This window comes from Phyllobates terribilis, unplaced genomic scaffold, assembly GCF_046119375.1.
Source record: "Phyllobates terribilis strain yellow unplaced genomic scaffold, ASM4611937v1 Scaffold_5__5_contigs__length_657084704, whole genome shotgun sequence".
NCBI lineage: Eukaryota > Metazoa > Chordata > Amphibia > Anura > Dendrobatidae > Phyllobates > Phyllobates terribilis.
The window spans coordinates 612,510,492-612,654,670 of NW_027362765.1; the positions used below are offsets into that span (position 1 = coordinate 612,510,492).

General features: G+C 43.4%; 1 protein-coding gene across 6 annotated transcripts; it reads left to right on the forward strand.

The window, feature by feature from the left end:
- Positions 1–21,643: 21,643 nt before the first annotated feature.
- On the forward strand, positions 21,644–107,946 carry ERLIN1 (ER lipid raft associated 1). 6 transcript variants are annotated; one of them, XM_073686088.1, is made up of 12 exons: positions 21,644–21,798; positions 58,816–58,929; positions 59,097–59,178; positions 65,272–65,318; positions 69,306–69,367; positions 91,951–92,076; positions 92,317–92,394; positions 92,482–92,536; positions 95,234–95,325; positions 96,597–96,686; positions 100,041–100,120; positions 107,108–107,946. In XM_073686088.1, exons 2-12 carry the CDS (start codon positions 58,817–58,819, stop codon positions 107,300–107,302), a joined length of 1,020 nt encoding a protein of 339 aa, XP_073542189.1. In that variant the 5' UTR covers positions 21,644–21,798; position 58,816; the 3' UTR covers positions 107,303–107,946. The 6 variants fall into 6 exon arrangements, with proteins under 6 accessions (XP_073542189.1, XP_073542188.1, XP_073542191.1 ...); XM_073686087.1 differs by having other exon boundaries at positions 21,778–21,912; XM_073686090.1 differs by lacking the exon at positions 21,644–21,798 and adding an exon at positions 44,659–44,798.
- Positions 107,947–144,179: the final 36,233 nt, after the last annotated feature.

Genomic DNA, 144,179 nt, shown 5'->3' on the forward strand with positions numbered 1-144,179 from the left:
TGTAAGGGAGCGGGTGGCGACCAGGCAGGTAGTCACAGGAGGTGACCAGGACAGTCTCTGGGTGTACGGGCAGGAGGACACGGCAAGTGATCGGGGCAGTCTCTGGATAAAGGGTAGGTACGACCTGTGATGGCTGAACCTCCAGGTAGGCTAGCAAGGCAGATGGAGAATGTGTGCTCCCAGGTGAGCAAGCGAGAGTCTCTGGAATAGCAGGTGGTCACAGCACGTGACGGCGGAGCCTCCAGGTAGGCAAGCAGGCAGGTAACGGAGAAGCGCTCCCAGGTGAGCGGGCAAGAGTCTCAGGAATAGCTGGTGGTCACAGCACGTGACAGCGGAGCCTCTGGGCAGGCAAGCAGGCAGGTAGCGGAGAAGCGCTCCCAGGTGAGCGGGCAAGAGTCTGGAGTAGCTGGTGGTCACAGCACGTGACAGCGGAGCCTCCGGGCAGGCAAGCAAGCAGGTAGCGGAGAAGCACTCCCAGGTGAGCGGGCAAGAGTCTGGAGTAGCTGGTGGTCACAGCACGTGACAGCGGAGCCTCCGGGCTGGCAAGCAGGCAGGTAACGGAGAAGCGCTCCCAGGTGAGCGGGCAAGCTGGTCCATAGACAGACTGACCGGAGTTGTAAGGCAGACCGTCGGACCTCTGGCAAGCAGGCAGGTAGCTGAGGTGCGCTCCCAGGTGAGCGGGCAGGCTGGTCCTTAGACAGACTGACAGGAGTAGTAAGGCAGACCGTCGGACCTCAGACTAGCAGGCAGGTAGCAGATAATCAGGCAGGAATCTGGCAGGTAACTGGCAGGTAACTGGCAACGGGACCTGAGGGCTGAAGCACAGGTGAGACACAGGTGCAAACAACATTGCTCGGGCACCTCCATTTTGGAGGAGGTGCCTTATATATGATGAAGTCCTCCGGCCATTGGCCGGGGACTCCTTAGGACGGCGCGCGCGGCCCCTTTAAGAGGAGGGGAGCGCGCGCGCGCCCTAAGCACAGGGGCCGGGAAGGAGCGCGCGCTGAGAGCAGAGCGGGAGGAGGACGCCGGGAAGGAGCGCGCGCTGACAGCAGAGCGGGAGAGGGACGCCGGGCACGGGGCAGAGCGGTGAGGGGAGCAGCGTCCCTGCCTAGCAGAGGGCAGGGACGCCGGCACTACACAGGTCGACCAGACCAAGATGGTCAAGACCCGTCAGGACTTACGCCGTGCCGAGGGGACCTGCTTCTACTGTGGCAGTAAGGAGCACCGGATCCGTGCCTGCCCGGAGAGGTCGCGAAACGCCTGTGTCTAGGTTCGCTCAGAGAGGTCCACCTAGACAAGAATAAATCCTCTCCATCCCTGCTGTTGTCAGTTTCAATCGTCTACGGGGAGAACCGTTATTTCGAACTAGCCCAACTGGACTCTGGAGCAGCCGGGAATCTTATTTCACAGTCCCTGGTAGAGAAATACCGCATCCCCACCAAACCTCTGGCTGTACCCTTGTCTGTTGCTGCCGTGGATGGGGGGCTCTTACCACGCCCCATCCAACTCATCACCGAATCCATTACTCTGCAGGTGGGAATGCTGCATTCTGAAAGTATCTCCTTCCATGTTCTGCCTGGACTCTCTCACGCCCTCTTGCTAGGCCTACCTTGGCTCCAGAAACATGCACCCGTTCTTGACTGGCAGACCGGAGAAGTCCTTCGCTGGGGACAGGGCTGCCATAAGACCTGTCTGGTTCCCGTTCATCCCGTCCGTCCTTCTCCTACCCCAGCTAATCTACCTGGACTTCCGATTCCTTATTGGTCTTATGCTGATGTCTTTAATAAAAAGGAGGCAGAGACACTACCCCCTCATAGACCATACGACTGCCCTATCGACCTGTTACCTGGTACTTCTCCTCCCCGTGGGCGTATTTATCCATTATCCGCTGCTGAGACCCGGTCGATGTCCGAATATATTGAGGAGAATCTGGCCAGGGGATTCATCCGGAAATCTACCTCCCCGGCGGGAGCAGGCTTCTTTTTCGTCAAAAAGAAGGACAGCTCTCTCCGTCCCTGTATAGACTATAGAGGCCTTAACCAGATCACGGTGAAGAATAAGTACCCCCTTCCGCTCATTCCGGAGTTATTTGATCGTCTGAGGGGGGCTAGAATCTTCACCAAACTGGACCTCCGTGGGGCGTACAACCTGGTTCGTATCCGTCAGGGGGATGAATGGAAGACGGCATTCAACACCCGGGACGGCCACTATGAATATCTGGTAATGCCCTTTGGCCTCTGTAACGCTCCTGCCGTCTTTCAAGAGTTGGTCAATGACATCTTCCGGGACCTTCTCTACTCCTGCGTAGTGGTATACCTGGACGACATCTTGGTCTTCTCTCCGGATCTCCAGACTCACCGGAGGGATGTTCGTCAGGTCCTGCTCAGGCTCAGGCAGAACCATCTCTACGCTAAATATGAGAAGTGCCTCTTTGAGCAGACCTCGCTTCCGTTTCTGGGCTACATTATCTCTCAGACTGGCCTACAAATGGATCCTGAGAAACTGTCTGCCATCGAGAAATGGCCCCGACCAGAGGGGTTGAAGGCTATTCAACGGTTCCTGGGCTTCGCCAACTATTACCGCCTCTTCATCCCGCACTTCTCTTCCCGGACTGCCCCAATTTCCGCGCTCACCCGTAAGGGTACTAATCCCAAAGAGTGGCCGCCCGAAGCAGAGGAGGCCTTTCTTTCCCTAAAACAGGCCTTCTCTTCCGCCCCGGTGCTGCATCGCCCGTACGGCAACAAGCAGTTCTTCCTGGAAGTTGACGCCTCCTCCTCTGGAGCCGGAGCGGTACTTACTCAAAAATCATCTTCCGGGAGAATGGTAACTTGTGGCTTCTTCTCCAAACTCTTCTCCTCTTCTGAGCGCAACTATTCCATAGGAGACCGAGAGTTATTGGCCATCAAGCTGGCGTTGGAGGAGTGGCGTTACCTACTCGAGGGGGCTCTTCATCCGGTAATAATTTACACTGACCACAAGAACTTGGCTTACCTCCAGCATGCCCAGAGACTTAACCCGCGCCAAGCCCGGTGGTCCTTGTTTTTTGCTCGCTTTGATTTTGTTCTTCATTTTCGCCCGGCTGACAAAAATGTCAAAGCAGACGCCTTGTCCCGATCCTTTCTGGTGTCCGATCTCGAGGAAGAACCTAAACATATCATCGATCCCGCCAGAGTAATGCAGGTGGCTCCCGTGAGTCTAAATCGTCTCCCTCCCGGTAAGACGTTTGTTTCAGTACCTGATCGGGAGAAGATCCTACACTGGGGCCATTCGTCTAAACTAGCTGGCCACGCCGGTCAGAAAAAGACCCTCCAGCTTATTGCCCGGCACTATTGGTGGCCTACCCTGCACAAGGACATAATAGACTTTGTTTCTGCCTGTGTGTCCTGCGCCCGCAACAAAGTCCCGAGACATCTGCCAGCCGGACGCCTCCTTCCGCTTCCTGTACCTGCTGCCCCCTGGCAGCATATAGCAATGGACTTTATAACTGATCTCCCCGTCTCTGCCGGTTGTACGGTCATTTGGGTGGTCGCTGACCGCTTTTCCAAGATGGCTCACTTTATTCCCCTGCCAGGCCTTCCGTCTGCACCCGAGCTGGCTAAAGACTTTATCCGCCACATCTTCCGTCTTCATGGCCTGCCCCTCCACATCGTGTCGGATCGTGGGGTACAGTTCACCTCACGTTTCTGGAGAGCCACTTGTAAACTACTAGACGTCACCCTGGACTTCTCTTCCGCTTACCACCCACAGTCCAATGGTCAAGTGGAGCGGATCAATCAGAACCTGACCAGTTACCTCCGGCACTTCGTTAATGCCCACCATTCTGACTGGGTGGATCTCCTACCATGGGCCGAGTTCTCTTATAATAATCACGAGAGCGAATCCTCCTCCAAATCCCCGTTTTTTGTAGTCTTTGGTCAGCATCCTCGGATTCCTTTTCCTGTCTCCACCTCTGTGGACAACCCGGCTGCGGAATCTCTCGTTAGCAAATTTTCCTCCATATGGGAGAGTACCCGGTCCGCACTCCTTCTGTTATCCGAGCGTATGAAAAGACACGCTGACAAAAAACGCCTGGATCCTCCACAATTTCGTCCAGGAGATAAAGTCTGGCTCTCATCTAAATATGTTCGACTCAAGATACCTTCTTACAAGTTAGGGCCTCGGTTCATCGGTCCTCTGGAGGTCATCAGTCAGATCAACCCGGTGGCCTATAAATTGAAACTCCCGGCCAACTTACGGATCCCTAACTCCTTCCATGTATCTCTCCTCAAACCCGTGGTGCTTAACTCTTTTTCCAAGTCTACAGGTACGTCTCCTGCTCCGGTTTCTGCTGAGGACGAGTTTGAGGTAGAGAACATTCTTGCCACCAAAAGGGTAAGAGGAAAGACCTTTTTTCTGGTAGATTGGAAGGGGTTTGGTCCTGAGGAGAGAACGTGGGAGCCCCGGGAGAACATCCATGCCCCTCTCATCCTAGCTAAATTTCTATCTGGCCTAAAAAAGGGGGGGCCTAAAGGGGGGGATACTGTAGTGCCGGCGTCCCTGCCCTCTGCTAGGCAGGGACGCTGTTCCCCTCACCGCTCTGCTCCGTGCCCGGCGTCCCTCTCCCGCTCTGCTGGCAGCGCGCGCTCCTTCCCGGCCACTGTGCTTAGGGCGCGCGCGCGCGCCCTCCCTCCCTCTTAAAGGGGCCGCGCACGCCGTCCTAAGGAGTCCCCGGCCAATGGCCGGAGGACTTTACCATATATAAGGCACCTCCTCCAAAATGGAGGTGCCCGAGCAATGTTGTTGCACCGTTCTACTCTGCTTCAGCCCTCAGGTCCCGCTGCCAGTTACCTGCCAGATTCCTGCCAGCTTGCTGTCCTAATCCTGCCTGATTTCCTGTTACCTGCCTGCCTGCCTGAGGTCCGACGGTCTGCCTTACAACTCCGGTCAGTCTGTCTAAGGACCAACTTGCCCGCTCACCTGGGAGCGCTTCTCCGCTACCTGCCTGCTTGCCTGCCCGGAGGCTCCGCTGTCACGTGCTGTGACCACCAGCTATTCCAGACTCTTGCCCGCTCACCTGGGAGCGCTTCTCCGCTACCTGCCTGCTTGCCTGCCCGGGGGTTCCGCTGTCACGTGCTGGGACCACCAGCTATTCCAGAGACTCTTGCCCGCTCACCTGGGAGCGCTTCTCCGCTACCTGCCTGCTTGCCTACCTGGAGGCTCCGCCGTCACGTGCTGTGACCACCTGCTATTCCAGAGACTCTCGCTTGCTCACCTGGGAGCACACATCCTCCATCTGCCTTGCTAGCCTACCTGGAGGTTCAGCCATCACAGGTCGTACCTACCCTTTACCTAGAGACTGCCCCGGTCACTTGCCGTGACCTCCAGCCCGTTCTTCCAGAGACTGCCCCGGTCACTTGCCGTGACCTCCAGCCCGTTCTTCCAGAGACTGCCCTGATCACTTGCCGTGACCTCCTGCCCGTACACCCAGAGACTGTCCCGGTCACCTGCTGTGACTGCCTGCCTGGTCGCCACCCGCTCCCTTACAAGGACCGCTCCCTTGTATAGTAGCCCAGAGGTTCCGCCTCCCAGACCCGTTACAGGTTGGAGAACTAAAGTACTAAACAGCTATGGTTGGAGAATGAAACAAATACACACCAGAACATGGAGAACTAAACTAATAGATAACAGGGGTTGGAAAACTAAACTACTAAACAGCTAGAGTTGCAGAACCAAACTAGTACACATCAAGGGATGGAGAACTAAACCACTAGACACCAAGGTGTCACTAGACAGCAAGTGTTGGAATCCCCAAGGGTAGCGGGATAAACCTCTGTATTTAACACTTCCTCCAGTGCTTTTGCCTCCTCCACCTCCTCCGGGGCTTCCACCTGCGCCCTCAACCTCTGCCTTAATGAGACACACGTTCCAACAGTGCAGATAGAATCTCCCCACCTCCGTACTGCACAGCCAGGGCTCACTGCAATCCGGCAGTGTTTAAATAAATATGCCTTGGTTATCGCAGTCAAACTGATCAAGAGTTGTGGACAATGTAGTGGGGCGGTGTTCACACTGTGCGGTAATGAGGCAGTGACCCAAGGAAAGGTCAACTTAAATGTCTTTATTTGCAAAAACTCACAACTTAAATGAAAATGATGTCCTCCGGATGGCGGCTGGGTGGTCCAAACAGTCCTTGTAAACCGTTTTGCTCAGAGGTGCACCCATTACGTCGCCTTCACAGGCCTGTGTTATGCCTTCACACAGGCTTGTGGCGCACAGAACCTCCTGCTTTGCAGCTAGCAAACAGACCACTGACACACCCAAACCTTTGCTGAAGTTTAAATCTGAATCCTGGCCATGAGCCAGCTGTAAGACCCGGGCTGGAAGGAGTGACCCGCCCCACTACCATCCTGTAGATCAGGGTTCCTCAACTCCAGTCCTCAAGGCCCACCAACAGGTCATGTTTTCAGGATTTCCTTAGTATTGCACAGGTGATGGGATTGTTGCCTGTGCAGGTGATGGAATTATCACCTGTGTAATACTAAGGAAATCCTGAAAACATGACCTGTTGGTGGGCCTTGAGGACTGGAGTTGGGGAACCCTGCTGTAGATCACTCAAAAAATAAAAGCCCAGGTCAGGTTTTCTTAAATCTGACTTTGTCAAAAAGCTTGACCAAGTCCAAACTTTTACTTTTATTTTTCACTGCAAGCACAGCTGTTTCTGTGATTGCAATGCACTCCAGCAGGTTCAATATGCCTCTATGCGCATCCCCAGAGATATATACCGTCCCTCGCATAAGATCCCCCCACTGCTGCACAACAATTATCCATACCGAGTTTGAGCAATGGCTATCTCCACTGTACCTGGAGCAAGGGAAGACCATGTGCAATAACAGTGCAAACCTGGTAGCGACCCTACGCCAGGGTAACCTCACACACGTGCCTTGCATGACTTGCATCCTCAACCTGATGGTACAGCAATTTCTCTGCCACTATTCCAGCCTGGATGTGCTGCTGCAGAAACCACGGTCTCTGTGTGCTCACTTGAAACTATAAAAATGAGCAGGATCTTTAGTATAAGAAACAGACTACTAGACAACGAGCTAACTCCTTCATGGTAATAGAGGCCACCAATCTCCATAGCTTGCTGGTTGTCACAAATAATTTGGAGGTTCATGGCAGCTCTGGTTATGCTGTAATTTAAATGTAATTTTTTCCTTTTGGTCCAGCAAGGGTTAATGTTTGTCTCTTGCTGGCAGCCTTTTGTTAGAGGTCAGCTGATGTTGGTTGGTGCCACTCCCTCCTCCCTTTAAATAGCCACTTGATCCACCAGCTGACCGCCGGTTATAGTTCATTCTATGCTGAGCTCTTTGAAGGAGCCAGTCTCTGGAGAAGCTGTGGTGTTCGTTGCTATTGCAGCGGTGAAGTTTTCTGTTGGAGAGATGTGTATTTTATGTTGTTATCTTCCCATGGTTTTGTCTTCCCTTCCTTGTGTATTGTAGATGTGAGACTAATGTCTCGCTGGCCTGCGCACTAGCCAGGTTAAGTTCAGGGCCAGCGAGAGCTTAGTCATGTGATCGCACACGGGGAGAAGGACCCGTCCAGAGGCGATAGGGGAGCTTAGGGACAGACACAGGTTGGTGTCAGGAGGTGTCCCTTCCCTTGTTCCCTACCGCTAGGGCCCTCCTTCCTCCTTTATCTCCCATTGCATCCGTGTGTTGACACTGGTACTTTTCAGTGGGAATGAGCTTGTCTCCAGCCTGGAATATTTCCAGTGAATTATGGCATGCCATGGTTTGGTATTAGCACTCAGTACCAGAAGTGAAGCCATCCACACTTTGCTTCTCAGGAATTTTATTTGGTAGACTGAGTGGCTGCCCAAACATTAGTTTCTCACAAAGGAGCTGAAGACACTGAATGGCAGTAGGTGCAAGTTTCTCCAGCATGACCTGTTTGTTATTGTTTGATGTCAGAGGGAGAACAGAATTGGGCTTTGCCATGGTGCCAGATTGCTCTTAAGTCTTATAGATTGCTGGAGCCAGTCCACAGTAAAAAAAGCAGCCATACAGTGTCTGGGAACCTTCACACAGACTTTTCCTAGCCAGGGCTGCTTCTCGGCAGGGTTGGACGGGTCCACCAGAGAACCGGACAATCCTCCGGTGGGTCCTGGCTTCTCCTTCAGGAGAGTTCATAATGCAAACCTTGCAGGTCATGTTTATAGAGGCCACCATCTCCTTAGCTTGCTGGTACTTTTCTGTGGGAATGAGCTTGTCTCCAACCAGCCAGGAATATTTCCAGTGAATTATGGCACGCCATGGTTTGGTATTAGCATCCAGTACCAGAAGAGAAGCCATCCACAATTTCTTTCTCAGGAATTTTATTTGCTAGACTGAGTGGCTGCCCAAACATTAGTTTCTCACAAAGGACCTGAAGACACTGAGTGGCAGTAGGTACAAATTTCTCCATCATGACCTGTTTGTTAGATATCTGAGGGAGAAAAGAGAGGGCAGCATGGTGGCTCAGTGGTTAGCACTGCAGACTTTCAGCGCTGGGGTACTGGGTTCAAATCCGACCAAGGACAACATCTGCAAGAAGTTTGTATGTTCTCCCTGAGTTTGCGTGGGTTTCCCACAGGTTCTTTGGTTTCCCCCCACACTCCAAAGACATACTGATAGGAAATGTAGATTGTGTGCCCCATTGGGGACAGTGCCGATAATGTCTGTAAATTGTCTGAATTGTAAAGCGCTTCAGAAAATGTTATAATTTGTCAGGAAAATATTAATGTCAGGGACATATTAACAGAATATTAGCCCCTTCTCCCATGCCCTCTGCTGTAGTGTTTGACCAGAGATGACAATTATACAGTGTCTACAGTGCACTGAGCTGTCCCATTTTCCTCAGCACAAAAGCCCGAATTAGCACACGCCTGGGAAATAGCTTATGCAAACGATGCCAGGCAAGGAGTGTTATAACTTTGTTAGGAAGCAAGCATCTTGTCTCTGAAAGACGAAGGAGGTAATTAAAACGCAGGCTTGCACTAATTTGCATGTACCCATGAGGCTGCTTCTCGAGCCTCAAAGGGGAATTTGCAGACAAACTGACTCCAATATGAATTATGAAATATTATGAGTTTCATACGTCCGACAGTAACGGGACCCATATGTTTAGTGACCAAATCAGCCCAGGAATGTATAGGTAGTTTGCCAGGGCTGTAACAAAAATCAGGGAGCTGTAGCGCAAAAACACCAGAATAGCAGACTGCAGCTATGAGATATGTGGTCTCTAAATAAAGATAAAATCATAAGGGAAAAAATGGCGCTGTTTGCAAGATTCTGCGATCAACGAGCGGTGAGTTATCGCAGAAGGTAGCATTTTTAATAAAAATGTACAGGCTGGAGACTGGCCCACATGATGTCACCACAAGGGGCGTGTGGCCAGATCTCCCCTTAGGTATAAGAGAATCCATGGAGAAGACAGGAGCACTCATTGCCAGTGGGGGAATAAGAATTATAAGCAATGGGTCCTGTTCAATAACAGCATAATCTAACTGGGGAGCCCCTCCTCCACCTATATTGAATCGTCTCAGCGATCGTATAGTGTAAGTAAAGTTGTCTTCTTTCCTCCTGTTTATTTTATGTAACTGCGTATGTATTTTAATGTCTCCTTAGTAACATCCTTATGTACAGTACAGACCAAAAGTTTGGACACACCTTCTCATTTAAAGATTTTTCTGTGTTTTCTTGGCTATGAAAATTGTACATTCACACTGAAGGCATCAAAACTATGAATTAACACATGTGGAATTATATACTTAACAAAAAAGTGTGAAACAACTGAAAATATGTCTTATATTCTAGCTTCTTCAAAGTAGCCACCTTTTACTTTGATAACTGCTTTGCACACTCTTGGCATTCTCTTGATGAGCTTCAAGAGGTAGTCATCGAAAATGGTCTTCCAACAATCTTGAAGGAGTTCCCAGAGATGCTTAGCACTTGTTGGCCCTTTTGCCCTCACTCTGCGGTCCAGCTCACCCCAAACCATCTCGATTGGGTTCAGGTCTGGTGACTGTGGAGGCCAGGTCATCTGGCGTAGCACCCCATCGCTCTCCTTCTTCGTCAAATAGCCCTTACACAGCCTGGAGGTGTGTTTGGGGTCATTGTCCTGTTGAAAAATAAATGATGGTCCAACTAAACGCAAACCGGATGGAATAGCATGCCGCTGCAAGATGCTGTGGTCGCCATGCTGGTTCAGTATGCCTTCAATTTTGAATAAATCCCCAACAGTGTCACCAGCAAAGCACCCCCACACCATCACACCTCCTCCTCCATGCTTCACGGTGGCAACCAGGCATGTAGAGTCCATCCATTCACCTTTTCTGCGTCGCACAAAGACATGGTGGTTGGAACCAAAGATCTCAAATTTGGACTTATCAGAACAAAGCACAGATTTCCACTGGTCTAATGTCCATTCCTTGTGTTCCTTAGCCCAAACAAGTCTCTTCTGCTTGTTGCCTGTCCTTAGCAGTGGTTTCCTAGCAGCTATTTTACCATGAAGGCCTGCTGCACAAAGTCTCCTCTTAACAGTTGTTGAAGAGATGTGTCTGCTGCTAGAACTCTGTGTGGTATTGACCTAGTCTCTAATCTGAGCTGCTGTTAACCTGCGATTTCTGAGGCTGGTGACTCGGATAAACTTATCCTCAGAAGCAGAGGTGACTCTTGGTCTTCCTTTCCTGGGGCGGTCCTCATGTGAGCAAGTTTCTTTGTAGCGCTTGATGGTTTTTGCAACTGCACTTGAGGACACTTTCAAAGTTTTCCCAATTTTTCGGACTGACTGACCTTCATTTCTTAAAGTAATGATGGCCACTCGTTTTTCTTTACTTAGCTGCTTTTTTCTTGCCATAATGCAAATTCTAACAGTCTATTCAGTAGGACTATCAGCTGTGTATGCACCAGACTTATGCACAACACAACTGATTGTCCCAACCCCATTTATAATGCAAGAAATCCCACTTATTAAACCTGATAGGGCACACCTGTGAAGTGAAAACCATTTCCGGTGACTACCTCTTGAAGCTCATCAAGAGAATGCCAAGAGTGTGAAACGCAGTCATCAAAGCAAAAGGTGGCTACTTTGAAGAACCTAGAATATAAGACATATTTTCAGTTGTTTCACACTTTTTTTGTATATAATTCCACATGTGTTAATTCGTAGTTTTGATGACTTCAGTGTGAATGTACAATTTTCATAGTCTTGAAAATACAGAAAAATCTTTAAATGAGGTGTGTCCAAACTTTTGGTCTGTACTGTATATATTTTTCCTAAACACTGCCTCCCTTTTGGATTAAACATAAAATGTAATAGTTCTGTTTCTTTTGTTCTGTAATCGTTCCCTTCCTCGAAGCTATATATGCTACCAAAACGCAGGCATCCAGCCAGGCCTGTATTATATTTCAAACTCGGGCGGTGGTGGCAGAGAGTATTAATAATTGGGCTATCGTGAAGCTGACAGTGACCGTAAGGAGGGCGTTAAACATGGATTCCAGGCTGTGGAACCCAGGGTGTTGCGCCATACGCTCACTGCTCGCTTACCGATACCTACGTAGAGAGTAGTCTGGATCGCGTGCTCGCGACTCCGGACAAAATATGGACTGCGTGATGGCACGGTGAGATATTGCGTGATCTCCCCGGTGTCTTCCCTCTGTGTGTGTTAGAATTCCTGACATAATTGGTCTTTGACAAGGTGCCAGATTGCAGATCTTAACTGTTATAGATGTTATAGAGCCAGTCCGCAGTAAAAATCAGCCATACCGTGTCCAGGAACCTTCACACAGACTTTTATTAGCTAGGGCTGCTTCTCTTTTCTTAGCCAGAGAACCAGAGAATCCTCCAGTGGGCCCTGGCTTCTCCTTCAGGAGAGTTCAGAATGCAAACCTTGCAAGTGCTATGGGGCTCTTGAGTGGGGGAGAAAGGTGGGCCCTCAGAATCAAATCCTCTGGTGGGCCCAATGTTCTTCAATCTGACACAGCTTCTTGGTGAGAGTCGTATTTTACCACAGCCATATTCTTTAGCTTGGTGAATGGACTGGCAAAGAGGGAAACTGTATCTAATCTGGCTGTCATTTCTCCCAGGAAGTCCTCTAATGCAGCTTGTTCCATAAGCAATGGCAGCCCGTCCACCATCAGCTCACACTTCTCGGTGCTGCTTTGACACACAAAGATCTTTCTTTACGCCTTAAATTTCATGACTAGAGTTGGGCAATGGCCTGATCTGCAATGCGTTTTGAGAAATAACGTGCATAAGCAAAGCCATGGTTTAGGCCACTGAAGGTCATCATTAAGCAAAACTCATACAGCTTTCCCACAGACAGAAAGAGGGGTATCAAGACTTCCATGTTCTCCTCCTCCTCATCATCACCCAATCTGCGTTGAGATGAAACTGGGCTGTATAGTTCCTTACTCCGCCTGCAATACCTCCTCTTTATTAATTGTGAGCAGCGAGCATTTCAGAAGACAGAGAAGTGGGATGGTGACGCTAATTATGGCATCATCGCCGCTCACCATCTTGATGGAGTCCTCAAAGTTTTAGAGGACGGCACATATGTCAGACATCCATGCCAACTCATCAGCTCTTATGTGCAAAGGCTGACCTGAATTCCAAAGGCATGTTGAAGCTGGTACTCAACAACTACCCTCTGCTGCTCACAAATTTTTACAAACATCTGCAACGTTGATTTCCAACATGTGATGACAACGCACACCAGTCGGTGAGCTGGAAGCTGCAAACGCTGCTAAAGCACTGCCAGGGTGGTGGAAGCTGATGCTAACTTTCTGAAATAGGCACACACGCGGCGTACTTTCACAAGCAGTTCTGGGTATGTTTTGAGAAACCGCTGAACCACTAATTTGAGCACATTTAGTGCTCTCTCATCACTAATGTGTACCCCTGTATGGAGAACAATATCAACACCAAAGAATTAAAAGATGAAATGTAGCCTGCTTTATATACTATGGTACTAAGAAAACCAATTTCTATTTTATCATGTGCACCCCTGTGTGGAGAACAATAGCTGCAGCAAACAATTAAAAGATGAAATAAAGCCTGCTTTACATACCACGGTAGTAAGAAAACCAATTTCTATTTTATCGTGTGTACCCCTGTGTGGAGAACAAGATCTGTACTAAAGAATTAACAGATGAGATGTAGTCTGCTTTATATTCGACAGTAGAAAGAAAATCAATTTCGATTTAATCATGTACCCCTGTGTGGAGAAAAATATCAGCACCCAAAAATTTTAAACTGACATCTGGACTGCTGTATGACCTTAGTAACAGAAGAATTTTTTTTTAGCGTGGATGAGGCCTGTATAACATATGAGATATGCTCCAAACAATTTCAAACTGAGATGTCCCCTACTGTATGACGTTAGTAACAGAAGTATTTTTTTCCCCTGTATGAAGAACAATATTTGCACCAAAGAATTAAAAGATGAAATATAGCCTACTTTATATACCACGGTAGAAATAAAACCAATTTCTATTTTATCATGTGTACCCCTATGAGAACAATATCTGCACCAAAGAATTAAAAGACGAAATATAGCCTGCTTTATACACCACGGTAGTAGGAAAACCAATTTCTATTTTATCATGTGTACCCCTGTGTGGAAAACAATATCTGTACCAAAGAATTAAAAGATGACATGTAGCCTGTTTATATACCACGGTACTAAGAAAACCAATTTCTATTTTATCATATGTACCCATGTATGGATAACAATATCTGCAGCAAAGAATTAAAAGATGAAATATAGCCTGATTTATATACCACGGTAGAAAGAAAACCAATTTCTATTTTATCATGTGTACCCCTGCGAGAACAATATTTGCACCAAAGAATTAAAAGATGAGATGTAGCCTGCTTTATATACCATGGTAGTACGAAAACCAATTTTGATTTTATCATGTCTGTGGGTTTCGATACTTCAGCATTCGCGGGTCCCTTTCCAGGGCGGGAAGCATCTCACAAAATTTACTCTTATAACGTGGATCTAAGAGAGTGGCAACCCAGTAGTCAGCTTTATTTCAAATCATAACTTTTTCAGGATCATGTTGCAAATAGTGCAGCAAGAAGGCACTCATATGTCAGGCTGTTCCATGAGGTCCAAGCCCAAGCTATGAAGGTGGCTGGGTAACTCTGTTGCTTGTTTCCTCCATCACCTCCCACCAACCACAAACAAAAAAGAGATGATTATCCTCTTCATCTCCTGACTGTTCACACCCATCACCTTTTCCTCCTCCATTTGTTCCTCGGCTCTTGCACCTTCATTAACAGTTTGTCTGGTATCACCAGCCCCCCCCTCGGTTGCACTAATCCACCCTCCCTTGGCACCCTGAGATGTTCCCTACTGTATCACATTAGTGACAGAAGAAAACATTTTTTTTGTGTGGATAAGGCCTGTATAACATACAAGATATGCGCCAAACAATTTCAAACTGAGATCTCCCTTACTGTATCACATTAGTAACAGAAGAAATTTATTTTTTAGTGTGGATGAGGCCTGTATAACAGAGAAGATATGCTCCAAACTATTTCAAACTTAGATCTAACCTGCAGAATCACGTTTGTCACAGAAAAAAAATATTTTTTTACTCTGCATACAGCTTAATTTCACCGCCACAAAATGACAAGGTGGCCTATGGCGTGCTGCGTCACGTTACTCACAGAAAAAGGTCATTTTTTTTACTCTGTATACACCTGAATTTCAACGCCACAAAATGACAAGGTTGCTTATGGCGCCCTGCGTCATGTTACTCACAGAAAAAAATTGTTTTTTTTTACTCTGCATACAGCTGAATTTCACTGACACAAAATGACACGGTGGGCTACTATGGCTTTCTGTATCATATTAGCAAGTAAAAAAATTGATTTTTAAAGTTGTACTCGTTCATTGAGCACAATAGAAGCAGTGCACAACAGACTTCTATGACATGCGCCCTGTTTTGTGTGGATCTCAATAATGGCACAAAAAAAAATCTGCTGGAAGGTCGATTTCACAGCTACACACACAGGACACTAGCAACCGCCTATCTAACTACCTAAAATCTCTCAGTATGCAGGAGCAGCATCAGCATGCAGCCTCAGTGACCTTATAATCACAAAAATGGTGATAACACATGTCTGCTCTTTAAATAGAGAGGGCGTGTGATTTCAGCAGCCAATGGCACAAGCCCTTGTATCTGGACAGTGTGGATGCTTCCTATGCCCTGATTGGCTAGCCGAAATTTGTACACATAAAGTTAAGGAAAAAAAAGATTACAAGCACGGCGCTGCTCTGAGCTAGTGTGAGCTCTCCCCATCTCCTCCCCTCAAACATGTACCCCCGCTCATCATACATCACCACTATGTTAGCCAAAGTGTTAAAAAAAAAATACTTTTGTTGCAACGTAATAATTTCCTGCACTTTACTGATTTTATGAAAAAATGCTCGTTTTTCTGATCATGAATCTGAATGTGCCATATTTGTGCCGAATTTGAAACTTGCGATTGTTTTTCAAACATACTCACTTATCACTAGTCACCCGTACACAAATCTCAGATAAGAGAGGTAATATAGTACAAAAAACAATAGAATTTAACCGGCTCCAAAGAGGTTTTTTTGGTATGTTGCACCACCAAACTTTGAAAGAGCGCAAACAACCCTGTCTGCTTTCATCAATTTCTACTTACAGATCACCGTTAAAAATTATGAATCGGTAAACGAGTGCATGGAAAAAAATCAATCAAGTTATGCACTGTGGAAAATATAAATAAAGGAAGGAGAAAATGTGAGTATTGCGGCAGTAAAAACATAATTTTATTAAATACAAATTACATGATAAGACATATCACAAAACTTCATATAAATCGGATGGGAGGTATAAGGTGCAGGGTGCCTCACAGACCAGGGGCACAGCATAAACTATGGTTACAGAGATGTGTGGCAGTGTTTATAAGTTAGTGAGGGTGTTGATAGTACAGTTTCATTAACAGGAAAATTCCCTGTGGCTGGGAAGGCCCAAATGGACTAGGGTATGTGGAAGATTCCCTTCTCTGTTCTACCACTCCCAGCGCTGCCACTCACCAAAATAAATCAAGATGTAGAGCCCTCTGATCCAAGGGGGATCCCTGGTGTGCAAGTGGTGGTAAAACAGACGCGCCTCGACGCACGTTTCGTCTGCCTTCTTCAAGAGACGCGTGACTGTTGAAAATATGTATGTGACCACAATATGAACACTCATTTCCAGCTGATGATACTTAGCACCTGGCCCTATTCTAATAGCAGTTAACAATTCCCTATCAATAGGGAATAGATTTTTTTGCTTGTTTGCTTGCAGCAGGTAGAGTATGAGGTAATAATCCCTTGTCTGGATACGTGTAATAAGCTATCCATAGTGCGATAGCTCACCCGTACACAAATTTCAGGTAAGAGTAAATATTGTAGAATATATAATCGATTTGAATTGGCCTTCCCATTATGAAGGAATGGGTCTCCTATGCTGTTATTGTGTATGCAGCAAGTTCAAGGGCTGCAAAAAATTAGGACGCACTCCAATACCAATTTTAAGAGATGTAGTGGAGGGCCTCAAGTCAAAATTTTTTTTCCCATTATTAAGGAGTGGGTCTCCTATACTGTTATTGCGTATGTAGTATGCAAATTGCCTCTTCAGAGAAAAAGAGGACTTGAACTCTATAGCACCACCTATTGGAAGCAGAAATCCTACAAGTGACAATCAACCCTTTAACGAGTCGTGCAATATGACTTAGGATAATAGCCAAGTCAGAATCTCAATTTGCAAACAAGGTGTTTTGTGCTGTTGGCCCTCATCAGTGCAAAGTATGAGAACTGATTTGGCTAGGTGAGAGGCTCTGGACTGAGGTCTAAGGGGTAACGTTTCTCCTTGTGGATAGTGACACACTGGCTCTGGCATGCCAAAGTAAGGAGGCTTATTAGCCGTGCAATGCTCTTCTAGGAAATTTAATATGCAAATTGCCTCTTCAGAGAAGAAGAGGACTTGAACTCTATAGCGCCACCTATCGGAAGCAGCAATCCTACACTGACAAGGGCCAACAGCCCGAAAAACACAGTGTCTGCAAATTGAGATTCTGATTTAGCCATTATCCTAAGTCATAAAGTACGACTCGTTAAAGGGTTGATTGTGACTTATAGGGTTGCTGCTTCCAATAGGTGGCACTATAGAGTTCAAGTCTTCTTTTTCTCTGAAGAGGGAATTTGCGTATGCAGTAAATTTTTGGCAGCCCTTGAACTAAGACGCACTACAATCCTCCTTTGAAAAGATGTAGTGGAGGGCCTCAGTCTAAATTTTTTTTTCCCATAATTAAAGAGTGGGTCTCCTAGACTAGATAGTTCCCACGAGCATCATAAACAAACACCCTTAAAAAAATTATGTGGGTGTTGCATGATGGTCACCCTGGTGATGGAGAATGAGAAGGATGAGGAGGACGACATGAAATAGGCGAAATCCTGAAGCATATACCCATGTCTGGGTGTGAATGGGTGCATGGGAATAGACCTCCAAAAAAAAACAAACACTGGATTTGAGTTTATGTTCCGCTGCTATCATCCGGTGGTGTCAAGAAGTCTGTCCCAATCCAGCCCTTGTTCATTTTGAAAAGAGTCAGCATTTTCAGTTGACAGGCGGATGCGCCTATCAGTTATAATACCCCCAGCGACACTAAAAACCCGCTCTGACAAAACGCTAGCGGCAGGGCAGGCCAGGACCTCCAAGGCATAGAGACAGTTCTTGCCACGTGACCAGCTTGGATTCCCAAAAATTGTAAGGCACAGAAGAATCACAGAGGACGCTGGTACGGTCGGCAAGGTACTCCTTCAGCATCTTCCAAAACTTTTCCCTCTTTGTAAGAGGACCCCGCACATCAGGGCCTGGGCACTGGGAGGGTCTGATAAAACTGTCCCAGACCTTTGACAGTGTTTCCCTGCCTCAGGTCTATGTCTTCCTCGCCTGTACTCCTTGGTTGTCCAAGAAACTGTGACCTCTGCCGCCAGCGTTGTCAGCTGGGATTCTTTTTTAATAATTCTTCAACAAGGCCTTCTGGTACTGCAACATTTTATTAGACCTGTCAGCCATGGGAAGGAAAGATAGAAAGTTCTCCTTGTAGCGCGGGTTTAGAAGTGTGATCAACCAGTAATTACTGTTGCCCAAAATGCATACAACGCGAGGGTCACGGGAAAGGCAGCGGAACATAAACTCAGCCATGTGTGTCAGAGTGCCAACAGCCAAGACTTCCCTGTCCCCATCAAGAGGACAACTGTCCATGTTCTCCTCCTCGTCCTCCCAGTCTTCAGGCCATCCACGTTAAACAGATGGTATGAATGTGGTGTGGGTAGTAGCGGGTAGCGCAGTAAACCAGCTCCTGTTCCATCTCATTATCACCAAATCTGCATTGAGATGAGGCTAGGCTGTGTAGCATCACCCTGTATATTTCCTTGCTCCATATCATCATGCTCCGCCTGCAATACCTCCTCTTTAATTGTGAGCATCGAGTGTTTCAGTAGGTAAGCAGGATGGTAATTATGGCGTCATTGCCGGTCACCATCTTGGTGGAGTCCTCAAAGTCAGACATCCATGCCCACTCACCAGCTCTTATGTGCGGAGGCTGACCTGAATACCGATGGGCGTGTTGAAGCTGGCACTCAAAAACTGCTCTCTGCTGCTCACAAATCCTTCCCAACATATGCAGCGTTGAGTTTGAATGCATGGTGACATCGCACACCAGTCGGTGAGCAGGAAGCACGGCGAGGGTGGCGGAAGATGTAGCTGACTTTCTGAAATGGGTACACACACGGCATACTTTCACAAGCAGCTCAGGCAGATCTGGGTAGGTTTTGAGAAACTGCTGAACCACTAGTTTGAGCACATGGGCCAGGTATAGTACGTGTGCAAGGTCACCAAGCTTAAGAGTCGCCACCAGGTTCCGGCCATTGTCACACACGACCATGCCTTGTTTGACGCCTAAGCAGATAAGCTTCAGCAGTGCCTGTTGCCGCTTGGCCAAGGCAGTGCTTCCAGCTTGCGACTGATGTGGTCATTTCAGAGATGGAGGCTGAAGAGAAGGACAAGGTGCAGAAGCTGTAGGATCCTTGATTGACGCAGGGTCCGCAATCCTCGGCGTTGGGAGGACGTGTTCCGTCTCACACAATATTAACCCAGTGTGCAGTCAGTGAAATGTATCTGCCGTCTTTAAAAAAGATCCGGACTCGGGAATACCTAGCAGTTGGACTGGCAACTTCCCTTGTATTGGTGTTTTGGGGAACAGTTGCCCGCCTTGTGTCTGTGGCCACCCCACTGCTTGTTCCTGCCTGTTATGGCGCTACGTCTCCCTCTCATTTTGTGCTGCTATCCTCACTATGCATGTCACCTTGGCAGGTTGGGTCAGTGACTTCATCGTCCACCGCCTTGTCTTCCACTTATGCATCCTGGGCCTTCTCCTGACTTCAAGCAATTGTGACTCTTAAAAAAAAATAACTATCATTATAATTGTCCTGTATAAAATTATCTGTTCTACATTTTGCCCCGAATAATTGCCCCTCACTCTGTTCCCTGGCACCAAATATGTCCCCCAACAGTCCCTGTCCCTCTTATGGTACATGACCTGCACACTGTCCTCTCCTTTCCATACTGGGCCCCCTCTTCACACTGTGACCACCCTCTTCAACCCAGCCTCTATACTGTGCGACATGCAACCCCTCTCCATACTGTCTCCTCACATATTCCCCCACATTATCATACTGTCTCTTCATAGAGCTTTTTAAAAAATTTAAAAATTGTGTGAAAATTGGTGTTTTTAGAAAATTTTTGGAAAACTGTAGCAAAAAAGCTGCACAAGCACAAATATTAGCTTTTTAATAAATGAACTGGTATCCAAGAGCAGCTCCTCTTAATGGGCAGTCTAGCGTCCCTGCACCGAGCTGGCCGATTACTGGCCCCCGGGGGATCTCCTTCTCCTAATGGGCAGTCTGGTCTCCCTGCACCGAGCCGGCCGATTACCTGCCCCCGGGGGATCTCCTCCTCCTAATGGGCAGTCTGGTCTCCCTGCACCGAGCCGGCCGATTACCGCCCCCCAGGGGATCTCCTCCTCCTAATGGGCAGTCTGGCCTCCCTGCACCGAGCTGGCCGATTACTGGCCCCCGGGGGATCTCCTTCTCCTAATGGGCAGTCTGGCCTCCCTGCACCGAGCTGGCCGATTACTGGCCCCCGGGGGATCTCCTCCTCCTAATGGGCAGTCTGGCCTCCCTGCACCGAGCTGGCCGATTACTGGCCCCCGGGGGATCTCCTCCTCCTAATGGGCAGTCTGGCCTCCCTGCACCAAGCCGGCCGATTACTGGCCCCCGGGGGATCTCCTCCTCCTAATGGGCAGTCTGGCCTCCCTGCACCAAGCCGGCCGATTACCGGCCCCCGGGGGATCTCCTCCTCCTAATGGGCAGTCTGGCCTTCCTGCACGGAGCCGGCCGATTACCGGCCCCGGGGGATCTCCTCCTCCTAATGGGCAGTCTGGCTTCCCTGCACCGAGCCGGCCGATTACCGGCCCCGGGGGATCTCCTCCTCCTAATGGGCAGTCTGGCTTCCCTGCACCGAGCCGGCCGATTACCGGCCCCGGGGGATCTCCTCCTCCTAATGGGCAGTCTGGCCTCCCTGCACCAAGCCGGCCGATTACCGGCCCCGGGGGATCTCCTCCTCCTAATGGGCAGTCTGGCCTCCCTGCACCAAGCCGGCCGATTACCGGCCCCCGGGGGATCTCCTCCTCCTAATGGGCAGTCTGGCCTCCCTGCACCAAGCCGGCCGATTACCGGCCCCCGGGGGATCTCCTCCTCCTAATGGGCAGTCTGGCCTTCCTGCACGGAGCCGGCCGATTACCGGCCCCGGGGGATCTCCTCCTCCTAATGGGCAGTCTGGCTTCCCTGCACCGAGCCGGCCGATTACCGGCCCCGGGGGATCTCCTCCTCCTAATGGGCAGTCTGGCTTCCCTGCACCGAGCCGGCCGATTACCGGCCCCGGGGGATCTCCTCCTCCTAATGGGCAGTCTGGCCTCCCTGCACCAAGCCGGCCGATTACCGGCCCCGGGGGATCTCCTCCTCCTAATGGGCAGTCTGGCCTCCCTGCACCAAGCCGGCCGATTACTGGCCCCCGGGGGATCTCCTCCTCCTAATGGGCAGTCTGGCCTCCCTGCACCAAGCCGGCCGATTACCGGCCCCCGGGGGATCTCCTCCTCCTAATGGGCAGTCTGGCCTTCCTGCACGGAGCCGGCCGATTACCGGCCCCGGGGGATCTCCTCCTCCTAATGGGCAGTCTGGCCTCCCTGCACCAAGCCGGCCGATTACCGGCCCCGGGGGATCTCCTCCTCCTAATGGGCAGTCTGGCTTCCCTGCACCGAGCCGGCCGATTACCGGCCCCGGGGGATCTCCTCCTCCTAATGGGCAGTCTGGCTTCCCTGCACCGAGCCGGCCGATTACCGGCCCCGGGGGATCTCCTCCTCCTAATGGGCAGTCTGGCCTCCCTGCACCAAGCCGGCCGATTACCGGCCCCGGGGGATCTCCTCCTCCTAATGGGCAGTCTAGCGGGCTCATCCCGGACAGTCCGGCTGCCAGCCGCTGCGCGCTTTATTCGGCGAAGCTCACACTACACTCCTGGAAATGACGTGTAGACCGCGGCCGGAACTCGTTTCTATGGTTACAGACGGTCCCTCCAGAGCTTCCGTAGCTGGAGGTGCGCCGGGACGCTTAGTATGAGAGCGTGAGCCCCGGTGAGTTTGTGTGGAAGTGACCTGGGTACTCCCCTGAGTTCTATGTGTCGCCGCCTTTCTGCTGACGCCACTTCTAGGCGTTGTGTGACTATTAGTAGTGCCGAAGCGGGCGAGGTGAGAGCAGCGTCTGTGTGAAGCTGTGGTTGGGTCCGGGATCGGGCATAGACCTGTGTAGGCGGCGTGTGTGACTGGACCAATCCCTCGGAGCTTACACGGGGGCAGGCTGCTGTTGTGTCCGGGGCGGCTCTCGCTGTACAATCCCTTATATAGCGGACGAGCCTCTGTCTCCGAGACGTGAGCTGGGGCAGGGACACAACTCTGCTTTATCTGACTGCGATGTGGGTAATGCTCCAGCAGTGGCAGAGCGGCCAAAGAGACCCTAGATCTAGTGATGGTAGTGCTAGTTCTAAGTGTAGTGTCAATGGGTCCCCACCACTAGACCCCCGGCGTGTTAGTAGTGTCAGTGGGTCCCCACCAGTAGACCCCCGGCGTGTTAGTAGTGTCAGTGGGTCCCCACCAGTAGACCCCTGGCGTGTTAGTAGTGTCAGTGGGTCCCCACCACTAGACCCCCGGCGTGTTAGTAGTGTCAGTGGGTCCCCACCAGTAGACCCCCGGCGTGTTAGTAGTGTCAGTGGGTCCCCACCAGTAGACCCCTGGCGTGTTAGTAGTGTCAGTGGGTCCCCACCAGTAGACCCCCGGCGTGTTAGTAGTGTCAGTGGGTCCCCACCAGTAGACCCCCGGCGTGTTAGTAGTGTCAGTGGGTCCCCACCAGTAGACCCCCGGCGTGTTAGTAGTGTCAGTGGGTCCCCACCAGTAGACCCCCGGCGTGTTAGTAGTGTCAGTGGGTCCCCACCAGTAGACCCCCGGCGTGTTAGTAGTGTCAGTGGGTCCCCACCAGTAGACCCCCGGCGTGTTAGTAGTGTCAGTGGGTCCCCACCAGTAGACCCCCGGCGTGTTAGTAGTGTCAGTGGGTCCCCACCAGTAGACCCCCGGCGTGTTAGTAGTGTCAGTGGGTCCCCACCAGTAGACCCCCGGCGTGTTAGTAGTGTCAGTGGGTCCCCACCAGTAGACCCCTGGCGTGTTAGTAGTGTCAGTGGGTTCCCACCACTAGACCTCTGGCGTGTCAGTAGGTCCCCAGCAGTAGACCCCTGGTGTGTATGTAGTGTCAGTGGGTCCCCACCAGTAGACCCCCGGCGTGTCAGTGGGTCCCCACCAGTAGACCCCTGGCGTGTTAGTAGTGTCAGTGGGTCCCCACCACTAGACCCCCGGAGTGTTAGTAGTGTCAGTGGGTCCCCACCAGTAGACCCCTGGCGTGTTAGTGGGTCCCCACCACTAGACCCCTGGCATGTATGTAGTGTCAGTGGGTCCCCACCACTAGACCCCTGGCGTGTATGTAGTGTCAGTGGGTCCCCACCACTAGACCCCTGGCGTGTTAGTGTCAGTGAGTCCCCATCACTAGACCCCTGGCGTGTTAGCAGTGTCAGTGGGTCCCCACCACTAGACCCCTGGCGTGTTAGCAGTGTCAGTGGGTCCCCACCACTAGACCCCTGGCGTGTTAGCAGTGTCAGTGGGTCCCCACCACTAGACCCCTGGCGTGTTAGCAGTGTCAGTGGGTCCCCACCACTAGACCCCTGGCGTGTTAGTAGTGTCAGTGGGTCCCTACCACTAGACCCCTGGCGTGTATGTAGTGTCAGTGGGTCCCCACCACTAGACCCCTGGCGTGTTAGTAGTGTCAGTGGGTCCCCACCACTAGACCCCTGGCGTGTTAGTAGTGTCAGTGGGTCCCCACCACTAGACCCCTGGCGTGTTAGTAGTGTCAGTGGGTCCCCACCACTAGACCCCTGGCGTGTTAGTAGTGTCAGTGGGTCCCCACCACTAGACCCCTGGCGTGTTAGTAGTGTCAGTGGGTCCCCACCACTAGACCCCTGGCGTGTTAGTAGTGCCAGTGGGTCCCCACCACTAGACCCCTGGCGTGTTAGTAGTGCCAGTGGGTCCCCACCACTAGACCCCTGGCGTGTTAGTAGTGCCAGTGGGTCCCCACCACTAGACCCCTGGCGTGTTTTGTAGTGCCAGTGGGTCCCCACCACTAGACCCCTGGCGTGTATGTAGTGTCAGCGGGTCCCAACCAGTTACCAATTACTGAGATTCTGACAGAAAGAGCAGGGTCTATGGCATAGAACAATGTTGTGCATCGGTTGTACTGTCTGTGCTCCATACAGGGGTATACCTTCAATCTATTTTTGCACTTGCTAATGTGATAAAGCAAGCAAGCCCTTGTAGGCCACTTTTTGATTTTGTGGGATTGAAATTCAGCTGTCTGCAGAGCTTGTCAGTGCAGAGCTCAAAACCCCTTTTTTTTTCAATTGCTTATGTGATAGTGCAAGGTGTGTTAGCCCAGTTTGTCTTTTTTTGGTGGGTGAACTTCAGCTGTATGCACAGTAAAACAAATATATTTTTTCTGTTGGCTGGCAGAGTCCACACAAGATTTTTTTGTGTCGCAAACGTGATACACTGCTAAAAGCCACCTACTATTTTAGTGGCGGTGAAATTCAGCAGTATGCAGAGCTTATGCAGGGTAAATAAATCCTATTTTTTACTGTGGCTAACATGATACATCAGACTAGATCTGAGTTTGAAATATCTTGGAGCATATAGTCTGTTATACAGGCCTCATCCACAGTCAAAAAATACTTCCTTAGATTCCTAACGTTATACAGCAGGGGATATCTCAGTTTGAATTAGTTAGAATATCTCGTATGTTATACAGGCCTCATTCACAATAAAAAAATACTTTCTTCTGTTACGTTATACACTAGGGGACATCTCAGGGTGCCAAGGGAGGGTGGTTCACTGCGATCGAGGGGGGGTTGGCGACAGGGCTGTGGAGTCGGAGCCCATTTTGGTGTAGTCGGAGACGGTATAAAATGGACCGACTCCAACTCCTAAAATATATAATAAATTGGGTACAGTAGTTCAATGCAGTTTGTGGGGAATATTTTTTCATAAGAATTTGGGAAAGTTATGAAATGTCCTATTCCTGATCTAAGGGTCTAGACTTTTAGCTGAGATGAATCTGTGCTGCATCCTATGTTTAGCTATCGCCCCATCTCCCTTCTTCCCTATGCCTCCAAACTACTGGATCAACACGTCTATTTTGAACTGTCCTCCCACCTCTGCTCCTTCCTCATTGACAGCTTACAAACTGGCTTCTGATTTCACCATTCCACTGAAACTGCTCTGACTAAAGTCACCAACGACCTACTAACTGCCAAATCCGAGCAAGACTACTCTGTCTCCCTCCTCTTAAACCTGTCATCTGCCTTCGACACAATAGACCATACCCTATTAAAACAGACTCTCATCTCTCGGCATCACAGACTTGGCCCTGTCTTGGATCTTTTCATACCTAACCAACAGAACGTTGTCTTCCACTCACACACCACCTCCTCATCTGACCCCCTATGTGTCGGTGTCCCTCAAGGTTCAGTTCTAGGACCCAGGCTCTCCTTCATGTACACCTTCAGCCTGGAACAGCTCATAGTCTCACGGCTTTCAGTATCACCTCTGCGCTGATGACACCCAGATCTACCTCTCTGAACCTGATATCACCTCTTTAACCAGAATCCCACAAATTTGCTAGATTTGTAAAAATTAACATTGAGAAAACAGAATGCATCATCTTTCCACAATCTCATTCATCCCCCCCAACTGACCTATCCATCAAAGTGAATGGCTGCCCACTCTCCCCAGTCCTGCAAGCTTGACTCTGATCTGTCCTTCAAATGTCAGATCCAAGCCCTTTCCACTTGCTGCTGACTCCAACTCCAAAGTATCTCGGGGATCCGCGCATTCCTCAACCATGAATCTAGTTAAACACTAGTGCATGCCCTCATCATCTCCCGCCTCTACTACTACAAGCTCCTGCTCTGTGGCCTCCCTTCTACCACTCTCGCACCCCTCCAATCAATCCTAAACTGTGCTGGCTGATTAATCCACCTGTCACCCTGCTATTCCCAGGCCTCTCCCCTCTGTCAATCTCTGCACTGGCTCCCTGTTTCCCAGAGACTCCAGTTGAAAAGCCTGACTTTGGCATACCAAGCCATCGAAAACCTGTCTCCTCCATACATGTTTGACCTATTCTCCCTGTACTAGTTACCTGCACGCAACCTCCCATCCTTCCAAGATCTCCTTCTCTACTTCCCTCTTATCTCTTCTTGTCACAATCACATGTAAGATTTGTCCCATGCATCTCACCTACTGTGTAACGCTGTATTCCCAACACATCAGACTGTGTTGCCTACCGTGGAAACCTTGAAAAGGAAGCTGAAGACCCACTTCTTGTGACAAGCGTATAATCTGCGGTAAGCCTCGCTCCAGCATACCGCTGCACGACTAGCTGTACCCTCACCTACTGTACCCTCACCCATTCCTTGTACATTGTGTGCCATCGCGGGCAGGGTCCTCTCTCCTCTTGTACTAGTCGGTGAGCCCTTTTGACATGTAAAGTGCCACGGAATAAATGTCGCTGTAATAATAATTATATTACTTGTACTCTGGGTCAATTGATGACACTTTCCGGGTGTCTACTCCTAATTGAATGTGTTTTGGCAGCTTTTGGGTCCGTTTGAAGGTGTTGTATATGTTTTTTTTTTTTTTTTTGTCCCCCTATTGAATCCTATGGCGTTCGGCAATGTTCGATGAACATTCGACAAATAAAATCGGCGAATGTCTAAATATTCGGCGAACATTTCCGAACCCAACATTGAAATGTTCACTCATCTCTAGTCCCCACCAGTAAACCTCTGGCGGGTTTGTAGTGTCAGTGGGTCCCTACTAGTAAACCTCTGGCGGGTTTGTAGTGTCAGTGGGTCCCTACTAGTAAACCTCTGGCCTGTTTGTAGTGTCAGTGGGCTCCCACCAGTAAACCTCTGGCCTGTTTGTAGTGTCAGTGGGTTCCCACCAGTAGACCTCTGGCCTGTTGGTTGGGCCCTCCGTAGTGAATTATCCTCAAAGTCCACTGTTGTCGCACGTTCCTAGATAGTACATAGACTCTGTGCTGGAAATTTAATTGGGTTTTCAGGGGCAAAGATGATGTAAACTATCCGTACTAGCTCCTATTAAATTTGTGCCTGCAATGTGGATTTTAGCTCTTTAGTTGAACTGAAAAACGTTAATTTTTATGAGGCATCCATAGTGTGGCCAAGGGCTCCGTGCACCATTTTGCTCACTCAAGCGACACGCCGCACATTTCCCCTTAGGCTTCATTCGCACCTCCGTGTCTAAACACGTACATAAAAAATTGGTACCAGTGTCATCAGATTTTGGCATCAGTGTGTGGCTCATGTGTCCATTTTTACCGTCAGTGTCATCAGTGTTTTTCATGGACGGATAAAGAAATAAATGACAAAGCTCCTCCTATACATTACAATGTTAAATAGATACAGCACGCTGATTGTACATTGGTGCCATCTGTGTGCTGTATGTGTTTTTCTCTGACTCAGACTTTAGCCCTTGTAATCTGTTCTGCTGGAGAAAAACAGACATGTCTCTGTGTTTTTTATGGGCACATGGTTGTGAAAAACATGGAATTGTGAACAGCAGCATAGATTTTAATGAAAAAAAAAAAAAACTACAGATAAATGAAGTACTAAGCCCAACGGATAAAATTCATTGATTTTTATTTGGAATGAATAGTAAAAAAAGGAAACCATATTAAAACTGGATACAGGATAACTGCTATGTAGAGGTGACTCAAATAAATAATTACAACAAGTGTGGCACACCACCCAAAAACTCCCAACAAGGAATTAAGATAAAGTGCTACTGCAGATGGTAAAAAGATATACAGTGAGGAAAATAAGTACCGTATTTGATACACTGCTGATTTTACAAGTTTTCCCACCTACAAAGAATGGAGAGGTCTTTAATTTTTATCGTAGGTACACTTCACCTGTGAGAGACAGAATCTAAAAAATAAAAAAAAAATCCTAAAAAATCACATTGTATGATTTTTTACATAATTAATTTGCATTGTAGGTGGGAAAACTTGCAAAATCGGCAGTGTATCAAATACTTATTTTCCCCACTGTATGTTTGTAACAATAATTCCTTTGAACAAATACATACAAGTGCTTCTCGCTAAATTAGAATATCATCAAAAAGTTAATTTCTTTCAGTTCTTCAATACAAAAAGTGAAACTCATATATTATATAGAGTCATTACACACAGTGATCTATTTCAAGTGTTTATTTCTGTTAATGTTGATGATTATGGCTTACAGCCAATGAAAACACAAGTTATCTCAGTAAATTAGAATACTTTATAACAACAGCTTGTAAAATGTTTTTAAAATCAGAAATGTTTCCCTACTGAAATGTATGTTCAGTAAATGCCCTCAATACTTGGTCGGGTCTCCTATTGCATCAGTTACTGCATCAATGCGGTGTGGCATGGAGGCAAATAAATACAAATAATTGCAATGCCGAGCAGACTCAAAATCTCTGATAAGGTGCATACAACTAGTTTCCTATGTGCGGGTTCTCTGTGTAATGAATACAAAGCAGATCAAGGTAAATAAAGCATCAAAAAGGAAAGGCAGTGCTGGGAGTATAACCTCACTGTATCAGATAACACCCCTGACGCGCGTTTCGCATAAGCTTCTTCCAGGGGGGGGGGGGATTGTATAGTGGCATATTGTCACATGACCACTTTGTCTTTTTTGCAGAATGCACTTTATTAGCAACTGTAAAATAATTTTCCTAACTGATGCTAAATGATACATATATAAGTAAAAGAAGGTTTCCTTTTGGGAAATTTGTATTTGTTTAAAGGAATTATTGTTACAAGCATATATCTTTTTACCATCTGCAGTAGCACTTTACCTTAATTCCTTGTTGGGAGTTTTTGGGTGGTGTGCCACACTTGTTGTAATTATTTATTTGAGTCACCTCTAGATAGCAGTTTCTCTATCGGTTTCCACTTTTAATATGTTGACTTTTTTCATATTTATTAATAAAAATCATTCAGATTTATCTGTTGGGCTTAGTACTTCATTTATCTGTAGATTTTTTTGTATTTTTTTAAGTGCCTTTTACTTCTGGTCTTTTGGAATGTGTTATAGATTTAAATGGGTACATGTTGTATCTGTATAAAGAAAACTGATACAACACAGGCTCTTGAATGAGGCCTTAGGACTCAGACATCCATTTTTGTTCACGTATGCAGGAAAAAAAAATTTCCTCAGTGTTTGCTCTGCTTGTCAGTTTTTACCGGCAGTGATAAATAAAAGATGATAAAACTTCTCCTATACATTACAATGTTATCACGGACAGCAAACTTATAGTACACTGATATCTGTAATTTTCTGACACTGTTTTTTTTTTTTTTTTTTGTGAGCAGTCTGCAAAAAAAAAAAAAACAGAGACGTGTGAAGTATAGACTATAATGACACTGTGCGCCCACTCTTTCAGTATCAGTGTGGTATGCAAGGCCAAGGAAATCAAGCTAGAAGAAAATACATGCCAACATTTAGGGAGTGAAACCGTAAACTAAGCCTCTTACAACACTAAGGCTGTGTGCCCACAATGCGTTTTTTAAGCGTTTCCGCAACGGCAAAAACGCTGCAGAAACGCTTAAAAAACGCTTGGTAGAAGGCCTGCCATGTTCCCCAATGATAATCCGCATGTGCTGTGCACATGCTGCGTAAATTTCCGCTGCAGATTATCATTGCGGAAAAAAACGCAGCACTACCAATTATTTTGCGGAAGCGCTGCGTTTTTGCCGCCATTGACTTGCATTGGACCGCATGGATTACGCATCACTGTATATGTAGATGCGTAATCCAAGCGTTCTAATGTGCGGATGGTACCCAGGTCTAGCGGACAGGAGACTCTCCTCCGTACTCGGGTACCATAGAAACTGTGAAAAAAAAGAATAAAATAAAAAATAAATGTTATACTTACCTTCTGACGGCCCGCGCTGCGCTCGTCCTCCCTTGCCGGCAGCTTGCGATGGACTGGAGGACCTGCGCTGACGTCATAGTCATGTGACGGGTCACGCGACGCTGACGTCGGCAGGTCCTTCAGTGTACCGCGATCTGCCGGCAAGGGAGAACGGAGGGAAGCAAGACACCGGGGGCCATCGGAAGGTAAGTAAAGATTTATTTTTTTATTTTTAAACATTCTTTACGGTCACACTATATAAATCCATGCTGTTTGCATGGATTTATATAGTGTGACCAAGTTGACAAGCACTTTCCAAGTGATGCTAAAATCGCTTGGAAAGCGCTTGTCAACCTGCATGCGGAAATGCATGTGAAGAACGCTTCACATCCGCTTGTCCCTGGCTGGAAAAACGCATGTACAATCCGCATGCGTTTTTTCTGCCAGGGGAGATGCAGAAACGCTCAGGAAAAATCCGGAGCATTTCTGCATGGTGGGCACATAGCCTTAGGGTGCACAGATGAATTATCATTTACATATGTGCATATGTGTAAAAAAAAGCTATTTTTTTTTTCATACAAATAAATTAATCTGTACTACAAGTATGAGTTTTATAAGGGTAACTGAGTAGTTTAAATTGCACTTTGGGAGTGACAAAGACTTTTAATACTATGGCATATATCTACTTTGTGACAGTTATGACCTGATGTGTCGCTATTAGTGATGAGCGAGCACTAAAATGCTCTGGTTGAGCAAACCGTAATGCTCGGGTGCTCGACTCGAGCAACGAGCCCAATGTAAGTCAATGGGAAACCAGAGCATTTTTCCGGCGCACAACCCCCCCCACCGCAGATCTGGAGAGGGCCTAAAAATTGGTCAAATTGATGGAAACAGGCAAATGGCATGGGGAAGACCCCTGGAAGCATCTCTGACTCCCAGGTCACTGCTGTCAACACTGTTGTCAGAGTATTACGCCACTTTTACGGACTCACAATAAAACATACAAAAACAAAGCCAAAATGGATTTTCCTTGAAAAAATGTTAAGGAACATTCTTTCCAGGGTAATGACTTGCATATAAGGCAAAATAAATACCCAAAACCAAAAATGCTCCTCTACACCTTGGCCTATGTTCATACGTAGCGTTTTTGATGCGTTTTTGCACTTTTGCATTGCTTTCAACGGTGAAAAATACATTCACCAGTAAAAGTAATTTTAACATTTTACTACCTTTATATGGCCATGTGGTGTGTGAGACATGATCATACACATCCTGTTTCATTTATAAAGGCGGGACTGTGGAAGTCACAAAGCCTACTTTTACAAGGCCAGCAGTCGTCCCTCACTATTGTCAGCCGGTTATGCTTTGTTCCCATTAAGGAGTGGGGTCTCCTATACTGTTATTGCATATGCAGTGACTGCAAGGGCTGCCAAAAATTTGGACGCACTCCAATACCCCTTTGAAGAGGCGTAGAGAAGGTCCACATTAAAAAAAATTGTTACTATTGTTAAGGAGTGGGTCTCCTGTACTGGTAATGCCCATGCTAAGTGCATGGGCTGAAAAACATTTACCCCTGGGGGGTATACATGAACATACTGTATAACATACAGAATTTTAGAGGTAGGCCTCTAAAAAAGTTTCCTATGGGCATCATAAAGACCCTTTAAAAAAAATTGCGGGCGTTGTATTACGGTCACCCATATCTGAGTGTGAAGAGGTGCATGGGAATAGACCCCCTCCCCCCAAAAAACAAAACAAAAAAAACACTAGATTTGAGTTTGTTCCGCCGCTATCATTCGGTGGAGTTGAGAAGTCTGGCCCAATCCGACCCGTGTTCATTTTGATAAGTCAGCCTGTCAGCATTTTCAGTTGACAGACGGATGCGCCTATCAGTTATAATACCGCGGCGGCACTAAAAACCCACTCTGACAAAACGCTAGCGGCAGGGCAGGCTGGGACCTCCAAGGCGTTGAATCAGTTCATGCCACGTGTCCAGCTTGGATACCCAATAGTTAGAAGACACAGAGGAACCACGGAGGATGTTGGTACGGTTGGCAAGGTACTCCTTCAGCATTTTCCAAAACTTTTCCCTCCTTGTCAGTGCACCCTGCGCATCATGGCCTGGGCGCTGGGAAGGTCTGAGAAAACTGTCCCATACCTTTGACAGTGTTCCCCTACCTCTGCTGCATCATATTTGTTTCTCCGTTGCCTGTACTCCTTGGTTGTCCAACGAACTGTGACCTATGCCCCAGCGTAATCAGATGGGAATTTTTTAAATAATTCCTCAACAAGGGCCTTCTAGTACTGCAACATTTTATTAGACCTCTCCATCACGAGAAGAAGAGATAAAAAGTTCTCCTCGTAGCTTGGATCTAGAAGTGTGACCAACCAGTAATTACTGTTGCCCAAAATGTGTACAGCGCGAGGGTCACGGGAAAGGCAACGGAACATAAACTCAGCTATGTGTGCCAGACTGCCAACAGCCAAGACTTCCCTGTCCTGACCAAGAGGACGACTGTCCATGCTCTCCTCCTGCTATTCCTCCTCCTCATTATCACCCAATCCGCGATGAGATGAGGCTGGGCTGTGTGGCGTCACCCTGTATGGTTCCTTGCTCCATCTCATCGTGCTCAGTCTGCAATGCTTCCTCTTTTATTGTGAGCAGCGAGCGTTTCAGTAGACAGAGAAGCGGGATGGTGATGCTAATTTTGGCATCATTGCTGCTCACCATCTTGGAGTCCTCAAAGTTCTGGAGGACAGCACAGATGTCAGACATCCATGCACACTCATCAGATCTTATGTGCAGAGGCTGACCTGAATACCGACTGGCGTTTTGAAGCTGGCACTCAACAACTGCCCTCTGCTTCTCACAAATCCTTCCCAACATATACAAGGTTAAGTTCCAAGGTGTGGTGATATCGCACACCAGTCGGTGAGCTGGAAGCTGCAAACGCTGCTGAAGCACGACGAAGGCGGTTGAAGCTGTAGGTGACTTTCAGAAATGGGCTCACACGTGGCATACTTTCATAAGCAGCTCAGGCAGATCTGGGTAGGTTTTGCGAAACCGCTGAACCACTAGGTTGAGCACATGGGCCTGGTATGGTACGTGTGCGAGCTTGCCTAGCTTCAGAGCCACCACCAGGTTCTGGCCATTGTCACACATGAAAGTGCCTGGCTGTAGGTTCAGCGGTGACACCCACAGATCTGTCTGCTCTGTTACAGCTGTCAACAACTGTAGCGATTTGCGGTTTGTCCCCTAAGCATATTAGCTTCAGCACAGCCTGTTGCCGCTTGGTCGAGGCAGTGCTTCTAGCTTCCGACTGATGTGGTTATTTCGGAGATGGAGGCTGAAGAAGAGGAGGTGGAGGAGCTGTAGAATGTGGGGTCAACCCTGATTGACCCAGGGCTCGCAATTTTCGGCGTCTGGAGGACGTGTTCACACTGGGTCCCGGCTACTACTATATTAACCCAGTGTGCCGTCAGTTAGATGCACCGTCCCTGGCCACAAGCACTTGTTTGCACAATAAATACAGGGAAAAGTAAATAAACATAACTTCAAATCACCCCCATTACAAATAAGATAAAAAAATACATGTGGTTTTGCCAAGTGCAGAAAAGTCCAATCTATCAAAATGTAAAAATCTTTAACCCTATCAGTAAACAAAACAAAAATTCAAACTCGTTTGTTTAGTCACTGCAATAAATGTTGTAAGGAGCGATCAAAATGTCATATCTATCCCAAAATGGTATCAGTAAAAGCACAGACCCCACAAAAGATGAGCAACACACGGCTCTATCGACCAAAAATTGTAAGTGTTACGAGTCTTGGGAAAAATGGTGACGTAACCAAAACTATTTTTTTTTCTTCAGATTTGTGAACAAATGGAAAAATTTGGTATCTACGTAATCGTACTTATGAGGAGAATCATATTGTCGGATCATTTTTATCACGCAATGTACGCCGTAAAAACAATTCCTAAAAATCAAAGCCAGAATTGTCCAGCAAAAAACAAGCCCTAATACGTCGATGTAGACAGAAAAATAAGTTATTTCTCTTGGAAGAAGGGAAGGAAAAAACGGAAGTTACTTACCGATTTCCATCTTCTCCAGTGCTCTATGCATGAGCTGGAAGTCATTTACAATGTAAGTCTATAGAGACTCATTCTGAGTCTTGTTTTGACGCTCCATAGACTTACATTGTAAAAGGGACTTCTGGGTCATGCAGAGCGCAGTGAAAGTGGTGAAATCACTCAGAAGAAGAGCAAAAGGGTGCTGGACACTGGAGAAGATGGTGATCGGTGAATAAATGAACACACTTACACTACACTGACAATTACACCGGTTTAGAGAAAAAAACAGTTAACAGGAGGGCTTCTTTAACTTAACAGTTTAAACAATCAGCTGTTGCAAGCTATTTATAACCCATTAAATGGAAAGCAATCACAGCGAACGCTCAACGACAAGTGCGTGCATTGTTGTTCATTGACTGATCACACCTTTTACTCCATACTTGGAGATGACCCGTAAGCGAATGCTCTGATTTCTAGACTTCTTTTATTTCATACAAATTTCCAATATTCACATTAAAGCTTAGTTGTCCCACCGCTTACTGCAAAGACTTAACCAGATGGGCTATGGAATCAATGGGTTCTTCTCTTTTGACTTGTGGAATATTCACCCACCTGTCTCGCAAACCATCTCAAAGCTCTCCACAAGAAGCAGGTTTTCATAAATGTTGTCTTCCCATATTTTTCGGTGGAATGCTGAACAAAACCTCCACTCTGTTGATTAAAAATAGTTTCAAGAATTCCTTGACACAATCCCAAAAAGACCGAAGATTGATTGACAGACAAAATGCCATTTGGAAGCTTCCATGAACCATTCAGCCACCTGACCTGAATCCCATAGAACATATCTGGGCTATGTTTGTGCTTTGAGATTGTGTGCTGCGTCGGCCAGCACTCCATAGGTCAAGATGGCAAAATTCATTGATTCCATGCCTTGGGTTAAGGTATTAAAGCAAGTCTTTAAATTATAATAGCTTGCAAAGGGAATAAAAAAAAAAAAAAAAAGTGCAAAGGCACTTTATGGTCTGCACAGAAAGTGGAGATTGTTGTCACAGTGTAACCTGCCACTTGCCACAGTGGTCTACGGTTGGCTACAGTGGTCAGATGACTTAATCAGCACATCCTTTAGATGTTTTTCTGATGATTCGTTACTGAAGTCTCGTGACCGCTGCAGTTGCCCTGTGGTTGTTTGAGCTTTATCGTCTCCACTTCTCGCCAGCCCACAGAGCGGCCTGCACTAGATCCTGGTTAGCTGAGTATTTACGAGTTTTCTAATTTTTCAACATCAAGTCACCTGGGAAAGAATTTATTTTGTCTCAACAGCTCTTTTTAACATGAATATTTGGCATTTATGTAAAGTGGATTCTGTGACATAAAATGCAATGGAGCTGATTAACTAAACCTGTCTAACTTTTAGACTCGAAAAATGCATCAATCTTATTAGTATCTGCTGATTGATTAAAGGGCTATTACCATTTCCAATATCCTATCCCAATATGTAGTAGGTGTAGTAATATTAGCAAGTACCTCCAATCCATGATTACGACCACTGATCTAGTGACAGTTAGTTACTAGTGGTCATAACCATGGATACCAAAGGTCCTGCAATTCCTGCACATGAGGAAAGATAGCATAATCATAGCAAATCAGAAAAACTATACTACATTTCTGATTGGAGGTATTTGCTAATATTATTATTATTATTATTGCACCTACTGCATATTGGGATAGGTTCTTGGAGATGGGAATACCCCTTTAAATCTGGTGTATCTTTAGTTAATCTATGTGTGCATTTTACACAGCACAATTATCAGACATTTGGTCCTATGAACCTTTGTCTCAATAATTGTGCCATGTGAAAACTGCCAATCAGTGACAAATGAGAAAAATCCTCGTTCATCAGATGACATGATCTTTTGGATTGCTTAAAAAAATTGTCATTTTCAGTAGCATAGTGTCCTGGGTACACAGGATATGTGCTGTGGAGATCAATAGTAGCGTATATGCACAGAACAGACTATTACTGATCATTCTGTGTGAATCATAAGCGGCCTATCTAAATAGGATATTAAACGACTGACAATTATCAAAAACCTTGGCAAAGTATGGCCCGCTGGCCACAACCGGCCCTGAGGGTGTTACGGTTTGTCTCGCTGATCGAAACAGCCAAAGGACCGAAAACACTGCCCTTGCCCGGATGGCGTAGTGAATACAAAGGTGGAGGAGGGGCCGCTGGCTCCTTATTCCACCATTCTGCTGTGCGGAGCGTCAGTGCATACGCCAAATACTGAAGCAGAGCATTGTGGAAACTGGGGCAAAGTGGGCATGGGTTGTTGTATTTGTGTGTGTGATATGTGTCTGTATTTAGAATGTAGGGGTTCATACTGTATATAGGGGGCTATGTGGGGGCTCATACTGTATGTAGGGGAGCTATGTGAGGACTCGTATATAGGGGAGCTATGTGGGGGCTTCTGCTTTGTATAGGGGGCTATGTGGGGCACATATTGTATATCGGGCTATGTAGGGGGGCATAGGGGCGGCCGCGTGGAGGGCTCCTATAGTGTATAAAAGGGAGTCAGCATAGTTAATCCTGCTCATTAAATGATAAAATTATTACCGTATATACTCGAGTATAAGCAGATTTTTTTCAGCACATTTTTTTTTATGCTGAAAAAGCCCCCCTTGGCTTATACTCGGGTATATACCGGTGTGGTGAAGAGGGGTTGCGGCGACAGAGGAGCTGTGCACAGGCAGTAGCCGCTGCTGCAGCTACCACATGTGCCCCCTGATAAAGAGAATGAATATTCACTCCTCCACGCCCATGGGAGTGGAGAAGAGCGAATATTTATTTTCTTTAATAGTGCAGTGTCAGCAGCTGCCGCAGCAGGCTCAACGATCCTCTGTGCCCGCTATTAGAGAGTATGAATATTCACTCTTCTCCACTCCCATGGGTGTGGAGAGGAGTGAATATTCATTCTCTTTAGTAGTGGCCACAGAGGACAGCACTGCTGACTGTGCACTATTAAAGAAAATGACTATTCACTGCTCTCCACACCCATGGGAGTGAAGAAGAGTGAATATTCATACGCTCTAATAGCGGGCACAGTCAGCAGTGGTGTCCTCTGTGCCTGCTACTAAAGAGAATGAATACTCACTCCTCTCCACACCCACCTTTCAGGTGCTTCACAGGAATTAAATCCATATGGAAGGAAAAAATTAAAATTGTAACTTTTTCCCACCCAAGATTTGTAGTTTCACAAGAGTAACAGAGGAAAATGGACTGTCCTGAATTTCTCCTGAGTACACGGATACTCCATATGTGCTGGAAAACTACTGTTTGGGGGCACAGGAGGGCTCAGAAGGGAAGGAGCACCATTTGACCTTTTGTAACGCAAAGTTGACTGGAATAGATGGCAAACGATATGTTGTGGTTGCTGAGCCCCTGATGTGCTCCCCACAAGTGACCTCATTTTGTAAACTACACTCCTCACGGAATTTATCAAGATGTGTGGTGAGCACCTTGAATCTGCAGGTGCTTCACAGAATTTTATAACCTTGAGCTGTGAAAATAAAATAAATCACATTTTTCCTACAAAGATGTTGCTTTAGCCCCAATTTTTTTATTTTCACAAGGGTAAAAGGAGAAAATGGATCAAAAAATTGGTTGTGCAATTTCTCATGAGTACACTGATAATCCATATCTGGTGGAAAACGCACGACACGATTCGGAATGGAATTCACGCTATTTTTTCTGGAATAGGTTGCAGACGCCATGTCACATTTGAAGAGCCCCTGACATGTCAAAACAGCAGAAACCCCCTCAATTGACCCCATTTTGGAAGTTTCACCTCTCGAGGAATTCATCTCAGTACTGAGCATTTTTAAGTCTCAGGTGATTTTCAGAATTGTATAACTTTGGGCTGAGAAAAAGAAAATTGATCTTTTTTTCACTAAAATGTTGCCTTAGGCTCAAGTTTGTAATTTTCGAAAGGGGTACTATTTATAAAGCAAATTTCTCTTGAGTACACCAATGCCCCACATGTGGTCGAAAACTACTTTTGAGGCACAGTACAAAGCCCAGAAAGGAAGGAGCGCCATATTAGAATGCAGATTTTGCTGTTATGGTGTACGATTCCGATATCACATTCGCAGATCCCCTGAGGTCTCAGCACAGCAGAACCCCCTATAAAGTGACCCCATTTTACAGACTACACCTCTTAATTAATTTATCTAGGGGTGCAGTGATCATATTGATGCCACAGAATTTTATACCATTGGGCGGTAAAGAAAGAATTATTACATTTTTACCTCTAAAATGTTGTTTTAGCCCCAAATGTTTAATTTTTATAAAGGCTAATAGGAAAAAATGGACCTCCACAGTTTGTTGTGCAATTTCTCCTGATTGAGCCAATACCCTACATGTAATCGGGAAATACGTTTCAAGCACAGTGCAAAGCTCAGAAGGGAAGGAGCAACATAATTTAATGCAGATTTTACTGTTCTGGTATTCTGGTTTGCAGGTGCCATGACCCCCTGGGAGAGCCTCTGAGGTGCCAGAGCAGCAGAGTCCCTCCATAAGTTACCCCATTTTACAAACTACACCTCTCAATGAATTCATCTAAGGGTGCTGTGATGATATTGACACCACAGGTGGTCACAGAATTTCATACCATTGGGCAACAAAGAAAAAATAATGACATTTTTAGCACAAAAATTTTGTTTTAGCCCCTTATTTTACATTTTCACATGGGAAAGTGGGTAAAAATGGCATCAAAATTTGTCCCAAAATTTCAGATGAACTTGGCAATACCCCATATGTGTCTGTAGAGTACTGTTTAGCCATACAGAGAGACTCAGGAGGCAAGGAGCGATATTTGACTCTTGGAGAAATTTTTTCATAAAATGGTCTGAGGCACCCTAAGTGCTAGTAGAGCAGAATCCACCCTCAAGTGACCTCATTTTGGAAAGTGCACCCTCTGGGAATTTATCTACAGGTGTAAGTGACGATTTTGACTCCATGGGTGTTTTCCAGAAACAATCAGCAGTGGATGTTGCTGAGTGAAAATTGTAAATCTGCCATTGTAGTGCCCGTATATTGTACCTAGCTCTTGCTGCTGGAGACACCCCGTAAATTAAGCGGGCTCCCTTCGTTACAGAAATGCCAAACATGTGGACACTAAATGTGGTTTAGGCACACTGTGGGGCTCAGAAGGTAGGGGAGCATTTAGATTTGGGAGTCCAGAATTAGCAAGATTTTTTTTTTTTTTGGGGGGGGGGGTAGGGGGGAGAGACATAGCGCTTTTTGAGAGCTTTTGTGCTACCTGTAAATGGAAGCCCCTATTTTTTTCATTGATAAATGACAGACCTGAATGGGGACTTGTTTTTTTCTGTGGATTGAGTTGAAGCTTTTAATTGGGAACATTTTACATAACGTTTTGGATCACATTTATTCTGAACTCTACGCTGACCCCATACAGTACAGACCAAAAGTTTAGACACACCTTCTCATTTAAAGATTTTTCTGTATTTTCATGACAATGAAAATTGTACATTCACACTGAAGGCATCAAAACTATGAATTAACACATGTGGAATTATATACTTAACAAAAAAGTGTGAAACAACTGAAAATATGTCTTATATTCTAGGTTCTTCAAAGTAGCCACCTTTTGCTTTGATGACTGCTTTGCACACTCTTGGTATTCTCTTGATGAGCTTCAAGAGGTAGTCGCCGGAAATGGTTTTCACTTCACAGGTGTGCCCTGTCAGGTTTAATAAGTGGGATTTCTTGCCTTATAAATGGGGTTGGGACCATCAGGTGTGTTGTGCAGAAGTCTGGTGGATACACAGCTGATAGTCCTACTGAATAGACTGTTAGAATTTGTATTATGGCAAGAAAAAAGCAGCTAAGTAAAGAAAAACGAGTGGCAATCATTACTTTAAGAAATGTAGGTCAGTCAGTCCGAAAAATTGGGCAAACTTTGAAAGTGTCCCCAAGTGCAGTTGCAAAAACCATCAAGCGCTACAAAGAAACTGGCTCACATGAGGACCGCCCCAGGAAAGGAAGACCAAGAGTCACCTCTGCTTCTGAGGATAAGTTTATCCGAGTCACCAGCCTCAGAAATCGCAGGTTAACAGCAGCTCAGATTAGAGACCAGGTCAATGCCACACAGAGTTCTAGCAGCAGACACATCTCTTCAACAACTGTTAAGAGGAGACTTTGTACAGCAGGCCTTCATGGTAAAATAGCTGCTAGGAAACCACTGCTAAGGACAGGCAACAAGCAGAAGAGACTTGTTTGGGCTAAAGAACACAAGGAATGGACATTAGACCAGTGGAAATCTGTGCTTTGGTCTGATGAGTCCAAATTTGAGATCTTTGGTTCCAACCACCGTGTCTTTGTGCGACGCAGAAAAGGTGAACGGATGGACTTTACATGCCTGGTTCCCACCGTGAAGCATGGAGGAGGAGGTGTGATGGTGTGGGGGTGCTTTGCTGGTGACACTGTTGGGGACTTATTCAAAATTGAAGGCATACTGAACCAGCATGGCTACCACAGCATCTTGCAGCGGCATGCTATTCCATCCGGTTTGCGTTTAGTTGGACCATCATTTATTTTTCAACAGGACAATGACCCCAAGCACACCTCCAGGTTGTGTAAGGGCTATTTGACCAAGAAGGAGAGTGATGGGGTGCTAAGCCAAATGAACCTGGCCTCCACAGTCACCAGACCTGAACCCAATCGAGATGGTCTGGGGTGAGCTGGACCGCAGAGTGAAGGCAAAAGGGCCAACAAGTGCTAAGCATCTCTGGGAACTCCTTCAAGATTGTTGGAAGACCATTTCCGGTGACTACCTCTTGAAGCTCAAGAGAATGCCAAGAATGTGCAAAGCAGTCATCAAAGCAAAAGGTGGCTACTTTGAAGAACCTAGAATATAAGACATATTTTCAGTTGTTTCACACTTTTTTGTTAAGTATATAATTCCACATGTGTTAATTCATAGTTTTGATGCCTTCAGTGTGAATGTACAATTTTCATAGTCATGAAAATACAGAAAAATCTTTAAATGAGAAGGTGTGTCCAAACTTTTGGTCTGTACTGTGCATCAGGGTTTCCATCTAAATCTCTGAATGACGTGATTCAGATGAAAACCCCAAGGGATCCATTCACTATAATGAGTTATTCTTGACTCTGTCTTGCCTCTGTTCAGTGGTGTCCTTTTTTTCAGATGTACATAAAACTTTGGCCGCTGGATCATAGGCCAGACGTCGTCCATAGTGTCTCCATCTGCCTCATTATAGGGAAAACGCAGGATATATAGTGAGGAAAATAAGTATTTGATACACTGCAGATTTTGCAAGTTTTCCCACATACAAAGAATACAAAGGTCTAATTTTTATCATAGGTACACTTCAACTGTGAGAGACAGAATCTGAAAATAAAATAAAAAACAGAAAATCACGTTGTATGATTTTTAAATTATTAAATTGAATTTTTTGCTTGAAATAAGTACGATATTTGATCATCTACCAACCAGCAAGAATTCTGGCTTTCACAGACCTGTTAGTTTTTCTTTAAGAAGCCTTCCTACTTTGCACTCTTTACCTGTATTAATTGGACCTGTTTGAACTCATTACCTGTATAAAAGACACCTGTCCACACACTCAATCACGCTCCAACCTCTCCACCATGGCCAAGACCAAAGCGCTGTTTAAGGACACCAGGGACAAATTTGTAGACCTGCTCAAGGCTGGGATGGGCTACAGGACAATAGGCAAGCAGCTTGGTGAGGAGGCTGCAACTGTTGGCACAATTATTAGAAAATGAAAGAAACACAAGATGAATGTCAATCTTCCTTGGTTTGGGGCTCCATGCAAAATCTCTCCTCATAGGGTAAGGATGATTCTGAGAAAGGTCAGGAATCAACGCTGAACTACATGGGAGGAGTTGGTCAATGACTTGAAGAGAGCTGGGACCACAGTCTCAAACATTACCATTAGTAACACACTACGCCTTCATGGATTAAAATCCTGAGAGGGCATGCAAGGTCCCAAGACCACATTCACAACCGTGAAGCATGGTGGGGGAAAACCTCATACTTTGGGAGTGCTTTTCTGCAAAGTGGACAGGGCGACTGCACCGTATTGAAGGGAGGATGGATGGGGTCATGTATCGCGAGATTTTGGCCAACAACCTCCATCCCTCAGTAAGAGCATTGAAGATGAGTCGTGGCTGGGACAATGACCCTAAACACACAGCCACGGCAAATAAGGAGAGGCTCCGTAAGAGCATTTCAAGGTCCTGGACTGGTCTCCAGACCTGAATCCAATAGAAAATCTTTGGAGCGAGCTGAAACTCTATGTTGCCCAGTGACAGCCCCGAAACCTGAAAGATCTAGAGTAGATCTGTATGAAGGAGTGGACCAAAATCCCTGCTGCAGTGTATGCAAACTTGGTCAAGAACTACAGGAAACTTCTGACCTCTGTAATTGCAAACAAAGGTTTCTGTACCAAATATTAAGTTCTGTTTTTTTATTGTATCAAATACTTATTTCATGCAATAAAATGCAAATTAATTATTTAAAAATTATACAATGTGATTTCTGGTTTTCATTTCTAGGTTCTGTCTCTCACATGTGAAGTGTACCTATGATAAGAATTACAGACCTCTCCATTCTTTATAGGTTGGAAAACTTGCAAAAATCGTCAGTGTATCAAATACTTATTTTCCCCACTGTATGTAAGACGAGCCTTGCTGCAATCTTTGTGAGGCAGAATGAACAAATCAACAGCAGGTCAATTGGTTTTATTTATTTTTTTTATTCCGTTCCTCGAGTGATATAAGTGACTAGATGGTGGCCCGATTATAACGCATCGGGTATTCTAGAATATGTATGCGGCCGAACGGGCGCGACTAATCAGCGAAGCAGTGTTTTAAGTGGGTTGTGCACTACTTTAAATTTGCCTGTGCGGGTACTTCCGCTGCGAGCAGCCGGGAGATGACCGGCTAGCGCCGCTGACCTCCATGCGGCTACCGTCGGGAGATCTCCCGATGGCAAGTGTGAAGGGAGGACCAGGGAGCGAGGCCGCCGGTCTTGGTACTTCTGCTGCGAGCAGCCGGGAGATGACCTGCGTTTTTCAAATCCGGCGCCATTTCGCGGCTGGGCTGCGCCAGTCGCTGATTGGTCGCGACCAATCAGAGAAGCGGTGTTTTACATTTGGCGCCAATATCGCTGATTGGTCGCGGCCGCGACCAATCAGCGAACCGTGTTAGTGAGGACCGGGGAGCGGCGCTGCCTGTGCGGGTCATCTCCCGGCTGCATCGCCGCTGACCTCCATGTGGCTACTGTCGGGAGATCAGCGGCTAGGGCCACTGATCTCCCGACGGCAAGTGTGAAGGGAGGACCGGGGAGCGGCGCCGCCTAGGCCGCCGGTTGGGGTACTTCTGCTGCGAGCTAGCGCCGGTCATCTCCCGGCTGCATCGCCGCTGGCCTCCGTGCAGCAGATGAGCCGCTAACGGCCGCCATCTTGTTCTGAAATCCCGCGTCACTGATTGGCCACGGCCGAACCAATCAGTGACGCGGGATTTCCTGGACGGACAGACAGACGGGTTAAGCCGATTATATAGTAGATTAGATGACCTTATTCTTCTTGTTGGTGCGATTACGGCGATGCCAGATTTATATCTGTTTTTTATTATTGGCTGCTATCGCACACTATAAAACACTTTTTATACAATGAAAAAGTATTTGCATCACCATACTTTAAGAGCTATAATTTTTCTATATTTCTGCTGACAGTCATGTGAGGGCTTTTTTTTGCGGGATGACTTGACATTCTTATTGGTACCATTTTCGGGCACATAATATTTTTTGATTGCTTTCCATTCAGATTTTTGATAGGCAGAATGAACAAAAATGATTTTATATAAAAAAAACTATTGTTTTTGCATTGCTACATTCTGAGAGGCATAAGCTTTTTATTTCTCTGCTGACAGAGCTGTATGGCGGCTTGTTTTTTTGCGGGACTAGATGACGTTTTCAGAGATACCATTTTTAGTTATATTACTCTTTTTGAACGCTTTTTATTCCACTTTTTGTTCAGCGGTATGATGAAAAAACACAGTTTTTTTTTACCATGGTTTTTATTTTTTTACGGTGTTCACTGAAGTGTGCCCAGCAAGCAACGTTTATTTACTATTTATATGTATGTGTAGCTCTTTCAAAGACAAATCAAGCAATGCCTTTACATGGCCAGTCCATTCTTCCAAGCAGTCGGCATTTAGATTCATTTGCATATCAGTTTAAAGAGCTGTGGTAGATCTGAAGCTTCTGTCGCTTCAGCTCCCTTGCCCAGCGCTGCCGCCTCCTGCTTGACTGATGGCTCCTTTGCCTGAGATCGCAGGGAATAGACCTGGAGAAACAGGCTACAAAACTATCATGGCTCTACAGCCTCATTTGCATATCAATTTAAACGCTGATTATTCAGTGACTGACAGGCTATGTAAAGGTATTGCTGAACTTTTCTGTGAGAGAGCTACATGCACATACAAATTGTTTTAGTGAATAATCTGACAGTAGAATTTCACTTTACAGCGTGTTGCAGTTGTATAGGCCTCAGGGTGGACATAGTGCGGCAGCTGAAAACAATACCCACGTGACCCTACACATTGTGCTTTTATTTTTTTGGGCTGTATGTAGCTGAAGCATCTGGGGACCTTATCCTTCGCTTTGTTGGGCCTGTACTACTATTCATGTATTCACATATCCCTTCTTGATTTTGTTTTATAGTTTTACTGCCAGTAGGTAATATACACTCGTCGTTCTGTTTGCTTTTAATAGATGTGGATTTTGGCAGGTTTTCAAGAGCAGTTTGTTAGGCAGAAACTTTGCATGCAAGAAGGTTGATTTCAACGGCAGCTGCTTGCTGAACAGCTGAAATACGCATCTTGCAGTATGTTCTCTTTACAAACCTCTCTGCTACAATGAACTGGTAAGATAAAGTAATGTATTCACATCACATAAGCTTTCTCTGTAACAGCGTATCTGCACAATAGTGTTGACTTTGAAGCCACATTTTAGGCTATGTCTGAATGGGTTGAATATGCTGTGGGGTTTTTGCAGTGGAATAACTAATAGTGTGTTTCACTGCAGAAATGCTGTTCACCTATGGAGTAGTCTTGTTGACTATTGTAGTATTGTTAGTATTGTCATGTTTGCAACTGCTCTGCTGGGCTTCAGTGTGAGACAAGTTAAAGCAGCAGCTTGATCTTTCATGTAGATCAGGTCACGCTGTCTGTGTGAGTTTATAGGCTTAGAGATCCTGTCAAAACTTATCAAGAACTCCGAGTATAGGGATAAAACTACATGATTTTTATTATATAGATAGTATGTAGAAATAACAACAATTCATTATACAGCCAGTATTATACATATATTAGCAAAGCGACAGAAAAAAAAAACACATATGGCACACACAACTCCTGGCCCCCGTAGGAAATATCATTGACCTTTGCACATACTTTTATCTGATACTATCACAAACAACAGCACAGTGGTGTACTCTAGGCACCAAATTCCCATATATCTCATATAGTCTAAGTCTTATCAAATCTATGGTCCAAGTAAAAAGTATATCACAATCCTATTAAAGGACTAAGTAGTGAAAGTGATATCATATAATCCGAGAGACTGATATACCGTACATCCTAAACCTGTACTCATCTTTGCAGGGCCAGCAGCTTGTGGTTCAGGGAGTATAAGGCCAAAAGAAAACTCCTCAACGCACGTTCCACCGCCTCGCACTGCGGCATCGTCAGGAGATCCTGTCAGCATGATCTTGTAATATAAGTAATGACATGGGTGTAATGGCGCCGTACCACCTAATGAATTGGTATGATTGCTGAAGAAATCCGCTTTGTGGTTATTTAATCACCATTTGAAGTTTTCTGCTATTACATTTTGATACACGGGTGGGACTGTACACTTGGTCTTCTGTCTGTGATTCGCCACCCCCCCCCCCCTGCGACTTTGAATGACAGATCATTCACAGACTAGAGGCAGAGGGGCCAGGGAATCAGACAGGGAGGTGACCCACTGCACAGTCCAGCCATTGTGCACCAACATCTAATTAGCAGAAAACTTCAAGTGTTGATGTTTAACCATAGGTATCGATTTAATTTTCCTTACAGCATTATTACAGCCATGTGTTTACATTACAAACATGTGCTGCCAGGTTCTCTTTAAGGGCAGGGTCAGACAGCTATCTTGTCTATCAGTGTTCTCAATAGACAGCACACTGATCCAATAATGACCAGTGTGCTTGTGCTGGCCAATGATTTTTCACACACACCAATAGTCCGTGTGCAAACTAAAATCACAGCATTCACTGTCTGGTCTATAATTTGCATGCTACGTGGACAGCGAACACCTGTCTGCACACAACTTTACTGGTAATATATGTGAAAGTTCATGCTGCTGCAATAACTCACATGGAGCCCCAACATAACTACCCTACAGAATACTGCACTGTATTGATCAGAAACCTGAACCCAGCTACATCACTTATTACATACAAGATAATGTGACTCATATACACTGCTCAAAAAAATAAAGGGAACACTGAAATAACACATCCTAGATCTGAATGAATGACATATTCTCATTGAATACTTTGTTCTATACAAAGTTGAATGTGCTGACAACAAAATCACACAAAAATCATCAATGGAAATCAAATTTATTAACCAATGGAGGCCTGGATTTGGAGTCACCCCCAAAATTAAAGTGGAAAAACACACTACAGGCTGATCCAACTTTGATATAATGTCCTTAAAACAAGTCAAAATGAGGCTCAGTATTGTGTGCAGCCTCCACGTGCCTGTATGACCTCCCTACAATGCCTGGGCATGCTCCTGATGAGGTTGCGGATGGTTTCCTGTGGGATCTCCTCCCAGACCTGGACTAAAGCATCCGCCAACTCCTGGACAGTCTCTGGTGCAACGTGACGTTGGTGGATGGAGCGAGACATGATGTCCCAGATGTGCTCAATCGGATTCAGGTCTGGGGAACGGGCGGCCAGTCCATAGCTTCAATGCCTTCATCTTGCAGGAACTGCTGACACACTCCAGCCACATGAGGTCTGGCATTGTCCTGCATTAGGAGGAACCCAGGGACAACCGCACCAGCATATGGTCTCACGAGGGGTCTGAGGATCTCATCTCGGTACCTAATGGCAGTCAGGCTACCTCTGGCGAGCACATGGAGGGCTGTGTGGCCCTCCAAAGAAATGCCACCCCACACCATTACTGACCCACTGCCAAACTGGTCATGCTGAAGGATGTTGCAGGCTGCAGATCGCTCTCCACGGCGTCTCCAGACTATGTCACGTCTGTCACATGTGCTCAGTGTGAATCTTCTTTCCATCTGTGAAGAGCACAGGGCGCCAGTGGCCAATTTGCCAATTGCCAATCCTGGTGTTCTGTGGCAAATGCCAAGCGTCCTGCACGGTGTTGGGCTGTGAGCACAACCCCCATCTGCGGACGTCGGGCCCTCATACCACCCTCATGAAGTCGGTTTCTAACCGTTTGTGCAGACACATGCACATTTGTGGCCTGCTGGAAGTCATTTTGCAGGGCTCTGGCAGTGCTCCTCCTGTTCCTCCTTGTACAAAGGCGGAGGTAGCGGTCCTGCTGCTGGGTTTTTGCCTTCCTACGGCCCCTCCACATCTCCTAGTGTACTGGCCTGTCTCCTGGTAGCGCCTCCAGCTTCTGGACACTATGCTGACAGACCCAGCAAACCTTCTTGCCACAGCTCACATTGATGTGCCATCCTGGATGAGCTGCACTACCTGATCAACTTCTGTGGGTTGTAGAGTCCGTCTCAAGCTATCACGAGTGTGAATGCACAACCGACATTCAAAAGAGACCAAAACATCAGCCAGAAAGCATTGGTACTGAGATGTGGTCTGCGGTCCCCACCTGCAGAACCACTCCTTTATTGAGGGTGTCTTGATAATTGCCAATAATTCCCATCTATTGTCTCTTCCATTTGCACAACAGCATGTGAAATTGATTGTCAATCAGTGTTGCTTCCTAAGTGGACGGTTTGATTTCACAGAAGTTTGATTTACTTGGAGTTATATTCTGTTAAGTCTTCCCTTTATTTTTTTGAGCAGTGTATTATACTATGAACATCTATCATTGTATCAGTCACACATTATCTTGTGTATAAAACATTTGATATCTTGTGTATAAAACATTTGATATCTTGTATTGATATACTATACACTATTGGCACAGACAATATGAGACTGCTCTAAATTATACTATGAATGCAGAATCTGAAATATTATTCTGTATGGCATCTGGTGTTCTGTACTCAGTGTATCTATTATTCATATATGATCCTGTACACTGTATGTAACATTTACAGGATAATATGCAATGTTATATGACTGGTGGCTCATACTATGACCTGTGCTCTTCGGAATAGTCACACTGGATGGCTCCGGCGCTTTCAGCCTATGTGTAGTGTACAGATGAAGCCTCTTTCCTCTTCATGTGCTGGCTAATGCTAAAGCTGCGTTGTTGTGATTTATTCTGGACACCTCATCTAGGGAACAATTCTGCGGTATTGTATCTACCCAAGCAATTTCCTTTAGTAAAAAAAAAAAAAATTGGTAGTTTTACCCCACCATAACATAACAATTCATTTTAAAATATTGCCCTAGCCTGGAAATCCCCTTTATTAAAGCATTTGTTTGATCACTTTGTGCATGCTTGACCGCTGCTTTATCTAGTCTTACACACGTGAACTCAGGTGTTTGTAGCGTTCCCAGTGATGGGGATAAATTAGTGTGACTCCTGGTAACTCATCTCCAATATGACTGATAGAAGCATATATAATACTGTGCTATTTAAATCGGTCACAATATTTCCTTTTTAGATACTCAATATATTATATAACATATAGGAAAAATGTATTTTAAAACAAAGTCCTGAAAGAAATGTAAAAATGTTAAGCTACATGGACCTTGGCTTAGAATACAGTGTCACATTTCTAGTAACTGAAATCAGTGAACAGTGCCAAAGTGCTTTATACAGAGGTCTTTTACTCAGCAAATCAGTAGACGACTTTGATCACTGCGTCCAGAACATATTGGAACATTAGCTGCTGTACTTTTTGTGTGTGTATGGAAAAGACAACTTTGCATGGTTATTAGAAGAAACTACTTTAAAAGTAAGTATCATCACATTTTTTGCAGATTTTACTTATTCTATCAATACTAATTTAGTTATGCACAATGCTTTACAGTGGAAGTCAGTGGGAAGACTCATGACGTTGAGTGTTTTGCTTGAAAAAGTACTAGCAGTTTCTTCATTGTTGAATGGAATTAAAAAAAACAACAAAAGTCTGCAAAATGCCAGTTGAAAAAACTGGCAGCCAAAAATGATGTTGAAAAAGCACATGGGAAATGGCTAGAAAAAAAAGCTTTTCACTTGAAAATGTTGTCTAGTTCGCCCGTCTGGCAAAGACGTCATGTGCAGATACCTTCATATTTCCTGTTCAGAAAGAGTTTTCAGTAAGGCTCCTTATCAGCAGAGGCAGTATTACACTGACAGGTAACAACTCTATACACTGCTGGTAACACTGGATCCACCAATCACAACAGGTAGTGATGAGCGAGCGTGCTCATTTAACCCTTTAAACGAGCACGCTCGGGTACTTATCATAGAATCATAGAATGGTAGAGTTGGAAGGGACCTCCTGGGTCATCTGGTCCAACCCCCTGCTCAAAGCAGGATTCACTAAATCATCTCAGACAGATATCTGTCCAGCCTCTGTTTGAAGACGTCCATTGATGGGGAACTCCCCACCTCTCGTGGCAGCCTGTTCCACTCATTAATCACCCTAACTGTCAAAAAGTTTTTTCTAATATCTAATCTGTGTCTCCTCCCATTTAGTTTCATCCCATTGCTTCTAGTCTTTCCTTGTGCAAATGAGAATAAAGATGATCCTTCTACAATGTGACAGCCCTTGACATATTTGTAGACAGCTATTAAGTCTCCTCTCAGTCTTCTTTTTTGCAAGCTAAACATTCCCAAATCCTGCAACCGTTCCTCATAGGACATGGTTTGCAGACCGGTCACCATTCTGGTCGCTCTTCTCTGAACTTGCTCCAGTTTGTCTATGTCTTTTTTAAAATGTGGTGCCCAAAACTGTACACAGTATTCCAGATGAGGTCTGACCAAAGAGGAGTAAAGTCCGATAATGACTTCACGTGATCTAGACTGTATGCTTCTGTTAATACATCCCAGAATTGTATTTGCCTTTTTTGCTGCTGCATCACACTGTTGACTCATGTTCAGTCTATGATCTATTAGTATACCTAAGTCTTTTTCACATGTACTTTTGCTTAGCTCTATTCCTCCCATTCTGTATATGCTTTTTTCATTTTTATTGCCCAGATGTAGTACTTTGCATTTTTCCCTGTTAAAAACCATTCTGTTGGTTGCTGCCCACTGCTCCAGTTTATTTAGGTCTTTTTGAATCCTCTCTCTCTCTTCTCTAGTATTAGCTATCCCTCCTAGCTTTGTGTCATCAGCAAATTTAATCAGTTTACCCTCAATTCCTTCATCTAAATCATTGATAAAGATGTTGAACAATACAGGTCCCAGGACGGAGCCCTGTGGTACCCCACTTGAGACATTCATCCAGCTGGATGTGAAGCCATTTACAACCACCCTTTGAGTCCGATCACTAAGCCAGTTATGAATCCACCTAACAGTTGCCTGGTCCATTGCATACTTGGTCATTTTTTCAATAAGGATGATGTGAGATACTTTGTCAAATGCTTTGCTGAAGTCAAGATATACTATATCTACAGCATTTCCCTGATCCACCCAGTCAGTGATTCTGTCATAGAAGGAAATTAAGTTAGTCTGACATGACTTGTTAGTTACAAACCCATGCTGACTCTGGTTAATCACTTCATTCTTATCCATGTACTTACATACATGTTGTTTAATAATTTACCGAGTAGTTTCAGCGTGCTCGGTATTTCAGTAACAGCCGCGGCGGCTGCATGTGTCACATCTGTTAGAAAGCTGTGATTCATGCAGGGATAGCCTCCCAAAGATCACAGTAAGGCTCGGCGCTCATTTATCCAGCACTTTGCGTTAAGTGCTTACACTGGGGGTTTCCGTGTAAATCTCTGAAATACGCGATTCAAATGGACCCCATGGTGGAAGAATCACTATAATGAGGCAGATGGAGGTACTGTGGATGTCGTCTGGCTTGTGATCCGGCTGTGTCCATCTTTTTATTAGGCGTTCATAAAAGTGCCGTCGGCCACAGTTTTGTGCACTTCTGAAAAAAAGGACACCACTGAACAGAGGCCAGACGGAGTCCAGAGTAACGCTGCTGCCTCCATTTTAGTGAATTAATCCCTCGGGATAGGGTTAGGGTTGTGTTGGGATTAGGATTTTGTTGAGGTTATGGTTGTTGATCCCTCGGGGGTTTCATCTGAATTACGTCACTCTGACATTTAAATGGAAACCCCGATATCAGTGCTCAGTGTAGAGCACCAGATAAATGTGATCCAAAATGTTATGTAAAATGTCCCCAACAACATCCGCTGCTGCTTTTTTCTGGAAAACACCTATAGAGTCAAAATCATCACTACACCTGTTAATTCCCAAAGGGCTATAATTTCTAAAATGCTCTTCTAGCACTTAGGGTCTCCGTATATGGAGTCTGCATACTATTCTAGGAAAATCTGCGCTCCGTCCCTTCCAAGTTTCGTCATGTGGCTAAGGCAGTACTGTACAGCCACATATGGGGTATTGCTACATTCAGCAGAAATTGTAGGACAAATTTTGGTGCCATTTTTACCCATTTCCCAGTGTGAAAATGTAAAATCTGTGGCTAAAACAAACTTTCATGGTAAAAATGTAATTATTCTTTCTTCGCCGCCCATTGGTGTAAAATTCTGTGAGGCACTTGTAGTGTCAACATGCTCCCTCTAGATTAATTCATTGAGAGGTGTAGTTTGTAAAATGGGGGTTCTGGCACCTCAGAGGCTCTACAAATGTGACATGGCACCGTCAAACCAGTCCAGCAAAATATGAACTCCAATATGGCGCTTCTTTCCTTCAGAGCTTTGCACTGTGCTTCAAAAGTCGTTTTTGACCACATTTGGGGTATCAGTGTACTCCTGCTATTCTTGTGAAAATGGAAAAAATTGGGAGCTAAAGCAACATTTTTGTGGGAGAAATTTTTTTTTTTTCATTTTCACAGATCAATGTTGTAAAATTCTGTGAAGCACCTGTGAGTTCAAGGTGCTCACCACACTTCTAGAGAAATTCCTTGAGGGGTCTCGTTTCCAAAATGGTTGCCACTGTTTAGGCACATCAGGGGCTCTCCAAACACAACATGGCATCAGCTAATTATTCCTGCAAATTTTACATTCATAAAGTCAAATGGTGCTAGTTCCCTTCCGAACCCTGCTGTGCACCCAAACAGTAGTTTTCCTCCACACATTGAGTATCAGCATACTCAGGAGAAATTTCACAACAAACTGTGCTGTGCAATTTTTCCTGTTACTTTTATGAAAATGCAAAATTTGGAGCTAAAAAACATTTTTATGTGAAATTTTTATTTTCACGGCTCAATGTTCTAAACTTCTGTGACGCACCTGGGGGTTCAAGGTGCTCACGACACATCTAGATAAGTTCCCTGAGGTCTAGTTTCCAAAATGATGTCACTTGTGGGGGGTCACTATTTAGGCACAGCAGGGGCTCTCCTGGCGCCCGCTAATTTTTCCAGAAAATTTTCCATTCAAAAAGTCAAATGGCGCTCTGTTACTTCCATGCCCAAACAGTGGTTTTCGCCCACATATGGGGTATCTGCATGCTCAGGAGAAATTTAGGAGTCCATTTTTTCCTGGTACGCTTGCAAAAATAAAAAAAAATTGTGCCTAAAGTAAAATTTTTGTGAAAAAAAGTTAAATGTTCATTTTTTTTCTCAGAATTAGAGGGAGCCTTTGAAGCGTTCCAGAGTTATTACCTTATGAAGTGACACTGGTCAGAGTTGTAAAAATTGGCCCGGTCATTAAGGTGCAAACAGCCTTCGGGGGTAAAGGGGTTAAATGCTTCAGTACAAAATGTAGGGTTAGTCTATTCATAGCGCCTAATGGACATGTATATTAAGTATTTGCTGCGTTTTTCCACTCCGTTTTGCCACAAAAACTAAAGTTGCTTATCTATTCATTGCAGTTTTAAGCAGTTTCAAATATGTAGAATGTCAATTCTTTCAGTGTTTTTGCAGTCTTTTTACTGATTCCAATGCAATGAGATAAAATGCAAGTAAAAAAGTGCCAAAACCTTATACATTTTACAGTGCGTTTTTCCTGCCAAGAGGCCTCTCATCTGAACTCCATCAGTGTCAATGTGCAAGATATTGGCGAGGGGCGGCAGATAGCAGAGGCTGGACTTGACCTGTTTATCAAATGCAGGAGCTGGGCAGGGAATAAGGAGTGAAGGCTAGAGAGCTGGAAGTGCTTTGAGGAACCGGAAAACCCTTGGAGCTAATTTCCATACAACTTTATTGGCGGATTTCTACAAAATATCAATTTACTCAGTGTAAGGGCTCGTTCAGACGTTCGTATTTTTGTTCTGAGTGTTTTTTTAATAAAAATGGACCCCATTCAGTGGGTCAGTGCAGTTGAGCATTTTTTATTTTACTCTCCGAATCCGTATGTGAAAAAAATGGCAGCATGCACGATCTTCTTCCATAAATCAGATGAGACTCACCCCTTCAAGTCTATGGATACTCAAAAAAAATTGGATGCCTTATGGAGCCACAGTACAGCATCCTATTTACGGATACATTGCAATTCCTTAAGATAGGAAACTGTAAATTGCCTTGTAAATGATTAATAGCTGCTACAGTAAAAACTGATTGTATACGGCAGGGGTCGACAAAGTTGTTCAGAATCTAGGAGCCAGCCAAACAATTTAGGAGCCAGAATTTTTTATAGTATATAGATATAGCGACTGGGGTATATACATATATACACAGGTGTATATACATATATACAATGATGTTTATATAGAGACAATGCTGTATATACAGCACGATATACATATATACTGGTGGATATACATATGTACACCAATGTACATACATATACAGCACAGACCAAAAGTTTGGACACACCTTCTCATTTAAAGATTTTTCTGTATTTTCATGACTATGAAAATTGTACATTCACACTGAAGGCATCAAAACTATGAATTAACACATGTGAAATTATATACTTAACAAAAAAGTGTGAAACAACTGAAAATATGTCTTATATTCGAGGTTCTTCAAAGTAGCCACCTTTTGCTTTGACTGCTTTGCACACTCTTGGCATTCTCTTGATGAGCTTCAAGAGGTAGTCACCGGAAATGGTCTTCCAACAATCTTGAAGGAGTTCCCAGAGATGCTTAGCACTTGTTGGCCCTTTTGCCTTCACTCTGCGGTCCTGCTCACCCCAAACCATCTCGATTGGGTACAGGTCTGGTGACTGTGGAGGCCAGGTCATCTGGCGTAGCACCCCATCTCTCTCCTTCTTGGTCAAATAGCCCTTACACAGCCTGGAGTTGTTGAAAAATAAATGATGGTCCAACTAAACACAAACTGGATGGAATAGCATGCTGCTGCAAGATGATGTGGTAGCCATGCTGGTTCAGTATGCCTTCAATTTTCAATAAATCCCCAACAGTGTCACCAGCAAAGCACCCCCACACCATCACACCTCCTCCTCCATGCTTCACGGTGGGAACCAGGCATGTAGAGTCCATCCATTCACCTTTTCTGCGTCGCACAAAGGCACGGTGGTTGGAACCAAAGATCTCAAATTTGGACTCATCAGACCAAAGCACAGATTTCCACTGGTCTAATGTCCATTCCTTGTGTTCTTTAGCACAAACAAGTCTCTTCTGCTTGTTGCCTGTCCTTAGCAGTGGTTTCCTAGCAGCTATTTTACCATGAAGGCCTGCTGCACAAAGTCTCCTCTTAACAGTTGTTGTAGAGATTTGTCTGCTGCTAGAACTCTGTGTGGCATTGACCTGGTCTCTAATCTGAGCTGCTGTTAACCTGCGATTTCTGAGGCTGGTGACTCGGATAAACTTATCCTCAGAAGCAGAGGTGACTCTTGGTCTTCCTTTCCAGGGGCGGTCCTCATGTGAGCCAGTTTCTTTGTAGCGCTTGATAGTTTTTGCAACTGCACTTGGGGACACTTTCAAAGTTTGCCCAATTTTTCAGACTGACTGACCTTCATTTCTTAAAGTAATGATGGCCACTCGTTTTTCTTTACTTAGCTGCTTTTTTCTTGCCATAATACAAATTCTAACAGTCTATTCAGTAGGACTATCAGCTGTGTATCCACATGACTTCTGCACAACACAACTGATGGTCCCAACCCCATTTATAAGGCAAGAAATCCCACTTATTAAACCTGACAGGGCACACCTGTGAAGTGAAGACCATTTCCGGTGACTACCTCTTGAAGCTCATCAAGAGAATGCCAAAAGTGTGCAAAGCAGTCATCAAAGCAAAAGGTGGCTACTTTGAAGAACCTCGAATATAAGACATATTTTCTGTTGTTTCACACTTTTTTGTTAACTATATAATTCCACATGTGTTAATTCATAGTTTTGATGCATTCAGTGTGAATGTACAATTTTCAAAGTCATGAAAATACAGAAAAATCTTTAAATGAGAAGGTGTGTCCAAACTTTTGGTCTGTACTGTATACTGCAGTATATACAGTGCTGTATATACACCAGTATATACTGCAGCTGATGATTGCAAGTAAAATGAAGACCTTTTAATAACACACACATTGGAGGGGGTTGCTGGGTAACGTATGTAGTGTGTGGCCATGTGATTTTGGGGACACTGCAGCATTACACACCGGGCAGTGCTTCAGCGGCCACAGAGGAGGGGTCAGCGGCGGGCGATCACCATGGACAGAGGCTGATGTTTGTCTTGCTGCCCCTCGCGCTGCTTTGTGCGCAGCACTCGGCGGAGCGCCACCTGGCGGCCGCAGGCGGTTGTGCAGCCGTGCAGCGCTACCCCCTCCCGGCCATCAGGTTCCAATCGCCGCACTCACAGCAGGCGAGAATTTCCTCACACAATACCACGGGCAGCGAATGTGCAGCGCGGCGGCTGCACGACTGCGGCCTCATTGTACGCGGCCGGGGAGGGAGGATGGTGGGGCACACACTGTATGTACATATAGACCCCCTCACACATGGCGTCTCCCCTAGGAGCACTGTCTTTGTATGTACTTACACAGGTAGCGGGAGATGAGAACGGGCCCCCGGCCACAGCGATCCTTCCCCCGTAACCCAACTCTCCCTGTCCAGTCCCGGAGCATAAGGGGGGCGGAGCAAAGTGGAGAAGGCGGCCTGAGCGATACTGTCCCTGCTTCCTCCGATTGGATGACTCCGTGCAGGAGGTGGGATTGGATTGAGAGTAATTTTTTTTTTTCTTCTCAACTCCTCAAGCACCAGGCAACATTTTCTAGGCGCCAGACAACATTTTCTAGGCGCCACTGGCGACCAGGCGCCTGGGTTTGTCGAGCCCTGGTATACGGATGACAAGTGAGAAAAAAATATAGTCTGAGTTTTCTCAATGAATTTTTTTTTTATATGCTCTTGTGAAGCTACCCTACCTATGCAGCCATACCTTTTAGGTTGAAATTCCTCCTGATGGGTTCCCTTTTATATGCAATCAGACTGGATTCTTATAGGGTTAAAGAGTTTGTTTGTGATGAGATGCTTTTACACATTTATTGAATATTTGCATTATTTTCATTAGTCTTTTACAGTGGGGGAAACAAGTATTTAGTGAACCACCAATTGTGCAAGTTCTCCCACTTAAAAAGATGAGAGAGGCCTGTAATTGACATCATAGGTAGACCTCAACTATGAGAGACAAAATGAGAAAACAAATCCTGAAAATCACATTGTCTGATTTGGAAAGAAATTTTTTTTCACATTTTGGTGGAAAATAAGTATTTGTCAATTACAAACCAGCAAGATTTCTGGCTCTCACAGACCTGTAACTTCTTCTTTAAGAGGCTCCTCTGTCCTCCACTCATTACCTGTAGTACTGGCTCCTGTTTGAACTTGTTATCATTATAAAAGACGCCTGTCCACAACCTCAAACAATCACACTCCAAACTCCACTATGGTGAAGACCAAAGAGCTGTCGAAGGACACCAGAAACAAAATTGTAGCCCCGCACCAGGCTGGGAAGACTGAATCTGCAATAGGCAAGCAACTTGGTGTGAAGAAATCAACTGTGGGAGCAATAATTAAAAAATGGAAGACATACAAAATCACTGATAGTCTCCCTCGATCTCACCCCGTGGGGCCAAAATGATCTCAAGAACGGTGAGAAAAAATCCCAGAACCACACGGGGGGGCCTAGTGAATGACCTGCAGAGAGCTGGGACCAACGTTACACAGGTTGCCATCAGTAACACACTACTCCCCCATGGACTCAGATCCTGCAGTGCCAGACGTGTCCCCCTGCTTAAGCCATTACATGTCCGGGCCCGTCTGAAGTTTGCTAGAGAGCATTTGGATGATCCAGAAGAGTATTGGGAGAATGTCATATAGTCAGATGAAACCAAAGTATAACTGTTTGGTAGAAACACAACTCGTGTTTGGAGGAGAAAGAATGCTGAGTTGCATCCAAAGAACACCATACCTACTGTGAAGCATGGGGGTGGCAACATCATGCTTTGGGGCTGTTTCTCTGCCAAGGGACCAGGACGACTGATCCGTGTACATGAAAGAATGAATGGGGCCATGTATCGTGAGATTTTGAGTGCAAACCTCCTTCCATCAGCAAGGTGGAGAAGATGAAACGTGGCTGGGTCTTTCAGCATGACAATGATCCCAAGCACACCACCAGGGCAATGAAGGAGTGGCTTCGTAAGAAGCATTTCAAGGTCCTGGAGTGGGCTAGCCAGTCTCCAGATCTAAACCCTATAGAAAATCTTTGGAGGGAGTTGAAAGTCCGTGTTGCCCAGCGACAGCCCCAAAACATCACTGCTTTAGAGGAGATCTGCATGGAGGAACGGGCCAACATACTAGCAACAGTGTGTGCCAACCTTGTGAAGACTTACAGAAAATGTTTGACATCTGTCATTGCCAACAAAGGATATATAACAAAGTATTGAGATGAACTTTTGTTATTGACCAAATATTTATTTTCCACCACAATTGGAAAAAAAATTCTTTCGAAACCAGACAATGTGATTTTCAGGATTTGTTTTCTCATTTTGTCTCTCATAGTTGAGGTCTACCTATGATGTCAATTACAGGCCTCTCTCATCTTTTTAAGTGGGAGAACTTGCACAATTGGTGGCTGACTAAATACTTTTTTTCCCCACTGTAAAGGGGTTGTTTAATGAAGGTATCCCCTGTCCTTATGAATTATTACAGCTTATGGACCTCAAACCAGCCTTCTCTATGAGCCACAGTGGAGAGCTTATTTTGAAGGGGTTGCTCTTGTTCTATTGGAAGTGAGATGCCTTTATATTGCATGTACATTCATCTGCGTAGCCATCATATACTGGTATATTCCTCCACCGGCAGCAGCTGCTGCCTGGCTGACTGCTTCATCTCATGGCAATTTAAGCTGCATGCCTGGGGAACAGGGAACAACACCCAGAGCAACTGGCGAATTGTTCCCGAATTTTCTCTGAAGCCAGCCCTCAGTGTAGGCTAGCCTGTGAATGCAGTGCAGTGACAGGAGTTTTGGCCACATGCAGCTGGCGGCACCATCTGGCCCTACCTTTAGACCAAGAGTGATCAGCTTTTTGTCCTGGCAGCTACATTTTGAAAGGAGTTTTCTGTGAAGCCCATTTCAAGTACAAAGTAATTTACTAGCTAGCATTATATCTTTATACACTATTTGTAATCTTCCCTCTCTTTCATATTCAGAATGGCCATGGCACAGCTGGGAGTGGTGGTTGGCGTGATGACTGCCTTAGTTGCTCTGATCTTACATTCATCTATACATAAAGTTGAAGAAGGTCACCTGGCTGTGTATTACAGGTAATTCATATGAATAACACACGTAACTGATTGGTTTGTTTCCTCTTTCCCAGTTTGGAGACCAGTCTTTTTCTTTCTGCTGTGCATATTTATATACTGTATAGATATTTCTTCTTTTTTTTTAATACAGCTTACATTGTTTCTAAATGACCTTTCTTCTTTTCTAGAGGAGGAGCACTACTAAGTAGCCCCAGTGGACCTGGGTATCACATCATGCTCCCATTTCTCACATCATTTCGATCTGTGCAGGTAAGGGATCTTATGCTTGTGTGGAATAAGCCGAGGGAATATATGACCAGTAAATAGTATATACTGAATTAAATTGGGTGTTTAATTGCTTTGCAGTGTACAGTGAGTCAGTGTGGTGGGGTTATCATGAGAGTTTTATATAAAGAATTATAAAAAAAAGTTGGGGGAGATTTATCAAGCCAAATTTGCACCCAAGAAGTCTTTCATGACTTGCAACAAATTTGTGTGTTAGATACGGTCTTTCCCAAAAGCGGTGTGGTGTCACAGACACGGTTTCTGTCTGCAATAAACCAATATCTAGACAACAATACATCCTACAGATGTGTCCACATACATCACTGTTCTGGCCTTATTCATCAAGAGTCTGCAATGTAGCACTCGTCTCTATCTATGAGGATAGCCATGCCTCATTTTAGCTAATTTTGTCTACCTTTAAACGCACCCTTACAAAATTCAGATGCTGTAGCACCTGACAGACAATGACCCAAACCAATGGGTTGAATTTGCAGAATAAGTGACACAGTATCTCCAAAAAAGCCCCTAATTTTTCCTATTGGGTGATGGCAAGAAGCGTGACAACTGCACTGCCGGTAATGGGAGACCTGTGTGGGTGCTGTTGGTTGAAATCCTCTGTGATTACCGATACGTTTCATTCACCTGAAATGAGCATGATCTCAACATGTTCTGCTTAGCATAATGCCATTCTCCACATCAGGTCAATCACTGTTTTAACATCACTTTATTCGGTCCCATGCTAACTTGAAGCACACCATTGTTCTTCTGGTGAAAATCCCTGAGAGATGTCACACACGTACCTCTTCATTTGAAAGACTGAATTAGAATTGTTGATGATATGGAGTCTTTGTCTATAATTGGATTACCGTCTGCCAGCCCATTTTCATTTTATATTGTTCGTTCCCTATATAACCATCTCACCTGATGATTATTCTATACATCTGGAGGTTCAGCTCTACTGGACAGACCTGGAGCTACTTTTGGGTGTCAGTGACTTCTCTGCTCCAGGTTCTTCCTGTAACTGCAGATAGCATCTGTCAACACTGCTTTTCCAGAAAATTAGAGGCTACATTTACTTCTTGCCTCCAGGCCAGCTCTTAGTATACTATTTGATGTCTATTTCTTGTGAGAGTTGGGCGTTTAATAGCATTGCATCACATATTTGCTGCCTCCAAACCGGTCTTCGCAATAATGAATAATCTGGTTACAGGAATAAACATATCCCTTAGTTTCGAAGGTTGGGGATGTATTACACAAGCAGATTAGTAGAACTTCTGATTGCAGTGTAATGGGAAGACTGCCAGTGAGAGTTCTAATACAAGCCTGGTTATCTGGATCATAGGTGAGGCCTTGGCTGCATTGGAGGAGGTGCACTTCAGTAGTTGATGATTGTTTAGTGTTAAGCTGAATTCACCTATTCACACTGAATAGGTAACCTTTGTGCCAATGGCTAACAGCAATTTAAAACTTTGCTAGCTTATCAGCGACTTTACTACAACATTCATTTTCTTATGATTGTTTTGATGAATAATGTCATGATATGGCTTCTTGATAAAGAAATGTTACCGTACAATAACTATTTTTTTGTATTAAAATAAAATACATACACTATATGCACAGTTAACTACATACCAACTAATATAATAATGTCTAGCCTAACCCTTTATTGTGGGTTTCCAACACTTATCAGCACCATATGTACAGTATCTTGCCTATAGTGCTCTCGGCATGAGTGAATTTTTTTTTTTTTTAAAAACTAATCAGAATTTCTCAAATACTTGCCTTTCACAGAGTTTCACAACAATGAAACAAGTGATAACTATACATTAATAGATACGAAGTCAGGACTACAGTGGGTACGGAAAGTATTCAGACCCTTTAAATTTTTCACTCTGTTTCATTGCAGCCATTTGGTTAATTCTAAAAAGTTCATTTTTTTTCTCATTAATGTACACTCTGCACCCCATCTTGACTGAAAAAAAACAAATGTTGAAATTTTTGCAAATTTATTAAAGAAAAACTGAAATATCACATGGTCATAAGTATTCAGACCCTCTGCTCAGACACTCACTTTACGTCACATGCTGTCCATTTCCTTGTGATCCTCCTTGAGATGGTTCTACTCCTTCATTGGAGTCCAGCTGTGTTTAATTAAAATGATAGGACTTGATTTGGAAACGCACACACCTGTCTATATAAGACTTCACAGCTCACAGTGCATGTCAGACCAAATGAGAATCATGAGCTCAAAGGAACTGCCCAAGGAGCTCGGAGACAGAATTGTGGCAAGGCACAGATCTAGCCAAGGTTACCAAATAATTTCTGCATTACTCAAGGTTCCTAAGAGCACAGTGGCCTCCATAATCCTTAAATGGAAGACGTTTGGGACCACCAGAAGTCTTCCTAGACCCGGCCATCCAGCCAAATTGAGCAATCGTGGGAGAAGAGCCTTGGTGAGAGAGATAGAGAAGAACCCCAAGATCACTGTGGCTGAGCTCCAGAGATGCAGTAGGGAGATGGGAGAAAGTACCACAAAGTCAACTATCACTGCAGCCCTCCACCAGTTGGGCCTTTATGGCAGAGTGGCCTGACGGAAGCCTCTCCTCAGTGCAAGACATAAGAAAGCCTGCATAGAGTTTGCTCAAAAACACATGAAGGACTCCTAGACTATGAGAAATAAGATTCTCTGGTCTGATGAGACGAAGATAGAACTTTTTGGTGATAATTCTAAGAGGTATGTGTGGAGAAAACCAGGCACTGCTCATCACCTGCCCAATACAATCCCAGCAGTGAAACATGTGGTGGCAGCATCATGCTTTGGGGGTGTTTTTCAGCTGCAGGGACAGCACGACTGGTTGCAATTGAAGGAAACATGAATGCAGCCAAGTGCAGAGATATCCTGGATGAAAACCTCTTCCAGAGTGCTCTGGACCTCAGACTTGGCCGAAGGTTCACCTTCCAACAAGACAATGACCCTAAGCACACAGCTAAAATAACAAAGGAGTGGCTTCAGAACAACTCTGTGACCATTCTTGACTGGCCCAGGTTGAGCCCTGACCTAAACCCAATTGAGCATCTCTGGAGAGACCTGAAAATGGCTGTCCACCAACGTTCACCATCCAACCTGACGGAACTGGAGAGGATCTGCAAGGAAAAATGGCAGAGGATCCCCAAATCCAGGTGTGAAAACCTTGTTGCATCATTCCCAAGACGACTCATGGCTGTACTAGCTCAAAAGGGTGCTTCTACTGAATACTGAGCAAAGGGTCTGAATACTTATGACTATGTGAAATTTCAGTTTTTCTTTTTTTAAAAATGTGCAAAAATTTCTACGTTTCTGTTTTTTTTTTCAGTCAAGATGGGGTGCAGAGTGTACATTAATGAGAAAAAAAATGAACTTTTTAGAATTTACCAAATGGCTGCAATGAAACAAAGAGTGAAACATTTAAAGGGGTCTGAATACTTTCCGTACCCACTGTATACACTGAACCTCCATACTGGGACCACTATACCCTTGGCAAATGCCTTGTGTCCATGGGTGCTCTGGGTCTAAAAAAAAGTCTTATCAATCAGCACATTTCCTTACTTATGAGTTAATGCTTAGAACCTAATACTGTCCTTCACTGTGCCAAACCATTCTGTTTCACAATTCTTTTCTTAATATATAATCATGCCCTCCTTAGTCAAAGTGCTGTCACTGATCCCAGTAATGATTATTTCCGTGTTAAAGCACCACTCCAGCGTTTTATTTTTATTAAGGCGCTGGAGTGGTACTATTAATCTAAGTTCCCTGACCCTAGGCTTATACCAGCTGCCGTCTTCAGCTCTTCCCGGTGCCTCTGCAGAGGTAGCTGTCACAAGCTCTCAATGTGAGTCTATGAGAGACACCTTCTCATAGACGTACATTGAGAAGTGACCTCCTTTTCACATAGCAAACAGTGTTCCGTCAGGTCGCAGCTTGCAGAAGAACAACCGGAGCGGCGGCAGCGAGAACAGCTGAAGGTAAAGGCTGGTAAGTATAAGATTAAGGGCAGGGAATTTATATTGGTTGTACCAATCCAGCGCTGAAATAATCAAAAATGCTGCAGTAGTGATTTAATTTTGTTCTGGATTTTGTCAATTTTTTTCCCTTTCCTCCCACAATTCCTCTTGTTCACTTTCAGCATTGATCTTCTTTTTGCTGTTCTACCTGAATTAGTGGTTCTATTTCTAAGTAAAATAGTTTACCTTTCTAATTCCTTTCTTTCTTCTGGTATCCTTCCCTCCTTTAAAGTGCTCATCAATTTGTGGAACTCCCACAGAAATGAATGGAGACTTAAAGCGCATCTGTCAGCAGAATTGTGTTCAGTGAACTACATACACTGTATGTTTTGCATAATGCATCTAGTAGTGCGGGGCTAGGTAAAATAGGAGGCAGGTCAGTGAAGGCACAGTGAGCTGTCATAAGAGCATACAGATGAATATATAAGCACCAGATAGAGCGCCCCCCACAGGCCGCCCCAAAGCACGAGCATATCATTATCTCCAAACTCAAAGTAAATTTTAAACAAGAACCACAGGACGGATTTCATCAACCAAGGTATCATTTTAATCCGTGTAATGTCGCCCTCCTGACAGTGTATGTATTTTACTGAGCACAATCCTTCTGACAGGTGTGCTTTAAATCTATTGGACATTTACAGCATATTCTAAATGCCAATACTGCTTTTAAGTATTCTGCTTGATACTTGGTCGGTGTATCATTTGCTGGTTCTACTTCTCTCCTCTTGCTGTTAGGATTCCTTATTGAATAATATTGGATCCGCTCCACTTTTCTTTGTGCTCTACATAGCCTCTCTGGTGGTAGCTTTCATGACTGTCTCTTCAGCAATGACACCCATCATACTTCTCTTGTAGTGAGGTACTCCTGCACTACTATAATACAAATGAGATAACTTGAGCATTTTTTGTACCTTGCTTATCAAATGGGTACGTCTTAGCAGAAGGGGTTTGTAAAGCCTTGGGCCAACATTTTTCAGCAAATTCTTGCCTCACACTATCTAAAAAAAAAAAAAAATTGAATTAGACAATATGTAGAAAATGTGCTCTATTGTGTTTTCCCCCTCAACTAACCTACATTATTTTTCCAATTCCATTCTGCGCTATTACCATAACTACTTGGCATTATGCCAGATATCTGGAGGTAGTTTTGACTCCTCCTGTCTTTTGCTTCTTGTAGTAAAAGGGTTTTCCGGTCCCTTCTACAGTTGTTTGTTTAAAAAAAAAAAAATCAGAAACTACGCTCTACTTGCCGAGATTTTGCTGCAGCTCCTGGTGTTTTTGACTGCAGCACTGACCTCATGTCAACATCACTTAGCTCAGCGGCTTTGCCCGAGTTGATGGCACAACTGCTGAGCTCACTGATGGGCAACGTGAGCAGTGGTGGAGTTTCACCGGTAAAGCCATACTTGTTATGTGTGTGTGTTCGCCTCTGCTTTACTCGTCCAGTACTGAGTCTCTGCTACTGCTCTCTATATCTGTTGTGCTGACGTCACTCCAGCAGTGCTGAAACCAATTTTTTGCGCTCAGCAGTTTTTGCCATGAATTTGGGCATAACCACTGTGGTAGGTTATTGACTCCAATGCTGTATACTTGGGGCAGTCGCTGAGACCTGGAACTCCTGGGGAGGGCGAGTACAGTTCATTTTTTATTTTTTTTTTCAACAAACTGGAACAAGAGTTTTTTTTTTTTAAAAAATGTAAAACCCTTAATATGAGGCGCAATGGACAAGAGGAGTCAAAATGACCTCAAAACATCCGGCATATCTCCAAGAAGTTACGGTAATCCCCCACAATAGAATAGGAGGGATTAGGTAGATTACTTGATGCTGGACAATTGTACAGAACAAGCGCTCTTATTCCATCTAGTATATTTCTTCATGCATTGTAAGCTGTTGCAGACATGGTCCACGCTCCTCTTTTAGGTTTAATAATCATCTCGATACTATGTAATGTCTTAAATCTGTTTTCAGTTCTCTGACTTGTGAAATGATGCAAAATATGTTGGCGCTAAGTAATTAAAAATGATTTCTTTGTTTAGACGACTTTACAAACCGATGAGGTGAAAAATGTACCATGTGGTACCAGGTATGTACATGTACTGTACCTTACAAAGCTACGTTCATGCAGACCTCGTTCAAGATCGTATGTCAGTTATCACACCTTTTCAAATTAGCAAGAACAATTTGCGATACTTTGTTCACATAATCTATTTAATAATATTACAAGTTTAATCAAAAATTTTTGATATATTAACTTTGTAGTATGACTATTCTTATATAGTTGCGCTTAAAGGGGTTTTCCCACAAACAAAGTTAATTTTAATCAACACTTTAATCGATAGATCTTGGAATGATAATAAGTTCCACAATTGGATGTATTTAAAATAAAATGGTCCTATGCTGAGAATCTTATAAAAGTGCCCCTGCTGTGTACTGTGTAATGGCCGTGTCTGACCGTGCAGGAACATGGTCTGATCATACCACAGCTCCTGGACCCTGGAGGAAGCAAAAGAGTATATAGACAGGACAGCATGGGATCACAGCTGATTCTTTCTTTGAAGTAAAACATTGATTAAAACCAGCAGTGAAATGTTTTACCTCACAGACAGAATCCTCTGTGATCCATGCTGTAATGACTGTATAGTCTTTTGCGTCCTCCCCTGCCCAGGAGATGTGGTATGATCACACCATGCTCCTGTACAGTCAGACACTGCCATTACACAGTACACAGCAGGGGCACATTTATAAGATTATCTCAGCACAGGGACATTTTAACACATTTCAATTCTGGAACTTAAGTAACAAGAACTACCGCGCTAATAAAAAAGAGAATTCCAGAGCAATACTTAAATGGATTCAGTGAAATGGAAATGGATGTCAGATAAAAAGGATACATGACTTGACAAGAGTAATACTGGTAAATTGTGCCTTTACACGTGTAGCAGATATGTACAACACTATATAGATGCAGTAAATACAAGTGAATAATGTCCTTTTAAGAACCGACTGGGATTCTCTTTTTATTAGCGCGGTAGTTCTTGTTACTTACTATATTCCTGCTCTTTACAGGCAGACACACACAGGGCCTGCCATACTACCAGCAGCTTTTGTTTAGCCCACATTGTGTGAAGCGCCAGTGTGTTTTATCTTCTTTTGTGAGACAATTCTGGAACATATTTTTATTCCAAGATCTATTGATTAAAATGTACTTTGTTCGTGGGAAATCCCCTTTAAGTGGTCAATGTTGTTTCATGTATCTTATTGATGTGAATCTATCAGCAGATTTTTGCTGTCTTATCTGAGAGCAGCCTGATGTAGGTAAAGAGAAGCTGAAACCAGCGATTTTTCACTTAAATTACGGGGGTGCAGCGGTTCTGACACAATCAGGCTATGTGCCCACGTAGCAGATTTGATGCAGAGCGTTTTTGCCTCTCTCTGGCAGAAAAAAACACATGCAGATTTACATGCGTTTATTCTGCCAGAGAGAAGCGTTTCTTCAGCGTTTTTTTAAGCGATTTTAGCATCACTTGGAAAGTGCTTGACAACTTGGTCACACTATATAAACCCATGCAACCGGCATGGATTTATATAGTGTGACCAAGTAATAGTTAAAAAAAAAGAATAACAATGGTAAAAAATAAAAAATAAAAGATTATACTCACCTTCCAGTGTCTTCCCGGTGTCATCTCTGCTGCATCCGGTCTCTTGCAATGCTCGCGCTGTTGTGAAGGACCTGCGGTGACGTCATTGAGTCATGTGACTCAGTGACGTCATGGCAGGTCCTTCACAACAGCGCGAGCATTGCAAGAGACTGGACGGCGTGGACAAAACACCGGGAGGACATCGGAAGGTAAGTATAATCTTTATTTTTTATTTTAAATTCTTTTTTTTTACAGGTTCTATGGTACCCATGTCTGGAGGAGACTCTTCTCTCCTCTACACCCGGGTACCATCCGCACATTAGAACGCGCCAATTACCCAAGTACAGATGCAGTCTTGCGGAATTGGCGCGTTCTAATGCAAGTCAATGGCGGCGATTACGCTGCGTGTCCGCAAAATTAATGGACATGCTGCGTATTTTTGAGCGCAGCATAAACGCTGCAGAAAAATCCGCAGCATGGGCATTGAAAGTGAGTAATTGCATTGGAGACCATGGGGGAAGGTTTACCAAGCATTTCCCAAGCGTTTACGCTGCGGAAATTCCGCAGCATAAACGCTTGAAAAACGCATCGTGGGCACACAGCCTTAGAGTTTTACATTTAGAATGAAGCTGAGATATGAAAGTTGCCCTCACCCCCACCAGGCTCTCTGTGGGGGTGAGGGCAAAGTACATAGACAGTGAGCTGCTTATCAAAGGAGTGGGTGTTGCTGGACCAATTTAGTCCTGCTATGTTAATCTTAGTGATAAATCCTTAACCTTCTGCTGTCTTCAGATGACATGGCAAAAACCTGCTGAAGGCTGTGTGCCCACGATGCGTTTTTAATGCGTTTCCGCAGTGTTTTTGCAGCTGCGGAAATGCATTAAAAACGCATGGTAGAAGGGCAGCAATGTTCCCCAATGATAATCCGCATGTGCTGTGCACATGCTGCGGAAATTTCCGCTGCGGATTATCATTGCGGAAAAAAAGGCAGCGCTACCAATTATTTTGCGGAAGTACTGCGTCTTCGCCGTCATTGACTTGCATTAGAACGCATGGATTACGCATCACTGTATATGTAGATGCGTAATTGGCGCGTTCTAATGTGCGGATGGTACCCGGGTGTAGAGGAGAGTCTCATCCACACCCAGGTACCATTAAAAAATCTGTAAAAAAAGAATGAAATAAAAAATAAATGTATACTTACCTTCTGTCGGCCCGCGCTGCGCTCCTACTTGCTTCCCGGCACTTTGCAGTGAATTGAAGGACCTGCGCTGACGTCAGAGTCATGTGACGGGTCACGCGACGCTGACGTCGGCAGGTCTTTCAATTCACTGCTGCCGGCAGCCGGGACCGAGCGAAACAAGACAGCGCGGGCCATCGGAGGGTAAGTATATATTTATTTTTACCACTCTCTCGGGTCACACTGTATAAATCCATGCCGTTTGCATGGATTTATATAGTGTGACCTAGTTGTCACAAGCACTTTCCAAGTGATGCTAATCGCTTGGAAAGCGCTTGTCAATCCACATGCGGAAATGTCAGTGAATAACGCTCCATTTCCACTTGTCCCTGGCAGGAAAACGCGTGTACAATCCGCATGTACAATCCGCATGCGTTTTTTCTGCCAGGGAGATGCAGAAACGCTCAGGAAAAAATCCTGAGCATTTCTGCATCGTGGGCACATAGCCGAAAGATTCACTTTAAAGAAATCTGCTTCTGTATCCGCTTATGAGCCACTTCATCGTCTGAACTCACCATCCACTCTGAAAAACTGCTGAAATCCATCTTAATCAAAGCAAGATGAATTGCCAGAACAGTGAGGTGTCAGCAGGAGCGAAACTAGAGCAAATTGAGTGATTGCAGTCTCTCCTGGAGCATAATGGGCCCAAAAGGTTCACTTTGGCCCTTGTGAGATGACCAATTTTACAGAATGGTAATAATTGAAGCACTATTATTCTGTTTAAACAGCAGAGACAGGCAGATGTGCTGCCTCAGTGAGTGCTATAGCTAATCCCAAAACTGGACTTCTCGTGCTCAGTACTGCTGTATAATACCCTCTATACGTCTGCTTCTGAACACATCCTATACAGAGAAAAAGAGCAGGAATCCCCTTGTTTCTCTGTACTTTGTACAGGAGACATTCCAGCAGCTAGTCTCCACCCACCAGATCAGAGACAACTAAACAGTAGGAGGAGCTGGTGAAACATACAAAATATAAGTACTATAAGGCGAGAAATATTATTATTCTTTATGTACAAATATGGCAGATTATACTGAAGCGTTACCTGAAATTACAGGTATGCTTTAAGTAAATATAATCAATGAAAACGGCCTGCACACACAGCATCTGTCTTTTCTTATTGTTACATGTTGCTCTTCATTTTTTTACTGTCTCGTAATATGTTCTTGGCATTTTCTTTCTTTTCTTCCAGTGGCGGTGTAATGATTTACTTTGACCGGATTGAAGTTGTTAACATGTTGACTCCCTCTGCGGGTCAGTACTGCCGTGTATGTGTGCCAGTTTATTTGTCCCAGATTTATCATTTTCATTTTTTAAGTGACCTTTCATTTTTGTCTTGTGGTATTCATTGATGTTTTTTTGTGCCAAATTCTTCAAAATGGTGCATACAGATTGATGAATTTTGTATATTTTCTGGTCCTTTACCGTTTTTTGCACCTTGTTAGCTCAAAAAGTCGCAAAATCCTTAAACCCCTTTGCGACCATTGACGTACACGTACGTCATCAGTCATGTCCATACCTTTCATGCGGGTTCACACTGTGGTTTCTCTATCACAACATCTTTTTAAGCTACAGGATATCCTCCCTTTGTCTCCAAAACCATACAAAATGTACATACAATGGAAAATAATGCAAAAAATAATCTGAATGTAATGTTTGTTTAAAGCTGTTTTGTTCATACAAAGAATATATTGTCACTGTAAGTCAAATTGTGTACAAGTAGTAAAGTTAGGTAGCAGTTAAGGTAAAAATTGCCGCTCCCCATCTACCCTGATACTGTCCTTCCATGACCTTCAGATCTTGGTGGAATCGTTCACATTGCTCATCACTGACTGCACCACGGTTTTCAGGGAAGTTAGCAAGATGACTATGCAGAAAATGCACATTGATGCTTATGTTGCAACCAAGCATTTTGTAGGTAGGTCTCACAAGAGTTTCTGGACTATTTTGGTGTAATCGTTTGCTCGTGTATTTCCAAGAAAGTCCTTCACAAGGTCGTGGAATGATAACTAAACATTCTTTTGGAGTTCTGACTTTGTCCCAATGAAATGTTCATCTGTGAGCTGCCGAATCTGTGGACCATCAAACACACCGGTTAGGAAATGCCAAAATGAGATACTTGAGACAGTCTCCTTCAGCTTGCAAATCTTTAGCGAATTGCTTCATGAGATGAAGTTTCATGTGTAGAGGTGCTAATGCCAGGTTTGAGGTCAGATCTTGGAGGCCAATTCCTCTCCATTCAATGCTTCTCACGGGCTTTGCTGTCACACATGCACAGAAAACAAAGCTACGTGGTGTATCCTCGTTGCTGACTAAGAAGTAAGCATACAATTTTAAGGTCAACACAGATGATCCAATTGCTTTTGTGATATTGCAACAACTCACTGACTCTTTATGTCTCCATATTCTTCACAAACAGAAACTAAATAGCCAATTGGATTGCACCAAATAAATTGCCATTGTGGTGGAGGATATACTTTAACCCCTTTCTGACCTTAGATGTATTCATACGTCCCTGTGGCCTGGTACTTACCAACCTGGGACGTATGGATACGTCTAGGTGACTTTGCGCGCACAGAGGTTGTGCACGCATTCGCCGCCAGGTGTCAGCTGACACCCGCCCCATAACTCCCTAAATACTGCGATCACAGCATTTAGCAAGCAGGCAGAGGGACAGAATCTCCTCTGCTCTTAGATCGGAGACCCCGCAACGTCATCGCGGGGTCCCGATCGTTGCAATGGTGACCTGATGTTGTCATGACGAGAGTCGGGTCACCAGACACGAGCAAGATAGTTAGATCATGCGCAGTCCTTGATCTAACTATCTTGTGTCTGCAGGACTGGCAGGACTGACCGCAATAAAGCGTAGAAGAGCTGCCTTATAACAGCGATCAACCTGCAGAAAGTGAAAGTCTCCTAGTGGGACAAAATAAGAAAGTTGTAAAAATATTTAAAAAAAAAGCACAAAAAATAATAAAAAGAATAAAGCTGCCTTATCAATTTTACCATACGTGGAACGGCATAAAAAAAAAAAACAATTCCTGAATTGTTCGTTTTTGTTTATTCTGCCTCCCAAAAATCAGAATAGAAAGCGATCAAAAAATGTCATGTGCCCGAAAATGGTACCAATAAAAGTGTCAACTCATCCCGCAAAAAACAAGCTGTCACATGACTGTCGGCTGAAATATGGAAAAATTAAAGCTATGGCGATATGCAAAATAAGCGTCTTCGTATGTGACAGCTGCCAAACCTAAAAACCCAATATAAATCTGGCATCGCTGTAATCGCACCGACCTGAAAAATAAAGTAGTCTAATCACTTATACCACACGAGGAACGGCGTATAAAATAAATAAAACCAATTCTTCACCTGTAAGTAGTAAGACTCGGCGCATGTTTATCCTGCGTTCTGCGCTGAACGCTTACACCGGGGTTTCTGTGTAAATCTCTGAAATAGGTGATTCAGACAGAACCTCAGGCGGAAGACTCCCTGTAATGAGGCAGATGGAGGCACCGTGGACGCCATCTGGCCTATAATCCGGCATTATCCTTCTTTTTATTAGATGTGCATAAAAGTGCTGTCGGCCACAGTTTTGTGCACCTCTGAAAAAAAGGACTCCACTGAATAGAGGCCAGACGGAGTCCAGAGTAACTCTCCTCGGGTCTGTCATCTCTTGGGGCTTCCACGTTGCTAGTAGCACATAGCCTCTGGAAAAGTAAAATGGCCCTTGCCCCTCAAAAGAAATTCATCATATTTTGCTCTTGCAAATGCTCCCCTCCCTTCTGTGCCTAAAGCAAAGTTAGCGTCCACATGTTTGCCATTTCTGTAGCGATGAGAGCCCGCCTAATTTACAGGTGCGTGTCTCCAGAAGCATGAGCTGGGCACCACAATGTATGGTCACTACAATGGCAGTTTGCAATTTTCACTCGGCAACATCCGCTGCTGCTTGTTTCTGGAAAACACTCATGTAGTTAAAATCCTCACCACACCTGTAGATAAATTCCCAAAATGGGGTCACTTGAGGGGAGATTCTGCTCCTCTAGCACTTAGGGTATCCTTATATGGAGTCCACATACTATTCTAGGAAAATCTGTGCCTTAAAAGTAGTTTTCGACCACATATGGGGTATCTGCATACTCAGGAGAAATTGCACAACAAATTTTGGGGTCCATTTTCTCCTGCTATCCTTGTGAAAATGAAAAAATTGGGGGCTAAAACAACATTTTTGTGACAGAATTTTTTTTTTTTTATTTCAACGTTGTAAAATTCTGTGAAGCACCTGTGGATTCAAGGTGCTCACCACACATCTAGAGAAATTCCTTGAGAGGTCTAGTTTACAGAATGGTGTCATTTGTGGGTTTTTTCCACTATTTAGGCACATCAGGGGCTCCCCAAATGCAACATGGCGTCTGCTAATTGTTTCAGCAAATTTTGCATTCAAAAAGTCAAATGGCTCTCCTTCTCTTCCGAATCCTGGCGTGCGCCCAAACAGTGGTATTCCCCCACATATTCCACTCACACAGAGTGACTGCAGACTTATCACTTTTGACCGGACAACCCCATTAAGCTCCGCTTGGAGCTATCAATGAACAGGCGCCTTTTATTTGAGTTACAGATTGGAGTTATTAATTCCTCAATTAAATCATGTATGTTCTGGCAATACACAAAGCTACTTTCATTTCTAAAGCATTGTAGAAATGCAAGCAAGTTTTTCTCATGCAATCTTGATGCTAAGAGTTTATGGAGACACGGGTGTCCTGGGTGCATAATGCTACTCAGACAACACAAAGGGAGGGTAAACCAGTGTGGCAATACTTTATTGAACCACCAAACAGACAAAAAACATATAGCACAATCCCAGCAAAATACACAAGGTGGTGCAAATTGGAGAGTCTCACTCTTCCGCGGACTCGCCGGGATTAGAGCAGCTGCAACTCCGAGGCTTCCAGGGCCGACTACGCCCACCAGTGGCACATCGGAGGCTCCCTCTGCCATCTGATCGGCACCCTGAGACTTAATCGCGGGTCTGCCAGCTACAGCAAGCCTGTAAGAGCACGGTCTAAGAGGCTTCAGTCAGTGTAACACTGACAGGTATAAAGCATTGCAATGTATTATGCCAGCAATCCGAGAGATAAGTTAGTCACATAAAGGGATTAATTAAAAAAATAAAAAATGTTTTTTTTAAAAAAATTACAAAATAATAAAGATAAAATATTATACTCAATTTTTTTTTTTTATGTAAAAAACAAAAATAAACAAGTACACACATTTGGTATTGCCACGTCCGGAACGACCTGATCTATGTCTGTGACACTAGTTAACCCCTTCAGTGAATAACTTAAAAAATGAATAAATTACAAAGCAAAAAAACCTATGCTTTTTCATCATACCGCCTAACAAAAAATGGAATAAAACGCAATACAAAAATGTAACTAAAAATATTTCTGAGAACACCATCTTGTTTCTCAAACAAACCCCAATACAGCTCCATTAATGGAAAAATAAAAAGCTATAGCTCTCAGAATACAGCGATGCAAAAACAATTCTTTTTTTCTATAAAATAGTTTTTGTGTAAAAGCAGCAAAACACAAAAAAATTCTATAAATGTGTTTTCGCTGTAATCGTTCTAACTTGAAAAATAAGGCTGGCTTACCTTTCTTACCACACTGTGAACGGCATAAAAAAACCCCTAAAAAGCAATCCCTAAATTGAATTAAATATGGGTTCCCGACTAATGATTTATAGGTACATTCTGCCTCCTAAAAATCAAAATAAAAAGCGATCAAAAAATGTTACCAATAAAACGACAACTCGTCCCACAAAAACAAGTCCTCACATGACTACTAAGAAAATTACAGCTTTCAAAATATGGTGATGCAAAACCTTGTTTTTGCAACAAAAAAGGGGTCTTTTGTGTGTGATAGCAACCAAACATAAAAAAATCCTGTTATGTCTGGTATCTCTGCAATCGCACCGACCCGAAGAATAAAGTAGTCTAATCACTTTTACTGCACGAGGAACATAAAACATAAATATAAATACAGTGGTGTGAAAAAGTGCTTGCCCCCTTCCTGATTCCTTATCCTTTTGCATGTTTGTCACACTTAAATGTTGCAGATCACAAACCAAATTTTTGTTTTTTATTCCCTTGCCGACATGCGCCGTATATACAGTTATATGAAAAAGTTTGGGCACCCCTATTAATCTTAAGCTTAATGTTTTCTTAAAATTGGTGTTTTTGCAACAGCTATTTCAGTTTGATATATGTAATAACTGTTGGACACAGTAATGTTTCTGCCTTGAAATGAGGTTTATTGTACCAACAGAAAATGTGCAATCTGCATTCAAACAAAATTTGACAGGTGCATAAGTATGGGCACCCTTATCATTTTCTTGTTTTAAATACTCCTACCTACTTTTTACTGACTTACTAAAGCACTTTTTTTGGTTTTGTAACCTCATTGAGCTTTGAACTTCATAGCCAGGTGTATGCAATCATGAGAAAAGCTACTTAAAGTGGCCACTTGCAAGTTGTTCTCCTGTTTGAATCTCCTCTGAAGAGTGGCATCATGGGCTCCTCAAAACCACTGTCAAATGATCTGAAAACAAAGATTATTCAACATAGTTGTTCAGGGGAAGGATACAAAAAGCTGTCTCAGAGATTTAACCTGTCAGTTTCCACTGTGAGGAACATAGTAAGGAAATGGAAGAACACAGGGACAGTTCTTGTTAAGGCCAGAAGTGGCAGGCCAGAAAGGCAGAGAAGAAGAATGGTGAGATCAGTCAAGGACAATCCTCAGACCACCTCCAGAGAGCTGCAGCATCAACTTGCTGCAGATGGTGACACTGTGCATCGGTCAACTATACAACGCACTTTGCACAAGGAGAAGCTGTATGGGAGAGTGATGCGAAAGGAGCCGTTTCTGCAAGCACGCCACAAACAGAGTCAGCTGAGGTATGCAAAAGCACATTTGGAGAAGCCAATTTCTTTTTGGAAGAAGGTCTTGTGGACTGATGAAACCAAGATTGAGTTGTTTGGTCATACAAAAAGGCGTTATGCATGGCGGCAAAAAACACAGCATTCCAAGAAAAACACTTGCTACCCACAGTAAAATTTGGTGGAGGTTCCATCTTGCTTTGGGGCTGTGTGGCCAATGCCGGCACCGGGAATCTTGTTAAAGTTGAGGGCCGCATGGATTCCACTCAGTATCAGCAGATTCTTGACAATAATGTTCAAGAATCAGTGATAAAGTTGAAGTTACGCAGGGGATGGATCTTTCAGCAAGACAATGATCCTAAACACCGCTCCAAATCCACTCAGGCATTCATGCAGCGGAACAATTACAATGTTCTGGAATGGCCATCCCAGTCCCCAGACCTGAATATCATTGAACATCTGTGGGATCATTTGAAGAGGGCTGTCCATGCTCGGCGACCATCAAACTTAACTGAACTGGAAATGTTTTGTAAAGAGGAATGGTCAAAAATACCTTCATCCAGGATCCAGGAAATCATTAAAAGCTACAGGAAGCGACTAGAGGCTGTTATATTTGCAAAAGGAGGATCTACTAAATATTAATGTCACTTTTCTGGTGAGGTGTCCATACTTATGCACCTGTCAAATTTTGTTTGAATGCAGATTGCACATTTTCTGTTAGTACAATAAACCTCATTTCAAGGCAGAAACATTACTGTGTCCAACAGTTATTACATATATCAAACTGAAATAGCTGTTGCAAAAACACCAATTTTAAGAAAACATTAAGCTTAAGATTAATAGGGGTGCCCAAACTTTTTCATATAACTGTATAGGGCGCTGCTGGAGCTGCGTTCCCGCCAAGTGCCGTATATGCTGTGATTGCGTGGGCTCACGCTGAGCGCCGCCGCGATGGAGTGCGGGTGTCAGCACTATGTGAGAGCTGACACCCCACAGCAACGCCCACGATCGGTGCTAACAACGATAGCGGGCGTTTAACCCCTGTGCTTCTATCAGCACAACACGATGCGATCGCATTGTGCTGATGGCTCCATGGTGACCCCCAGTCCCAAGATAGCCGCAGGGTCCTTCAGGAAGGTGGCCTGTCAGAGCCTGCCCAGAGAGCAGGAGCTGAGATGCTTCCTCCCTGCCTATCATACGGTGATCTGATGCTCCGCAGCGCCGAAGCATTGCAGAGTATTAGATCAGAGCAGGGAAAGTTGATGTCACATCCTGGGACAATGTGAAACAGTAAAAAAAAAAAAAAAAGTTAACACAAATTATACAAATATAAAAAAAAAAAAAAAATTACAAAATAACTAATATTAATAATATTAATCCAATAAATACATTTATCTGTGTAAAAAAATAAAAATACATTTATCTGTGTAAAAAAACTAGAAAACGACCCAACATATAAAACTGTCCCACTAGTTAACCGCGTCAGTGAACACTGTAAAAAAAAAAAAAAAAAACAAGGTAAAAAAACGATGCTTTTTCATCATACCGGCGATCAAAAAGACGAATGTAAATAAAAATAACAAAGAAAAAAGCACACTGGCGCTTCACACAGGATGGGTAAATGGGTAAAAGAGCTGCTGGTAGTGAGCAGGCCCTGTGTGTATGTACCTGCAGAGAGTTACACTGAACATCAACAACAAAAACTACCGCGCTATACAGGAACAGAGCTTCCTAGCTTAAACTAGATAGGTACAAATAGGTCCAGAAGGAAGCGGAGCTAAACAGATAAGTGTCAGACCTCCTGCCTGTATACTAGGTGTAAATACACACTAATGGTCAGCAATAGGTAACAGTAAGTGTGAAAGAGAAGGGAAGGAGGCCCTTAATATGAGAGGGCTGGGTTACTCCAGTGGAAAAAATGGGTCAGATCAGCAGGCTTTTCAGCATCGCAACGAATGGCTGCTGGATAAAGACCGCTGAAAAGCCTGCTGATCTGACCCATTTTTTCCACTGGAGTAACCCAGCCCTCTCATAGTAAGTGCCTCCGTCCCTTCTCTTTCACACCTACTGTTACCTATTGCTGAAAATTAGTGTGTATTTACACCTAGTATACAGGCAGGAGGTCTGACACTTATCTGTTTAGCTCCGCTTCCTTCTGGACCTACAGGTTCATCTCACTAAATTAGAATATCATCAAAAAGTAAATTTTTCAGTTCTTCAATACAAAAAGTGAAACTCATATATTATATAGTCATTACAAACATAGTGATCTATTTCAAGTGTTTATTTCTGTTAATGTTGATGATTATGGCTTACAGCCAATGAAAACAAAAAAGTCCATTATCTCAGTAAATTAGAATACTTTATAACAACAGCTTGAAAAATGATTTTAAAATCCGAAATGTTGGTCTACTGAAATGTATGTTCAGTAAATGCACTCAATACTTGGTCGGGGCTCCTTTTGCATCAATTACTGCATCAATGCGGCAATGTGGCATGGAGGCGATCAGCCTGTGGCACTGCTGAGGTGTTATGGAAGCCCAGGTTGCTTTGATAGCAGCCTTCAGCTCTTCTGCATTGTTGGGTCAGGTGTCTCTTATCTTCCTCTTGACAATACCCCATGGATTCTCTATGGGGTTAAGGTCAGGCAAGTTTGCTGGCCAATCAAGCACAGTGATACTTTTAAACCAGGTATTAGTACTTTTGGCAGTGTGGACAGGTGCCAAGTCCTGAAATTTCCATCTCCAAAAAGCTTGTCGGCAGAAGAAAGCATGAAGTGCTCTAAAATTTCCTGGTAGACGGCTGTGCTGACTTTGGTCTTGATAAAACACAGTAGACCTACACCAGCAGATGACATGGCTCCCCAAACCATCACTGATTGTGAAAACTTCACACTAGACTTCAAGCAGCTTGGATTGTGGCCTCTCCACTCTTCCTCCAGACCCTGGGACTTTGATTTCCAAATGAAAATTGGAACTCTGGGACCTTGTGGAGTGTGTCAATGACTGCTTTCTGGACATCTGTCAAATCAGCAGTCTTCCCCATGATTGTGGAGCCTACTGAAACAGACTAAGGGACCTTTTTAAACTCTTAGGAAGCCTTTGCAAGTGTTTTTTGTTAATTATTTTGATTTACTGAGATAATGACTTTTGTATTTTCATTGGCTGTAAGCCATAATCATCAACATTAACAGAAATAAACACTTGAAATAGATCACTCTGTTTGTAATGACTCTATATAATGAGTTTCACTTTTTGTATTGAAGAACTGAAATAAATTAACTTTTTGATGATATTCTAATTTGGTGAGATAAACCTGTATTTGTACCTATCTAGTTTGAGCTAGGAAGCTCAATTCCTGTATAGCGTGGTAGTTTTTGTTGTTGATTTTAAATAAAAATTGTATCGCTGAAAACTTCATCTTGTCCCTGCCTTATCAATTTTACCACACGTGGAACTGCTTAAAAAAATCCCCAAAAAACAATTCCTGAATTGATAGTTTATGTTCATTCTGCCTCCCAAAAAACATAATAGAAGGCGATCAAAAGATGTAATTTTCCCAAAAATGGTACCAATAAAAAGTCAACTCGTCCTGCAAAAATCAAGCCGTCAAATGACTGTTGCCAGAAATATGGAAAAAATTATAGGTTTTAAAATATGGCGATGCAAAAACTAGCTTTTACAGTAAAAAGCGTCTTTTAGTGTGTGACAGCAGCCAAACATATAAATCTGGTATCGCTGTAATCGCACTGACTCGCATAAAGTCATCTAATCACTTAAACTGCACGAAGAACAGCGTAAAAAATAAATCTAATTCTTCACTTTCTGTTGATTTGTTAATCTTCCTTCCAAAAATCGCAGTAAAGCTCGGCACACATTTATCCTGCGCTTTAAGCTGAACGCTTACATCGGGGTTTCCGTGTAAATCTCTGAAATGGATAAATTCACAAAGAGGTATAATTTCAAAATTGAGTCACTGGAGGGGGATTCTGCTGTTCTAGCACGTAGATGCTCTGTATATGGATTCTGCAAACTATTCTAGGAAAATCTGCGCTCCAGGAGGCAAAAAGCGCTCCGTCCCTCCCGATTCTCACCGTATGGCTAAACAGTACTGTGCAGACAGATATAGGGTATTTCTACATTCAGCAGAAATTGTGGGACAAATTTTGGTGCCATTTTTACCCATTTCCCAATGTGAAAATTTAAAATCTGCGGCTAAAACGAAATTTTAGTGGGAAAATTTTTCTTCACTGCCCACTGGTATAAAATAATGTGACCCTCCACCTTTGGTGTCAATATGATCACTGCACCCCTAGATGAATTCATTGAGAGGTGTAGTTTGTAAAATGGGGTCACTTATGGGGAGTTCTGCTGTTCTGGCACCTCAGGGGCTCTGCCAATGTGACATAGCACCCTCAAACCAGTCCAGCAAAATCTGAATTCCAATATGGTGCTTCTTCTTCTCTGAGCTTTGCACTTTGCCTCAAAAGTAGTTATCGACCACATATGGGGTATGTGCGTACTCAGGAGAAATTGCACAACAAATTGCATGGTGAAATTTCTCATGTTGCCCTTGTGAAAATGCAAAATATGTGGCTAAACATTTTTGTGGGAAAAATGTGTTGTTTTTTTATTTTTTTTTTTATTTTTATTTTGATCTCTCAACATTATGAACTTCTGTGAGTCACCTGTGGGTTCCAGGTGCTTACTACACATGTATACAAGTTCCCTGAGGGGTCTAGTTTCCTTAATGGTGTCACTTGTTCCCATTGTTTAGGCACATTAGCTGCTCTATAAACGTGACATGGCGTCCGCTAATTATGCGAGCGTATTTTACATTCAAAAAGTCAAATGGCACTCGTTCCCTTCTGAGCCCTGCCAAGCGCCCAAACCGTAGTTTTCCCCCACATATTGGGTATTGGTATGCTCAAGAGAAATTTTGGGGTCCATTTTCCCCCGTTACTCTTGTGAAAGTAAAAAAAAAATAGGTCTAAAGTAAATTTAAAAAAAAAAAAAAAAAGTTAAATGTTTATTATTTTCCTTCCACATTCCATTAATTCCTGGGAAGCACCTGAAGGGTTAATAAACTTCTTATGTGTTTTTGAGCACCCTGGGGGGTGCTGTTTTTAGAATGGTGTCACTTTGGGGTATTTTCTGTCATAGACACCTCAAAGTCACTTGAAATGTGATTTGGTCCCTAAAAAAAAAATGTTTTTGTAAATTTTGCAGTAAAAATGAGAAATCACTTGTCCACTTTTAACCCTTATAACTTCCTAACAAAAAAGATTGTGCTGATGTACACATGTGAGAAATGTTATTTATTAACTATTTTCTGTGACCTGACTCTCTGATTTAAGGGCATAAAAATTTAAGTTTGGAGAAAATTGTGAAAATTTTGCAATTTTCAAAGTTCCAATTTTTTCACAAATAATATTTATTTGATATGACTTAAGTTTACCACTATCATGAAGTACCATATGTCACGAAAAAACAATCTCATAATCAGTGGGATCCGTTGAAGCGTTCCAGAGTTATTACCTCATAAAGTGATAATGGTCAGGATTCAAATAATTGGCCTGGTTAGGAAGGTGAAAACAGCCTTCGGGGTGAAAGGGTTAAATGAAAATCTTTATTATTAGGGGAAAAGGAAATCCAAACCTACATGGCCATGTGTGAAAAAATGATTGCCCCCGAAAACCTAATAACTAGTTGGGCCACTCTTCGCAGCAACAACTGAAATCAAGCGTTTTCGATAACTGGCAATGAGTCTTTTACAACGCTCTGGAGGAATTTTGGCCCACTTCTCTTTGCAAAATTGTTATGATTCAGCCACATATGAGGGTTTCCAAGCATGAAGTGCCTTTTTAAGGTCATGCCACAGTATCTCAATCAGATTAAGGTTGAAAACTTTTGACTAGGCCACTCCAAAGTCTTAATTTTGTTTTTCTTAAGGCATTCAGAGGTGGACTTGCTGGTGTGTTTTGGATCATTGTCCTGCTGCATAACCCAAGTGCACTTCAGCTTGAGGTCATGAACAGATGGCCCGACATTCTCCTTCAGGATATATTGGTAGACAGCAGAATTTATGGTTCCATTTACCACAGCAAGTCTTCCAGGTCCTGAAGGAGCAAAATAGCCCCAGACCATCACACTACCACCACCATAGTTTACTGTTGGTATGATGTTCCTTTTCTGAAATGCTGTTACTTCTACGCCAGATGTAATGGGACATTCACTTTCTAAAAAAAATTCAACTTTTGTCTCGTCAGTTAAAGTTTTAGTGATCATCAAGATGTTTTCTAGCAAAACTGAGATGAGCCTTTGTTCTTTTTGCTCAGCACTGGTTTTCGTTCTGGCACTGCCAGGCATGCCATTTGCCCAGTCTCTTTTATGGTGGAGTCATGAACACTGACCTTAAAAGGGTTGTCCACTACTATTCAAAATAGCCCAATGTATTTTTATGATGAAAAGAAGCTTCTTTCTAATTACCTCCCGCTGCTGTTTCTGCCTGTGAGCGGCTCTATCGTGGGCCGCTCACAGTCCCCACTTGACCCCCCGCTGACGCCACGTCAAGTGAGGCGTGACTCAGCACTGGGGTCCCCGCGGTGACTGCTGGGTTGTGGGCGGGGTTACACCGCGCGTCACACCCAGCATCCACCACGCGCTTTCCCAATGAATGGGAAGAGGGAGAGCGCGCGGTGGATGCTGGGTGTGATGCACGGGATAACCCCACCCACAACCCAGCAGCCACCATGGAACGCAGAAGAGGGACCCCGGCTGCATCCGGAATCATGACGTGACATCAGTGGATGTCAGAGCCGGCTGCAGTCGGGGGTCACGTGCTTCCTGTGAGCGGCCACCGATAGCGCCGCTCACAGGCAGAGACAGCAGAGGGAGGTAATTAGAAAGAAGCTTCTATTCAGCATAAAAACACATTGGGCTATTTTGAATAGTAGAGGACAACCCCTTTAACTAAGGCAAGTGAGACCTGCAGCTCTTTGATTGTTATTGTGGGGTGTTTTGTGACCTCTTGGATGAGTCGTCGCTGCGCTCTTGGGGTAATTGAAAAGGAGTACACCACTGAACAGAGACCAGACGGAGTTCAGAGTAACTAATTATAGTGATTGGATCCGTCACGGGTTTCATCTGAATCATATAATTTGGAGATTTAGATGGAAACCCTGACGTAAGTGCTCAGCGTAGAGTGAAGGATAAAGTGATCTAAAATGTTATGTAAAATGTTCCCAATAAAAGGTTCAACACAGTCCACAAAAAAAGCAAGTCCCCGTTCAGGTCTGTCATCTGTTAAGGAAATATAGGGGGCTTCTATGTTACTGGTAACACACATGCTCTGGAAAAGTGAACTGGCTCTTCCCAAAAGAAATTCTGCAAATTCCGCACTTCCGAGTGCCCTTATCCCTTCTGAGCCGCAGTGTGCCTAAACCACATTTAGCGTCCACATGTTTTAGCATTTCTGTGGCGATGAGAGCCTACTTAATTAACGGGTGCATGTCTCGTAAGCGTGAGCTAGACACTACAATAGCAGATTTGCAATTTTCACTCAGCGATATCCACTGCTGCTTGTTTCTGGAAAGCACCCATGGAGTCAAATTGTCACTACATATGTAGATAAATTCCCAAAGGGGTATAATTTACAAAATGGGTTCACTTTAGGTGGGATTCTGCTTTTCTAGCATGTACGAGCTCTGTATATGGAGTCTGCTAACTCTTATTCGCTTCATGCTTATATTATTGCACTGTGGGCAGGGGACACATTTTCGATTTAGTTAGCGGAAAGTCCGAATTGGAGCTGCCAGGCGTCTTTGATGACCCTGTCCACATGTTAGTGTAACTTGGAAAATATTAAAGACTGACTGTCACTTCAAAACAGAAAACCGGATGTGAACAGGTGCAAGCTTAGAGAGCCACTTCTCTAACTAACAAATTAAAGCTGCACTCTGTAATGCTATAGTATGCAAACATGGAATGTATGAAATTAGAATTGCATTGCTGCTCTATGAAAAGTTCAAATGAAGACACTTGGCACATAAATTGGCCAATTCATGTGCGCCCAATAGCCATCGACAAGGCGACCTTCTTTGCTGGAAACTTAACCTAATATGAAACCTCTTAGGCTGAGAGCCTTCAAATTATATTGGTGGGTAGGAACAAGCTGTGATTAAAACTGCCATACTGATGAGTGTGGAAGGCCAATTTATGTGTAAGTATCTTCATTTTAACTTTTTTTCTAGAGCAGCAATGCACTTCCAATTTCATATATTCCATGTTTGCATACTAGAGCGTTAGAATGCAGCTTTAATTGGTAGCATAACTTGGCAGTTACCAACAACATGTCTCTGCATTGTGATCCTAAACTTCATACTCACTTCTCATTTTTGCAAATGCCCAAAAGGGAAAGGAAGGAGACGTCTGACACATGGTGCGGATCCTGCCCGCCCACATTTACTACAGTTGTAATGTGAGCTAGGTTTCAATGTCAGATGGTGTTCCCCCTTGTGTTTTAAAAGTTAAAAATAACAAAACGTTTTAAAGAATTTTTCATATCATTAAAAAAGTATGGTCATTTTTTATTTCATTAAAACATTGATGCAATTATATTTTTTTGTTTTCAATTGTTGTAAAAAAATGTCTTGTTTGCCTTATTGGGGGATACAGATCCATGGAGAGAGTCTGCTGCCACCAGGAAGCTGACACTATTATTGCAATTAAATAAAATTTATTTTCAGATTGATGTCTCAAGGTAACAGTGTAATTGTGCACTCTGTTTCACCCATGTAGCAACGGATAGTGCAGGCTGTAATTGTTCAGTCCGTATCCTCTCGTGTCGGTGTGGCCAGACCAACATACCTTGACAAAGTCGATACAGGTACTAGGGCGCAGGTCCGTAAGCATACTAGCTCTTGCCACTGCCCAACATAGCCGCGTGCATAGAGTAGAAGATAAAGTTCCTGAGCTTCAGGACAGGTAAGTATATCCCTGTTGTACACCTGCCCCCCCCTCTCTCCTTGCCTCCATCATTTGTGGCCTAGGGTGGTGGTTATCAGGAGCTGTGCAGGGGACAGGTGCTGCTGCTGGGGGTCCTACACGTTCAGCAGATCCTTCGGCATTAGTAGGCTAGGGTTAGACTGGTGGTGGGAGGTAGTGGACCATCACAGTAGCAGGTCTGGATTGCGGTACCTAGCGGTGATGCGGTCCTGGCATGTGTGGCATGGCTGTGGGACTGCTCGGCCATTTTGCGGGCAGGAGATCTAGGCCATTCACTGGGCTGGATATTTCCAGCCAATCTGCGGCCGTGTTCCTCCTGGCCCATCAGTGATAGTGTCTCAAGGTGACCGGTTCCCACCTTTCTGGCTCTGCTCCTTTCTCTTCTGTTCTTCAGTCGAACTTTGAATTGGTGTGGGGTACAGAAGCACCTCGGCATCTTCCTCCTGGTGGGATGGCAAACTCACAGGGGTCGCAGATGCCTGCATCGTTGGCTGTTGGCTACTGGGGTCTGATTCTAGGCACTCTTAACACTTTTTTGTGTCACTGTTTAGTGGAGTCTTCCATTTTTTTCTTTCTGTCTTTTCTTTATCACTCATAATGTGTGAGTCTAGAGAGTACCGTGCTCGCCCATTAGCGCAGTCTGCACTTGTCACTTATTATGCTTGTGTGACTTGTAATAGTAAGTTTTCCACTGGTCATTCTGTGGTCTATATTGTACCGCCTGTACAACTCTTGCTTCCTTGCTGGTAGCCGCACAGGGGACCTCTGACAGCTGTGGAGAATGTGGCCCCTTCTGCCTGGGTTCATGATTTTGCTGTCTATAGCCGAACTAAATAGGCCGTCCAGGATGCTCGTTACTGTTGTGGAAGGATTTCCAGTGACTACTACCGCCCCGGGAGCTCCGATCGCTGCTGTGAGTGGGTTGGATCCTACAGCCACCCGGTACCAATATGGCCGATCTTGAAAACGGTCCAGACAGACGCGGGATACTTCCTCATCCTGGTCACCTTCTCAGGGGAGGTGCCCAGATTCCTTTTCCACAGATGGAACAGATGGATTCAGTTCAGGGCTCTCCCATTCAGGCTGGCCACAGAACCCAGGGTATTTACAAAGATCTTGGCCCCAGTTATGGCATTGCTACGTTCCAGGGCGGTAATTATTTTCCCCTATCTGGACAACATTCTTGTCAAACTGCCATCATTTGCAGAAAATCTAGAGAGCATACGGATCATTTTTCAGACCCTGGAGCTTTTCAGTTGGATTGTCAACAGGGCAAAGTCTGTTTTAGTTCCAACACAGGGGCTCTCGTTTCTGGGAATGGTGCTCGACACCGTTCAGCGGTATGTCTGCAGTCATCCATAAGGACTTTAAAACGTTCGGGTAAACATTCCCTTTGTTTTTGTATGCGGGTCCTGGTAAAGATGGTTGTAACATTCTATGGTCGCTCTTTTCATCCCATTCAGTGGCAGGTGCTCTCCATGGATGCCAGCCCATCCGGCTGGGGAGCAATTTTCCGTTACTTGACGGACCAGGGGGTTTGGAGCAGGTAAGACAGACTGCTCCCAAATACATGCTGGACTATCAGTCTGGCTCTTATACATTCAATAAAGAGGAATGGTATGCTCTCAAGAAAGGAGAGGTGCTGGAGGAGTGGGTTGTAGTCCCAAAACGTCTAAGAAGCAATGTCCACCGCACTCTCAAAATCAATTTTGCAAGATGGTTATCTTTAGAATAATTTTGTTCAATGGTGTATAAACATTATGGTAAGGTAAATCAGCTGAGCACAATAGGCGACAAAAATCCTGTCCCTGGTCTTGGTCAGAGGTCGCAGAATATCTAAAATCTAAAATAAAAATACCAAATAATACAGTATATACAATTAAATAGATGTACATGAAAAAATGAAAACCGGACAATAGTAGAAATAACTCCATACATGTACAACAGGTAATTAATTAAATATTCAAAGGACATATGTAATAATTGATTAAGTTTTTAATTTTTTTAAAGAATTATATTTTCAATAAGTTGGTGAATTTAATTCAGAGACCAGCAGAATAGATATAAATATATATGACTGTACATATTGTGTAACCTTGGTCATTAGAAAAATTACATAAAATGTAATAAAGTCGATATAGTATTCTCAAAGTTAGGTAGCACAAAATTTGCCTAGACATATGGTCCATATTCGCATAGTGGGAGAATACATGTCATTAAATAGGTATCAAATATAGCATCACGTATTAGTAGTGCATAGGCTGACGTAAAGATGAAGGTGCCCACAGAAAATCAGAACAGTGAAATGGCCAAAGTCTGTAAAACATATGAAGAGGACTAAATCAAGGAGAGAATACCTGAATCGCATAAATGTAGAGTTTGGAGGCATACACTTGTATGGTTGAGTACTAGTGAGAGAATAAGGAAATATAGTGCATATGACATAAATGAATATAGATCAAGATAGAAGATCATCAACCCTCAGTCCTCACCACACCTGGATGTAAAACGTTCAGCTGAGAAGCAGTCTGTAGTAATGCTAGCACGTCCCGATCCATTGCCAAGTGTATTGGTATAGTAAGTGAGGTGGTTTAAATCATATGCCCCAAGATTACTTCCGGTATCAAAAGGTGTCTGTGCCGGTCAGGTGATGTATATTGCATCATGGTAGGTGTATCCACAGCTGAACTCCAGCGTTCTGTGTGATGTCGTGGTAGGCATATTTACTAGGAATTGCATTAGATGCGAATCTAGGTCTTGTAGATGTAGTCCCGATAGGCGTGTCCGTAGACGGGGGCGTGTATAACATAGGAAGTGTATGCAGACAAGCTAGAGAGAGTATGGGTGGGCTTTTGAACGGGCGTAGATATTGTAATAATGGGCATTTCAATGGGATATTGTAACAATGGGAATTTCAATGGGTGTAAATATCGGAGTACTTATTACTAACTAAAACATGTAATAGGAGGTGAAATGCTAATTAAGCTACGGACGATCTATGTGAAGTTAGTATGGGCATATCAATGGTATCATCACATTAAATGTGCTACTGAAGAGATCTTATGGGGCACAAAGGGAATATTTAAATGACATGTGGGCATCGTAGTAAGCATATTATTCCAGAGTAGATAGTGATGTCAGCACATATACAACCCCTGGCAAAAATTATGGAATCACCGGGCTCGGAGGATGTTCATTCAGTTGTTTAATGTTGTTGAAAAAAATCAGATCACAGACATGGCACAAAACTAAAGTCATTTCAAATGGCAACTTTAGGGCTTTAAGAAACACTAAAAGAAATCAAGAAAAAAAATGTGGTACTCCGTAAGGGTAATTTTTTTTTCAGACCAAGCAGAGGGAAAAAATTATGGAATCACTCAATTCTGAGGAAAAAATTATGGAATCATGAAAAACAAACACACAAAATAACAGTCCAATACATCACTAGTATTTTGTTGCACCACCTCTGGCTTTAATAACAGCTTGCAGTCTCTGCGGCACGGACTTAATGAGTGACAAACAGTACTCTTCATCAATCTGGCTCCAACTTTCTCTGATTGTTGTTGCCAGATCAGCTTGGCAGGTTGGAGCCTTGTTACGAACCATTTTCTTCAACTTCCACCAAAGATTTTCACTTGGATTGAGATCCGGACTATTTGCAGGCCATGACATTGACCTTATGTTTCTTCTTTCAAGGAATGTTTTCTCAGTTTTTGCTCTATGGCAGGATGCATTATCATCTTGAAAAATGATGTCATCATCCCCAAACATCCTTTCAATTGATGGGATAAGAAAACTGTTCAAAATATCAATGTAAACTTGGGCATTTATTGAAGATGTAATGTCAGCCATCTCCCCAGTGTCTTTACCTGACATGCAGCCCCATATCATCAATGACTGTGGAAATTTGCATGTTCTCTTCATGCAGTCATCTTTATAAATCTAATTGGAACGGCACCAAACAAAAGTTCCAGCATCATCAACTTGCCCAATGCAGATTCGCAATTCACCACTGAATGACTTTCATCCAGTCATCCACAGTCCACGATTGCTTTTCCTTAGCCCATTGTAACCTTGTTTTTTTCTGTTTAGGTGTTAATGATGGCTTATGTTTAGCTTTTCTGTATGTAAATCCCATTTCCTTTAGGCGGTTTCTTACAGTTCGGTCACAGACATTGACTCCAGTTTCCTTGCATTCGTTCCTCATTTGTTTTGTTGTGCATTTCCTGTTTTGGAGACATATTGCTTTAAGCTTCCGGTCTTGACGCTTTGATGTCTTCCTTGGTCTACCAGTATGTTTGCCTTTAACAACCTTCCCATGTTGTTTGTATTTGGTCCAGATTTTAGACACAGCTGACTGTGAATAACCAACATCTTTTACAACATTGCGTGATGATTTACCTTCTTTTAAGAGCTTGATAATCCTCTCCTTTGTTTCAATTGACATCTCTCATGTTGGAGCCATGATTCATGTCAGTCCACTTGGTGCAACAGCTCAACAAGGTGTGATCACTCCTTTTTAGATGCAGACTAACGAGCAGATCTAATTTGATGCAGGTGTTAGTTTTGGAAATGAAAATTTACAGGGTGATTCCATAATTTTTTCCTCAGAATTGAGTGATTCCATAATTTTTTCCCTCTGCTTGGTCTGAAAAAAAATTACCCTAACTGAGTACCACACTTTTTAATCTTGATTTCTTTTAGTGTTTCTTAAAGCCCTAAAGCTGCCATTTGAAATGACTTTAGTTTTGTGCCATGTCTGTGATCTGCTTTTTTTCAACAACACTAAACAACTGAATGAACATTCTCCGAGCCCGGTGACTCCTTATTTTTTGCCAGGGGTTGTATACAAAGCTGAAAATCAATAGGCCATATTTAACATATGGTCACATCAGTACATAACTGTAAGAAGAAATATAAATAATGTAATAGTAATTGCATTAGGTATCATGATGAACATATATGAATATATTTTTAAAAAATACTATGAAGTAAGATCAGTGAATAAGGGGACTAGGTGTCAGCGAGGACTGGTAAATTGTATAGCTCGTAAATAGAGATCAAGGAATAAAGATAAAGGACTATAGTCCTATTTTCATTTTTTCATGTACGTCTATTTCATTGTATATACTGTATTATTTGGTATTTTTATTTTATATTTTAGATATTCTGCGAACTCTGACAAAGACCTGGGACAGGTCGAAACGTTATTTATTCGCCTATTGTTCTCAACTGATTCACTTTACCTGAATGTATATACATACACCATTTAATAAAGTTATACTGAAGATATTCATATTGCAAAATTTATTTTGAGAGTGCGGTGGACATTGGTTCTTGGCTCTTTTTCATCTTCAGCACCTACTCCAGGGGTTGCCGATCAAAATTCAGTCAGACAATGCATGGCTGTGGCCTATATCAATTGCCAAGGGAGCCCACGAAGCCCATCAGCAATGGCGGACGTTCCAGGGATTCTGGAGTGGGCAGAGGGCATGGTTCCTCTAATCTCTACAGTTCATATACCAGGGGTAGACAACAGGAGGCAGACTTTAAGTCAACACCAGTCACACGCCAGAGAATGGGCTCTTCACCCAGAGATGTTCAGGCAGATCTGTCAGCATTGGGATAAGCGAGATGTAGATGTATTGGCATCCAGATTAAATAACAAGGTGTTGAACTTTGTGACAAGATCCCGGGATCCCTAGTTGATCGTAGTCGATGCCCTGGTAATCTCTTGGTCCCATTTCACAATGCCTTATCTCTTTCCACCTCTACCGCTTCTACTCAGACTACCCAAAACGATCAGGGCAGAAGGTGTTCCAGTCACTCATTGCTCCAGATTTTCCTCGGAAAGCCTGTTATTCGAATGTGATCAGTCTCCTGGTGAATGTCCCATGGGCTCTTCTGGACCGCCCAGACCTTCTGTCCCAGGGTTCGCTTTTCCATATGTGCGCTCAATTTGATGGCGTGTCTGTTGAAGACGTTATTGTGAAGGCAACAGGCCTGTCTGAATCAGTCATCCAGACTATGATTAGGGCTCGGAAGCCATCCTGATTGCGAGTCTATCATTGCACTTAGAGGACTTATTTTCGCTGGTGTGAGTCTGCCAGTACTTCAACTATCATTTTTTCCTTGCCAGTGCTGCTCACCATCTTACAGTCCAGATTGGAATTAGGGCTGACTCTTAAATCCCTCAAGGTTCAGGTGTCCTCGCTGGTTATTCTGTTACAGAGGGATTTAGCGTCTTTACCCCAGATTTAGACTTTTCTCCGTGTTTAGCCACCCTATCGGGCTTCTTTGGATCCTTGAAACCTGAATCTTGTGCTGGGGGCTCTTCAGTCTCCACCTTTTTAGCCAATCACACAGATTTCTGTGCTTTTTATTTCTTATAAGGTAGCTTTCCTTATAAACATTACTTCTATTAGGAGGGTCTCTGATCTTGCGGCTCTGTCCTGTTGCGCCCCTTACCTTATTCTTCATTAGGATAAGGTTGTGTTGAGGTCGGTTCCGTCTTTTCTCCTGCAGGTAGTTTTGAGTTTTCACTTTAATGAAGATATTGTTTTACTTTTCTTTTGTCCGGCACCCCCTCATCCTAGGGAGAAGGCTGTGCACAGCTTGGACGTTGTTCGAGATGTAAAAGATTATCAGCTACTGCCTCATTTCAGGGTCCTTGTTTGTTATACCACAAGGCTCTCGTAAGGGTCAAGCCTCTTCTAAAGTGACCATTGCCCACTGAATCAATTCTGCTATTGTCCAGGCTTATAAGGCTAAGGCCAGGCTGGCCCATTTAGGATTTTAGGGCGCACTCCGCACGGGCAGTAGGAGCTTCCTGGATGGTTCGTCATCAGGCATCAGCTTTGCAGCTCTGTAAAGCAGCTACTTGGGCATCGCTGCATACTTTTTCTAAGTTTTACTGGGTGCACACTTTTGCCTCGACAGATGCAAGCCTTGGTAGGAAGATACTGAAAGCGGCAGTAGCCCAGACTTCCGCTTAGGTTGTGGCTGAAGACAAGGTGATATGAAATGTAATACTGTCCCACCCCAAGGACAGCTTTAGGATGTCCCATGGTTCTGTGTTCCCCAATTAGATGAATGGGAAAAATAGATTTTTACTTACTGTAAAATCTGTTTCTCATAGTCTTCATTGGGGGACACAACTCCCTCTCTTGATTAAAAAATGTCACCAAAAAACACCCTCCTAAGGGTCTGTTTCTCCTATTGAAGTGACTTTACTAAAAGTGTCTTAACACTGGGTCCACTCTGCCTCATCACGATACTTCAGCCTTTCTTACCTAGCTTGCACAACCTGCTTACTTACAGCTGCCATACCTTTTTTGCACAACTGAACAGGGTGAGCATATAACCTATAACTATCCTCACCATTGCATGGCTATGGAGACAAATTATACTACTCCTAATTTTTGTGTAGATTTGAGGTAACCTGTTCCACACAACCTGAGCAAGGTTGCCATCTTTACTTTTTTTTTTTTTTTTGGATATTTATAAAAAAAATCAAGAACAGACAACCTTTTTTTCAGACAAATTGGAAAAACATAATAAATCATTATGACTATAAGTAATACATGTCTACAGCCCATAATTCTGATATGAAGACATTAGTTACATTTAGTGTTAACTGATAATTACAGTCAAAATAATTTGTATAAGTTTCTTCAGTTTCAAAAAAAATCACGGACACCTTAAAAATTTTTTACGGACAGGGCAAAAAATGCCCTATTTTTACGGACAGTCCTGGAATTTCAGGACGGCTGGCAACCCTGGATGTAGAGAATCTATAAGCCAGACAAGTATTCAGATGTTTGCGATGTGTTTCTACCTTTGCTGTAACTAAAAACTTGTGTGTCCTGCAATCAGACCTATAACTTTCTCTACAGTATATGATGTTGTAAGGAACTACACAGCAGATTATGACAAGACTTTAATCTTCAACAAGATCCACCATGAGTTGAATCAGTTCTGCAGTTCACACACCCTGCAGGAAGTGTACATTGAACTGTTTGGTGAGTATTACGCAATTATGGATACTAATTGAAAAAAAAAAAAAATTAATGGAATGAAAATTAAAAAAGCATTTAATTAACCATTATTTAAAATTTTATTTTTTATCACATTTATTGTGTAGTTCCCACATTTTGGTTACCCTGCTTTCCATGCAGTTTGTGCCAACAAATCAGATGCTATGGTTACTACTTCAAGAAATTCAATTGTTCTACATTCAAGATTTTCTAATATTTGTACAGATCAGATAGATGAAAACCTGAAACTGTCCCTTCAGAAAGAACTTAATTTCATGGCTCCTGGACTCACAATACAGGCAAGTTTTGGTTGCTAACGCCTCCTAATAATAATCTAGGATAGTCACAATTCAATATTTATCAGTACTAACATTTTTCTTTTTCAGGCAGTACGTGTTACAAAGCCAAAAATTCCCGAAGCTATTCGAAGAAACTTTGAATTAATGTAAGTCACAGATGCCATCAGAAACCAGATGTGCCCAACAAACTATTGTTTCTATAATAGATCTGTCTATGTCTAGTGTTTCCACTGTGTCCGGCATTTTACCAGACAAATCATCAATTTGTTACCTTATTTTGATCATTATTTTCATCAGAATCTCTGAATAGAGCCTGTGGTGCAAATTCCTAAATGGACTAATACATTCTCCAGGAAGAGATGGAGTACAGCTCTTTTCCCAAAGAATAGCATTGGAGCAGCATGTAGAGTCCTCCTGCAGTACATATAGAGCAATTATCTACTCTATAATAATAATAAAATGACTCTTCTGACTCTATCCGTCTCTAAATAGCAAAGTTGAAAAGTAAAAATCAGAAAGAGGAATTGGTACCAGTCTATTGTCCACTAGATAGTGTGGGACAAAAAAAAATGTATTCCTAATTTCTTTTATTGATCCCATTAAAATTAAGGAAAAAATAACCAAAACTATGATTAAAGGGGGCTGTCTTATGACTGCATGTATGAGATTTTCATATATTTGTGGTTGTGAGGAGCAAGGTGTACCCAATAAGGATGGACCATAACTCTTGCAGTACACCTTAAAATAGATAGGGGCAGAGCAGAACCCAGACCTGATTGTTTTGCATCTGCCCGTGAAAAGCTATATAGTCGAGATACACAGCCCGAAAGGGGGACCTATGCCACTGTACAAATTATAAAAAACTTAGGCAAAACCAAAGAAATTAGCCGGAACATACAGTGGGGATAATAAGTATTTGATACACTGCCGATTTTGCAAGTTTTCCCACCTACAAAGAATAGAGAGGTTTGTAATTTTTATCGTAGGTACACTTCAACTGTGAGAGACAGAATCTTTAAAAAAAAATTCTGAAAATCACATTGTATGATTTTTACATAATTATTTGGATTTTATTGCATAAAATAAGTATTTGATACAATAGAAAAACAAAACTTAATATTTGGTACAGAAACCTTTGCAGTTACTGAAATCAGACGTTTCCTGTAGTTCTTAACCAAGTTTGCACACACTGCAGCAGGGATTTTGGCCCACTGCTCCATACAGATCTTCTCCAGATCTTTCAGGTTTCGGGGCTGTTGCTGGGCAACATTGAGTTTCAACTCCCTCCAAAGATTTTCTATTGGGTTCAGGTCTGGAGACTGGACAGGCCACTCCAGAACCTTGAAATGTTTTTACTGAGCCACTCCTTAGTTGCCCTGGCTGTGTGTTTCGCGTCATTGTATTGCTGGAAGACCCAGCCATGACCCATCTTCAATGCTCTTACTGAGGGAAGGAGGTTATAAGCCAAAATTTCATCATACATGACCCCATCCATCCTCCCTTGAATACTGTGCAGTCGTCCTGTCCCCGTTGACCAAAATACCTCCAAAGTATTATGTTTCCCTCACCATGCTTCACGGTTGGGACGGTGCTCTTGGGGTTGTACTCCTCCTTCTTCTTTCTCCAAACACGGTAAGTGCAGTTGATACAAAAAAGTTCTATTTTGGTCTCATCTGACCACATGACCTTCTCCCATGCCTCCTCTGGATCATCCAGATGGTCATCGATGAACTTCAAATGGGCCTGGACATGTGCTGGCGTGAGCAGGGGGACCTTGTGTGCCCTGCAGGATTTTAATCCATGTCGGATTAGTGTGTTACTAACTGTAATGTTTGAGACTGTGGGTCCAGCTGTCTTCAGGTCATTGATCAGGTCCTCCCGTGTAGTTCTGGGCTGATTCCTGACCTTTCTCAGAAGCATCCTTACCCCACCAGGCGAGATCTTGAATGGAGCCCCAGACCGAGGAAGATTGACAGTCATCTTGTGTTTCTTCCGTTTTCTAATAATTGTGCCAACAGTTGTTGCCTTCTCCCCAAGCTGCTTCCTTATTGTCCTGTAGCCCATCCCAGCCTTGTGCAGGTCTACAATTTTGTCCCTGGTGTCCTTAGACAGATCTTTGGTCTTGGCCATGGTGGAGAGGTTGGAGTGTGATTAATTATGTGGACAGGTATCTTTTTCATAGGTAACCAGTTCAAACAGGTGCAATTAATACAGTTAATGAGTGCAGAGCAGGAGGGCTTCTTTAAGTAAAACTAACAGGTCTGAGAAGGCCAGAATTCTTGCTGGTTGGTAGGTGATCAAATACTTATTTCATGCAATAAAATGCAATTTAATTATTTAAAGATCATACAATGTGATTTTCGTTTTTTTATTTTTAGACTCTGTCTCTCACAGGTGAAGTTTACCTACGATAAAAATGACAGATCTCTCCATTGTTTGTAGATGGGAAAACTTGCAAAATTGGTAGTGCATCAAATACTTATTTTCCCCACTGTATGTTAGTATAAATGCAATATGTAGGTGCAAATTCTCCCTGTGGCCAATTAACAGACAAAACTTAGGATAAAGAGTTGGGGCCATATTGATTGGGTACACCTTGTTGTGGTAGGATGGCTTTCATACTCTTTTGATCAAAATAGTGTCAACGTAGGTTTTGTCTGTTAATGGCAACAGTGTGAGTGTGCACCTACACAAAAATAAACAATAATGTGACGTAGACAACCAGTGTAAAGTGTAACCTAAACAAAGTACTGTGCACGGCACAGTGAAGAGGGTTATACTAAACCCAGTCATATAAACGGAGTGTGACTTTTATGTACTTTTCTTCATTTTTATTTTTAAAGGGAGGGTGAAAAGACTAAGCTCCTAATAGCAGCTCAGAGGCAAAAAGTAGTGGAGAAAGAAGCGGAGACTGAGAGGAAAAAAGCTGTAATAGGTAAATATTACGTTTTACTACTTGCAGCAATAGTAGAATACATTATAGCTTGTGTAGTATTGATACAGTAGCTAAAAATAAAAGACCAAGATTCCAGCAGTAAATGCCACTGCGAATGGAGTATCTGCTGTCAATTACTGGGACTAATGTTAGCAATTTGTTTTTATTATTCAAGCATTTATCTGGAATAGCGCATTTTGGGTTACACTTCATTAGTGTTCACTAGTTGCTAATTCACTAATAACTGATTTCTATATTTTTTGTTTACAATATAAACATCGAATAGGTTATGTCTTTATTCCATGCATCGGGTGGTATAAAAAAATGATCATTACTTTAGGTCATTCTCATTGCAGGTATTCCAAATGTGTATCTTTTTATCATGGTGTACATTTATCTTTTTTTTTTTTACATTTATTGAAAGTTTATTTTGGCTTATTTGTTAAAATACGTAGTATTCAAAGCATTACTGTTTGCATCTGACAGATAACCAATTGGCATTGTTTAATAGGCAAGTATTAAAGGGAACCTGTCACCAGAAAAACTGCTCTTAACCTTCAGATATGGGGTTAATCTGCAGGTTAATAGCATTATTAAGTTGCCCGGTGCCCGCACTTAGCTGAACACTGTGGGACGAAAATGAACTTTATTCCCCCTGCAGCGTTCTGGTTTCAGTCACGGGGGCGGCGCGGATTCTGTCACCTCAGAACGGCGGCTGTAACCGCAACCCCAGCTCTGTTATTGGGGGCGGCTGTCAGTCAGGGCCGGGGGCGCCGTTACAGCCACTGCTCTGTATGGTCAGCGTCGTCCCCTTGAGTGAAATCGGAACCCTGCTGGGGAGAATAAAGTTACATTTTCTTCCCGCAACGAGCGGCTACGTGCGGATGTCAGGCTGGTTCAGAACACTATTAACCTGCAGATTAACCCACATCTGCAGTTTAATAGCGTTTTTTTCTGCTGACAGGTTCCCTTTCATGCCAGTCATGGTGCACCGTTGGGATGAGAGCTGACCCCTTGTCTCACTCGTGTTAATGTGTTTGCCATCGACCAGGTTATATTGTTACAATGTAAGTTCTTTGCAATCACGGCAAATTGAACAGGGATGTGTACAAATGCACAGACTTCGTGAGCACTTTATCGAAAATGTGCTTCACAGTTGAAACTATCACTCAACATGACATGAATTTTCAACGCTTGTTTTTGGCACAGGTTAACAAGCATTTACTTAGTACTGAGTTGCTGTAGAATTCACAAATCTGATTTATTGACAGAGGCAGAAAAAGTTGCCCAAGTTGCCAAAATCCAGTTCCAACAGAAAGTAATGGAGAAAGAAACTGAAAAAAGAATTTCTGAGATTGAAGGTCAGTGTGATCACCTGATTACCTTTTTTAATGCTCTTCCTTTTTTTAATTCTAAATGAAAATTCCTTCAACTAATTTAAGATTCTTGTAGAGTCGTACAGTAAGTTGCGATGTTGGATTTTCTGCACACATCCTGTACTACAAATGCCCAGAAAGTTACAGAATAATCGATGTTGATGTGCTTTGAAAATTTGAAACGTCACCCACCTAAATCGGAAATTTTCCACAATGAAAAATAAAAATGCTGTAGATTTTCCTATGTATATTCAGTCTGCGAGATTTTTTTCTCATGGACTACACTGTTATAGGGAGTTTCTGGTTTCAGAAAATCTTTATCCACAGGCACAGTTTATTTCAAAATGAACTGGGCTTTACTCACCATCCTCAGGTCCATTATTTATCTGCAACACTGAGGTCACAAAAGCACTGCAAACCATAACTGACATAACGGACCTTTGGAGAGCAAAGTAAAGCAAAGAGGAGTTTGTTTTTGTTTGTTTTTTTAATAAAGCAAACTGCGCCTTGGCCATGGGTTCTTTAAACAGTAAACTCCTATAATTTGCAACAAAATCTGCATGTAGTACTCTTGCTATAGAATTGCTTCCTAAAGCCTCCAGCCTCCATTCTCTTGCACGTCTGCCTCCTAGGATGTGGGGTGCAACAGTGAGTGAAGATGGTTCTGGAGTTGAAGACTGGAATACAGGACAGGGCCCATATATTTCTTCCCTGCAGTGTGCCACCGTAGGTTTCCCTCCTCTCACTTGCGCTCCCTGCAGCTTCCCGTTCACTTCCCTTCCAGTCTACTCTGCCCTCCATTCTGGGATGGAACTAAGGAATTCCTGGGCAGGCCGAAAGTCGTAGGCTAAATTTTTGACTGGAGCTATATTAGAAGAATATAAAAAAAACTCTAGGCAGCAACACGTTTCGTAGGAACGGGGTCTCCTTTATCAAGCTAGACTGAGGTATATTCAGTGGTATGGATAGGGTTATACAAGTTCATATAACTGGTAGATCTGCAGAAGATAAATTGATAATCCTAGTAAGTGATAAATCGTTGGAATCTGGGTCTCTGCCTGTATGATATGCTGCTCTCAGACGGGGGAGCAAAAACCTGGTGACAGATTCCCTTTATGCATATAGTCTCTCCACTCAGTCATAGTCTCCATGGAGCCTCCTTGGTAGCAAATTGACTTTATTTAAAGATCCTCTTCCAGATATTGTATGTCTACAGTGAAGGGACCACATTTTTCAAACTGACATCCAGTACAAAATGGAGTTTCTCTCTTTGTGTCTAGGAATCGTCTCCTGGCACGTTGACATGGTCAACCTCATTGCAGATGACTTCCGTTTTAAAACCCTATAGACTTTGATGATGTCTTCCAGATCTTGACCAAGTGAGAAACCCCTCTTAATGTTGCATCCAATATGGAAGGCCACCTTTTATTTCTGCTGTGAATCCAATCCAATCAGTTTTCTCTCCTTCAGTTGGACCTGTAGACAGATTTTGCCATCTGATTCGTAGTCTTCTTGCAATCACAGGGTACCATAACCAGGATATACTTTCCCTCTTCAGAGTTGTTGGGTGTGTTTAGAGCATTAAAAGGGTATTCCCATCTCCAAGATCCTATCCCAATATGCAGTAGATGTAATAATAATAATATTTGCAAATACCTCCAATTAGATATGTAGTATAGTTTTTCTGATTTGCTATGTCTCTTCCTCATGTGCTGGGCATTGCAGGACCTTAGGTACCACCCATGGTTACGACCACTGGCAACTAGCTAACTGTCACTATATCAGTGGTCGTAACCATGGATATATAAGGTCCTGCAATGCCCTGCACATGAGGAAAGAGACTTGATGAATCAGAAAAACGATACTACGTTTCTAATTGGTGCTATTTCCTAATGTTATTACACCTACTACATACTGGGATAGGACCTTGAAGATGGGAATACCCCCTTTAAGGAACAAGCTTATTACATGAAAAAAAAGAAAGACTTGCATAAAAGCAAAAACAGAATAAAACAGAAGGGATAAATGAAGAAAGCGCTTATGATTAGATTGGAGAGGAACTCTTCAGAAATTTGGAAAGATCTGCATTTCACATTGTCCTCTTGGGTTATGATCATGAGCTTCTCTACATGAAATGTTATAAAGGTTGGATAAAGGATGTTTACTTGTATGTACTGGAAAACGAGACATACACCTGATTCTAACTTGTCATATTTTCCCACAGGAGCCTCATAGTGGAATAATATAACCGCCGTATTTCCGAGCATACTTTCACCATCCTAAGCACACCAAACATGACTATGATATACCCATAATAACAGTTTATTTTACAATTATTTGGTTTCCCAAGGCCAAAATATCCTTGCGCTTGAGCACACAGAACTAAATATATTCCCTAATCACCAATATATCTGTGGATGGTGTTGACTTCAAATTATAATTATCGATATGGCATGGAAATATTGCATTTCCATTGCCAGGTGAGATCTTTGAACTTATTGACCTAAAGATGACATGATTGCCATGCAGCAATCATCTTCATCTTTTATGTAGCACATATTTGCTAATGAGGAAGTACACTGACAAAGTTTGCTCTTCCAAAAATTGTCTGCTACTCGCTAATTTATCTACCCACAGGAGAGAAGCTGCCAGGTGTCCAGTGATATTGGTCTTATTTATCTAATCCATACTTAATCTATCATAACTATTACACAACTGCAAATCTTGTCTCTATTTAGAGCTAACTTGGTATAAGACTATTCTATAAACAATACTTGTGAATTCATGTCACATTTCAAGCAAGCAAACTATTGTTGTTTGGGAAGATGCATTTAATGAAATATTTCACAATTTGTGAATTCCAAGAAATATAGGACGTATGTCTTTGTTACAATTTGTAGACTTGAAAAAAACTGTAAATGTAACATTAAGTAATACAAAAATACATTATTTAAGACTAAACATTGAAGAGGTTGTTAAATCTCCTCTTCCTGCTTACCCATAGGCAGTGCACGCAGGTTCGGAGCAGTGACATGGTTGCGCCGCTGGTCTGAACTGTACGCTCTCCCATTCTGCAAGCAGGCAGCATCGGGAAGCGCAGAGGCACTGAACCTGGCTGGATCCCGTCAGCTTTAGAGCTTACCTATGAGACCACCCACCGCTGATGAACTGCAGAGGTGGCTGGTAAACTACACAATTAAAAATCCCTCAATTTTTGAAGACGTACACTTTTTTTTAAAGTAGTTTGCAGTTGTACTCATTTAAGAAGGTGGCACAACCCCTTTTAAAAGTTGCTAGCTGAAATTAAGTATTTTACTACCATTTTTGTTTGTGTTCCAGACTCCGCTTTTCTTGCCAGGGAAAGAGCAAGAGCTGATGCTGAATACTATACTGCTTACAAGCTTGCAGAGTCTAATAAGGTGAGTCCTTAGTCTCGGAAGGGCTTATTGTAGGCGTAATTATCCACTTCCATTTGAAAAGCCTAGAAAATAGTCAATTGTGGCAACAATATTAATTGTATGTTACAAGGTCTACATTTTTTTCACAAATTAACAAGCTACATGTGACTATTATACTGTGTGTAAACTAGATCCTTTCCAGTGTCTTCAGATTTCTCTGTCTGGAGAGAGGTAAGAACTCCTCCCTGCTGTGCTATGTGGTTGAACCGCCTAGCAGTGTTCACACCGCAGGCTCTGCCTCCACTATTGGTGAGATGGTGAGCCCTGCACTGCAGCAACGTTCTCTTAATCTCATTTTACCTTCATAATTAGGCTTCTCACTGTGGCTCTCTGCTCTACATTTTGTGTCCTGTGGTGTTTCTTTTGCACAGGATAGTAGGAAAAACTACGCTGTACAATACTTTTACCTATCTTGTAGATTATGCTCAAGCACAGGATGTTGAGAGAAGGCCATGGGCCGAGATGTTGTCTTTAAGGGCATTTCCTCTGTCTAAAAACCTCAGTATTATTTTTTCTTTAAAGGTATAATATATTGGTTATATAGTTCGATCTCTATATGCTATTACACTTAATCAGAGTGACCAAAAATGAACAGTGCAAAAGTACAATTACAATAAGTGCTCAGGAAATATGCTACAAAAAAACGGTGGTGGCTTCTGATAGTTTGTTTTATTTTTAAGTCTTCTGACACTTCATCTTTTTTTCCTCTTGCCACACATCCATATTAAATTGTAATGTTATTTTGGCTATCTTTTGATGTTGTGCATTTCTGTATCGTAAAGCAGAGAGGCAATGAAACAGGTGAGATCCATATATTTCAGACTTTCATTGGAGCTTATATTAGCCATTCACATAAGGTAGCTGTTTCCCAGATGCTCATAAAATGAAAATCTCTCCCGACTTACTTTATAAACATGTTTAATCAGATTAAGGTCAAGGTCTCTTTTGCAAATCGGGTCAATTATGCAAATGACACTCTGTTCAAACTCCGAGTTTGAGCCCAGTATCAGTGCTCCTTGCTCCGATAAGCCCGCATGAGAGAATCGTAGCACAGGCGCGGAGGAGACGGAGAAAGTAATTTCTCTACTGCAGATGCCGTCAATGGAGGCAATAATTGGACTGCACTCAGATGACATCTGATGTTTCACATGCACCTATAGACTTGTATGGGTGTGTGTGATCCGATTCTTGGATGCACTTGCAGCATGCTGCAATTGTTTTCTCATGCCGAATTAGCATGAGAAAACGATCATAGATCTGCACTGCCCCATAGTATAACATCATGCCGAGTGCTATTCGATAAAACATCAGATGGCACTCACCCGTGTTATACGTTCGTGTGAGCGAGCCCTAAGGAAGAATCTGTACTGTGGGGGAAAAAGGCGTTGCCAGATATTTGTTATTGTTTTTTTCAAGGGGGAGAAAAAAATTGGGCTATGTGCACATTGCATAAAAATCCTATATTCCATAGAGGGAGGTGCCAGTGTATTTGCTACTGTTATGTGCACTTTGCGTTTGGGCCAAATGTCAGTGGCTCCATTATGATTTCCCTCTGAAGCACTGAAAAACTACTGTATTTTTCGGACTATAAGATGCACCGGACTATAAGATGCACCTATGTTATAGAGGAGGAAAATAGAAAAAAAAATGTAAGCAAAAAATGTTGTCATCATGCATTGTTAAGGGGGAAGGGGCCTGCTGCTGACACTGTTATAGAGGTAATGTCCCCCAATTCTGTTAATATCCCCCATCCTGGTATATATGGCCCCCTCATCCTGTTATATGTGGCCCTCATCCCCATCCTGATATGCATGGTACCCCTCATCCCCATCCTTGTATGCAAGGCACCCCTCATCCTGGTATGCATGGCACCCCACATCCTGGTATGGATGGCCCTCCTCATCCCTCTTCCTGGTATGTTTGGCACCCTTCACCCCTCATCCTGGTATGTATCGCATTCTTCATCCCTCTTCTTGGTATGTATGTGGAATATGGAAGAAAAAAAAATGAACATTTAACTTTTTTTCCCAAAAACTTTACTTTAGACCCAAATTTTTTTATTTTCGCAAGGGTAGCAGGAAAAAATGAACCCCAAAATTTATTGTGGAATTTCTCCTGAGCATGTAGATACCCCATATGTGGGCAAAAACCACTGTTTGGGTGCAAGGCAGGGCTTAGAAGGGAAGGAGTGCCATTTGACCTTTTGAATACAAAATTTACTGGAATAATTAGCGGGCGCCATTTTGCGTTTGGGGAGCCCCTGATGTGCCTAAACAGAAGAGACCCTCCGCAAGTGACACCATTTTGGAAAATAGACCCTCAGGGAACTTAACTAGGTGTGTGGTGAACACCTTGAACCCCCAGGTGTTTCCCAGAAGTTTATAACATTGAGCCGTGAAAATAAAAATTTCACACATTTCCCACAAAAATGTTTTTTTATCACCAATTGTCTTATTTTGACAAAGGTAACAGGACAAAATGGAACCCAAAATTTGTTGTGCAATTTCTCCTGAGCACGCAGATACCCCATATGTGGGGGAAAACCGCTGTTTGGGGGCATGGCAGAGCACAGAAAAGGAGTGGTGGTTTGGAACATAGACTTTGATGGAATGGTGTGAGGGTGTCCTGTCGTGTTTTTGAGAGCCCCTGATGTGCCTAAACAGTGGAAACCCCCCCCACAAGTGACCCCATTTTGGAAACGAAACCCCTCACGGAATTTCTCTAGCTGTGTGGTGAGCACCTTGAACCCACAGGTGCTTCACAGAATTTTACAACGTTGATCTGTGAAAATGAAAAAAAAAATTTTCCCACAAAAATGTTTTTAGCCTTCAATTTTTTAATTTTCACAAGAATAGCAGGAGAAAATGGACCCCAAAATTTGTTGTGCAATTTCTCCTGAAGTACGCCGATACCCCATATATGGTCGAAAACTACTTTTGAGGCAAAATGCAAAACTCAGAAGGGAAGAAGTGCTATATTGGAGTTCATATTTTGCTGGTCTGGTTTGACGGTGCTATGTCAGATTGACAGAATCCCCCCATAAGAGACCCCATTTTACAAACTACACCTCTCAATGAATTCATCTAGGGATGTAGTGAGCATGTTAATAACACATGTACCTCGTAGAATTTTACACCATTGGGTGGTAAAGAAAGAATAATTACATTTTTACCACCAAAATTTTGTTTTAGCCCCAGATTTTACATTTTCACACTGGGAAATGGGTAAAAATGACACCAAAATTTGTCCCACAACTTCTGCTGAATGTAGAAATATCCCATATGTGGCTGTATATATAGTACTGCTTAGCCACATGGCAAGACTCTGGAGGGATGGAGCGCTATTTGCCTCCTGGAACGCAGATTTTCCTAGAATAGTATGTTGTCTCCATATACTGAGACCCTAGACTGCTAGAGGAGCAGAATCCCCATCCCCAAGTGACCCCATTTTAGAAATTATAGCCCTTTGGGAATTTATGTACAAGTGTAGTGATGATTTTGACTCTATGGTTGTTTTCCAGAAACAAGCAGCAGCGGATGTTGCTGAGTGAAAAGTACAAACTGCCATTGTAGTGACCAGTACGTTATGCCCAGCTCTTGTTTCTGGAGGCACGCACCCATAAATTAGGCTGGCTCTCATCGCTACAGGAATGCCAAACATGTAGACGCTAACTGCGATTTAGGCACATTGGGGCTTAGAAGGGTGGGAGGCATTTGGATTTGGGAGTACAAAATTTGCTGGATTTCTTTTGGAGGGGCAAGGGCCATTTCGCTTCTCCCGACCCTTTGTACTACTAGTAATGTGGAAGCCCACTATATTTCTGTTAACAGATAACGGACCTGAGTGGGAACTTGATTTTTGTTGTTGATTGATTTGAAGCTTTTGTTTTTTGTTTGAAACATTTTACATAACATTTTGGATCACATTTATCTGGCGATCTACGCTAAGCACTGATATCAGGGTTTCCATTTAAATGTCCGAGTGACATAACTCACATGAAACCCCTGAGGGATCCATTCACTATAATGAGGCAGGAGAGTTACTCTGGACTCTGTCTGGCTTCTGTTCGGCGTTGTCCTTTTCAGAAGTGCACAAAACTGTGGCCTACGGCACTTTTATGCACGCCTGAAAAGGCGGACAACACCAGATCACAGGCCAGACGGCAGCCATAGTGCCTTTATCTCCCTCATTATAGGGAATCTTCCGCAATGGGTTCCGTCTGAATCACGTATTTTAGACATTTACATGGAAATCCCGGTGTAAGCGCTCAGCGCAGAGCACAGGATAATTTTGCGCCGAGCCTTACTGCGATCTTTGGTAGGCAGAATGAACAAATCAACAGCAGGTGAAGAATTGGTTTTATTTATTTTTTACGCTGTTCTTTGTGCTGTGTAAGTGATTAGACTACTTTATTCTACTGATCGGTGCAATTGCCGTCTTGTTACGGCTTGTTTTTTGCGGGATGAGTTTACGTTTTTATGGTACCATTTTTGGACACATGAGATTTTTTAATCACTTTCTATTCCGATTTTTGGGAGGCAAAATGAACAAAAAACATCAATTCAGGAATTATTTTTTTTATGCCGTTCCACAAGTGGTAAAATTGATAAGGCAGCCTTATTTTTTGGGTCAGTACAATTACCAGCGGTACCACATTTATATCGTTTTTTTGTGTTTTGGCGCTTTTACACAATAAAAACTGTTTTATAGAAAAAATTATTATTTTTGCATTGCTTTATTCTGAGAGCTATAACTTTTTTCTTTTTCTACTGACTGAGATGTATGGCAGGGTGTTTTTTGCTGGACAAGGTGTTTTTTTTTTATTTACATTTGTCTTTTTGATCGCTCTTATTCCACTTTTTATTCGGAGGTATGATGATAAAGCATTGTTTATTTTTTGCCTCGTTTTTTTATTAGTTTTTTATGGTGTTCAATGAAGGGGTTAATTAGTGTGACAGGTTTTTTTTTACACAATTAAATGTATTTATTGAATTAAGATTTTTTTCTGTTTTTTGTTCTTTATTTTGTAATTTTATTTTTTCAAGATATATTTTTACAATTTTAAATAACTTATTTTACATCAACTTTCCCTGCCCTGATTGCTGATCTATTACTCTGCAATGCAGTGCATTAGAACAGTGCATTGCAGGCAAGGATGAGCCGTGTCAGCACTGAGCAGGCGCTTACAGACCACCATCCCTGGGTGACCCAGCGGCTATCTTTGGGCCGGGGTCACCGTGGAGACCATCGGCAGAATGCAGTCACGATCGCGTTGTGCCGATGGGAACAGAGAGGGAGCTCCCTCCCTCTGCTATGCTCCTCGATGTCGCTTTCACCATTGACAGCAGCAGCTGAAGGGTTAAACGCCCGTGATCGGCGCTAGCACCGATCCAGGGCGTTGCTACTCATATAGAGCTGACACTCAGTTGTTCTCGGCGCCGCTCATTGTGAGCCCGCGCAATCGGAAAGCAGTATAGCTACGCTCCCACAGCGCCATACATATACTGCTCATATCTGGAAGGGGTTATAGGGAATCTGTCAGTAGGTTTTTGCTACCTCATCTGACAGCAGCATGATGTAGACAAAGACCACGATTCCAACCATGTATCTCTTAGTTTACTGGGTGCTGTCGTTCTGATACAGTTGGGGTAACATGCCCACGATTAGGAGCAGTAGTGTTTTGGACGTAGCATATTTTCAATGCGTCCAAAACGCTGCGTTCTACACTGCAAACACGGTGGGTGGGATTTCTAAAAATTCCAGTGCCCACTGTGCTTCTATTCAACGCTGCTTAAACTCTCCTGCAGTGCGTGTTTATGAGCCACAGCATGTTAATTCTGTAGCGGAGATGCAAGTCTCTGCTGCGTATTTTTACTCAATAGACAGTCATTAGATGCGGTAAATCCGCATATTAACCTAAACACATGTTTTTAATAGAACGCTGCAAAAATCCGCTGCTTCCATAACACTACTGTTCCTGATAGTGGGCACGTACCCTCAGAGTTTTTAGATTTAGTAATGCAGCAGAGCTGAGAAAGTTGACCCCACACCAGGCTCTGTTTGTAGAATGTCTATAGACAGTGAGGTGCTTCTCAAAAGAGGGTGGACTGTTGAACTACCAGGCACAGTGCTGCTGTGTCCCAGCACTGATAAGCTACTGGTGCTAAAACAGTCATTGCAAGCAAACAAAACCATGGAGCTTAATAAGACAGGCATTGTTGAAAACTGCGTCTTAACCCCTACAACATACTGTCTTCAGATTACACAGCAAAAACCTGCTGACAGATTCCTTTTAAACCGTAGGCCTTCAGAATCACAATAACATGTTTTGACACTTACACTACACCATCGCCAGAATTCATGCCGCTTCCTGTTTCCGAGGAGGTCACCCTCCCATACCAATACATGCAGGTAGATGCTGCTAGATCCTGTTGTGTATGGAGCCGCCTGAGCTCTGGAGCCTGGTCCATACACACCCACCAGGCACATGACATACATATGTGGGAAAAGGGATTAATGCTGCTTACTAATAGACTTTACATGTAAGCAATATCAATTTGTGGATTTATAAGTGCAGAATTTTCTGTTTTTAGATTACGGTTTGGAAGAATTATGGCAACACAGTTACACCCTATATTTTCATACACAAATTACATTTCTGTAACTTGCTATGTGGAAAATGTGCATGATAATCGGGTATATATAAAGGTACTGTCAGATTGTAAGCGGAGGTGCAGTTTGCATTCAGGCAAGGACATACCACTTGATAAGACTCCACTGTGGGAGCAGCCGATTATGTACGGAAGTTACTTTACTAGACACGCACACACTTTTATTTGACAATACCAGTGAAATGGTGTACTGTACTAGATGAAGTTCACAGAGCTATTTCTACATTTTTTTTTTTGTCCTCATCTGTTAATTTCTTGTGTTGCTTTCTTCCTCCAGATGAAGCTGACACCAGAATATCTTGAACTCATGAAATTCCAAGCTATATCAGCAAACAACAAAATCTATTTTGGGAATAATATCCCAAGTATGTTTTTGGATTCCTCATCTACCGAGGTGCCAGTAATGCAGCAATATGCAGGTCTAACAGATGGTCAAAGTAAATCTCACAAAATTAAAGGCAAGAACGTATGAATGACAGCTAAAGGAATATTCAATACAGCCTTTTGGACCTGAGGCAGAAGCTGTGGGGATGTGTCCCAAACAAGCACAAGAGATCTTGGGAGAGCAATCATAAAGCCGTGACTGCCACTCAGTATGCTCCCACCCATTCTTTTCAAGATGTTTAATTTGAGCTTCCAATATATCGTCTTTTTCCTGTTAAGATACATGAACTTTGGCATATTTGATGTGGATGTTAAAGGAGGCAGCAAGCTGAAATCTGTTCAGCTTTCAATATGTGTACTTTGCAAGCAAGAGATTTATTATGAAAGGCTCATTCCTGTTACCATGTATGGGGGAAAGTTTGTACCTTTTTTATGAAGATTAAATTGCTGCACTACAATGACATTTACCTATTCAGAGTTCATGCAGAGGATCTTACCTCTGAACAATGCAGATGACTCAACCCTAAATCTTAACCAATGACTTCTATTTGTGATGTCTGCCAGAAGAATTACAAAAACTGACTTTTCTAACAGGAGAAAACTGGCCTAACATTTCTACGTGGAGCATTATCAACGTCTTACAGCATTACCCCTTCTACAGCTGCTTTTCTAAATAAAAAGGTTCTAATTTTTTGTCTTTATTTCACAAAAGAATACAGCACCTCTTTGATTGAGCAGCCTCATCTGTCTTATCTACATGCCTAAAGGGAAAGTCCAACTTTGCAATTTTTTTTTCTAAAAACTTGTTCCAATGCATCTAAATTGAAAGATGAAATGTGCTCAAATAGCCTTAAAGGTTTGAAGGCAGCTAGTCTTCAGGAACGCACCACTCTCCTGCCTCCCAGCTTCTTGTTACCGAGGGACTGTGTCCTCCTGAATGATTGACAGTTCAGGGCGATGTCATGATTGAGCCTCTGGTCCGAAGTGTGTCAGCTTTGACTCTTCAATGGCAGTAGAGCATAGAGGCTTTGAAACTGTCCAGATCCAGCAGTCTGGCCAGCTTGAAAGCAGATCTTACATTTTCTATAGCAGAAAGCTTATGAGCTCTCTGCTCCTTGCATAGACTGACTGACCACTGCTGAGAGTGCAGAGGTGGCTGGTATCTTATGAAAGGAGTGATTTTTTTTTATTTTATTGTATACTGCTCATTGCCTGAGAATGGAGAAGATTTTTAATAAGTAAATTTTCAAAGTTGCTTGTTTTCACAAGCAACTTTGAATTTTACTAATTTTGGGGAGAATGAGCAAACGTCATTAATCAAAAGTATTGCTTTGTGTTTACAGGTGCTATGGATGCCTTTGAGCTCTGCTGTCCTGCAGTCATACTCCTTTTAATCTGTTCTCTTCTTACAAACTTGATTCAAAAAATGTAGGGGACAAATAGAAGAAGATAGTAACAAAGAATACTTTAATTGAGACAAAGTTGCCTTAGCTTTCATTTTATATGCATTGCAAGAATAGATAAACAATGGTTGCAAAGGTGGATGCAGTCTTTGGGATTTCTGTTTGTTCTTTTCCATTGCAATGTTTTCACATAGGATGTGAAGGTGAGAATAACATTTCTTGCACTGTTATTTTCATAAAAAATAGTGGAAAAAGCAGCACTGAATATACAACATGGAAACATACATATTAGTTAATCATTTCTCACTTCTATGTACACACATGGTCCAAAAAATTGTTGCTACCCCTCGTTTAATGAAAGAAAAACCCACAATGGTCACAAAAATAACTTGAATCTGACAAAAGTAATAATAAATTAAAAAATCTATGAAAATGAACAAATGAAAGTCAGACATTGCTTTTCAACCCTGCTGCCACAGAATTTTTAAAAAAATTAAACTCATGAATTAAGCCTGGACAGAAATGATGGTTCTCTTAACTTAATATTTTGTTGAACAACCTTTTGAGGCAATCACTGCAATCAAACAATTCCTGTAACTGTCAATGAGACTTCTGCACCTCTCGACGGGTATTTTGGCCCATTCCTCATGAGCAAACTGCTCCAGTTGTCTCGTGTGTGAAGGTTGCCTTTTCCAGGTGGGATGTTTCAGCTCTTTCCAAAGATACTCAATAGGATTTAGGTCAGGGCTCATAGAAGGCCACTTCAGAATAGTCCAATGTTTTCCTCTTATCCATTCTTGGGTGTTTTAAGCTGTGTGCTTTGAGTCATTATCCTGTTGCAAGACCATGACCTGCAACTGAGACCAAGCTTTCTGGCACTGGGCAGCACATTTCTCTCTAGACTCCCTTGATAGTCTTGAGATTTCATTGTGCCCTGCACAGATTCAAGACACCCTGTGCCAGATGCAGAAAACAGCCCCAGAACATAACAGAGCCTCCTCCATGTTTCACAGTAGGGACAGTGTTCTTTTCTTGATATGCTTCATTTTTCCGTCTGTGAACATAGAGCTGATGTGCCTTGCTCAAAACTTCAATTTTTGTCTCAGCTGTCCATAGGACATTCTCCCAGATGCTTTGTGGCTTGTCAACATGTAGTTTGGCAAATTCCAGTCTGGCTTTTTTATGATTTTTTTTTCCAACAATGGTGTTCTCCTTGGTCGTCTCCCATGAAGTCCACTTTGGATCAAACAACGACTGATGGTGCGATCTGACACTGATGTTCCTTGAGCTTTAAGTTCACCTTTAATCTCTTTAGAAGTTATCCTGGGCTCTTTTGTTACCATTCATATTATCCGTCTCTTTGATTTGTCATCAATTTTCCTCCTGTGGCCTCATCCTGGGAGGTTGGCTACAGTCCCATGGATCTTAAATTTCTGAATAATATGTGCAACTGTAGTCACAGGAACATCAAGCTGCTTGGGAATGGTCTTATAACCTTTACCTTTAACATGCTTGTCTATAATTTTCTTTCTAATCTCCTGAGACAACTCTTTCCTTTGCTTCCTCTAGTCCATGTTGAGTGTGGCACACACCATGTCACCAAACAGCACAGTGAGTATCTGTAGCCCTATATACAGGCCCACTGACTTATTACAAGATTGTAGACACCTGTGATGCTAATTGGTGGACACAACTTGATTTAACATGTCCCTTTTGTCACATTATTTTCAGGGGTGCCATCATTTCTGTCCCGGCCTATTTCATGAGTTTAATTTTTTTTTAAATTCTGTGGAAGCAGCGTTGAAAAGCAATGTCTGACTTTTATTTGTTCATTTTCATAGATTTTTAATTTATTATTACTTTTGTCAGATTCAAGTTATTTCTGTGACCATTGTGAGGTTTTTCTTTCATTAAATGAGGGGTACCAACAATTTTGACCATGTGTGTAACATTTTCTAATAAGAGGCCTAAGAACTCTGACCTTTTAAATTACTGCCATTGGTATTATTTTGCTATATTGTAATGGCAAATGTTTTTTTAAAGCCTACATGTATTCTTTGATTAGAAACTGCAAGAACAAGAACCACTTATGGACAATGTCTAGTGCATATTACTACTATCAGTGTCGGACTGGCTTGGCACCGATGAAATGCCCGGTGGGCCCAAGAGAGAAGAAGGGAAAAAAAAAAAGTTTTGAGGGGCAAGGGCCCTTTAAAAGTGCAGGGGGGTGAGCGCATGCAGACCTGACCCGCCGCGACGACCATGGCTGGTTTCAGCACCTGGGCAAGTACTGGGGCCCGGGGAAGGGGTGACTGCATACTATGGAGCCCGCACTGGCACCAGTACCCCACCCCCCACAAATACTCACCTCTCCCGTTCCCCGCAGCGCCAGTGTCTCAACGTCTTCTGACTCTGATGCCACAGGGCAGAGGGCGAGATGACGTCACTACAGCGCACCCTCTATCCTGAACACTAAAGAGTCAGAAGATGCACCGAGTATACCGGACCTGCGGGGAACGGGAGAGGTGAGTATTTTGATTTTTTTTTTTATGTATGCAGCATTATATCTGGCTCATTATTCTGTATGGAACAATATATGGGGCCCATTATATACTGTATTGAGCATTATATGGGGGCCATTATATACTGTATCAGTATGTGGGCCCATTATACTGTATGGATTATATGGGGGCCCATTGTACTGTATGGAGCATTATATGGGGCCCCTATACTGTATGGTGCAATATATGGGGCCCATTATACTGTATGGAGCAATATATGGGCCCACTTTACTGTATGGAGCACTGGGTGGGGCCATTATACTGTATGGAGCACTATGTGGGGCCCATTATACTGTATGGAGTACAAGGGGCCCATTATACTGTATGGAGCAAAATATGGGGTCCATTATATACTGTATGGATGGAGCAATATATGGGACCATTATATACTGTATGGATGGAGCAATATATGGGACCATTATATACTGTATGGAGCAATATATGGGGCCATTATATACTGTATGGAGCAATATATGAGGTCCATTACACTGTATGGAGCATTCTATGGGGGCAATTATATACTGTGTGGAACAATATAGGGGGCCCATTATATACTGTATGGAGGAACATATGGGGCCTATTATACTGTATGGTGCATTATATGAGGCCCATTATACTGCATGGACCAATATATAGAGCCCATTATACTGTATGGAGCAATATACAGTTGTGCTCAAACGTTTACATACCCTGGCAGAATTTTTGCTTTCTTGGCCTTGTTACAGAGAATATGAATGATAACAAAAAAAACTTTTTTCTGCACTTATGGTTATTGGTTGGGTGAAGCCATTTATTGTCAAACTACTGTGTTTTCTCTTTTTAAATCTTAATGACGACAACCAAAAGCATCCAAATGACCCTGATCAAAAGTTCACATACCCTGGTGATTTTGGCCTGATAACATTCTCAGAATTTGACACAAATGGGTTTGAATGGCGACTAAAGGTAACATCCTCACCTGTGACCTGTTTGCTTGTAATCAGTGTGTGTGCATAAAATCTGAGTTAAGTTTCTGGGATCCAGACAGACTCTTGCATCTTTCATCCAGCCACTGACGTTTCTGGATTGTGAGTCATGGGGAACGCAAAAGAATTGTCAACGGATCTACGGGAAAAGGTAGGTGAACTGTATAACACAGGAAAGGGATACAAAAAAATATCCAAGGAATTGATAATGCCAGTCAGCAGCGTTCAAACTGTGATTAACAAATGGAAAATCAGGGGCTCTATAAAAACCAAACCACGGTCAGGTAGACCAACAAAGATTTCGGCCACAACGCCAGGGAAATAGTTCAGGATGCAAAGAAAAACCCAAAAATAACATCAGTTGAAATTCATGAGTCTCTGAAAACTAGCGGTGTGGCTTTTTCAAGATGCACAATAAGCATGGTCAAGTCGCCAGAAGAAAACCATTACTGCGCAAATTCCACAAAGTATCTCGCCTACAATACGCTAAACAGCACAGAGACAAGTCTCAAAACTTCTGGAACAAGGTAATTTGGAGTGATGAGAACAAAATTGAACTTTTTGGCCACAACCATAAACATTACATTTGGAGAGAAGTCAACAAGGCCTATAATGAAAGGAACACCATTCCTATTGTAAAGGTAGTGGATCGCTGATGTTTTGGGGATGTGTGAGCTACAAAGGCACAGGAAACGTGGTTAAAGTTGTAGGAAAGATGAATGCAGCACGTTATCAGCAAATACTGGAAGCAAATTTGCACTCATCGGCCCGGAAGCTGTGCATGGGACGTACATGGACGTTCCAACATGACAACGATCCAAAACACAAGACCAAGTCGACCTTTCATTGGCTACAGCAGAACAAAGTGAAGGTTCTGGAGTGGCCATCTCAGTCTCCTGACTTTAATATCATTGAGCCCCTCTGGGGAGATCTCAAGCGCGCAGTTCGTGCTAGACAGCCCAATAATTTACAGGAACTGGAGGCTTTTTGCCAAGAAGAATGGGCAGCTTTACCATCTGAGAAAATAACCTCATCCACAACTATCACAAAAGACTTCAAGCTGTCGTTGATGTTAAAGGGGGCAATACACGGTATTAATAACTGGGGTATGTGAACTTTTGATCAGGGTCATTTGGATGTTTTTGGTTGTCACTAAAATTTAAAAAGAGAAAACACAGTAGTTTGACAATAAATGGCTCCACCCAACCAATAACCATGAGTGGAGAAACAGTTTTTTTGTTATCATTCATATTCTCTGAAACAAGGCCAAGAAAGCAAAAATTCTGCCAGGGTATGTAAACATTTGAGCACAACTGTATGGAGCCCATTATACTATATGGTGCATTATATGAGGCCAATTATACTGCATGGAGCAATATATGGAGCTCATTATACTGTATGGAGCATTATATGGGGCCCATTATGCTGTATGGAGCAATATATGGGGACATTATTCTGTATGGAGCGATGTTTGCTGTGCGCTGCGAGGATTTGTAGGTTTCGGGGCTATTGTAGAATTTACAATAGATATCACTCATGTAATATAAGAAGTGAAATATTTGGCATTGAACTATACCTATATTTCTCTGCCTTATCTGTGCATCATGAATCGTGGTATTTGTTAAAGGGGCACACTTAGGCTGTGTGCCCACTATGCGTTTTTTAGGCAATTCCGCTGCAGAAACGCTTAAAAAACGCTTGGTAGAAGGTCTGCCATGTTCCCCAATGATAATCCACATGTGCTGTGCACATGCTACTGAAATTTCCGCTGTGGATTATCATTGCGGAAAAGTCTACAGCGCTACCAATTATTTTGCGTAAACGCGGCGTTTTCACCGCCATTGACTTGCATTGGAACGCATGTAATCCACATCACTGGATCTGTACATGCGGATTCCATGCGTTTCAATGTTCGGATGGTACCCGGGTTTGGAGAAGAGGAGACTCTCCTCCGGACCCGGGTACCATAGAACCTGTAAAAAAAAGAATAAAATAAAAAATAAATATTATATTTACCTTCTGATGGCCCGCGGTGGGCTTGTCTTCGCTTGCTGGCAGCTCGCGATGGACTCAAGGACATGCTGTGACGTCATTTAGTCATGTGACTGGTCACGCGACTGCTGACGTCGGCAGGTCCTTAAATCTACCGCGAGCTGCTGGCAAGCCAAGACAAGGACTCCGGGGGCCATCAGAAGGTAAGTATATATTTATTTTTTACCATTCTTTACGGTCACACTATATAAGTCCATGCCGACTGCATGGATTTATATAGTGTGAACAAGTTGTCAAACACTTTCCAAGTGATGCTAAAATCGCTTGGAAATATCTTTTCAACCCGCATGCGAAAATGCATGTGAAGAACGCTTCACATCTGCATGTCCCTGGTAGGAAAAACGCATGTGCAATCCACATGCGTTTTTTCTGCCAGGGAGATGCAGAAACGCTCAGGAAAAATCCGGAGCATTTCTGCATCGTGGGCACATAGCCTTAGTCTCTTTCGCCCGGGGCCCACGAAAACCTGGAGATGAACACCGGCTGCAGCTGTTACAGAGCGCTCTGCACTGTGACAGGCCGCTCGCTGATGTCACATAACTTAACCTAAAGTGATCGCCGGTCTATCAGAAGCCGCACGCTAACGCCTGCAGTGTTTGATAGGCCTGTGGCCTTCCAATGTTACTGTTATGTGACCTCAGTGCGCAGCCTATACCAAGGCAGAGCGCCCTATCACAGCTGCAGTCGTGGCCTTTTTAATGACCACACCGAATATGAAGCCACAAGGGGACACTGGGGGAGCGCAGGAAGGTGAGAAGAATATTCCCCGACCCTCAGTGATTGGGCAGGGTAGTGGACATAAGGGTTGACAAAGGGGCCCAGGACGGGGACATTATTACTGGAAGGGGCCCATGATGGGGACATTTATTACTGAAAGGGGCCCAGGATGGGGACATTTATTACTGGAAGGGGCCCAGGATGGGGACATTTATTACTGAAAGGGGCCCAGGATGGGGACATTTATTACTGAAAGGGGCCCAGGATGGGGACATTTATTACTGGAAGGGGCCCAGGATGGGGACATTATTACTGGAAGGGGCCCAGGATGGGGACACTAAAGTGGACATAGATGGAGGCAACATAGGGGCCTAGGATGGGGACACTAAATAAAGTGGCCCAGGATCTGGGACCTTATAAAGGGGTGACATAATTACTGTATGGGAGTGAGGATGAGGAACATACATTATTGGTTTATGGTGGCAAGTGGGGACATAATTACTGTAGGGGCCAATCAAGGGACATTATTACTGCTGTATTTTAATTTACTTTTGAAGATACTGTCTTCCATGGTGGGTAACAAAAGCGGGGTCCTGTTACTGTGCAGGGCGGCACTGTTGCTTTTTTCTTCATCTGACATAGTAGAATCCTGGCTGGAAGAAGTGATGGCGGTCTACACTAGATGAAGAAGAAAAGCGAAGATGAAGGACTTCTACTACAGACGTCACTAGTGAGTCAGTGTGTTACCTGTACACTGACACTATACACTGTATACTATGTACAGAGCTCCTGTGTATAATGTCATCGATGGTCACTATATTACCTGTACACTATATGCAGAACTCCTGTGTATAATGCCACTGGTGATCACTGTATTATCTGTACACTGACACTATATACAGAGCTCTTGTGTATAATGTCACTGGTGATCACTGCATTACCTGTACGCTGATGCTATACACTGTATGCTATATACAAAGCTCCTATGTATGTCACTGGTGAGTCACTGTATTACCTGTACACTGACACTATATACTGTATAATATGTATAGAGTTCCTGTGAATAATGTCACTGGTGATCACTGCATTACCTGTACACTGAAACTGTATGCAGAGCTCCTGTGTATAATGTCACCAGTGGTAATATTAGTGTTATTAGTATTGTGGTTTTTATTAGTGCTCAGTAGTGTAGTATTCTTTCACTATGTGGTGGTAATATGTGGTCTGGTCATGGTGTGGCAGTAGTTGTTCCTTGTATGTTGTATTATTCCGTCACTGGGAGGTGGTGGTAATACAGTAGTGTTCAAAATAACAGCAGTGTGTTCAAAAACATGAGTTAAGCACACATTCTTTATACTAGTTTTTATTTCCATGCATTGGGAACATTGCACACTGTTTTCTAATTCAAAACATGAAGAGAAATGTATATATTTTTTTACTACTTTACAGAAAATAACAAAAAATGAACATTGAGCTGTTCAAAAAAATTGCTGTGTCTCCATTTGTCTTAACAAACTCACAATATGTAATCTCTCTCTTTTTTTCTATTTAAGGATTCAGCATTCCTGTGAATCACTAACCTAATATTTAGTTGTATAACCACAGTTTTTTAGAACTGCTTCACATCTATGTTGCATAGAGTCAACCAACTTCTGCCACCTTTTAACTCTTATTCCAACCCAGGATGCTTTGACTACATCCCACATTTTTTTGGTATTTGTTGCCTTCGCCTCAGAAACTCCATTTTTGATGTCATTACATGTAACCTCAATTTTGTTGGACTGGAACCAAGATTTTGCTCGTTTAATGGTGTGTTTACCGTTGTTGTCTTGTTGAAACACCCATTTCAAGGGCATATCCTCTTCAGCATAAGGCAACATGACCTCTTCAAGTATTTTAATATATGCAAACAGGTCCGTGATCTCTGGTATGCGGTAAATAGGTTCGGCACCATAGTAAGGGAAACATGCCCATATCATGATGCTTGCCCCACCATGCTTCACTGTCTTCAGAGTGTACTGTGGCTTAAATGCAGAGTTTGGGGGTCGTCTGACGAACAAAATGTTTCTCCATTTCTCTTTAGGCCAGTTGATGTGTTCTTTGGCAAATTGTATCCGCTTCAGTACATGTCTTTTTTTTTAACAGTGAGACTTTGTGGGGACTTCTTGCTAAGATATTATCTTCACACAGGTGTATTCTGTCACAGTACTCACAGGTAACTTGAGACTGTCTTTGATCATCCTGGAGTTGATCATTGGCTGAGCCTTCGACATTCTGGCTATTCTTCGATCCATTCGAATGGTAGTCTTCCGTTTTCTTCCACGTCTCTCTGGTTTTGCTTTCCATTTTAAATCATTGGAGATCATTTTAGCTGAACAGTCTTATCATTGTCTGCACTTCTTTATAAATTTTATCCTCTCCAATCAACTTTTTAATCAAAGTACGCTGTTCTTCTGAACAATGTCTCGAACGACCCATATTTGTCAGGCTTTCTAGGATAAATGCATGTACAACATGTGCTGGCTTCACCCTTAAATAAGGACCACCTGATTCACACCAGTTTCTTCACTGAATGACTGACCTCACTAATTGAACTCCACACTGCTATTATTTTGAACACACTCCCTTTCAGTTAAGTATTCAAATATGCAGATCATGAATGCTGAGTCTGTTGGGTTTCTTAGAATGTACTGCACCAACTGGTAAATTGTTTGACATGTAGTAAAATAATTGATACCAAAAACAGTGATTAATGTGGTTAATCATATTGGACTGCTATTATTTTGAACACTACTGTATGTGGTCTGGTCATGGTGTGGTGATATTTCTCCCCTGTATGTGGTATTATTCGGTCACTATGTGGTGGTAATATGTGGTCTGATCACGGCGTGGCGGTATTTACTCCCTGTAAGTGGTATTATTCGGTCACTATGTGGTGGTAACATGTGATCTGGTCATGGTGTGTCGGTATTTATCCCTTATATGTTATAGTTTTTGGTCACTGTGTAGTGATAATATGTAGTCTGGTCACGGTGTGGCGGTTTTTGTTCCTTGTATATGGTGTTATTGTTCTTGGTATAGTGGATTATGATGTGTATGGAGGTCAATTGTTCTAACTGATATCAATAAGGGGAAGATAATTGATTTCCAATAGAGATTAAATACTTGGATATTTAACCCTTCCCTGTCCTGTGACTTACACAGTAGCATGCACTTACAGAAGTTCTCCTGTGAAAACAGGTAATCACCTATCCTAAGGCCACGTTCAGTATTTGGTCAGTATTTTTCATCAGGATTTGCAAACCAGAACTGTAGTGGGTGATAAATGCAGAGTGGTGACGAGTTTCTATTATACTTTTCCTCTGATTGTTCCACTCCTGGTTTTGGCTTACAAATACTGATTAAAAAATGCTGACCAGTTACTGAATGTATGAACGTGGCCAAAGGCTAAGTGATAAGTTATTGCTTGGTAGGGGTATGTACGACTCGACCACTGATCCATTCATTCCCATTCTATTCAAGGGGCCGCACTTGGCTTTTTCTGGAATCCATATAAATCAGCCAAGAGGAAACTCTTAAAATATAACTTTTATTAAATCTCTAAAATTATTTTGTACCTCCAATGTCCAATATGAACTACTCATACACCCCTATTGAAGTAAAAACATCACAACAAACCCCTCATATAGTAAAATAGAGAGGGCCAACAATACTGATTCGGTCCTGATAGATGTCTCTATATAACATTCTTTGTTAAAGACACAAAACATGGAATCAGGACACAATGGATAACCTCTTATATAGCATGTTGGAAAGAACCAGCAGTATTAATCCAGTCCTGGTCCATATATAACTTAAACAAAGTGATATAAAAACTTTAACAGTATGTGTGGATCTCACCCATTCTCTTGTCTGTGGACATCCTCCAGAGTTTTTTCTCCAATTAAGTTAGTTTGTTTTACTGAGAAGCAAAACCTACAAAAGACAAAAATATATCTCATACCCTACCATCATTATATATAAATGTAAAGCAAAGTTGCATAATAAATATAGGGTACTTAGTGAACTATTTTTGATCAAAAAAAGTATACAAGCCGTCCCACCAGCGGCAAGGTGACCCTAAATTGGGACGGTACCTATACTGCCTATATTAAAAACCTATTTGTCTACCCTTTTATATGCATTACTTCAACTTTGATATACAGTAAGGTTTTTAATATAGGCAGTATAGGTACCGTCCCAATTTAGGGTCACCTTGCCGCTGGTGGGATGGCTTGTATACTTTTTTTGATCAAAAATAGTTCACTAAGTACCCTATATTTATTATGCAACTTTGCTTTACATTTATATATAATGATGGTAGGGTATGAGATATATTTTTGTCTTTTGTAGGTTTTGCTTCTTTTTGCTAGTGTGAACATGCTCCTATTTCTTGCATGTCTACCATCTTAGACCTCAGTTCACATTGCTTGTTTTTTTGTCTTGTTTGCATTCTGTGCAATTTAAGGGTGTGGCATCCCCTTTGTTGAGCTGATTAGTATATATGTAGCTTACCACGGGCCTAGGTGGTCTGGAGTTGGGACCCGGTCCTATTTGTCTACCCTTTTATATGCATTACTTCAACTTTGATATACAGTAAGGTTTTTAATATAGGCAGTATAGGTACCGTCCCAATTTAGGGTCACCTTGCCGCTGGTGGGACGGCTTGTATACTTTTTTTGATCAAAAATAGTTCACTAAGTACCCTATATTTATTATGCAACTTTGCTTTACATTTATATATAATGATGGTAGGGTATGAGATATATTTTTGTCTTTTGTAGGTTTTGCTTTCTTTTGCTAGTGTGAACATGCTCCTATTTCTTGCATGTCTACCATCTTAGACCTCAGTTCACATTGCTTGGTTTTTTGTCTTGTTTGCATTCTGTGCAATTTAAGGGTGTGGCATCCCCTTTGTTGAGCTGATTAGTATATATGTAGCTTACCACGGGCCTAGGTGGTCTGGAGTTGGGACCCGGTCCTATTTGTCTACCCTTTTATATGCATTACTTCAACTTTGATATACAGTAAGGTTTTTAATATAGGCAGTATAGGTACCGTCCCAATTTAGGGTCACCTTGCCGCTGGTGGGACGGCTTGTATACTTTTTTTGATCAAAAATAGTTCACTAAGTACCCTATATTTATTATGCAACTTTGCTTTACATTTATATATAATGATGGTAGGGTATGAGATATATTTTTGTCTTTTGTAGGTTTTGCTTTCTTTTGCTAGTGTGAACATGCTCCTATTTCTTGCATGTCTACCATCTTAGACCTCAGTTCACATTGCTTGGTTTTTTGTCTTGTTTGCATTCTGTGCAATTTAAGGGTGTGGCATCCCCTTTGTTGAGCTGATTAGTATATATGTAGCTTACCACGGGCCTAGGTGGTCTGGAGTTGGGACCCGGTCCTATTTGTCTACCCTTTTATATGCATTACTTCAACTTTGATATACAGTAAGGTTTTTAATATAGGCAGTATAGGTACCGTCCCAATTTAGGGTCACCTTGCTGCTGGTGGGACGGCTTGTATACTTTTTTTGATCAAAAATAGTTCACTAAGTACCCTATATTTATTATGCAACTTTGCTTTACATTTATATATAATGATGGTAGGGTATGAGATATATTTTTGTCTTTTGTAGGTTTTGCTTCTTTTTGCTAGTGTGAACATGCTCCTATTTCTTGCATGTCTACCATCTTAGACCTCAGTTCACATTGCTTGGTTTTTTGTCTTGTTTTACTGAGAGTAAAATCTACCCTGTCCTGCCCCTGATATTTGCTCCTGCCCTAACAAGGGCAGTACCCCAGTGTATCTAATACCCCACAAAATAATGCCTCCCGACGCTTTTCTTCCTCCTCATAGAGGATTCATCAGGGGAGTGTAACTCGTATTTTGGGGAGCACTACAAAAAAGTGACTCTGTGCTATAAAGTGCTGTGTGGTTTAAAAACATAATCTAATGGACCTCACAGTGGTGGGCGTCCATATTTGTGGTAGAGAGTGCTGTTACCACCTTCAAAAATGCAAAGAGAAAAGGGGGGTCCTCCACACCTATCTTCTCTGTTTAAATATATTCTTTTTCCCTCCATTTCTGGGCATCCCATGTCACTTCCAGGGTGGGGCTTAATTTACTTTATCATTTGTTTACCGTAATTCACAACCTTTTTGTTATAAAATCTGATCCTCCACTTTTCTTGAATGGTACTATATACACTGCTCAAAAATATAAAGGGAACACTGAAATAACACATCCTAGATCTGAATGAATGAAATATTCTAATTGAATAATTTGTTCTGTACAGAGTTGAATGTGCTGACAACAAAATCACACAAAAATCATCAATGGAAATCAAATTTATTAACCAATGGAGGCCTGGCTTTGGAGTCACCCCCAAAATTAAAGTGAAAAAACACACTACAGACTGATCCAACTTTGATGTAATGTCCTTAAAACAAGTCAAAATGAGGCTCAGTATTGTGTGTGGCCCCCATGTGCCTGTATGACCTCCCTACAATGCCTGGGCATGCTCCTGATGAGGTTGTGGATGGTCTCCTGTGGGATCTCCTCCCAGACCTGGACTAAAGCATCCGCCAACTCCTGGACAGTCTGTGGTGCAAAGTGACGGTGGATGGAGCGAGACATGATGTCCCAGATGTGCTCAATCGGATTCAGGTCTGGGGAACGGGCGGGCCAGTCCATAGCTTAAATGCCTTCATCTTGCAGGAACTGCTGACGCACTCCAGCCACATGAGGTATGGAATTATCCTGCATTAGGCAGAACCCAGGGCCAACCACAACAGCATATGGTCTCACAAGGGGTCTGAGAATCTCATCTCAGTACCTAATGGCAGTCAGGCTACCTCTGGCGAGCACATGGAGGGCTGTGCGGCCCTCCAACGAAATGCCACCCCAAAGCATTACTGACCAACGGCCAAACCGATCATGCTGAAGGATGCTGCAGGCAGCAGATCGCTCTCCACGGAGTCTCCAGACTCTGTCACGTCTGTCACATGTGCTCAGTGTGAACCTGCTTTCATCTGTGAAGAGCTCAAGGCGCCAGTGGCGACTTTGCCAATCCTGGTGCCAACTGTCCTGCAGTGTTGGGCTGTGAACACAACCCCCATCTGTGGACGTCGGGCCCTCATACCACCGTCATGGAGTCGATTTCTAACCGTTTGTGCAGACACATGCTCATTTGTGGCCTAGTGGAGGTCATTTTGCAGGGCTCTGGCAGTGCTCCTCCTGTTCCTGCTTGCACAAAGGCAGAAGTAGCGGTCCTGCTGCTGGGTTGTTGACCTCCTACGGCCCCCTCCACGTCTCCTGGTGTACTGGCCTGTCTCAAAGACCATATCAATGCCCTGTGGAAGAGACGTGGAGGTCACAGTAGCTTAACAAGACGGTTTTAATGCCCCTTGGAAGAGTGGTGGAGGTCGCAGTGGATAAAAAGACAATATCAATGCCCCATGGAAGAGACGTGGAGGTCACAGTAGCCTAACAAGATGGTTTTAATGCCCCTTGGTTGAGTGGTGGAGGTCGCAGTGGAATAAAAAGAAAATATCAATGCCCCTTGGAAGAGTTGTGGAGATTGCTGTGGAATAAAAAGACATTATCAATGCCCCGTGGAAGAGACGTGTAGGTCACAGTAGCTTACCAAGACGGTTTTAATGCCCCTTGGAAGAGTGGTAAAGGTTGCAGTGGAATAAAAAGACAATATCAATGCCTCCTGGAAGAGACGTAGAGGTCACAGTTGCTTAACAAGACGGTTTTAATGCCCCTTGGAAGAGTGGTGGAGGTCGCTGTGGAATAAAAAGACAATATCCATGCCCCTTGGAAGAGACATGGAGGTCACAGTAGCTTAACAAAACAGTTTTAATGCCCCTTGTAAGAGTGGTGGAGGTCGCAGTGGAATAAAAAGACAATATCAATGCCCCGTGGAAAAGACATGGAGGTCACAGTAGCTTAACAAGACTGTTTTAATGCCCCTTGGAAGAGTGGTGGAGGTCGCAGTGGAAAAAAAAGACAATATCAATGCCCCTTGGAAGAGTGGTGGAGGTCGCAGTGGAATAAAAAGACAATATCAATGCCCCGTGGAAGAGACGTGGAGGTCACAGTAACTTAACAAGACGGTTTTAATGCCCCCTGGAAGAGCGGTGGATGTCGCAGTGGAATAAAAAGACAATATCAATGCCCCGTGGTAGAGATGTGGACGTCACGGTAGCTTAACAAGACGGTTTTAATTCCCTTTGGAAGAGCTGTGGAGTTCAGAGTGGGTTACTGTACATACTTTGATTCATGAGAAGTGAGCGTGCAGTGAACTACAGAGACTAGAGACATCCTCGTGCCGTTTGGTCTTGCTGACTTGTTTCCCCGCCGGTCGTCTCCACTATGAGATAGGCAGAAAAGAGTGCAGCAAGTCTATCGGTAATTTGTGTGGTGCTTGCATTTCACTCCTGCCGAATTTCTTCTTCATTTTTTAACAATGTACAGACATACAGTACAGACCAAAAGTTTGGACACACCTCATTTAAAGATTTTTCTGTATTTTCATGACTTTGAAAATTGTACATTCACACTGAAGGCATCAAAACTATGAATTAACACATGTGGAATTATATACTTAACAAAAAAGTGTGAAACAACTGAAAATATGTCTTATATTCTAGGTTCTTCAAAGTAGCCACCTTTTGCATTGATGACTACTTTGCACACTCTTGGCATTCTCTTTATGAGCTTCAAGAGGTAGTCACCGGAAATGGTTTTCACTTCACAGGTGTGCCCTGTCAGGTTTAATAAGTGGGATTTCTTGCCTAATAAATGGGGTTGGGACCATCAGTTGTAAAGTCAGGTGGATACACAGCTGATAGTCCTACTGAGTACACTGTTAGCTGCTTTTTTCTTGCCATAATACAAATTCTAAGTAAAGTGGCCATTATTACTTTAAGAAATGAAGGTCAGTCAGTCCGAAAAATTGTGCAAACTTTGAAAGTGTCCCCAAGTGCAGTTGCAAAAACCATCAAGCGCTACAAAGAAACTGGCTCACATGAGGACCGCCCCAGGAAAGGAAGACCAAGAGTCACCTCTGCTTCTGAGGATAAGTTTATCCGAGTCACCAGCCTCAGAAATCGCAGGTTAACAGCAGCTCAGATTAGAGACCAGGTCAATGCCACACAGAGTTCTAGCAGCAGACACATCTCTACAACACCTGTTAAAAGGAGACTTTGTGCAGCAGGCCTTCATGGTAAAATAGCTGCTAGGAAACCACTGCTAAGGACAGACAACAAGAAGAAGAGACTTGTTTGGGCTGAAGAACACAAGGAATGGACATTAGACCAGTGGAAATCTGTGCTTTGGTCTGATGAGTCCAAATTTGAGATCTTTGGTTCCAACCATCGTGTCTTTGTGCGACACAGAAAAGGTGAATGGATGGACTCTACATGCCTGGTTCCCACCGTGAAGCATGGAGGAGGAGGTGTGATGGTGTGGGGGTGCTTTGCTGGTGACACTGTTGGTGATTTATTCAAAATTGAAGGCATACTGAACCAGCATAGCTACCACAGCATCTTGCAGCGGCATGCTATTCTGTCCAGTTTGCGTTTAGTTGGACCATCATTTATTTTTCAACAGGACAATGACCCCAAACACACCTCCAGGCTGTGTAAGGGCTATTTGACCAAGAAGGAGAGTGATGGGGTGCTACGCCAGATGACTTGGCCTCCACAGTCACCAGACCTGAACCCAATCGAGATGGTTTGGGGTGAGCTGGACCGCAGAGTGAAGGCAAAAGGGCCAACAAGTGCTAAGCATCTCTGGGAACTCCTTCAAGAATGTTGGAAGACCATTTCCGGTGACTACCTCCTGAAGCTCATCAAGAGAATGCCAAGAGTGTGCAAAGCAGTCATCAAAGCAAAAGGTGGCTACTTTGAAGAACCTAGAATATAAGACATATTTTCAGTTGTTTCACACTTTTTTGTTAAGTATATAATTCCACATCTGTTAATTCATAGTTTTGATGCCTTCAGTGTGAATGTACAATTTTCAAAGTCATGAAAATACAGAAAAATCTTTAAATGAGAAGGTGTGTCCAAACTTTTGGTCTGTACTGTATATCACACACTAAAAAATGCGGAGTACATAGCAAGCACAATTTTATTTATATATACAGCTAACAATACATATATTTTAAAAAGTAGATAAAACAGATGTACAAGCATAAAAGTGCACTCACACACTGTTCACCCATGTGGGTGCATGTAGTAGCTGTGTCAAGAAAACCTACCTGTGAATATCAAGAGTCGGGATCCAATGATACATATACCTCATGTCAGCAATTCCTCTACGTATATACATATGATTATATAATTTCACTTGCAAAGCTATTCTATGTTGTGGCAAATGACAGTCTATACAAAAGAGTATAACATACAATACATGAAAAAACACAACATTATCCTTGGGGTTAGAATGTCACAATAAGCAGATAAATTATGGTGCATGGGTTCCATCCATCCATGGTTGAGGTATCTACCCCATTGCATACTGATTCCCACCTCTAGGGATTAGTATGTAACGTCACCATCTGTGTATCCTGCTCCCAGTGGGCATAGGTAACAAAATAGTATCCCGTCACCTCCGGTACACAGTTGTCTCATGATTGTGATCATCAAAGACCGTATGGATTGGGAACCTTCTACTTGAGTATACCTCAGATTCTGGGCATCAGTCCGTACTTTCAAAACTGTTGCTCGGTACAAGTCCTCCAGTTTCACTGGACCATTCTGATCATTCCAAATGGCCTAACCAGAGTTGTTGCAGTTTAACTTAAAAATCAGTACGCTAGTCTTTAGATAGTCCGTTGATACATGTCCTTGGACATACTTGGATTCCCTGGGTGTAATCATCTGCTAAAAGTCATTAGTGACCCTTTAACGAGCCTTATCACAAGGCTATAAGCCAGAACCAGAAAATCAATTTGTTAATCACTGTAATGACACAACTAAGATGGCTACGACATTACAGTGAGTGGCAGACAATCCCTGCATATTCATTGGCTCTCTAAAGAGCGCCAAACATGCAGGGCGGGGACTCAAGCATCCCGGAAATACTCGCCGACCATCTCGAGCAGTGAGATGCTTGGACGAGTACCGAGCAGTGATGAGCGCACTCGCTCATCACTAATACTGTACCCTCAATTCAAATATTATGTCTGTTAATGTTTTCTTTCCAAATAAGAGAAGAACTGGAAAGACACAAAGTGCAAAATAGGGTCCTATCTGGGTAACAATGTTAGGAGAATTGCATAATGGTGCTCACCTGGTCGGGTTGTGTGCACACAACCACTGATAACACTTGGACTGCTGCAGACCCACGAGAAGTTGAAAGTGCAGGAGACTGAAAAAACAAATGTTTTTTTTTGCGCTGCCATGTGGGAAGGATGTTTTCGTGGTTGTCCTGAGGAAGAAGTTTTGTATACTTCGAAACGCATCGACTAATAAACCACTTATACTCGGATCAACATCCCTCACCCTTCCTGCATGGCAGCGCAGAATTAACCCATTTGTTTTTTCAGTCTCCTGATATGTTTTCTTTCCAGTGTAGACACTATATATAAACCTTCTTTGGCCGTCCCGGTGTCCCCTATATGGTATTTTGCTATTTTAATTGTTTTTATTAATATTGTTCAATTCATATTATTTCTTTTATAGTATAGATCGCTTCTTTACTCAATCTTTGGCTACATAGGCATGGGTTCTTTGTTGTCTTATTGTATTATATATGGAGTGCCTTTGATACCATTTATGGACATTAGTATCTAATTGCTCTTTCTCCAAGAGTCTAGATTCCAGCACACAGATTTCCATGCCCCTCTCAGCTGTACACTCATGCCTGTATTTGGCACTAGGCCCCAGAGGCCCGGTGCCTAGGCCGTCGGGTCGTGGGGGGCGTTGCTGGGCTCAGGACTTAAAAAAATATATATATTTGTAAAAAATCTCCCTTCCCCAGACTCCATAAGAAGACGCTAATACAAATGAAAGTTCCTGTGCGCCAGTACTTCCAGGGGTCAGTGGTGCTCCAATCAGCTTCCTGACCCCATGTGCTGCACACGTTGCTGATGTCACGGCAGCGGGATGAGGAGAGTTTATCACGCTACTGACGACAATGCAGAGTGCCACGGAGGACAAGCCGGAGCCTGGAGCAGGTAAGCGCTCACAGAGCCGAAGATGCAGTCTGGGGATGCAGGGGGGGAAGCTATATGGAGAACCTGGGGGGGTTGAAACTATATGGAGAACCTGGAGAGGGGGGGAGCTATATTGAGAACCTGGGAAAGGGGGGAGAAGCTATATGGAGAACCTGGGGAGGGCGGAGTAGAAGCTATATAGAGAAGCTATTTGGAGAACTTGGGTAGGGGGGGGGAGTTATATGGAGAACCTGGGGAGCGGGAGAAAGCTATATGGAGAATCTGGGAAGGGGGGAGCTATACAGAGAAGCTATATGGAGAACCTCGGGAGGGAGGGGGAGCTATATTGAGAAACTATATGGAAAACCTGGGGGGTGCTATATGGAGAAGCTATATAACGAACCTGGGAGGGGGTGAAACTATATGGAGAATCTGGGGAGGGGAAGGAGAAGCTATATGGAGAACCTGGGAGGGGGTGAAGCTATATGGAGAATCTGGGGAGGAGAAGGAGAAGCTATATGGAGAACATGAGAGGTGGTGAAGCTATATGGAGAATCTGGGGAGGGGAAAGAGAAGCTATATGGAGAACCTGGGAGGGGGTGAAACTATATGGAGAATCTGGGGAGGGGAAGGAGAAGCTATATGGAGAACCTGGGAGGGGGTGAAGCTATATGGAGAATCTGGGGAGGGGAAAGAGAAGCTATATGGAGAACCTGGGGAGGGGGGGGAAACTATATGGAGAACCTGGTGGGGGGGAACTATATGGAGAACCTGGGGAGGGGGGGAGCTATATGGAAGAGCTATATGGAAAACCTGGGGAGCAGGGTAGAAAGCTACAAGGAGAAGCTATGTGGAGAACCTGGGGAGCGGGGGTAGAAGCTATATAGAGAACCTGGGGAGGGGTGGGAGAAGCTATATGGACTATATGGAGAACTTGGGGAGGGAGCTATATGGAGAACCTGGTGAGGGGGTGGAGAAGTTATATGGAGAACCTGGAGAGGCGAAGCTATATGGAGAGGCCATATGGAGAGCCCCGGGAGGGGGTAAAAACTATATGGAGAACCTGGGGAGGGAGAAGCAATATAGAGAACCCTGTGAGGGGACGGAGAAGCTATATGAAAAACCCGGGGAGGGGAGGGAGAAGATATATGGAGAACCTGGGGAGGTGAGGAGAAACTATATGGAGAACCTGGGGAGGGGGGAGAAGGTATATAGAGAACCTGCGGAGGGGAGGGAGAAGCTATATGGACTATATGGAGAACTTGGGGAGGGGAGGGAGCTATATGGAGAATCTGGAGAGGGGAGGGAGAAGCTATATGGAGAACCTGAGGAGGGGAGGGAGAAGCTATATGGAGAACCTGGGTGGGGGGTTATATGGAGAGGCTATATGGAGAACCTGGGGAGGGGGGGGGAGAAGCTATATGAAAGAATATGGAGAACCTGGGGAAGGGAGACAAAAGCTATATGGAAAATCTAGGGAGGGGAGGGAGAAGCTATATGGAGAACCTGAGGATTGGAGGGAGAAGCTATATGGAGAACCTGGGGAGCGGAGGAGAAGCTATATGGAGAACTTGGTGAGGGGAGGGAGCTATATAGAGAAGCTATATGGAGAACCTGGGAAAGGGGTGGAGAAGCTATATGTAGACCCTGGGGAAAGGGTGGAGCTATATGGAGAGGCTATATGGAGAGCCTGAGGAGGTGGGGAAGCTATATGTAGAACCTGGGGAGGGGAGGGAAAAGCTATATGGAGAACCTGGGTGGGGGGGTTATATGGAGAGGCTATATGGAGAACCTGGGGAGGGGGGGGGAGCTATATGAAGAAAGAATATGGAGAACCTGGGGAAGGGAGACCGAAGCTATATGGAAAATCTAGGGAGGGGAGGGAGAAGCTATATGGAGAACCTGAGGATTGGGGGGAGAAGCTATATGGAGAACCTGGGGAGCGGAGGAGAAGCTATATGGAGAACTTGGTGAGGGGAGGGAGCTATATAGAGAAGCCATATGGAGAACCTGGGAAAGGGGTGGAGAAGCTATATGTAGACCCTGGGGAGAGGGTGGAGCTATATGGAGAGGCTATATGGAGAGCCTGGGGAGATGGGGAAGCTATATGTAGAACCTGGGGAGGGGAGGGAGAAGCTACATGGAGAACCTGGGGAGGGAAGGGAGAAGCTATATGGAGAACCTGGGGAGGGGAGGGAGAAGCTATATGGAGAACCTGGGGAGGGGAGGGAGAAGCTATATGGAGACCCTGGGGAGGGGAGGGAGAAGCTATATGGAGAACCTGGGAGGGGGGGTTTTATGGAGAGGCTATATGGAGAACCTGGGAGGGGGGAGAAGCTATATGGAGAAAGTATATTGAGAACCTGGGTAAGGGAGAGTGAAGCTTTATGGAGACTCTAGGGGAGGGAGGGGAGGTAGAAGCTATATGGAGAACTTGGGGAGGGGAGAAGCTACAGTGAAGGAAATAATTATTGGATCCCTTGCTGTTTTTGTAAGTTTGCCCACTGACAAAGACATGAACAGTCTATAATTTTAAGGGTAGGTTAATTTTAACATTGAGAGATAGAAAGTCCAAAAAAAAAATCAAGAAAATTACATTGTATAAATTAGATAAATTTATTTGCATTTTGCAGTGAGAATTAAGCATTTGATCCCCTACAAGCCATTATGAGTTCTGGCTCCTACAGACCAGTTAGATACTCCTAATCAATTCGTTACCTGCATTAAAGACAGTTGTCTTACATAGTCACCTGTATAAAAGACTCCTGTACACAGACTCAACTAATCAGTCAGACTAACCTCTACAACATGGGCAAGACCAAAGAACTTTCTAAGGATGCCAAGGACAATATCCTAGACCTGCACAAAGCTGGAATGGGCTACAAAACCATAACTAAGACGCTTGGTGAGAAGGAGACAACTGTTGGTGCAATAGTAAGAAAATGGAAGAAATACAAAATGACTGTCAATCTGTCAATCGACATCGATCTGGGGCACTATGCAAAATTTCACCTCGTGGGGTATCCTTGATCATGAGAAAGGTGAGAGATCAGCCTAAAACTACACAGGGGGGAACTTGTTAATGATCTCAAGGCAGCTGGGACCACAGTCACCAAGAAAACCATTGGTAACACATTACGCCTTAAAGGTTTAAAATCCTGCAGTGCCCGCAATGTCCCCCTGCTCAAGAAGGCACATGTGCGGGCCCATCTGAAGTTTGCCAGTGAACACCTGGATGATTCTGTGAGTTATTGGGAGAAGGTGCTGTAGTCAGATGAGACAAACATTGAGCTCTTAGGCAGCATTTATTTTCCTCCAAACACGGCAAGTTGAGTTAATGCCAATGTCCCAAAGAACACCGTCCCCACTGTCAATCATGGAGGTGGAAACATTATATTTTGGGGGTGTTTCTCTGCTAAGGGCATAGGACTGCTTCACCGTATCAATGGGAGAATGGATGGAGCCATGTACTGTAAAATCCTGAGTGACAACCTCCTTCCCTCCGCGAGGACATTAAAAATGGGTCATGGCTGGGTCTTCCAGCAAGACAGTTAGCCAAAACATACAGTCAAGGCAACAATGGAGTGGCTCAAAAAGAAGCACATTAAGGTCATGGAGTGGCCTAGCCAGTCTCCAGACCTTAATCCCAAAGAAAACTTATGCAGGGATTTGAAGCTCCGAGTTGCCAAGCGACAGCCTCAAAATCTGAATAATTTAGAGATGATCTGCAAAGAGGAGTGGACCAAAATTCCTCCTGACATGTGCGCAACCCTCATTATCAACTACAAAAAACGTCTGACTGCTGTGCTTGCCAACAAGGGTTTTGCCACCAAATATTATGTGTTGTTTGCCAGAGGAATCAAATACTTATTTCTCACTGCAAAATGCAAATAAATGTATCTAATTTATACAATGTGATTTTCTTGATTTTTTGAGGGGGATATTCTATCTCACAATGTTAAAATTATCCTACCCTTAAAATTATAGACTGTTCATATCTTTGTCAGTGGACCAAAACAGCAAGGGATCATATTTCCTTCACTGTATATAGAGAATCTCTATATGGAGAACCTGTGGAGAGGGAGCTATATGGAGAATCTGGAGAGGGAAGGGAGAAACTATATGGAGAACCTGGGGAGGAGGGGAGAAGCTATATAGAGAAGTTATATGGAGAACCTGGGGAAGGGGGGGCAGAAGCTATATAGAGAACCTGGAGAAGGGGGGGAGCTATTTGAAGAACCTGGGGGGAGCTGTATGGAGAACCTGGGGAAGGGTGGAACTATATGGAGAGGCTATATGGAAAACCTGAGGAGAGGGGAAGCTACAGTACAGACCAAAAGTTTGGACACACCTTCTCATTTAAAGATTTTTCTGTATTTTCATGACTTTGAAAATTGTACATTCACACTGAAGGCATCAAAACTATGAATTAACACATGTGGAATTATATACTTAACAAAAAAGTGTGAAACAACTGAAAATATGTCTTATATTCTAGGTTCTTCAAAGTAGCCACCTTTTGCTTTGATGACTGCTTTGCACGCTCTTGGCATTCTCTTGATGAGCTTCAAGAGGTAGTCACCTGAAATGGTCTTCCAACAATCTTGAAGGAGTTCCCAGAGATGCTTAACACTTGTTGGCCCTTTAGCCTTCACTCTGCGGTTCAGCTCACCCCAAACCATCTCGATTGGGTTCAGGTCTGGTGACTGTGGAGGCCAGGTCATCTGGCGTAGCACCCCATCACTCTCCTTCTTGGTCAAATAGCCCTTACACAGCTTGGAGGTGTGTTTGGGGTTATTGTCCTGTTGAAAAAGAAATGATGGTCCAACTAAACGCAAACCGGATGGAAAAGCATGCCGCTGCAAGATGCTGTGGTAGCCATGCTGGTTCAGTATGCCTTCAATTTTGAATAAATCCCCAACAGTGTCACCAGCAAAGCACCCCCACACCATCACACCTCCTCCTCCATGCTTCACGGTGGGAACCAGGCATGTAGAGTCCATCCATTCACCTTTTCTGCGTCGCACAAAGACACGGTGGATGGAATCAAAGATCTAACATTTGGACTCATCAGACCAAAGCACAGATTTCCACTGGTCTAATGTCCATTCCTTGTGTTCTTCAGCCCAAACAAGTCTCTTCTGCTTGTTGCCTGTCCTTAGCAGTGGTTTCCTAGCAGCTATTTTACCATGAAGGCCTGCTGCACAAAGTCTCCTCTTAGCAGTTGTTGTAGAGATGTGTCTGCTGCTAGAACTCTGTGTGGCATTGACCTGGTCTCTAATCTGAGCTGCTGTTAACCTGCGATTTCTGAGGCTGGTGACTCGGATAAACTTATCCTCAGAAGCAGAGGTGACTATTGGTCTTCCTTCCTGGGGCGGTCCTCATGTGAGCCAGTTTCTTTGTAGCGCTTGATGGTTTTTGCAACTGCACTTGGGGACACATTTAAAGTTTGCCCAATTTTTCGTACTGACTGACCTTCATTTCTTAAAGTAATGATGGCCCCTCGTTTTTCTTTACTTAGCGGCTTTTTTCTTGCCATAATACAAATTCTAACAGTCTATTCAGTAGGATTATCAGCTGTGTATCCACCAGACTTCTGCACAACACAACTGATGGTCCCAACCCCATTTATAAGGCAAGAAATCCCACTTATTAAACCTGACAGGGCACACCTGTAAAGTGAAAACCATTTCCGGTGACTACCTCTTGAAGCTCATAAAGAGAATGCCAAGAGTGTGCAAAGCAGTCATCAAAGCAAAAGGTGGCTACTTTGAAGAACCTAGAATATAAGACATATTTTCAGTTGTTTCACAATTTTTTGTTAAGTATATAATTCCACATGTGTTAATTCTTAGTTTTGATGCCTTCAGTGTGAATGTACAATTTTCAAAGTCATGAAAATACAGAAAAATCTTTAAATGAGAAGGTGTGTCCAAACTTTTGGTCTGTACTGTATATGTAGAACCTGGGGAGGTGGGAAGAAGCTATATAGAGAAGCTGTGAAGACCCAGGGTCTTCCATGGGCGTAATACCACTCAGACAACACAAGATGAGGGTAAAACAGCGTGGCAATATTTTATTGAACCACCAAACGGACAATAAACACATAGAACAGTCCCAGCTAATACCCAAGATGGTCCAACATTACATAGTCCTCACCCTTCTTCTGGCCCACTTGAGATAGAACAGCTGTGACTTTGGGACTTCCAGGGCCAACTACCTCAACCAGTGGCCGCCCACTTCTGGCGGGCCCCCACATAGAGGAGGTAGCAGCAAGCTTAGGAAGCTATCAGTCCATCGAGGTACAAGGCCAGGAGACCCAAGGATCCTACCCTGGCCTCTCCAAGAGTTTCCATGGGGCCAGATGACTGGATGGTCCCAATCTGGCTTCTCCGAATGTCTCAATGGGTTACAGGCGACCGGAGGGTCCCACCTGGCAACCCCAAACAAAATATCAATGGGGCCAGATGACTTTATCGTCCCAACCTGGTCTCCCCAAATGCATCCATGGGCTCTCTTATGGTCAATATGGTCAATGGAGCAGATCCGTGTCTTTCCAGTCAGGGCCATATACCCTTAGGCCGGAATCATGTAGAATCCAAATCTGTGTCTCTTTGGTTAAAGCCATGCTTCCAAGCTGATGGTCTGAGAGAGTCTGATCCTTGATTCTCCTTGTCAAGTCTCTTTCCAATCTCTGTTTCAAATCTCTGTTACAGAGGCACGTGTCCCTTAAAATAGTTAGTTGTCCTTTCAAGTACACATTCACAGGTAAGAGGTTAGGGAGGGCATTGCTCACAGGGCTCAGGTCTCATTGTTTGAGCTAATCTATTTACATAGCTGGTATAGTAGGGGGCTCTTGTAAATAAACATCTAGCTAGCTTTTAAAATTCTGTGGAAGCAGGGTGGAAAAGCAATGTCTGACTTTCATTTATTCATTTTCATAGATTTTTAATTTATTATTACTTTTGTCAGATTCAAGTTATTTCTGTGACCATTGTGGGTTTTTCTTTCATTAAACGAGGGGTACCAATAATTTTGACCACTTGTGTATGTGCTGAATGTATACCAACTTAAACCAAGCTCAAGTTTTGTTTTTTTTTCCACACCATTAAATAAGCAAAATCTTGGTTCCAGTCCAACAAAATTGAGGTTATGGAGTGGCCAGCCCAATCCTTGGACCTTAATCGGATAGAACACTTGTGGGATGACATAAAAAATGCTGTTTCTGAGGCAAAGCCAACAAATGCTAAAATATTGTGGGATGCAGTCAATCCATCCTGGGCTGGAATAACAGTTCACAGGTGCCAGAAGTTGGTTGACTCTATATAACATAGATATGAAGCAGTTCTAAAATACTGTGGGTATACAACTAAATATTAGGTTAGTGATTCACAGGAATACTAAATCCTCAAAAAAAGAACATTGTGAGTTTGTAAAGATAAATGCAGCAGTGCTATTTTTTAGAACAGCCCAATGTTCATTTTTTTTATTTTCTGTAAGTACTTAAAAATTATATACATTTCTCTTCATGTTTTGAATTAGAAAACAGCGTGCAATGTTCCTAATGCATGGAAATAAAAACTAGTATAAAGACTTTGTGCTTGCCTTGTGTTTTTGAACACACTGCTATTATTTTGAATACTACTTTACATACCCTGCCATTACAATCTTTAGTGGTCTTTATTATGTTTTTCAGCTCCATTCATTCACATGTGTTTCCCTCTCTTGAGGTTATCCCTGTTTTTTAAATATTTGAACTATTCTCTAATAATAAATTAATAAATTTTTAAATATTGCGCATGTATCTCTTCCTTGTCCAGTGTAGGGCTATATATTTATTTATTTTATTTTACTCCCTTATATAGCACTATTAATTCCACAGACATTATGGGCACTGTCCCCTATGGGGCTTACAATCTAAGTTCCCTATCAGTATGTCTTTGGCGTGTGGGGGGAGGCCGGAGAGCCCGGAGGAAGCCCACGCAGACACGGGGAGAACCCAGGATTCCAGTGCTGCAAGGCTGCAGTGCTAACCACTGAGCCACTGTGCTACCCCCCTATATATATACCCAGGTTGTGTTTATTAACTACCTATAAAAGCAGTAGGCTACCAGACTACACAAAGTGCTAATGGACCTCTGCTTCCCACCATGGTTCCTAATCCAACAAGTAATACTAGCCTAATTATATATTGTACAGTGTTTTCATTAAAGAATTGAAAATGTAGTAAAAGTGTATAAATTTGCAGTTCTAAATATAACCATAAGGTGTCACACTATGTTCATGTAATTCAAGTACTGCAGCAATTTAACATTGGAAGTAAAACCCTTTCAAAATAATGACTGTTTCCAAAACAGTGTTTCCAAAAATAACTAAAGTTAATACAGTAAGTAAACAGGCAAAGTCTTCTAACAAGTATAAAAAAATTAAAGGGCTTCATATAAGTATCACATTGTCTCATCTACTATTCTATCATTTTGAGAATAGTATTACTGGTAAAAGTTGTGATAATGCACTGTACTTCCATCACATACACATTCTTAGAGAAGTAATTTTTGCTGCCCATCAAAAAAACATTTCGAAACAATTTAGAGTCCATCATTCTGCATTGAAAATATTATTCACAAGTAGTGTTGAGCATTCCGATACTGTAATATCGGGTATCGGCCGATATTCGCGGTATCGGAATTCCGATACTTAATTCCGATACTTTTACAATATCGGATACCGGAATCGGAAGTTCCCATAATGCCTGCGCTCTGCAGTGTCTGTGAAGGATGACAAGTTGGATGGCAGCGCGATCCAGCCTGTCATCAGAATGCCATCCCAGCGGGGGAGAATTCTCCTGATTGTTTAAAAGCCGGCGGGCGGTATAAAGCCGCCGGCTTTTAAACAATCACACAGCCCCATACTGCTTCCCCGCAGCCTCCCACCCCGATCCTCCGCTCCCCTCGCCACCTCCCATCCCGATCATAAGTTAGGACCGGGCGGGGAGCGCAGCTCCAAGGAGCGGGGAGTGAAGGACCCGGGCGGGGAAGCCGGCAGTGAAAAGACTTCACCGCCGGCTTTCCCGTTCTGTGCTGCGCTTTCCCGCCGGTTATTTCAAATGAACAGCTGAGGTATCAGGTGATGCCGATCAGCTGTTCATTTGAAGTCGCCGCGTTGCCCTCAGAGGGTTCATGTGAGTTCATGCTTGACTGCATGAACTCACATGAACTTTCCCACGGCCGCACAGGTCAGCCTCACCTCCCAGACCCGTCATGATTAGTGTGTGTGTGGGGTGTGTGCGCGATGTTTGTGCGGGTGTGCGCGGTGACTGTGCGATGTGTGCGGGTGTGTGCGGTGTGTGTGCGTGCAGGCAGACATAGGCCGATGTGACACTACTACTCCCATCGGCCTATGTCTGTCCCCCGTCCACTCCTGCCAGCAGGATCAGCTCGATGGGAGCAGTAGTTCCCATCATCCTGATCCTGCTATTTAAATTGCCCTACTGTGTCCCCAATAAATGTTAGATACATGTCATTGGTGGCCAGTGGTTACCTAAAATAAATTAGTTCATACATTACCTGTCCCCGCCGATCGCCACCTAAAATAAAGTAAAAAATAAAAAACTACACCTATACTCACCAAGACACCTAATTCCCCGAAGCCATCGATCTCCTGTAATAAAATATAAAATAATAAACCACAACCTTATCCTTACCCCTCCGTAGCAGTCCACGAGTGTCCCACGAAGATCTCCAGTTCAGAGCAGCCACATAGAATGTGACCGCTCTGAACCGCTGCCGCCGCTAGAATGACGGGGCCGTAAGGGTTCACCGGAGTTCAGGCAGCGCTGCTCCGGTTAGCTCCTTTACGGCCCTGCTGTATCGTGAGAAATTCCCACGGTACAGCAGTGCCGTAAAGGAGGTCTCCGGAGCTGCGCTGCCTGAATGCACTCCGGTGACCTCAGTCAGTGGCTCCCGCTGCCGGGAGCGGACGTGTTCCCGGCAGCGTGAGCTTACAGCAGCCATGCACAGCTGTCACCATCTCCAGATGTGACAGCTGTGCATGGGAGATCAGCGCAGGAACGTGGACAGGTAATTATTATTTTTAGTAAACTAAGAATTAAATAAAATTGTGTGTTTTATTTCAAATAAATTATTTTTTTCTTGGTGTAGTGTGTTTTTTCTTTCTAACACTTTGTAGGTTAGTAATGGGGGTGTCTTATAGACGCCCATCATTACTAACCTGGGCTTCATGGCAGCTGGCGCTGACATGAACCCCACCACTATTACCCCCTGCCACTGCACCAGGGCAGCGTGGAAGAGCGAGGCTAAGTGCCAGAGTTGGCGCATCCTATGGATGCGCCATTTCTGGGGCGGCTGACGACTGGTGTTTCTAGCCTGGGAGGGGGCCAATATTCATGGCACCCTTCCTGGGCTATTAATATCAGCCCCCAGCTGTCTGCCTAGCCTTTGCTAGCTATTAAAATAGGGGGGACCCCACGTCATTTTTTTTGGGGGGTCCCCCATTTTAATAGCTAGTAAAGGCTAGGTATTCAGCTGGGGGCTGATATTAGTAGCCTGGGAAGCTCCGTGGGTTTTACCCCCTTCCCAGGCTTCAAACATCTGCCCCAGCCGTCTGCTTAACCTCCGCTAGAGACTAAAATTATGGGGGATCCCACGCCATTTTTTTTTAAAATAAATCCATTATTTTAACACTAAATGACATTTGAGGAGTTAATAAAGATGCAGTCCCTAAATTATTATTTATTTTTTAATTAATTTTTCCCAAAACTTTTGACGTGGGCTTCGCCATATTTTTGTATGCCAGCCAGGTACAGCATCCAGCTTCTATGAACGCGCCATTTTCCGGGGCGGCTGCGGACTGCAATTTTCAGCGGGGGGCAGAAAGCTTGGGCCTCCCTGCGCTGCAGATTCCATCCCCCAGCTGCCTAGTTGTACCTGGCTGGACACAAAAATAGGGAGAAGCTCCACGTTTTTTTTTTTTTTAATTATTTCATGAAATTCATGGAATAATTAAGAAAAAAAGGGCTTCCCTATATTGTTGTGTCCAACCAGGTACAAATAGGCAGCTGGTGGTTGGGGGCAGCCCGTTCCTGCCTGCTGTACCTGGCTGGACCCAAATATAGTGCAAAGCCCCACGTCAATTTTTTTTAAATTATTTCAGGAAATTCATGAAATAATTAAAAAAAAATTATGTGGGGCTTCGCCCTATATTTGTGTCCAGTCAGGTACAGCAGGCAGGAACGGGCTGCCCCCAACCACCAGCTGCCTATTTGTACCTAGCCGGACACAACAATATAGGGAAGCCCTTTTTTTCTTAATTATTCCATGAATTTCATGAAATAATTAAAAAAAAATACGTGGGGCTTCGCCCTATTTTTGTGTCCAGCCAGGTACAACAAGGCAGCTGGGGGCTGGAATCCGCAGCGCAGGGAGGCCCAAGCTTTCTGGGCCCCACCCGCTGCAAATTGCAGTCCGCAGCCGCCCCGGAAAATGGCGCGTTCATAGAAGCGCCATCTTCTGGCGCTGTACCCAACTCATCCAGGGCCCTGGTGCGGTGGCTCACTGGGTAATAAAGGGGTTAAGGCCAGCTTGGCATTATCAGCTGGCCCTAAGCCCGAAATTCATGGGGTCACGCCAATATTAGACATGACCACCATGAATTTCTAGTAAAGTATTTAAAAAAAACACAAACACCCAGAAAAAAGTCCTTTAATTGAAATAAAGACACAATTCTTTATTGTTCTAAATTAAACCATACTTACAGTCACGCCCATTCCAGCTGAAGCCAACGATCTCCTGCAATAAAAGTAAAATAATAAAGCAACCTCATCCTTACCTTTCCATGGTTCCCAGGACAGCTTCAGCTCTGCTACATCGAGATGACAGGCTGGACCGCAGCAGAACGCTGCCATCCAGCCTGTCATCCCGCAGACACTGAGAAGCGCAGGCATGCTTGCGCTCCTCAGTGTCTCGCTGTGACGGCATCCAGATGAGCGGAGGTCATGTCCAATGAACTCAGCTCACCTCATGCACGTCACTGACAGCGTGGGAAAATTCTCCTGCACTCAGCGCTTCAGCGTGAGAATTTTCCCACGCTGTCAGTGACGTGCATGAGGTGCACCGAGTTCATTGGACATGACCTCACCTCATGCACGTCACTGACAGCGTGGGAAAATTCTCACGCTGAAGCGCTGAGTGCAGGAGAATTCTCCCACGCTGTCAGTGACGTACATGAGGTGAGCCGAGTACATTGTCGGCTCATCTGGATGCCGTCACAGCCAGACACTGAGGAGTGGAAGTATGCCTGCGCTTCTCAGTGTCTGCGGGATGACAGGCTGGATGGCAGCGTTCTGCTGCGGTCCAGCCTGTCATCTCGATGTAGCAGAGCTGGAGCCGTCGTGGGAGCCATGGAAAGGTAAGGATGAGGTTGCTTTATTATTTTTCTTTTATTGCAGGAGATCGTTGGCTTCAGCTGGAATGGGCGTGACTGTAAGTATGGTTTAATTTAGAACAATAAAGAATTGTGTCTTTATTTCAATTAAAGGACTTTATTCTGGGTGTTTGTGTTTTCTTTTAACTTTGACTATGGGGTTAGTAATGGGGGTGTCTTATAGACGCCTCTCCATTACTAACCTGGGCTTGATGTCAGCTGGCATTATAAGCTGACATCAACCCCAACCCTATTACCCCCTGCCACCGCACCAGGGCAGCGTGGAAGAGCGAGGCTAAGTGCCAGAATTGGCGCATCCTATGGATGCGCCATTTCTGGGGCGGCTGACGGCTGGTGTTTCTAGCCTGCGAGGGGGCCAATATTCATGGCACCCTTCCTGGGCTATTAATATCAGCCCCCAGCTGTCTGCCTAGCCTGTGCTAGCTATTAAATTAGGGGGGACCCACGTTATTTTTTTTGGGGGGTTCCCCCATTTTAATAGCTAGTAAAGGCTAGGTATTCAGCTGGGGGCTGATATTAGTAGCCTGGGAAGCTCCGTGGGTATTACCCCCTTCCCAGGCTTCAAACATTTGCCCCAGCCGTCTGCTTAACCTCCGCTAGAGACTAAAATTAAGGGGAACTCCACGCCAATTTTTTTTAAAATAAATCCTTTATTTTAACACTAAATGACAAGTACAGTAATCAACACTGTCACTGTACTTCATATATATGTGACTGACATGTTTCTATCTATCTAATCTATGTGTGATTCTCTATTCTTTCTATTCTAAATTGTCGGGTACAGATGCTGAATTGCCGGCCGGCTTTCTTAAAGAGACGGTGCATGAAAACACTATTATTTTTTTAAATAAATCCTTTACACTAAATGACAAGTACAGTAAGCAACACTGTCACTGTACTTCTTATATATGTGGCTGACATGTTTCTATCTATCTAATCTATGTGTGAAGCTCTATTCTGTCTGTTATAAATTGTCGGGTACCGCTGCTGAATTGCCGGCCGGCTTTTTTAAAGAGACGGTGCACGAAAACACTAATATTTTTTTTAATAAATCCTTTACACTAAATGACAAGTACAGTAAGCAACACTGTCACTGTACTTCATATATATGTGACTGACATGTTTCTATCTATCTAATCTATGTGTGATGCTCTATTCTTTCTGTTGTAAATTGTCGGGTACCGGTGTATGCCGCTGATGAATTGCCGGCTTTTCATGTCATTCTACATTATTCTTAGTTGTTTTACTTCATGTAGAATTAACCTACAAGGAAAGAAAGGGTTTATTTTCATTCCGATATTTGTGTCCCATTGACTTGCATTGGTTTCCGGTATCGGAATCGGCGATATCCGATACTTTTTGGGTATCGGCCCGATCCAATCCGATACGATATTTCCTGATATCGGAAGGTATCGCTCAACACTATTCACAAGTAGTGATGAGTGAGCGTGCTCGTCACTGCTCGGTACTCGGTGGGAGCTCGGGTCCCTGCCCTGCATGTTTGGCGCTCTTTAGAGAGCCAATTAACATGTAGAGATTGCTTGCCACAAACTGTAATGCCGTAGCCATGCTGGTTGTGGCATTAGTGATTGGCTGACCGCATAGCGTCATCGGGTCTATATAAGACCTGGTTGAGTTATGCTCGTGACAGTCTATCCCAGAAACAGGCAGAGTAGGGAGATATGCTGCTGAGCTAGGGAGAGAATTGGCAGTTTATTAGTTAGGCATAGGTATTCCACAGCAAGATGTATATCCATATGAATTAACAGTCCTTCTGAGGACTAATCCAGCTGTATATATTAATCCTGATAGCAGGAGGCAGGCAGGGTTTGTGGCAGTGTATACAGCACAATAAGGTCCATTGCACATTCTGGCTGCTGCTGCTGTTACAGATATTCATATAGCCCTACATATCCGGGATATTCTTTTATTTTTTTTGCTCTTAATCGTGATTATTTGCTTAAAAAGCAATCCAGAGTACACCATTTTACTTCTCCATTTGCTTGTTAGCAGAATACAGCCAGATTTTTTTGATTTATATTCGCATTACTGTATTATCAAAGTAGAGAAACTTTTCCATGATCAGACGTGATTCCATATTACTGCTGTAATAATACAGACATTTTGTGGAGCGTACCAAATAATACACTACAAGTCAGCCAGCTGTGTTTTGTTGAACCTATTGACACTTTTTCTCTGACAAATGCCATACTATTAGGCAACTGACTGAAACCGTGGCCACCAGACATGATCCCATATTACTGCTGTAATAATACAGAAATTTTTGGGAACGTGTCAGATATTATGCTCCATTTAAAGTATGGCAGTTGTGTGTTCAAACTTATCCACAGTTGGTCGCTGCCCAGTATCATATCTGTGAACAATGTTGTCAGAGTATTACGCCACTTTTATGGACTGACAATAAAACATACAAAAACCAAGCTAAAATGGATTTTCCTGGAAAAAATGTTAATAAACATTCTTTCCAGGGTAGTGACTTGTATATAAGGTCAAAGAAATAATAATAAAAAAAAAGTTATGGACTGTGGAAGAGATTTATGTGACCAGAATGAACACTCAGCTGGAGCTGATGCTACCACCTAGCACCTCTCCCTATTTTAAATGCAACAGAGAGAATAGAAAAGATTTTTATTTTTTTTCTGCAGCAGTACGCAGTATAAGGCAATAATATTTGGCTGGATCGGTGTAATATGCTTTCCATACTGCGATACCTCACCCGGAAATCGGATTTCAGATAAGAGAGGTAATATTCTAGAAAATAGAATCTAAAAATGGGAAGAACAATTCAAGTAAAGAGTGGGTCTCCTATACTGTTATTCTGTATATGCAGCAATTAGAAGAGCAGGCAAAAATTAGGACGTACTCCAATATGCATTTGAAGAGACGTAAAAAACAAAAAAAAAATGTATAAAAACACAGCTGGATCTTTAGTATAAAAACCAGACTCGCCAATGTAATCACATTGTACAGCTCCAGCACCTCCTCCTCCTCTTCAGCCTCCATCTCCAAAATGACCACATCAGTCACAAGCTGGAAGCACTGCCTAAGCCAAGCGGCAACAGGCTGTGCTGAAGATAATATGCTTAGGTGACAAACATCACACCACTGCAGAGTTGTTGACAGCTGTAACAGAGCAGGCAGATCTGTGGCTCTCACCGCTGAACATACAGCCAGACATGGTCTTGTGTGACAATGGCAGGAATCTGGTGGTGGAGAAATGATAGATGGAGTAGATATGGTTTCCCTCTATGCCAGTCCTTTCACCCGACCTAAAGATTATGGCTGTGGTGAAATACAACTCTCACCAAGATGCAGCCCTGGCTAATAAAAGTCTGTGTGAAGGTTCCTGGACACTGTATGGCTGCTTTTTTTTCTGTGAACTCACTCCAGCAATCTATAAGATTGCAATCTATAAGATCACTTCACTGGCTCCCAATTGCCTAGCGTAAGCAGTTCAAACTACTAACCCTAATCTACAAAGCCATCCATAACCTTTCTTGTCCTTACATCTCTGAACTAATCTCCCGATTATATTCCCTTACGTAATCTCCGGTCCTCCCAAGACCTCCTTCTTTCCTCTACACTTATTCGTTCCTCACCCAATCGCCTCCAAGACTTCTCCTGAATATCCGCCATCCTCTGGTATTCTGTGCCTCAACACGTCCAATTAGCCACCACATTTGGATCCTTCAGACAGAACCTGAAAACAATGCCCAGGAAAGATAGTGGTCAGCAGCACTCACTGCAAGGAACGCACATCTATAATCCTCAAGGAACCCACTCGAGGAAATAGCATACAAAAGTAAAAGACAGCGTCCATACCAGGATGTTCAATTACAAAAGAAGTGTTTCGGCCCTGTGTGTGTCATTGTCAAGTATAAGTGAACAAACACGGGGCCGTCCTTATGTAGTGTGGTTCACAATAGATCACCAATCACTGCAAAAGTACATCAATAATAATTAGATAATTAGAATATAGTACAAAAAAACATAGATCCATACATTAACACATAAGTACTTATTTTAAATACAATATCCATAAAATACAATCTTGGCATCTCAATATCTAAGCAGCCACCCACCAATCACTTCATATGGGGTCATAGGTATGGAGGTTCACCTGACCAATCACTATAGGTGTATGGTTAGGTTCCAAAGTAGTATGTCCACAAGCATGTTTGAGCTCCAATCCGGTCACACCAAAAGTTGTGCCACATCACAGGATAGCGATCACATGACCGTACCCATGTGACCTGCGATCCCATCACATTTGCAGAAGCAGTGTACATTATTGGTCTAAATGCACATTTTATTGCTAGAATAACCCCTATATTACATATATATACAGTTAGGTCCATATATATTTGCACTGAGACAACATTTTTCTAATTTTGGGTCTAGACATTACCACAATGAATTTTAAACAAAACAATTCAGATGCAGTTGAAGTTCAGACTTTCAGCTTTCATTTGAGGGTATCCACATTAAAATTGGATGAAGGGTTTAGGAGTTTCAGCTCCTTAACATGTGCCACCCTGTTTTTAAAGGGACCAAAAGTAATTGGA

Coding starts and splice junctions, on each gene's coding strand:
- ERLIN1 (XM_073686086.1), top strand. Junction 92,395..92,481: donor TGGACTCACAATACAGGCAA/GTTTTGGTTGCT, acceptor TTTTTCAGGCAG/TACGTGTTACAAAGCCAAAA. Junction 95,326..96,596: donor GAGGAAAAAAGCTGTAATAG/GTAAATATTACG, acceptor ATTTATTGACAG/AGGCAGAAAAAGTTGCCCAA.